Source organism: Hevea brasiliensis, chromosome 13, assembly GCF_030052815.1.
Source record: "Hevea brasiliensis isolate MT/VB/25A 57/8 chromosome 13, ASM3005281v1, whole genome shotgun sequence".
In the NCBI taxonomy this organism is placed as follows: Eukaryota; Viridiplantae; Streptophyta; class Magnoliopsida; order Malpighiales; family Euphorbiaceae; genus Hevea; species Hevea brasiliensis.
In genome coordinates this window covers 77,853,077-77,997,255 of record NC_079505.1, presented here as the reverse complement: position 1 = coordinate 77,997,255, position 144,179 = coordinate 77,853,077, and the positions used below count along the sequence as shown (strand labels likewise).

The 144,179-nt window shown below is 33.3% G+C and overlaps 10 protein-coding genes, 1 non-coding gene and 1 pseudogene across 15 annotated transcripts in view; 7 read left to right on the top strand and 5 right to left on the bottom strand.

The window, feature by feature from the left end:
• LOC110642243 (allene oxide cyclase, chloroplastic) overlaps positions 1-781 on the top strand; it is a 1,160-nt gene extending 379 nt beyond the window's left edge. Inside the window, exon 2 of the mRNA XM_021794216.2 lies at positions 86-781. Coding sequence (XP_021649908.2) covers positions 86-609 — 524 coding nt within the window. The 3' untranslated portion in view covers positions 610-781. The remainder of the gene's footprint in view (positions 1-85) is intronic.
• A 33,355-nt stretch (positions 782-34,136) lies between these two features.
• Positions 34,137-35,108, bottom strand: LOC110653808 (zinc finger protein WIP6-like). The gene is made up of 2 exons (XM_021809593.2): positions 34,731-35,108; positions 34,137-34,625 (listed from the first exon to the last, which is right to left on the bottom strand). The coding sequence occupies exons 1-2, from the start codon at positions 35,106-35,108 to the stop codon at positions 34,137-34,139; spliced, it is 867 nt and encodes a 288-aa protein (XP_021665285.2).
• A 7,194-nt stretch (positions 35,109-42,302) lies between these two features.
• On the top strand, positions 42,303-44,729 carry LOC110653860 (transcription factor HHO3). Its single transcript, XM_058132314.1, has 5 exons — positions 42,303-42,985; positions 43,076-43,401; positions 43,501-43,798; positions 43,901-43,977; positions 44,249-44,729. The coding sequence occupies exons 1-5, from the start codon at positions 42,865-42,867 to the stop codon at positions 44,603-44,605; spliced, it is 1,179 nt and encodes a 392-aa protein (XP_057988297.1). The 5' UTR covers positions 42,303-42,864; the 3' UTR covers positions 44,606-44,729.
• Positions 44,730-50,206: 5,477 nt separating this feature from the next.
• LOC110653857 (uncharacterized) lies at positions 50,207-60,401 on the bottom strand. Its single transcript, XM_058132313.1, has 8 exons — positions 60,001-60,401; positions 59,812-59,905; positions 59,569-59,694; positions 59,183-59,341; positions 51,618-51,736; positions 51,304-51,495; positions 51,113-51,203; positions 50,207-50,540 (listed from the first exon to the last, which is right to left on the bottom strand). The coding sequence occupies exons 1-8, from the start codon at positions 60,141-60,143 to the stop codon at positions 50,460-50,462; spliced, it is 1,005 nt and encodes a 334-aa protein (XP_057988296.1). The 5' UTR covers positions 60,144-60,401; the 3' UTR covers positions 50,207-50,459.
• A 514-nt stretch (positions 60,402-60,915) lies between these two features.
• On the bottom strand, positions 60,916-64,843 carry LOC110653859 (uncharacterized). The gene is made up of 8 exons (XM_058133151.1): positions 64,760-64,843; positions 63,710-63,877; positions 63,431-63,481; positions 63,312-63,384; positions 63,147-63,227; positions 62,880-63,046; positions 62,565-62,717; positions 60,916-61,337 (listed from the first exon to the last, which is right to left on the bottom strand). Exons 1-8 carry the CDS (start codon positions 64,841-64,843, stop codon positions 61,206-61,208), a joined length of 909 nt encoding a protein of 302 aa, XP_057989134.1. The 3' UTR covers positions 60,916-61,205.
• A 422-nt stretch (positions 64,844-65,265) lies between these two features.
• LOC110653858 (mediator of RNA polymerase II transcription subunit 25) lies at positions 65,266-70,583 on the top strand. Its single transcript, XM_058133149.1, is given in 11 exon segments — positions 65,266-65,363; positions 67,178-67,284; positions 67,818-67,948; positions 68,576-68,743; positions 68,745-68,789; positions 68,881-68,977; positions 69,715-69,794; positions 70,010-70,055; positions 70,058-70,149; positions 70,151-70,274; positions 70,277-70,583. Coding segments are annotated over 11 exon segments (1,092 nt in total). The 3' UTR covers positions 70,381-70,583.
• Positions 70,584-92,279: 21,696 nt separating this feature from the next.
• LOC110653794 (lysine histidine transporter-like 6) lies at positions 92,280-105,120 on the top strand. The gene is made up of 8 exons (XM_058132312.1): positions 92,280-92,347; positions 92,461-92,497; positions 102,209-102,555; positions 102,622-103,015; positions 103,105-103,210; positions 103,347-103,438; positions 103,679-103,747; positions 103,841-105,120. The coding sequence occupies exons 1-8, from the start codon at positions 92,295-92,297 to the stop codon at positions 103,937-103,939; spliced, it is 1,197 nt and encodes a 398-aa protein (XP_057988295.1). The 5' UTR covers positions 92,280-92,294; the 3' UTR covers positions 103,940-105,120.
• Positions 94,833-94,940, bottom strand: LOC131172367 (small nucleolar RNA R71). The gene has a single exon (XR_009142847.1). It is a non-coding gene; the product is annotated as a small nucleolar RNA R71 (small nucleolar RNA).
• Positions 105,121-106,877: 1,757 nt separating the features above from the next.
• Positions 106,878-110,241, top strand: LOC110653855 (lysine histidine transporter-like 6). Its single transcript, XM_021809663.2, has 8 exons — positions 106,878-107,295; positions 107,411-107,553; positions 107,663-108,046; positions 108,977-109,370; positions 109,506-109,611; positions 109,685-109,776; positions 109,854-109,922; positions 110,031-110,241. Exons 1-8 carry the CDS (start codon positions 107,206-107,208, stop codon positions 110,127-110,129), a joined length of 1,377 nt encoding a protein of 458 aa, XP_021665355.2. The 5' UTR covers positions 106,878-107,205; the 3' UTR covers positions 110,130-110,241.
• Positions 110,242-123,406: 13,165 nt separating this feature from the next.
• LOC110653854 (ATP-dependent Clp protease adapter protein CLPS1, chloroplastic) lies at positions 123,407-126,416 on the top strand. Its single transcript, XM_021809662.2, has 3 exons — positions 123,407-123,540; positions 124,191-124,341; positions 125,974-126,416. Exons 1-3 carry the CDS (start codon positions 123,477-123,479, stop codon positions 126,233-126,235), a joined length of 477 nt encoding a protein of 158 aa, XP_021665354.2. The 5' UTR covers positions 123,407-123,476; the 3' UTR covers positions 126,236-126,416.
• On the bottom strand, positions 125,906-132,409 carry LOC110653853 (GDT1-like protein 5). 5 transcript variants are annotated; one of them, XM_021809660.2, is made up of 14 exons: positions 132,196-132,409; positions 132,027-132,095; positions 131,815-131,892; positions 130,487-130,546; positions 130,361-130,408; positions 129,002-129,090; positions 128,862-128,898; positions 128,740-128,787; positions 128,096-128,164; positions 127,980-128,024; positions 127,821-127,882; positions 127,637-127,709; positions 127,195-127,287; positions 125,906-126,712 (listed from the first exon to the last, which is right to left on the bottom strand). In XM_021809660.2, the coding sequence occupies exons 1-13, from the start codon at positions 132,211-132,213 to the stop codon at positions 127,207-127,209; spliced, it is 777 nt and encodes a 258-aa protein (XP_021665352.2). In that variant the 5' UTR covers positions 132,214-132,409; the 3' UTR covers positions 125,906-126,712; positions 127,195-127,206. The 5 variants fall into 5 exon arrangements, with proteins under 5 accessions (XP_021665352.2, XP_057988292.1, XP_021665351.2 ...); XM_058132309.1 differs by having other exon boundaries at positions 125,906-126,268; XM_021809659.2 differs by lacking the exon at positions 125,906-126,712 and having other exon boundaries at positions 127,005-127,287; positions 132,196-132,405.
• A 2,443-nt stretch (positions 132,410-134,852) lies between these two features.
• LOC110653852 (protein ASPARTIC PROTEASE IN GUARD CELL 1-like) lies at positions 134,853-136,728 on the top strand (annotated as a pseudogene).
• Positions 136,729-144,179: the final 7,451 nt, after the last annotated feature.

Sequence of the window (144,179 nt, the reverse complement as noted above, 5' to 3'; positions counted from 1 at the left end):
CAAAAGAAATTTACATTGAAAATTAAATATCTTATATTTAACAACTATAATTGATCAGTAGCTTATGTGTTTTTTTTTTCTTCAGCGAAAGTTCAAGAACTAAATGTGTATGAAATCAACGAGCGAGATAGAGACAGCCCAGCAGTCCTAAAACTGAGTAAAAAACCAGAATCATCTCTGGGTGACCTAGTGCCCTTCACCAACAAGCTCTACTCTGGAGACTTAAAGAAGAGATTAGGTATTACTGCTGGTCTATGTGTGCTTATCCAGCACGTGGCAGAAAAGAAAGGTGATAGATACGAAGCAACATACAGCTTCTACTTGGGTGATTATGGGCACATATCTGTGCAAGGAGCATATCTAACGTATGAGGATACGTATTTGGCAGTGACTGGTGGGTCTGGGATCTTTGAAGGAGTATATGGACAGGTGAAGCTAAAGCAAATAGTATTTCCTTTCAAGCTTTTTTATACTTTCTATTTGAAGGGGATACCTGATTTGCCTGCTGAGCTTTTGGGAAAGCCTGTGACCCCTTCGCCAACCGTTGAACCTGCTCCGGCTGCCAAGGCCACTTTGTCTTCTGGGACTATTCCTCACTTCACCAATTGATGCTCTTTATCACGAGCTCTACCAGGACCATTCCTCACTCCACCAATTGATGCTCTTTTTCACGAGCTCTACTCTGGCTTCCGTTATTATTATTATTATTATCTTTGTTATAATTGGTTTCTATCGGACTCTGAAGTCCAAACCTCATAATCCTAAACACCTTATTCTCAAATTCTTGTTTGGATTTAATTTATTATATATAATCACAAGTGATCAATCATTTCCTTGCTCCAATCCATGACAAGTCTAACAAGTTAAATTAATCCAAATAATGGTCAGACTCAAACCACTTGACTAAAATTTAAATTATTTTAATAATTGAGTTAACGATTATAAAAACCTTTTTTCCATTGTTTTTAAACCAAGTGGGACGTCACATTCTTTGTCAGGCCTCTTAATTTCAACTTTATTTTTCTTGCACAAGGAAAAATTTTTCAAAGATAAGAAGTGCTACAATTATTGAATTCCCAATACTGGGCTAATGACTTTCAAGAAGCATTGAGAGAGCCAAAGCATATCCTCTACAGTGGCAGCTGAGGCAAATTTTTACATAAGTTTTATGAGCTTAACTTTATTAATTCATTAATTAATAACTATGATCCTATAATTTAATAAAATAGAAATAAAATATACAAGCAGCAACTTGTAAAAAGTGAAGCACTTTGCAAATTTGCTCCAAAAGAAATGGACCTAAGTGTGGCAGGTTCTGGAATCTCTCTCCGACTTTATCTCTGCGGTGGGGTGGACTTGCTTGGCAGGATCACATTGTATGTACTTGCAATTGCATGCACTCTCATGGCTTCACTTTAAGATTTCAGACCCTTTATTATTAATTATTTTTTTAACTAATCATTAATTATTTTTTGTTTTATAAAGTACAATACAAAACAGAGAAATATATAAATATGTAACCTTTCTTTTTCCTTTTTTTTTTTTTTTTACTTTTTCTATTTAAAAGAAAAAAAAGACTATTTTAATATAAATTCTTGAGAAAACTGTACGATTATTGATTTATTAGGATTTTTCTTTTCTAATTCTAGTCTATTATGATCCAAGATATAAAATATATGATAGGATTCACTTTTAAATATATGGGTCTCACATGATTATATCTTGATTTTATAATAGACCGGATCTAGTTAAGAATTTCTCAGATTAAACCAATATCAAAATAATAAAGAATTTAACTTCAGCAAAATAAAAAAAAATTTCATTGAGAGACCTATGATAATATATATCAATAAAACATCATTCATATTCAACTAGAGATTGAATTAGTGACATGTAGTTAATGCGAGGTAGATTTTACCTGCAAATTCAGAGGTTCGAATCTTAGCTAGTCATTATTGTTGGAATGACTTTATTTGAATACCACTCCCAATTCAAGCATGTATTACTTTCATTAAGTTTTTAAATTGAGTGGTTCCTTAACATGATATCAGAGTCTTTCAATTTGTTGATTAAAAAAAAATCATTCATATTATAAACTCTAATTATTATATATAAAATAAAGATTACACAAAACATTACATATACATGGTTTCAATTATTATTACATAACTTTAAAATATAAAATCTTTATTTAAAGGAATAAAAATCAAGTGGTAGGAAAATATTATGCTAAATTCTCACATAAGATTTATAGATCCCAAAGAAAAAAATATAAACATAAACCACAAAGAGTTACTCTTGATAGCATACTAACATAAATATGTATGAAAAATTAAAGATTAATAAAACAGCAAAATAAGTAAATAATCATTTAATATCACATATAAGATAAAGATAAATGTATATTTAAATTGATGAATCCAAATTTTACATAAATGTTAAAATAATTAATTTTATATATTTGTACATATAAAAATGAATATATATTTTTTAAATTTAATGGTATAAAGGAGAGAAATAAAAATCCAAATTATGAAATATCATTTAATTTGTGATCGCATAATAGAAATATTGTCTCAAAATAGTCTAAGAGGGGGGGGGGGGGGTGAATTGGACTTTAACAATTTTTCGGCCCTTGCTTGTAGCCTAATGAAAAATTGTGGCTTTATTCAACTAGATGCTTCTCTATACAAAATGATAGTGATATGTGTTTCAACAATGAGTTCCTAAGTTGCAATTCAAGCCTCAATCAATGTATATGGCAATATCTAACAAAACATGCATCATACGATATACAACTAATTTCTCATGTCACTCAATATATTCTTAAGTTTATCAATTCAATCTATTCAACCAATATTCAATATCATGTATAACAAGAAAAATTTAAATTGCACAAAAGTAAGGAGGTCAAGGTTAGAGAGATCAAACACAATGATTTTTATAGTGGTTCGGCTTAACTAGCCTACATCCACTCTCTCAAAGAACCCTCTTTGAGTCTTCTCTCCACTATTTGCTCTTTTGAAGGCAAGAGACCAAAAGCCCTTTACAACTTTTCAACACCAAGCTTTTACCAAGGTAGCTTGAAACCTTCACAAGTGCTATCACAAGCACTTTCTCTCTCAAGCTTCAATAGGTGCTTGTACAACCTCTCTTAAATGCAATTTAATGTTTCAACACTCACTCTTACTCAATACAAATCAAACTATAAAGAAGAGATGAGTTGATTTGCTAATGGTAGCTCAAAATCTTTAAAGCTCTTGAATGAAAGCAATAATGAAAAATCAAAGTTGGAGTTCAAATGTAGGCTTTCATCAAGTGTAAATGAAGTGAAGAATGTGTATTTATAGTCCCAAATCATTTTAGACCGTTTGAAACCCTTTTGGAACGTTATACACACTGCCCAAGACAAAATAGCCGTTATTTTATCCTTTTGTGCGAAGTTGAGCAGCTCTGATAAATTAGCAAACTAATGAAATTTTAGGAGCAGTCAGTAAACTGGTTAGTAAACTAACATTTTTAGCAAACTCATTAGCAAACTAAAAAATTTAGCAAATTAGTTAGCAAACTAAGTCAACAGCTGCATATCTCAACTTGCAATGTCAAATGATTTAGACCTTAAAAAATATTTCAATGGTAGTATCCAAGGTCATGATGAGAAAAAGTAATCAGAAAATAAAATTTCATTTTTGAGCTCCATATGACTAAATTCTCATCCATTCTTTTCACAAAAGACCTAAGACTCAATCTTTAATACTGTGCCTTTCATACATTTTCTTTGAGTCTTGGCTTCCATAATTTTGTCCTTTTCTCATTTAAAATTTGTCTTGAAATGCCTTTGAGTATCCTTTCTCCTTAGATGCAACTTCAAGAATTCTTTAGTAATAAGACAAAGAATCTACACATCACTTTAAAGTTGGGTTAGATAGATTCCCTTTGAGTTTTGTTATCATCAAAATCAATGCTCATTTTGAGCTACACGGGGTCAACAATCTCCCCCTTTTTGATGATGACAAAACTCAACTGAATCAACAATAAAAAATAAAAGTGTGTGAAAGTTTATGTGAGTATGTGAATCCAAGCAGTATAGTATACCGAAAATGCTCCCCCTAAATATATGCACATAATTTCCAAGAAATCTATTTTCTGTACACAAGCTCCCCCTGAGTTTATGCTATAAAGCATGTTCACAATATTCTCAAAAAAGCATTTTCATTTGTCACAAGTATAAACACAAGTATAAACACATATCCAGTATAAACACATATCCATCAACACAAGTATCAACACATTCATATCAACACATTCATATCCATCCTATAAACACATATTCACACACATATTCACATATCCTTATCCATTCTATTCTCCCCCTTTTTGTCATCAATCAAAAAGGAAACAGGAGAAAATAACCAAAAAGAATCATGTTAGCCCAAATTTAAGCGCAGTAAGGTAAACAGTAGCAAACTAAAAACCAATATTAGCAAACAGACTAGTAAACTAAATATGCAGATAGAAAACTAAAAATCCAGATTATATGGGAATCATTTAAGTCTTTTGCTCCTTCGAGTGGATTTGGAAGGCACCAACTTCTTCCTGGTGGGTTTAGCAGCAGGGGGCTGAGATTCTTGGTCAGCCACTTGATCATCCTTCTGTGACTCATCTTCATCAGATGGTGGTTGAAGAGCAGCAGCTAGGGTCTGGTATGGGTTTGACACGGTGGATTTAGTCCTTTTTCTCCCTTTCTTGGCTGCAGGGGCAGCAACTGCAGATAGCTGAGTTGGAGCACTCTCTTGGTGATCCTTGAGAGAAGCTTCCTTTTGCTGTGTAGGGGCAGCAGCAGTTTCAACAGCAGTTTCAACAACTTTTTCAGATTCTAAAACCTTTTCACCATCCTTTGGTAGCTCACCTTCAGTTTCTACAATCTTTTCACCATCATGCTCAGTATGTATATTAGCTGCAAGGCCAATTTCAGGTTCAATGACCTGTTCAGTAGCATGTTCAACCTATTCAGTAGCAGGTTCAAGCTCAAGTTCAGCTACATGGTCACTTTCATGTGCCATAGCAGCAGGAGACTCACCAACCTTATTGCTTTCACCCTTATCAGCAGAGACTTGAGTAGCAGCCTCAACTTTAGTTGGAACACCAGTTTCTTTGGCCTGCTGAAGATCCATAATTAGCCTCTTCAATTCCTCATTTTGAGTGAGCAGGTGACTCACTTTGTAGTCAACCACATCCACATATTTTCTCAGAATGTCAAGGGACTGATTAGTTGAACTAAATTGTTCATTGACAGTAGCTTTTATCCCTTGAATTTCACTAAAAAATTCACTAGCAGAATCAGAACCAACCTTAGCAGAGGAGGAACCACCCTTTTCAAACCTTTTCTTTCTCCCATCGATTATGCGAGTGTATTTCTCTAAGCACCATCAAATCAGTCCTAGAGCTTTCCTTAGAGACATTCACATTCAGCTCTTTAAACACAGCAGACAAAAGATGTGCATACGGCAGTTTTCCAATCCCATAAGCTTTGCACATGTTCTTGAAAATTAAATAAGCCAAATTCATCCTAACTTTATTCACAATGTACCACATAATACACATGTCCAAGTGACTCAAATAACCATAGCTTCCAGATTTAGGACAGAAAATGTAGTTCACCATACTGTGAATGATTTTGATATGTTGAAGTGCTTTTGTGCTAGTGGACTTTTTAATTTTAGCAGTGTTAGCAGGGAACACCTCATTTTCAAACTCAACCAAATTGAATCCTGCTACCCTAGCAACATCCTTATGTGTGAAAATTTTATTTCTATCATTGGGCAATTTTAAAGCCGTAGCTATCAGTTCAACAGAAACCCCATATGTACTGTTATTTAAAATCACTTCAAATTTATCCTCATCATCAACTGTTCTCAAGGTCCTGTAAAACTCTTGAACAAGCCTAGGGTAATACTCATTTGCACATTCACACACATCCAACCATCCTTGAAACTCAAAAAGCTCTTTGAATTGAAAGTTTACCTGATTGAAGTACTCCCATTTGATAAATTTGCAATCTAACAGTGCTTTATCCACTGAACCCGAAGATTTTACGGCACGCATTTTTCGCTGGGTATCAATCCCTTGCGTTTGTCCCTTCTTTTTCTTTTCTGGCGTCGATATAGGGGGTTCGACACCCTTGGATGGATTTGAAGACTCACTAGCTGATTTCGATGCAGGTAAGTTTTGCTTTTCTTTCAATTTCTTTCGCAATGCCGTGACAGGGACATCGTCGGAGGCTGAGGAGGAAGACGAAGAAACCGCAGCAACAGAGGACTTTCGTTTAGCGCGAGCCATAAAAATGAAATCTGATAATGGTTTTCCGGTGAGTGAAGAGTGGAAGAGGAAAGGAGAGTCGAGATATTTGATGGGTTAGGGTATATTTTGCCGGAAAGAGAGAATGGGTTGATTGTGGGAGCTGTCGGGAATCGATGCAGAGGAGAGAGAGCGTGGGGGTTTCGTGTGGCAGAGGGTTTAAGTCCTCTTGAGTCCCGCGCTTTTCAGTTTCACTGTACTTTCAACTGAACCTTTTTCCTTTTTTTCTTTTTATTATTATTTTATATTTCAAACAAGTCTATCTATCCCTATATGCACAAATAAACATTTCTACATGTCTGACACAGCACTGAGAGTGTGATATCAAATGTGAAAAGATAAATGCATTGCTGGACACGCAGAAAATTTCAAGAACAATCACCTTTCGGTTTGAAATTTGAACAGTACATGATATAGCAAACTAAGTTTAGTCACGCAATATTAGCATACAACTTAGTAAACTAATTTCACGAGTACACAAACAAGTTAGCTAATATTCTTTAAAGATTTCTTAGCAAACTTATATTACAGCAGATCACTCACATATTATGTCGCACCTTACCCCTCTGTAAGGCATAACATGATCCCGTAGAATACCTAATGAACTACCAAACTTCACCTACCGATAACTCATTAAGTACCCTACAAGGAATTTTAAAACAATTTTCTTATTTTTGATAAGTGGTGAGCATTTCTAATAAGTATTTAAAACATGTAATTAAGTGGAAGGCTAGTTGGAAATTTTGGCCCATTTTATTTATCCGCAAATTTTATAAAAATTTTGACAGAGTTCTGTCTGTATTTTGAGAAACCAGTTCTTCAAATACCTGTAAAAAGCACTTCTAAAAAAATTTCTCAACTACTACTTCAATTTCACAATCAAACTCAATCAATTTCACAATCATTTCAATAAATTTCTCAAGTTCAAAATTCAATAATCCTCAGCATACTAACAACACATTTCATTTACATTAAATAAAATAGTTGTACTCATATTTCATTAGAGACAAAATAATTTATATACATCCTTACAAAATTTACATTAAGATAGTTTCAAACTACAATATATATTACAACTTTATACAAATTTTATACAAACTGCTCAAGACCCATTTTTACATGTCCATATATTTATGTGCAATATATACATCAAAAGAAATATTTACAGTTAGGGTATAAATTATACCCGAAGACTTTAAGCTGATAGCTCCTCACACCTCAAGAAATTTCTGCTGCTCCTCTAGTCTCTGTATCTGCGACAGCAATAGAAGCTATCGCTGAGTACTAGGACTCAGTGGTGCACAACATACTAAAATAATCTTTATGCAAAACTTAAATCACATTTATTTAAAAATTTGGCTGAACATGAGAATTAAGTACAAATCATGCATTGTGAGAATTTAAATGCAACCAAGTTCATTTCAAAGTATCAAAACACATTTCGTAAAACCCACAGTTAGATCATGCCATTCGAAACAAATAGAATCTCAATAGCCAAAGGCTAAAGAGAAATCACATCACAAGGCTAGCTAGCTCAAATATATGGATATCCATTCACATCCTCTTCTACTGGCACACCTCAACACTTCTCCAGAGAAGGAATCAAAATTCGAAACTAATTACCTTCACTAGTCGTGCTAGTGAGGTGTTCAAATATATGGTCATGACACTGTGGTTTCAAAACTTATCTTAACAATTTGCTAAACATTGTCATTTCAATATACATAATAACTTTCAACAATTTAAATCAAAACATCACAAGAATGCCATAATTCAATATTTCACATTATTCAAAACAGTATGCAAAAGATGATTATAAAAAATATACGTTGTGCACAAACCTCAAGCGAGTCGCCTCTTGGCCTTGACTCGGTTCCTTGGGTTTTTTCCCGGTATTCTTTTCAACTGAAATACACAATTTTACAATGTTTCAGTACTAGAACTTAACATAAATCCAAAATAAATTTAGCTTCACATTTACCTAGTTCTAACGTGTTAAATTCGACGTTCTCGAAATTTTTGTGTTTCGGGTTACTATTCACTACACTATTCAAGTCAAATAGTTGACTTTCTAAGGCTTAATAGGTATGGGAACTCCAACTTCACCCACATACCACATTTTGGTCACTAAACTTGTTGGTTTTGGTTGTTTACTCAAATCCTAAGTCTTTTAGGTAAATTTGGTAAATTTCAGTTTTGGAGTCCTAAGTTGCACTGTTCCATTGGTCACTTTATTGTTGGAATTTGGCAAACCTTTCTTCATAGAAAATGTTCTTCATTGTCTTAAGTTTATTCTCCTTTTTGAATCACCCCAATTGGAGTTTTGTAGCTCAAGTTATAGCCAAAATACAGTTACTGTTCATGTGCACTGTTCATGCTGCAATTTTTGGTTCTGGCAGATTTTTGATCCAAATTCGTTTAATAATTTGATCAAGTTAAGTCCATAATTTGGTCTAATTTCCTTCATACGAAATGTTCTACTATGTCTAAGGTTTCCATCGGTTCAAGATTCACCTAAATCGGAGTTTTCTAGAGAGAGTTATAGCCATTGAAACTTTACTGTTCAAATGGCAATGCTGCAGTTTTACAGGTTCAGTAACTCAACTTTGCTCAATAATTTGATTAGGTTAATGGCATAATTTGGGTTGGTGTTCTTCATAAAAGTTTTAGATCTATATCTTATCTAATTACTAGTAAAATTTCAGGTCATTTTGACCTTCCTAGCTCGAGTTATGACCAACTGTTCATTTGGTCAGTTTGTGCAGTGGCAGACTGCTCTTAACCAACTTTGGTCAATTGATTCACTAGGTTTTGGTCAGTTTTTGGGCATGGTTCCTTAACGAAAATTGTGTCATTTTATGTCTATTTTCATCCCCAATTGGTTTCATATCAATTGGACTTGTAAAATTTCTGTTTTGGTCCTTCAAAGTTGGCTTGCTCATGCTGCCAGCAGCATGACCATTTACCCTACGAATTTGACTTTCATTCTAACAATTCCCACACATCTCCTTTGGTCATTATTGACCATTTTCACTTCACAATAGGTCCAAGACACCATTTACTCATTTCTTACATTTTTGGTTCATAAACCATAAGTGCAAAACCCTAACTTCCATGTTTAGTTCATTTATTGAATTATAAATGCATATTTAGTTCTCATTCACTTATTCTCACTTAACTACTTTCTAATTTGCATCAAATCACTCATTTCAAACATAAACCCTAGCTGGTTGAACTCATATATAGTCCCTCATAATTGTTTTCTTTCCATTTAAAGTTAATTTCTAACTTATATAAATTACTTAAACAAAGATTCAATAGATAATTTGAAGAATTTGTCACTAACCTCTTGTGAAGTTTCCCCAAGATTCAATTTCCCTTTTATTTTCCTTCAAATTTCCTTCTCAATAGGCTTGCCAAGATCTAAGAACAAGTTTTATTTAGGAAAATTATGGGATTTATGGGGTTGATTCAAGCTTTAAAAGCTTGAAATTAAGTAGCCATGGAGGATTTAGTGAGAAAAGGGGGAGGGATGAGGAGCTACGGGAAAGAGAGAAAAAAAAGAAGAAGAAGAGATAAAATTTGGCTTTTCAATTTTTGTTTTTATGCCCATAATTGACTTGGTCAAAAAAGGTTGGAAAATTAAAATTAATTTTGACATCTTAGATGATGTCATTATCATGATGTAATAAGTATCATTTTTATTCTTTTTCTTTTTCTTTAATTATTCAATAGTTCTTTAATTTAATTCTTGATCCCGAAATTTTCTTTTCTCTGATTTTATTTGACAGTTAGGTCAGGAGTCAGCTCTCGGGGTCAATTGACCAAATTGCCCCTCGCCGGTTCATCCCAGTTTGCAAATAATTTCATATTTCTTCCGGCTCCCTGACCTAATTATTTGACTGGCTTAATAGTTCTTTTTTGTGATTTTCTCTTTTCCACTGTGTTCATAATGGTCCTAAGGACCGCAACGTCACATTTTACGGTTCGAAATTTGAGTTTAAAATGACTTCGCAGTCATTCCCGAGAAGGTCACCCATCGCTGTGACTCTCGGCTCGTTTAACTTCTTCTGTTCTGTTTTTCTTGTTTATACTTAACTAATTGAACATTACTAATTATTTGTTTTTATGGTTTATCTAGTTGTCTTAAGTGTGGTTCTAATCCCCTTAATTGTCCGGACCGACATCGGTCACCGGAACAGTGAAATATACCAGGTTTTACAAATAGGGGTGTTACAATTCTCCCCCCCTTAAATAAATTTCGTCTCGAAATTTTACCTGGTATCAATCTCTGAACAGCTGTGGGTGCTATCTCCTCATGTCCTCTTCTCGTTCCCAAGTAGCCTCCTGGCCCGAATGATGGTTCCACAGCACTTTTACCAACGGTATCTGCTTGTTTCGTAGCTGCTTCACCTCATAAGCCAGAATCTCTATGGGTTCTTCTTCATATGTGAGGTCTGGATTTACTTCAATTTCCTCTACTGGTAGTACATGAGATGGGTCTGATCGATACCTCCTCAACATAGACACATGGAAGACATTATGTATCTTTTCCAACTCTGGAGGTAGTGCCAACCGATATGCCAAAGGACCCACTCTTTCCAATACCTCATATGGCCCGATAAAACGAGGACTTAGTTTCCTTTTTCTGCCGAATCTCATAATCCTCTTCCAAGGAGAAACCTTGAGGAAAACTTTCTCACCCACTGCATATTCAATATCCCTTCTTTTCAAATCAATATAGGACTTCTGACGGTCTGATGCAGTCTTAAGTCGATCTCGGATCACCCTGATCTTCTCCTCAGTTTGCTGAACAATTTCGGGTCCAATCATTTTTCTTTCACCCATGTCATCCCAACACAACGGGGTTCTACATTTTCTGCCATACAAAGCTTCATATGGAGGCATCCCAATGCTTGATTGGTAGCTGTTGTTGTAAGCAAACTCAATCAAAGGCAAGTGTGTATCCCAACTGCCCTCAAACTCACTCACACAAGCCCGTAGCATGTCCTCCAAGATCTGAATTACCCTCTCAGACTGGCCATCTGTCTGTGGATGGAATGCAGTACTGAAGTCCAATCTAGTTCCTAGGGCTCTCTGAAGACTACCCCAGAATCTAGAAGTGAACCTAGGATCTCTGTCTGACACGATGTATACTGGCACTCCATGCAGTCTCACAATCTCATTGATGTATAACTTGGCCAATCTTTCTAAACTGTAGTCCATCCGAACTGGCAGAAAATGAGCAAATTTAGTCAGTCTGTCAACAATGACCCAAACTGCATCATGACTCATCTGTGTCCGCGGAAGTCCCATTACAAAATCCATCGTTATTCTTTCCCATTTCCATTCTGGCACTGGTAGTGGATGTAACAACCCAGCGGGTACTTGATGCTCTGCCTTTACTTGCTGACAAGTTAGGCATTTAGAAATAAACTCTGTCACATCTCTTTTCATACTCATCCACCAGTAATGCTCCTTTAGCCCTCTATACATTTTTGTACCACCAGGGTGCATGGCAAAAGGAGACTCATGTGCTTCCTTCAAAATAATCTGCCTCAAATCAACATCATTAGGAACACACATTCTGCCCTGGTGTAGCAGTAGACCATCATCTCTGATTGAGAATTCTGGTTTCTTGCCCTGCTTGACTTCTTCCAACAACTTCTGATGCTTCTGATCATTCTGAGCAGCCATTCTAATCTGATCAATCAACACTGGCTGTACATGCCATGCAACTGCTGTCTGCCCATCATCATTAATCTCTAAGCTGGCATGCAATGATCTCAACTCATGTACCAAAGACAAAGGAGTAACCCGTAGACTTGCTATAGTCTTGCGACTTAAGGTATCAGCCACAACATTAGCTTTCCCTGGCTGATAGTCTATCAGACAATCGTAGTCTTTTATCAACTCTAACCATCTCCTCTATCTCAAATTCAGCTCTTTCTGGGTGCCCAAATACTTTAAACTCTTATGATCAGTGTAGATGTAACACCTTTCCCCATACAAATAGTGCCTCCAGATCTTAAAAGCAAACACAATAGCTGCAAGCTCCAAATCATGTGTTGGATAATTCCTCTCATGCGGTTTTAGCTGGCGTGATGCATAGGCAATGACATTTCGATCTTGCATCAATACACAGCCTAACCCATTGTGAGAAGCATCACTATATACTGTATATACTGTATATTCTTTACCCGGAGTAGGTAAAGTCAGGACTGGAGCTTCAGTCAAATATCTCTTCAATTCATCAAAACTCTGCTGGCATTTGTCCGTCCACTGAAATTTCACATCCTTTCTAAGTAGCTTGGTCAATGGAGATGCCAACATGGAGAATCCCTTCACAAATCGATGGTAGTATCCAGCTAACCCTAGAAAACTGCGAATCTCTATGATATTTCTGGGTGGCTTCCAATTAAGGACAGCTTCGATCTTACTTGGATCTACCTTGATGCCCTCTTCTGATACTACATGCCCCAAGAAAAATATCTCCTTCAGCCAAAATTCACACTTCGACAATTTGGCATATAGTTGTTTCTCCCTTAAAGTCTGCAGTACAATCCGCAGATGTCTATCTGCATTCCTCGAATAGACTAATATATCATCTATGAATACCACAACAAACTGGTCGAGGTATGGTATGAAGATAGTGTTCATCAGATTCATAAAAGCAGCCGGAGCATTAGTTAACCCGAATGGCATGACCAAGAACTCATAATGGCCATAACGGGTTCTGAAGGCAGTTTTAGGAATACTCTGCTCTTGTACTTTCAGCTGATAATAACCTGATCTCAGGTCAATTTTGGAGAACACAGCTGCACCCCTCAACTGATCAAACAAGTCATCAATGCGGGGCAATGGATATCTGTTCTTTATAGTCACCTTATTCAACTGTCAATAATCAATACACAAGCAGAGAGTGCCATCCTTCTTCTTTACAAACAATACTGGCGCTCCCCAAGGTGACACACTAGGGCGGATAAAGCCGTTGTCAAGCAATTCTTGCAATTGCACTTTCAACTCTTTCAATTCTGCTGGTGCCATTCTATATGGTGTTATGGAGATTGGGTCCACACCAGGCATAACATCAATTTCAAACTGCACCTCTCTTTCTGGAGGTAATCCTGGCAATTCATCAAAAAATACATCCGGAAAGTCACATACAGTAGGGATGTCTTTCAGTGTTAGACTCCCCACTTGGGTGTCTATTACATGTGCCAAGTATGCTTCACACCCCTTTCTGATCATTCTTCTGGCTAGTGCAGCCGAAATGATGTTTGATGGCAGTAAATGCCTCTCCCCATGTATTAGCACATCACTGTACAAAGGGAGACCAAAAGTGACTGTCTTTAGTCTGCAGTCAATCATGGCGTGATGCCTGACTAACCAATCCATGCCCAAAATAATATTATACTCTCTGAAGGGCATTTCAATAAAGTCTGACAGAAAAACATGTTCTTGGATCACCAAAGGACAGTCTCTATAGATTCTGTTGACTCGGACCTCTTGTCCTAACGGACTAGTTACTAGCACTTCAAAACCCATTTGCACACATGGAACGACCAGTGAACTGACTATGCTAGCACTAACATATGAATGGGTTGAACCCGGATCAAACAATACAAATACTTCTTGATCAGAGATAGAGAATGTATCAGCTACCACATCAGAAGTCTCAGCCTTTTCTCGCTGTCTCATTGTGTAGATTCTGGTTGAAGCACTTCCTTGTCCCGACTGACCAACTGTGCCCTGACTGCTAGAAGCAGTGCCTCTACCTCAGCCTCTTCCTCTGCCAACTGACTGTGAACCTCTAGGAGTAGGACTCTGAATAGATCCCTCGGCAGTAGTAGGAGCTGGACCATATCTCGAAGACGGAGCACTAGTGCAGTCTCTTGCTAAATGACCCTTGCCTCCGCAATTAAAGCAGGCTCCAGTGGCCCAATAACATTCCCCCCCATGAACCTTGCCACAAGTCTCACAGGGGCGGACAGAATATGAACCCCTGCTCGACTGCTGTCCAGACCTAGGGGGTCTCTGTCCAGAAAATCTGCCTCTACCAAATCTTCCACCTCGACCCCTGCTGGGTCCACTAAACTTCTTCTTCTTTCCAGAGGTAGCACCAGAACTCTGTTTTACTGATTTTTCCCCCTTGTCTTTTTCTGATTTCTCAGCTTTTTCTAATTTTTCTTTCACTGGGGTTGCTTCTGATTCAATTCTCTCCAGTTCAAGTGCTTGAGACATAAGCTCTGAGAAGTTACTGTGTCGGAATCCCACAACTTGCATCCTTATGCTGGGCTTCAAACCCGTCTCAAATCTCTTACACCTTGCCTTGCTGGTAGTAAGGAGACTCCCCGCATAATGACTTAAGCGGGAGAACTCCCTCTCATACTCTGCCACCGATCGGTTCCCTTGTTTCAGACTCAAAAATTCTTGTAGTTTCTGATCAACATATGCATCCGATGTATTGCATGCGAACTCTCTGATGAAGTCATCCTGTGTCAAGATCGCGGTTCAGCTAAGCTGTGGGGGATGGTCTTCCACCAATCATATGCATCCCCTTGCAGTAGCGACACAGAATACTCAAACTTCAACTCATCTTGGCAGTGCAGCTTCTTAAATACTCTGTCCATTCTTTCAAGCCATTGCTCTGCCTCTAAAGGGTCCACTGTACCCTTAAATTCTGCAGCCCCATACTTCAGTAGTTTATCATATTGTCTGGCTAGAGGCAGTGATTGTGCCACAGATGGTTGGGGTGGAACTTGAACAGGCATACCCCCAGCCATTTGTTGAAACATTACCGCCATCTGCATGCAGTGGAATCGGCATTTGCGGGTGGTGCTCTTGACTCCATCGACATTCGGTAAAGCTGGGGCTTCCCCTTGTGCCTCAGCTTCAACAAACTGCTCAACTGAGCGATCCCCTTCTTCTATTTCAGACTGAAGTGAGGGTATCTCCTGAACAAGTAACACATGGAGATTTCCCTCCGTTAGTTCATATTCATGATGTAATGCACTATATGTAACAATTATGGACATTGAGCAGTTATACTTAACAAAGAAAAGACACAAATTCACAATTTAAAACATACTTCAAAAACTTGCTCTGATACCACTAAAACATGTCACACCTTACCCCTTTGTAAGGCATAACATGATCCCGTAGAGTACCTAATGAACTACCGAACTTCACCTACCGATAACTCATTAAGTACCCTACAAGGGATTTTAAAACAATTTTCTTATTTTTGATAAGTGTGAGCATTTCTAATAAGTATTTAAAACATGTAATTAAGTGGAAGGCTAGTTGGAAATTTTGGCCCATTTTATTTTTCCGCAAATTTTATAAAAATTTTGACAGAGTTCTGTCTGTATTTTGAGAAACCAGTTCTTCAAATACCTGTAAAAAGTACTTCTAAAAAAATTTCTCAACTACTACTTCAATTTCACAATCAAACTCAATCAATTTCACAATCATTTCAATAAATTTCTCAAGTTCAAAATTCAATAATCCTCAGCATACTAACAACACATTTCATTTAAATTAAATAAAATAGTTGTATTCATATTTCATTGGAGACAAAATAATTTATATACATCCTTATAAAATTTACATTAAGAGAGTTTCAAACTACAATATATATTACAACTTTATACAAATTTTATACAAACTGCTCAAGACTCATTTTTACATGTCCATACATTTATGTGCAATATATACATCAAAAGAAATATTTACAGTTAGGGTATAAATTATACCCGAAGACTTTAAGCTGATAGCTCCTCACACCTCAAGTAACTCGGTCTGCTCCTCTAGTCTCTCAGATTCTGACAAAGAATAAGCTATCGCTGAGTACTAGGACTCAGTGGTGCACAACATACTAAAATAATCTTTATGCAAAACTTAAATCACATTTATTTAAAAATTTGGCTGAACATGAGAATTAAGTACAAATCATGCATTGTGAGAATTTAAATGCAACCAAGTTCATTTCAAAGTATCAAAACACATTTCGTAAAACCCACAGTTAGATCATGCCATTCGAAACAAATAGAATCTCAATAGCCAGAGGCTAAAGAGAAATCACATCACAAGGCTAGCTAGCTCAAATATATGAATATCCATTCACATCCTCTTCTACTGGCACACCTCAACACTTCTCCAGAGAAGGAATCAAAATTCGAAACTAATTACCTTCACTAGTCGTGCTAGTGAGGTGTTCAAATATATGGTCATGACACTGTGGTTTCAAAACTTATCTTAACAATTTGCTAAACATTGCCATTTCAATATACATAATAACTTTTAACAATTTAAATCAAAACATCATAAGAATGCTATAATTCAATATTTCACATTATTCAAAACAGTATGCAAAAGATGATTATAAAAAGTATACGTTGTGTACAAACATCAAGCGAGTCGCCTCTTGGCCTTGACTCAGTTCCTCAGGTTTTTTTTCGGTATTCTTTTCAACTGAAACACACAATTTTACAATGTTTCAGTATTAGAACTTAACATAAATCCAAAATAAATTTAGCTTCACATTTACCTAGTTCTAACGTGTTAAATTCGACGTTCTCGAAATTTTTGTGTTTCGGGTTATTATTTACTACACTATTCAAGTTAAATAGTTGACTTTCTAAGGCTTAATAGGTATGGGAACTCCAACTTCACCCACATACCACATTTTGGTCACTAAACTTGTTGGTTTTGGTTGTTTACTCAAATCCTAAGTTTTTTAGGTAAATTTGGTAAATTTCAATTTTGGAGTCCTAAGTTGCACTGTTCCATTGGTCACTTTATTGTTAGAATTTGGCAAAACTTTCTTCATAGAAAATATTCTCCATTGTCTTAAGTTTATTCTTCTTTTTGAATCACCCCAATTGGAATTTTGTAGCTCAAGTTATAGCCAAAATACAGTTACTGTTCACGTGCACTGTTCATGCTGCAATTTTTTGTTCTGGCAGATTTTTGATCCAAATTCGTTCAATAATTTGATAAAGTTAAGTCCATAATTTGGTCTAATTTCCTTCATACGAAATGTTCTAATATGTCTTAGGTTTCCATCGGTTCAAGATTCACCTAAATCGGAGTTTTCTAGAGAGAGTTATAGCCATTGAAACTTTACTGTTCAAATGGCAATGCTGCAGTTTTGCAGGTTCAGTAACTCAACTTTGCTCAATAATTTGATTAGGTTAATGGCATAATTTGGGTTGGTGTTCTTAATGAAAGTTTTAGATCTATATCTTATCTAATTACTGGTAAAATTTCAGGTCATTTTGACCTTCCTAGCTCGAGTTATGACCAAATGAACAATTACTGTTCATTTGGTCGATTTGTGCAAGATGTGATCGCTCTTAACCAACTTTGGTCAATTGGTTCACTAGGTTTTGGTCAGTTTTTGGGCATGGTTCCTTAACGAAAATTGTGTCATTTTATGTCTATTTTCATCCCCAATTGGTGGCATATCAATTGGACTTGTAAAATTTCTGTTTTGGTCCTTCAAAGTTGGCTTGGTCATGCTGCATTTACCCTACGAATTTGACTTTCATTCTAACAATTCCCACACATCTCCTTTGGTCATTATTGACCATTTTTCACTTCACAATAGGTCCAAGACACCATTTACTCATTTCTTACATTTTTAGTTCATAAACCCTAAGTGCAAAACCCTAACTTCCATGTTTAGTTCATTTATTGAATTATAAATGCATATTTAGTTCTCATTCACTTATTCTCACTTAACTACTTTCTAATTTGCATCAAATCACTCATTTCAAACATAAACCCTAGCTGGTTGAACTCATATATAGTCCCTCATAATTGTTTTCTTTCCATTTAAAGTTAATTTCTAACTTATATCAATTACTTAAACAAAAATTCAATAGATAATTTGAAAAATTTGTCACTAACCTCTTGTGAAGTTTCCCCAAGCTTCAATTTCCCTTTTATTTTCCTTCAAATTTCCTTCTCAATAGGCTTGCCAAGATCTAAGAACAAGTTTTATTTAGGAAAATTATGGGATTTATGGGGTTGATTCAAGCTTTAAAAGCTTGAAATTAAGTAGCCATGGAGGATTTAGTGAGAAAAGGGGGAGGGATGAGGAGCTACGGGAAAGAGAGAAAAAAAAGAAGAAGAAGAGATAAAATTTAGCTTTTCAATTTTTGTTTTTATGCCCATAATTGACTTGGTCAAAAAAGGTTGGAAAATTAAAATTAATTTTGACATCTTATATGATGTCATCATCATGATGTAATAAGTATCATTTTTATTCTTTTTCTTTTTCTTTAATTATTCAATAGTTCTTTAATTTAATTCTTGATCCCGAAATTTTCTTTTCTCTAATTTTATTTGACAGTTAGGTCAGGAGTCAGCTCTCGGGGTCAATTGACCAAATTGCCCCTCGTCGGTTCATCCCGGTTTGCAAATAATTCCATATTTCTTCCGGCTCCCTGACCTAATTATTTGACTGGCTTAACAATTCTTTTTTGTGATTTTCTCTTTTCCACTGTGTTCATAATGGTCCTAAGGACCGCAGCGTCACATTTTACGGTTCGAAATTTGAGTTTAAAATGACTTCGCGGTCATTCCCGAGAAGGTCATCCATTGCTGTGACTCTCGGCTCGTTTAACTTCTTCTGTTCTGTTTTTCTTGTTTATACTTAACTAATTGAACATTACTAATTATTTGTTTTTATGGTTTATCTAGTTGTCTTAAGTGTGGTTTTAATCCCCTTAATTGTCCGGACCGACACCGGTCACCGGAACAGTGAAATATACCAGGCTATACAAATAGGGGTGTTACATATTAAACAAAATGTAAAGCATGAAATTATTATGAATTAAATTTCAAACAGATGATTCACACATACCAATTTTCCTTCTAATTCTGCAAAATGTTTCTTCATTAAGAGGTTTTGTAAAAATATCAGCAAGTTGATTTTCAGAGGCAACAAACTCGATTTTGATATTTCCATTTTGAACATGATCTCTAATAAAATGATGTCTGATCTCAATATGTTTAGTTCTTGAATGTTAGACTGGATTTTTGACCAAGTTTATGGCACTTGTGTTGTCACACCTAATTGGAACAAGATTATATTTTAAACCAAAATCCTCCAATTGTTATTTCATCCATAAGATTTGAGCAACACAACTACCAACAGCTATATATTCTGCCTCAGCTGTAGATAAAGCTACTGAAGTTTGTTTCTTACTGTGCCAAGAAACTAGTGCAAGACCAAGAAATTGACAAGTACCTGAGGTACTTTTTCTATCCAGTCTACTTCCAGCAAAATCAGAATCACTATAACCAACAAGATTAAATGATTCACATTTTGGATACCATAAACCAATTGAGTATGTGCCAATGAGATATCTAAAGATCCTTTTAACTGCACTTAAATGGGATTCTTTTGGACATGATTGAAATCTTGCACACAAGCAAACACTAAAGTGTATGTCTGGTCTAGATGCAGTAAGGTACAAAAGAGAGCCAATCATACCTCTATAAAGCTTTGTATCCACTTCTTTACCTTTTTCATCATTGTCAATTTTGATTGTTGAACTCATAGGAGTGCCCATGCTCTTCAAATCTTCCATTTTAAATTTCTTTAGCATATCCTTGATGTACTTTGATTGATTTATGAAGATGCCATCATTCATTTGCTTAATTTGAAGTCCAAGGAAGAATGTGAGCTCACCCATCATGCTCATTTCAAATTCATTCTGCATAATCTTAGAAAATTTCTTGCAAAGAGATTCGTTAGTAGCACCAAAAATTATATCATCAACATAAATTTGCACAATGAGCATATCATTATGATGCTTCTTAACAAAAAGTGTTGTATCCACTTTGCCTCTTTGAAAATCATTTTGTAAAAGGAATTTACTAAGCCTTTCATACCATGCTCTAGGAGCTTGCTTTAAACCATATAAAGCTTTAGTAAGTTTATAAACATGATTTGGATGCTCATGATTTTCAAAGCCTGGAGGTTGTGCAACATACACTTCCTCATCAATATAACCATTTAAAAATGCACTCTTGACATCCATTTGATAAAGCATAAAATCCTTGTAACATGCAAAGGCACACAATATTCTAATAGCTTCAATTCTAGCAACCGGAGCAAAGGTTTCATCAAAATTAATCCCTTCCTCTTGGTTGTAGCCTTGAGCCACTAGTCTAGCTTTGTTTCTAACAACATTGCCTTTTTCATCCATTTTGTTTCTAAAAACCCATTTAGTACCAATAATTGAATGATCTTTTGGTTTAGGCACTAAATTTCAAACTTTATTTCTCTCAAATTGATTTAGTTCTTCTTGCATGGCAAGAATCCAACTTTCATCATTTTGAGCATCTTCAAAACATTTAGGTTCAATTTGTGAAACAAAAGCAATATTACTAAAATATCTTCTCAATTGTGCTCTAGTCATCATCCTTTGAGATGGATCATCAATAATGTCTTCTTGAGGATGATTTTTATGGAATCTCCATTCTTTAGGTAAATCATCATGTTGGGGTTCATTTACTTGTAATTCTTCCAAATTTGGCATTTCTTCATTGATTTGATCTTCATTAGCATCATGGACATCTATTGTAGTTTCTCTTTGAGTTTCTTCATCTTTGTCATCAATTTGTTCCATTTCTTGACTTGATATTATATTTTCTTTTCCAAAAACCTGCTCATTATTATCATCACAAACATTTTTCCTTCTAATAGAAGGGTTAGTCTCATCAAACAAAACATGAATAGTTTCCTCAATAACCAAAGTTCTTCTATTGAACACTCTATAGGCTTTACTCTTTGTTGAATACCCAAGAAAGATTCCTTCATCGGATTTTGCATCAAATTTCTTCAAGTTATCATTCTTGTTATTTAAAATGTAGCACTTACAACCAAATGCTTTGAAATATGAGATATTTGGTTTCCTTCCTTTCCATAGCTCATAGGGGGTCTTTTTCAAAATTGGTCTAATCAAAACTCTATTCAACACATAGCAAGATGTATTAACAGCTTCAGCCCAAAAGTATTTTGGCAAATTATTTTCACTCAACATAGTTCTAGTCATTTCTTGCAAAGTCCTATTTTTCCTTTCCACTACCCCATTTTGTTGTGGTGTTCTAGGAGCTGAAAATTATGATTGATTCCATGTTTATCACAATATTTCTCAAACAAATGATTTTCAAATTCAGTTCCATGGTCACTTCTTATAGATGAGATGCAAAAGCCTTTTTCATTTTGAACCATTTTACTAAAAGAGGTGAATTTTTCAAAAGTTTCATCTTTATGAGCAAGGAAAAATGTCCATGTATATCTTGAATAGTCATCAACAATAACTAAAGCATATGACTTTCCACTAAGACTAGAAGGAGTTACGGGTCCAAATAAATCAAGATGAAGCAATTCTAATGGCCTAGTGGTAGACACAATATTTTTAGATTTAAAAGATGCTCTAGTATGCTTTCCTAGTGCACATGCTCTACATTGAAATTCATTTTCATAATTAATCTTAGGAAGACCATTAACAAGTTCTTTCTTAGACAATTTTGAGAGTGTATGCATGCTTACATGACCCAGTCTTCTATGCCACAAATAACTAGAGTTATCAAGAGATACTAGACATGTAACTAGAGTTATCAAGAGATACTAGACATGTACCATGATTAGTTTCAAAATTATTCATGTCAAGCAGGTAAACATTATTGGATCTATTGGCAATGAACAATGTGTCATTATCTAAGTCATTAATTGTACATAAAGAAGAAGTGAATTTTACCTCAAAACCTTTATCACAAAGTTGGCTTACACTTAGCAAGTTGTACTTCAATCCTTCAACAAGCGACACATCTTCAATACAAGGTTTGGTTCCTATTGTGCCATTTCCAATTATTTTTCCTTTCCCTTTATCTCCAAATTTTACGTATCCTCCATCTTTCATTGTGATTTTTGAAAACTTGTCCTTTTCACCAGTCATGTGCTTTGAACAACCACTATCTATATACCATTTATCACTTTCCTTCATCCCTTTGAAACAAACCTGAAATTTAATCATTGAACTTTAGGTACCCAAGCAACTTTGGGTCCTTGGGGGTTAGTGACCTCAGGTAAGGTTCCCTTTGGTACCCATACCTTCTTTACCTTAAGATGACCCTTCCTAAGTGCACAAGAACTAATCATATGACCTTTTCTATTACAATAATAACATGTAACATTAGGCAAGGAGGATGTAGATGCTTTAATGAAATGATTCTTGTACTTGTCATAGTTCATGAAACCATCAAAACCAATTCCATATTTCTCATTTGAAATTCTTTGGTTTTTAAGAAGTACATCTAGAGTTTCTTTTCCTTTTGTAAATTTTGCCAAATCATTTGTCAAAGACTCTACTTTAGCTTCAAGAACTTTATTTTTCTCAATGAGCATTTCACAAGTTTCTTTTGAGGTTTTTAACTCTAAGTCTAGTTCTTCAAACAAAGCAATTTGTCCTTTGTAAAATTCATTTTCTTTATACACATTGGACATAGCAAAATTTTGTGATCTCAATGATTCAATCTCTAAATTCATTTTACTGCATTTTCTCTTATAATTTCTATACTCATCATATACTCTAGCAAATGCAAGTTCAAGTTCTTCTACATTAGGAGATTCATAAGAATTTACCTCATTGTCACTTTCTTCTTCCTTTTGTGAACTCTCGATTTTCTTTTCAAGTGCCATCATACAAAGAAGAGCAGTCTCTTTGTCGCTTGATTCATCATTTGAAGATTCTTCACTGTTGCTCCATACTACTTTCATAGCTTTCTTGCTCCTATCTTCTTTTCCTTTCTTCTTTTTGAGTAATGGACATTTGGGCTTGATATGTCCAGGTTTGTGACACTCATAACATACAATTTCTTCTTTTGAATCCCTGAATTGTTTATCCTTTGGAGTATACTTCTTCAAGAATTTCTTGTATTTGCTTCCTCCCTTCTTGAAAGCTCTTTTGAATTTTCTTGCAAGCATAGCCATTTCATCATCATCATCACTTGAAGCATTTGAGTTGTCACTTGAGTCAACTTTGAATGCAACTCCTTTCTTCTTTTCTTCATCCTTATTTGACTTGAGAGCAATGCTTTTCTTCTTCTTTTGCTCATTTTCAACTTCATCTTTCTTGTATACCATCTCATGTGCAATGAGAGATCCAATGAGTTCATCATAAGTGAATGTTTTAAAATCTTTGGTATCTTGGATAACTGTTGTCTTTGCTTCCCAAGATTTTGGAAGTGATCTAAGAATTTTCTTCACAAGTTCAGCTTCCTCAAATCTTTTACCAAGTGCTTTAAGAAGATTTACAAGATCAGTAAACCTTGTACTCATATCCGCAATTGACTCCCCTGGCCTCATTTCAAACAGCTCATAATCTCGAATAAGAAGGTTTGCTTTGGACTCTTTAACAACATCAGTTCCTTCATAAGTCACTTCAAGTTTATCCCAAATTTCCTTAGCAGATTGACATCCTGAAACACGATTGTATTCATTAAGGTCAAGTGAGCAATGCAAAATATTAATAGCTTTAGCATTTATAGAAATTTTCTTCCAATCATTGTCATCATATTCATCTTCAAGTTTTGGAACCTTTGTAGTTCCTGGACCATTCTTTTGAGGAACATGTGGACCATTTTTAATAATTCTCCATGCATCAATATCTATAGATTGTATGAAATTTCTCATTCTTACTTTCCAAAATGAATAATTAGTGCCATTGAAGAGTGGTGGTCTAGTGATTGAGTAGCCTTCAACTAATGGTGCGGGTATACTGGCAGAATTACTAGATGAACTAGCCATTGTGGATCACTCTAAGGTTGTAAGACCCTAAGCAAGAGAGACAAGCTCTGATACCAATTTGTTGTCCCAAAATAGTCCAAGAGGGGGGTGAATTGGACTTTAACAATTTTTCGGTCCTTGCTTGTAGCCTAATGAAAAATTGTGGCTTTGTTCAACTAGATGCTTCTCTATACAAAATGATAGTGATATGTGTTTCAACAATGAGTTCCTAAGTTGCAATTCAAGCCTCAATCAATGTATATGGCAATATCTAACAAAACATGCATCATACGATATACAACTAATTTCTCATGTCACTCAATATATTCTTAAGTTTATCAATTCAATCTATTCAACCAACATTCAATATCATGTATAATAAGAAAAATTTAAATTGCACAAAAGTAAGGAGGTCAAGGTTAGAGAGATCAAACACAATGATTTTTATAGTGGTTCGGCTTAACTAGCCTACATCCACTCTCTCAAAGAACCCTCTTTGAGTCTTCTCTCCACTATTTACTCTTTTGAAGGCAAGAGACCAAAAGCCCTTTACAACTTTTCAACACCAAGCTTTTACCAAGATAGCTTGAAACCTTCACAAGTGCTATCACAAGCACTTTCTCTCTCAAGCTTCAATAGGTGCTTGTACAACCTCTCTTAAATGCAATTTAATGTTTCAACACTCACTCTTACTCAATACAAATCAAACTATAAAGAAGAGATGAGTTGATTTGCTAATGGTAGCTCAAAATCTTTAAAGCTCTTGAATGAAAGCAATAATGAAAAATCAAAGTTGGAGTTCAAATGTAGGCTTTCATCAAGTGTAAATGAAGTGAAGAATGTGTATTTATAGTCCCAAATCATTTTAGACTGTTTGAAACCCTTTTGGAACGTTATACACACTGCCCAAGACAAAATAGCCGTTATTTTGTCCTTTTATGCGGTTGAGCTACGATAAATTAGCAAACTAATGAAATTTTAGGAGCAGTCAGTAAACTGGTTAGTAAACTAACGTTTTTAGCAAACTCATTAGCAAACTAAAAAATTTAGCAAACCAGTTAGCAAACTAAGTCAACAGTTGCATATCTCAACTTGCAATGTCAAATGATTTAGACCTTAAAAAATATTTCAATGTTAGTATCCAAGGTCATGATGAGAAAAAGTAATCAGAAAATAAAATTTCATTTTTGAGCTCCATATGACTAAATTCTCATCCATTCTTTTCACAAAAAACCTAAGACTCAATCTTAAATACTATGCCTTTCATACCTTTTCTTTGAGTCTTGGCTTCCATAATTTTGTCCTTTTCTTATTTCAAATTTGTCTTGAAATGCCTTTGAGTATCCTTTCTCCTTAGATGCAACTTCAAGAATTCTTTAGTAATAAGACAAAGAATCTACACATCACTTTAAAGTTGGGTTAGATAGATTCCCTTTGAGTTTTGTTATCATCAAAATCAATGCTCATTTTGAGCTACACGGGGTCAACAAGAAAATTATTAGACTACCTTATATTTAAATTTCAAATTACAATTATCAATAAAATTTTAATTTATAAATATACAAGTTTAAATAATTAATTTTAATTAAACTTTCATACTTATTTAATGATAATTAAGTAATTTTAATGCTTCAAATTAAATTAAATAAATTATAAATTATTAAAATTAATAAAAAAAATTTTAAAAATCAATTAATAAAAATTAAAATTTACAACATCTATTTAAAATTTCTTACAAGTATTTAACCCTCTACTCTACTCTTGTTCACTTATATAAAATCTAATTATACAATTGTTTAGTGGCCAAGCTCCCTTGTTCCCCTTCCTCTACCCCCCTTTTAGCTCTAATTGGCCTATATACATGGGTAATTAATATCCTGTGAAGATAATCAAGAATATACAGTAGCAGAAATGATTACCTGTTGCTCGGCTCTTTTTTTTTTTTTTTTTCTTTTTTTCATGTTTTATCAGCAAGATGGTGTCCTTCAAATCTTATGTTCCTTTTATCAAGAATGATTTTTCTTTGTACTTGGACACTGTTATATTCGTTACATCTTATTAGGGCTGGGTAAATTTATGTTGCAGCAATATGATTTCTTTTTACCCCAGGAATTCTTTTCTTCAGTAAGAATGAAATCTGCCATGGAAATTCATTAAATTTTAGTTGAGGAACATTGTCAGGAAAAGCAACAAGTTCAAATTCTTGGGATTTTAGGCCTTGCTTTTTAGCTAGAAGATGAATAGAAACCTACAAAAATTGTATTGGGGCATGGGATCACAAGCTCACGTGTTTAAATCCTTGAATGGGACAGATGAACTCCCTGCGGTTTGTGAACCACTGTAAGGCTGTGTTAGTGCATACTTGGTAAATGTTGTATATAATTACAATCTACATATGCATCTCCTGCTTTTGTTTTTTATTATTTGGGAAATGAACCCATTATGATCGACGAAGCAAATTGTTGCAAACTCCTTTTATTTAATTAATTTGTAAGTTTTGGCATGATTGAGTACTTTCACCATTTCTACATAAATAATGCAGAGATCTTTTTGCATGATACAAGGCATTCCGAAAATTTGGATAATTTAACTCATTTCAAAAGGTTAGTAGTACTGGAATCATTTTCAAGGCTGTGAGATTTTGAGTTGAAAATCTAATAAGGGCAAATTATACAACATAAAAAAAGAACTCATTTCAAAAAAGAAAAAAAAAGATTCCAAATCTCAACGTAAAGCTAACTTAAATAATACAAATCTAAACCCCGAGAAGTTTAATGAAAAGGAGAGAAGCGCTGTGAAAGGAAAGTATTTATATAAAATCAAACTGAGGTCACTTTGCAAAGATTATTATTAGAATTACATGCTTATGCATACATTTTTTTTTTCTTTCTTTTCAATTCATCAAAATTTGCTGCATAAAGATTCTTGAATGCGAGACCAAACTCGTCGCATAGGAGAGAGCAAAACATATATATGTATATATATGTGTGTGTGTGTTTTATTTATTGTGCAATACAACAAGCTCAATTCTATATATTTTGGGTTAATATTTTTAGCGACTTAATTAATTGCCATGTAAACGAACAACTTAATATATATCCATTACTTGAATGCTATATGTGTAAAAATAAATGAAAGGTAGAGAAATATTTGCAAAGTAAATTGTATGTATTGCCGTGTATTGCAGAGAAGCAGGCAAAACCTCTTATACATGTACAAGATCATTTGAAAAATAGAGATAAGTATACGTGCATGAAAGACAGGATTGGAGCAGAGATATATAGCACTGACATTGTCGCACCATAAGGTGGCAGATGTAGTCGGCGGAAACCCAAGCTCATGGAGTGGAGTGGTGAGCCACATAATTTCAGCTGTAGTGTTAGCAAGAGCCTTGTACGCACTTTCTGTGGAGGAACGAGCAACGGTTTGTTGTTTTTTTGAAGACCATGAGACCAAATTGCCACCCAAGTAAATTAAATACTCATCTGTAGATCGTCTGTCATCAGGACATCCCACCCAATCACTATCGGTGTAGCACTGTAAGTTAAATTTAGAATTTTTGGAAATAAGTAATCCATGAGAGCGGGTTGCGCGCAGATAATGAAGAAGGCATTTGCAAGCTTGCCAGTGTACATCAGTGGCGCAGTGCATAAACTGAGCAAGTTTATTAACACTGAAGGCTATATCTGGGCGAGTTAAGGTAATGTACTACAAGGCGCGAACAACTTGGCGATATTGATCATCAGAGGAGAGAGGCATGCCCATGTATTTGCTAAAATTGGGCATTGTGGCCATAGGGGTGAGGTAGCCTTTAGAATTTTGCATGTTGGTTTCTATCAGCAACTCATCAATGTATTTAGCTTGAGACAGAATAAGGCCTTTGGCAATGCATTTGACTTCAATCCCAAGAAAGTAATTGAGGGCGCCTAAATCTCAAACAGGGAAGGCATTTTGAATTTACTAAAGAAACCAGCTCATTTGGCCTGAGTCGGAACATGTGACAAGAATGTCATCAACATAAACAAGTACATAAATTTTGAATGTACCTTGAGTAAGGATGAACAAGTAGTGATCAGCTTGTGAATAATGGAACCCAATTTTGAATAGAAAATCTGACAGCCATTGAAACCATGCTCGTGGCTCCTGTTTTAAGCCATAGAGGGAACATTTGAGTTTGCAAACATGAATAGGGAAGGTTGGATCAATGAAGCCTTATGGCTGCTCCATTTATAATTCAGTGTCTAGAAAACTATGGAGAAAGGCATTGGAAATGTCCAATTGCCGAATGGGCCAAGAGTTCACCATTGCTATTGATAAAACAGTTCGGACTATTGTAAATTTAACCACTGGAGAAAACGTATCAGAATAGTCAATGCCAGATTGTTGAGTGTAACCTTTGGCGACTAAGCAAACTTTATAACGCTCAATGGATCCATCAGAGTTACGTTTGATCTGGAAAATCCATTTGTTACTGATCACATTCTTATCCACTAGTCGAGGTACCAAGGTCCACGTATTATTCTACATTAAAGCATTGAGTTCACACTGTATAGCATCTCTCCACTCCTTATGTTTTTTTGCTTGAGTAATAGTTTTTGGTTCCATGGGAATGGAGGTGAAGGAAGTGATAGCAGAGTTTGCTTGTCTACGTGACATGGTTGTGGGATAGAGCTGCATATGGTGTGTGCATTTTGGTGAAGTGGGTTGATTAATTGGTGAAGAAGAGTAATCTGTAAGATCAACCACTAACCGAGTGCCAGAAGGTATAGTGGATTGGGGTAAAGGAGATCAAGATAGGATGGGAGAAGAAGAATGAGATGTGGTCGAAGTTGAGATAGATGAGTGTGTGTAGATACTTGGAGATTTTGGAGAATCGGTTTGAGAAGATAAAATGGCAGATAAAGCTTTAGAATTTGAAGATAAATTTTGATTAGATGGAGTTTGTTTTGAAGGAGGAGATTGAGTAGATAAGTGATTTAAAGGTGGGGATAAGATTTGATTAGGTAGAGTTTAAGAAGATGGAGTTTGGAGGGAAGTGTGAGACTTACTCGATGCTGATGCAAGATCCAAGTGAGATGAGGAGAATGAAGTCACTGTCAACCATGGAGAGTCAACTGGCTCTTATATTGATGATGTGCCCACAGCTTGATATGGAAATATTTTTGAATGGAATTTGACATGTTTTGCTAAATAAATCCGGCCACTCCTAGGATCCAAACACCTATAGGCAGCATGAGTAGGACTTTGTCCTAGAAAAACACATGGAATGGTGCAAAAAGAAAATTTATGCTTGTTATATAGGCGTAACAAAGGAAAAATGGCACAGCCAAACGGATGAAAAGCCAAATAATTTGGATTTTTGTTAAATAATTTTTGAAAAGGTGATTTATTTTGAATAATATCTGATGGAAGCACATTGATTAAAATTGCATTCTGTTCAAGAGAATAAGTCTAGTATTTCAAAGGTAAATGTGCATGTGCAAGAAGAGTGAGTGAAGTGTCAACAAGATGTCTGATTTTTCATTCAGCTGTGCCGTTTTGTTCATGAGTGTATAGGAAAGTGATTCGATGCTGAATACCATTTTGAGTAAAATATTGATGCAATTTTTGATATTCTCAACCCCAATCAGAGTGGAATGCATGAATTTTTTTTATTAAATTGCCGTTCAATGAGTTTTTTGAAAGACCAAAATGTAGAGTAAACTTCACTTTTATTTTTAAGAAAATAAATACATGTGAATCTAGTAAAATCATCAACAAAAATTACAAAATACCTATGACCCAAACATAATTGAACTGGAGCTGGACCCATACATCAGAAAAAATTATTTCAAAAGGACTTGAACTGGTGTGTTCAACAGAAGCCAAAGGAACACGTGACAATTTACCGAGACGACAACTGGAGCAAGGACTAAGAACAGACTCAGAGATAGAAATGTGATTATTTTTAACTAAAGAAGACAATTTTTGAATATTAGGGTGGCCTAGCCAGCAGTGCCAATCATCAATAGTAGAGACAGTTGTGGCAGTGAAGGCTCTCTTGTTGGGCAAATGCAAGGTATACACCCCATCCTCACTTGGACCGCGCATCAACGTTCTCCTGGTTTGTTGGTCCTTTATTAGAAAATATTTTAGCAAAATTCAAAGAAACAAGCATTATCAATGGCAAATTTCTGAACAGATAAGAGATTTTTTTTTTTTTTTTTTAATTTGAGGAACACATAAAATATTATTCAAGCAAAAATTATCGTTTGGAGTAGGAAGAACACTATTACCAATGTGAGAAATATGTAAACCTTGATCATTTCCAACATATAGCTGATCAACCCCTGTTTATTCATTTGCAGCACTTAAGGCTTGAATGTCTGGAGTTAACTGATAGTTGGCTCTGTGTCAGGAAACCAGGTAACGGGAGGAGCAGCGGCGGAATAATTTGCCATGATATTACCAGTGGATTGAGCGCTGGTAGAGTATACTTTGCTAAAATTTTGTGTGCCTTGATCACACACATAGCGTTGACGACATGTTAAGGCCGTATGGTTCCTGTAGCCACAAATCTGACATGATCCTGCACGCCCACAATTAATGTTATTACTTGAAGAGGTGGACCGATTTTGATTTTGGGAAGGAGAAATTTTTGAACGAAAGGGAGTAGTGTTTGGGGTAGGTAATAGTGGAGCTGATGTTTTAAGAGTGAGATTGGCAATGGGTTCATGAGAATTTTTTAGAAGTATTTCATGAGCCATTAGATGTCCATGAAGTTTATAGAAGGAAACTGGTTCTGGGTGGAGGTTTAAAGTTGTGATGATTAGATGAAATTCAGATCCTATGTTTCGATAAACGATGGCGTTGAATTTAGCAGTAGAGATGGGTTGACCAGCTGCACTAAGTTCATTAGCAAAGGATTTTGCTTTTTGAAGAAATTGAGAGATAGAGAGATCATTTTTTTTTTTTGAGTTCTTGTAATTCTATATGAAGTTGCAATTGTCTATTTTCAGACACTGAGCCAAAGGCGTTTACCAAGGCATTCCATACAGCACGAGAGGAATCAAGGCCAATAACAAGAGAAAAAAACTTCTTCAGAGAGAGAGGCAAGAAGCCAAGATTGAAGCATTTGATCTTTTTTAAACCAGGAATCAAATTCAAGGTTTGGGACAAGAGTATTTGGTTCAGTGGGAGACGGAATGGTCTTGGGTGGTGGTGGAGAAGAACCATCGATGAATCCATGAAGGTTTTGATAGTTAAGAATGGGTGTAAATTGTGTCTTACAGGCTAAATAATTTTTTGAGTTTAGTTTGACAGAGAAAGAGTGAGTGGAAGCAATGGAAGGTAAGGAGGAAGAAGAGACAGGAACAAGGGAGAGGGGATTTGCCATGAGAGAGTTGAAGATGTAGCTTTGATACCATGTAAAAATAAATGAAAGGTAGAGAAATATTTGCAAAGTAAATTGTATGTATTGCCGTGTATTACAGAGAAGTAGGCAAAGCCTCTTATACATGTACAAGATCATTTGAAAAATAAAGATAAGTATACATGTTAAGTATAGCTATACAAGTGTAACTACCAGATATGACATAAAACTAAATAAAAGAATTTTATTTACATTAACAATATGAACGAATTGTGGTTGAGGCAGTCTAGATTTGTTTGTGTTAATGTAAAATTATTGGATTTGTCTTAAACAAAAAATTAAAGTATCCTAGGCCAAGATTTTAAGTTGCAGTTTTTTTTTTTTAAATTAGACATAAATAAAATAAAATAAAAGTTCAAAAGGCAGATAATTACTAATTTTGAGATTTATAATAATATAAAAAAATAATTTTAATATTATTGAATTAAAAATTATTAATTAATTTATATTTTTTTAATCCTCCATTTGATAGATCATGATTTATTATTTTAATAATAAAAATATATTTTTGGAAAAGGCCATAAATTAGAATTCGGTATTAAATTTTGGAAATTCTTATCTAAAAATAATCTATTATAGGTCCATAATATAAAATTGTGATATTCATGTATCGAAAATTTCATTATATATAATGTGTCTTGAATCTATAATCATACATCTCTACAAATCTATGTAGTTTCCTTTAAATTTATTGTAAAATTTTTTATGTTAAACCAAAACGAGTCCATTATTCGCTTTGGTGTAGTACGATCAAAGTTTTTTTTTTTTTAATGGAATAAGATCTAATTAAGGTTTGGTTTAACTTATTAATTTTAGATACTCTATTACATTATATTATTGCTTTTATATATATAATATCTATCTATATTGTTATAATGTTAAAAATTGGAAAAAAAATCATCAAAATTAAGTGGAAAATCGTTGTGTATTCATGGTAGTGATCCTATACTAACATAAATGTAATGTATAATTTGCATAATTTAATGAAACTTTACTTCTAAACCATATCAAGATTCTCACATTCCAAATTAAGAGAAATCTTTTTTTACTACCATTCCATTTATGTATGTACAATAAATATATTTTAACTTTAATTATGATGAAACACATATTAAATTATAATCAATTATTGTATTATATATAACGGTTGTATTTTAAAATTTCTGCTGAAGCAGAAGTAAACATCCCTCCAACAAAGATTTGGAAAAGCTCAAATCAAGAAATAAAGGATTATTAACCTAACGGAAGTGGGATAACTGTATAATGATGCTACAAAGCCCTACTTTGAGATTGAGCGAGCTAAAATTAAGGATAGAAGGATGGAAATTAAGGGATATATATGACTAGATCTTCATATGCAGTTTTATCAGCCTTGCAAATTTTGGAACTTTTATGTTAGCAATATTCAAGTGTTAGAATTACTATATCAAAAGGACATGTGACGAGTGAGACATATATAAATTGAGACATATATAAATGAGAAAGACTGATACACCCATTGCCTTATAGATTTGGATTTAATGTAGTGTTAAGTTTGTGAATTTGTTCTATCACAGCTCACAAGGTCCATCAAGAAGGATTATTCAGGTGCTTTAGACTCTCCAGAGCTATAAAATTATATATTGGAAATAAACAAACAAAATCTTTAATTTGAACCAAAAGCATCTAATAATTGCAGGCTTAACAGTAATGGTAAGTAATAGTATAATTAGAGAATTGTAGTATAGTTAGTGGTTGCAGAATCCATGCATGCGTGCATGGCAGCACAGATTTTAAAGAGACGAAAAAAAGGGATAACTGAGACAGAAAATACAGAGAGAAGAAAACCAAACAAAGAAAAGTCTATTAAGAAAGAAGAAGAAGAAAAAGATGATGATGATAAAAAGCGAGGGGCTTGCTAATTAGCTAATGCATGCGTTGGCACATTATTAGGGTTAAAAGTGGCAGGTTACAAAGGACCTGAAATTGTATCGTAGTATCTGTTTGTAGTTGTTCTGAAAAGGAAAAAAAAGGAAGCTCTTTGGGTGAAACGCCAAAATCAGTAAAAATATCAGCGGTTCTTCACTCTACTGAAAAAGAGGCTCGATCAAAGTGTTAGTAGTGCTAGTCGAAGCTTAGAGAGACGGAGCGAATACCTCTCTCTCTCTCTCTAAAATATGAATATTTATCATTTATGTGACAGAGAGTGAGAAAGAGAGTATGCGATATCTATGGCAATTTTATAGCTGTGAACAGTAGAATCTGTGACTCCACTGTGCATGTCTTCATGTCTGCTCTTACCTGCAGTCAATACTGAATTTACTTACTTGACCACCTTCCATATTAATGGTCATTCTCTGTCTCAGACATTTTTAATCAAAACAAAACAAGAGGCCTCTTTAATTAGATAATCGAAATAGTACTTCCTATTCCAACATGCATTCTTGGCTTTCACAATATTGCTTGTCCTCATCCTCCCTCTCCCTCTCTTTTCTCTCACACATTGATAACACAAAAATAGTCATTACCAACTTAATCACACAATCACTACTTAAAGTTCTACATATAGACATGTTTCTGTTAAAAGAAAACGGGACCGTGACCACCTCCATTATCACCTTGATCTACATTGTTTTCATCATCGTCATCACCCTCTTCTTCTTTTTCTTGTTCTTCTTCAACTTCACATACTTCCACTGTATGTGGAGCATGGCCATCTCCGAATGCACGCACGTGGTCCTTAAGGGACCTCTTATGCTTAAAATCAGAGCCACAAATGCAAAACCAAGACTTACCACAGTTCTTCTCATGTGTCCTCCAATCTCCTCTGACTGCAAAGGGTTTGCCACATTTTCTGCATCGAAAAGGCTTCGCACCGTGCTTTCGCTTGTAATGTGTCTGCAGGGTCCTGAAATCCTTCAATGGCCTTGATCTTGGGTGCTCAATATTGTTCTTGCACCCCTCAGCACAGCAATAACAAGGCAGTCTTAGCATTGAAGAAGCTTGTTTTGCTCCTCTTAAAGATTCAGGGCCTTTTCTAAATTGTGATCCGTGCCCCCACATATGCATCTAATATAGATCAAAGGAAGAATAAGGAAAACGCACAAAATTTAATAAAATAAGTGTGTAATGGAAAGTCAAATAATATAATTAACCATTAATATTGAAATAAACCTGCATATTGTTGTATCTGTTGAATGTTTTGTTGCAGACAGCACAAGAGAACTGTGTTGGACCAACAAGAATTTGTGCGGGGGATGGAATCCAGTACTGGCCTTCAACGAGAGAGCCAATGTGATTAGGGTTGCTAGTGCTGGCTCCAGCGGTAGGAGGACCACTATGGAGAGCTACAGTTACACCGCTTTCACTAGTAGCGTTTTCCTCAATTTGCTGCTTCTGGTTCAAACGAGGGCGATAGTTGGGGCGTTTGGTGATGCTTTGGCCAGGAGGTCCAAGGGAAAGAAAGAGGGAATCCTCGTCGACTTTTTGGACATCAACTTCTATACACACGCTTTCACTAGAGGATATGTAGGTGAAGGAGGGGGTTTGCATTGTGATGATGATTATATGAGAGAGCGAGAGACAGAAAGGTTTTTGGGTTTTGGTGGAGAAGATAGGTGGGGACGAGAAAGGCAAATAAATAATGAAATGATATGCATTGGCTGATTTAGCCTCCTCATAAGTGTACCAATATCAACCTTCTGAAAAAAAAAAGGAAAAAAAAAAGAATCAAATTGAAATTTCCGCGCATTTATGATTACATAGACCAAATAATTTATGGGTGTTATATAGGATTTGTTGTTAAGAGAAATGATTATAGGGTTTGCAGTTATTCTATCTAAACATTGAATGATAATATATATATATATATATATATATATATATATATATATATATATATATATATATATATATATATATGGGCATATGTTCTATTTTAAAAAAATATTAAATAATAAATAATTAATTAATTAGCATGTGAATAATTTTAATTTTTTAAAATTAAAATTTAGTAATTTTTATAAAATTCAATAGATAATTATTATTTTGTGGAGCTCAATTATATATGTATATGTATTTATACTTTATTGACGTGTTATTTTATATAAAATATGCTATATAGAATAAATAGAATGTATAGCAAATAATTTCTCGCTGAGAGGAGAAAGTTTGAAATGTTCGTTTTGGCAAGTTCGGGAATGAATGCGAAAAATAGGCGAAGGAGGAGTGTGGAGAAATTAGAAAAAAAAAATTAAAAGATAAATAGAATAGAGTAGATGCACCAACAACTTTAATAACACTTTTAATTAATGAATTTTAATTTAATAATATTGAAATTATTTTAAAATTATAAAACATGAATTTAAATTTTAATTAGAGTAAATTATAAAATGAAAAAAAAAATCTTCAAATCTATTTTTTTGGCTTCCAAAATCAAATGCTCGATTCCGGAGCTCCTAACAATGCCTTCCATCTTCTATTCTCTCTGCCTTGTCTTTTAATAAGTCTCACTTCAGCCCACGTCAACTCTCTCTCTCTCTCTCTCTCTCTCTCTCTCTCTCTCCATGCAGGCAAAAGTGAGAGTTTTTTTTTTTTTTTTAATGGAGTTGTAGAGTTGTTCAGTATGTAGACGTGGAGCAATTTAACTGTACAACCGAAGGCTCTCTCTTTACTTTTATTATTTAAAGTTGGAAGGATAGAGATGCAGAGGTTGCGAAATTGTAATTTTTAACTCTAATTAAATTTTCACTTAAACTTCCTTTAAAATAAATCATTTATAATAAAATAATTTAATTAAATTTTTATATAATTATATTTAATTTTTATTTTTTTAAATGAATTTTTTAAATTACAACGAATTTATTACAAACATAAAAATTGATAAAAAAAATTAATTTATTGTTATTCTGCCTAATTCTCTTCAAATACTAACTCAATCTACTGAAATGGGCTTACTGAAATATTTTGGGTATAAATTCTAATCCAGACCTCATCTTGTAGGCTATTGGATGAGGTCCTTGGCAGAGCACAATGTATTCATCACTTTACATTTATTTATTTATTTATTTTTGAGTAGCACTTTACATCCATTATTTGAGACTTTTGAGTAATGAATTAAGCCTCCTTCTATCCTGGAATATTTCAACTCTAAGGCGTACTTTCTACTTTTATAGGCATGGGCTCTCAACCTCGTGGAAGCGCTAAGGCAACAATCATACTCCACCACGCTTCACATCCCTTGAATCCAAAAATAGCTCATCCAATTCCACATGGATCAATTCAAGTTGAAGCTATAAGCATTTGGTGCTAGGTACTTCAAAAAGCTGAAGCTTTAGAAAAATTGCTTCTTTTTCATGGAAGTAAAATGAGTCGGATAATAATTAATAGACTATATAACAAAAATTATTCAGACTCAAACTTAAAACTTATCTATGAATCAATGATGCGAGGCTTAGACAGTAAGAGAGAAGTAAAAGAAGTTAAAATAATGTATTCCAGCGAGAACAACAATTTAACACAGAATAGTACATGCCCTGGGTATGTATTAGAGCTAAATCACCTACCCGTGATTTTCTACCAGTTATGTAAAGTTACATTTTTAGAGTTAATTATAAAGTCCTGTAGTCCTAAAGTCACTTGGACTTCCTATTTTGACTATACACATTTGCAGAAATTAATTAGAATTAATTTAGGAAGCTTTTCTATTATATTTAGGATTTATTTGTTTTCTACTTTATTTAGAATTTAATTTTTCTATTTAGTTTATATATTTTTACTGTATTTTAATTTATTTAAATTTTTTAAAAAATAAATTTAAATTCCTATTAGATTTAAGAGTCCAAAAACTCTGTAAATACCTTTATTCTTATGTAATTTCAGAGAATTTTTCAATTATTAAAAATATTACAGAAAATTTTCTCTATTTTTTTATTCATGTATATAGAAACCATGTAAAACTTCTTTTCTATTCCAAATCACATTTTAAGTAACTAAGTTATGAATCTTTACTCTTAAGACAAAAATACGAGCTAAGAATCTTTGCGTCAAGATTAGTCAAAATATTCTCTCTTTTCTTTTTTTAAATTCAAAGTTGATAAAATCGATGAAAAATTTGGAAATTTGAAAACAGATTTGCATGGACCATAAAAGGTGACGGAAGTGGTGACGGTGACAACGAAATGGCTTATTATGGAAAGTAATATCCTGGCGAATGTTCGAGGAAAATTCTTAGAATAAATTATTTTAGCATTTAATTAATTAAAATTTTAAAAAATTATACTTTATAATAAATTTTATTAAATTTTATAATCACTCAATTTAATTGATTTTTTAAAAACTTTGAATAAAAAAATTCATTTCTTTTATTCTATATATATATATATATCTTATTAAAATATTTACGACTCAAAATGAGGCGAGACATGAGGCTCAACAAACCCATAATGAAGGGCATCAAATTCTAAAATATCATTTGTTTGGAGATAATGTGATGTAATTTAATTAATTAATATTGTAATATAATATGACATCATAATTATTATTTTTTATTTAATTATAAAATAATTATAAATAAAGTAATAATAATTTTTTATTTTAATATTGAATTTATATATAATTATAATAATAAGATAATGGTAATAACTATATTGACTAGTGATCAATGGGGTTGTAAATTAGTCATAATTGTTAATCTGATTGAATTTAAATTAATTAGATTGGATCAGGCTAATTGAATAGAATTGACTTTAAATGAGGTGGAAATTGAACCAAAACCAACGAGTCCTATTTCATATCAAAACTTATTTAAAAATAAAAAAAAATAAAAAAACTTTCAACCGTTAAATTTATTCACAAAGGAATAAATCAAAATCAAACTAGAGTCAATATAGTAAATAAAATTAGAAATCATGTGATCTAATTTTCATCCTTGAATCAATGAACTAAAACTGTAATTAGATTTGACTTGATCCTAATGGTTTGCCATACTGAATGATAACTAAAACAAATAAAGTAATTAATCATAATTATATATACATAATTAAATGAAGTAAAAATATATATATATATATATATATATATATATATATATATATATATATATATATATATATATACATACAATACAATAATGATTTTATTACAATTTTGATTGCATCCAATCAAACATAACCTTAATACAACCCATGTGTCCTTTGTAACAGTGGCTTTTCATGGCCTCCAATCTCCTCACTGCTCAGTGAAAAAGGCAGCTCAATTTGAAAGCAGGCTCCAATATCAGAAAAAGCAATGCCACAGTATCCCACCACTTCTGGATCAATTATTATATCTGGGAATTGGGATGCAGGAAGATTTAACAGTTTAATTACGCAAGTCAATCTTTGAAAAGGAATACAACTTTATGGTAGTTTATTATACTTTGAAAATTATTATGGCTTTGTTTATTTTATCAAAATTACTTTCTTGAATTTTTATTTTTCACTTTTTTGGAACTAAAAAAATCCAACAAAAAGTATTATTTCTAAATTAAAAAAAAATATTGTCTAATTTGCAGGGGAAATATCCCATTTTGAAAATGGAAAGACTTTTATAACACAAGAAGTAAATTCGTGAGCAAAATGTATAACCACATATTTATTAATGGATATCATTCACAATGTTAAAAGCTACACCAATTAGTACTTAAGAAAGTCAAATCAATTAATTTTAATTTAATATTGTTGAAATTATATGTAAAATTATAAAATCTTAAATTCAAACTTATAATTTAAATTTTATAAAAAAAAATTATTAAAAGCCATGTCTATAAAATAAAATCAACGTCATTGTACTCTTAAATTTAATTTAGTGATGGATATATCTTTATCTTAATTCAAAGAATAGTTGAACGTGATAATTTAACGATAAGCTGGGTGAAGTAATACAATTTTATTTTCATGATCTCTTATATTAGAATAATAACTAAATATTACTTTTACTCGAGAACGTAATTAGATCCATTATATGATATTTCATTATTCATGCAAAATGATTGACGTTAGGTTTAATTATAGATCTCCTCTTAAAAAAATAGATTAAATCAAAGATCACAATTAATAATTTCGAGTCATGGGATTAAAAAGACTATGCCGCCAATTCGAAAAGCCTTATATTTAAAAAAAAAAAAAAAACCTTAATTTAGGAGGAAAATAACAATATTGACTAATAGGTCATAACGCAACAGCCATGTATTTTATTCCTATTTGATGTGGGGTTCCATTTGAACTTGTGCAATAATTTTTTTTTTCTTTTTTTAAAAATAAAAAACTTCGTGCAACGTTACAACCAGACTTAAGCAATGAATTTCAAATTTTAGATATTAAATATTTATTACCGAAATTTATTTATAAAAATATTAATTAATGTAAATATATATTTATATTTGTTCAATGTTAAATTTGGAATACAATATTTTAAAATATAATTTGAATATTTTATAAAATTATTAAAATTTAAATTAATTTATTAATAATAAAAAATTTGTTGAGTTTGAGATGAACAGAAATCACTTATTATAAATAATATTAACACATTTTAAAACTTATTATAAATAATTTATTTTCTTAATAATTTTTATTGATTAAATATAAAATTAAATGAGAAGTATAAATATTTAGAAATTTTTAAAGAGAAAAGCCACTAGAACAAAAATCTTTACCTTTATATATATATATATATATATATATATTCAAAATTGATTTTTACCTCTAAATCATATGAATTTTATCTAATTTTTTCATGCAATAATTTTCAAATGGGTCCAATATGTGAGATGAATAATGGGATCATACATTATCTGAATGGTAAAATAAAAAAAATACCTATGATAAAATAAGTATCGAATCATTGTGTAATTACATTTATTTTTTTTATTTAAAATGTTTTAAAAATATTTTTATTTTTAGAAATAGGAAAATCTTTATTTTTTAATTTATTTAATTTTAAGTATAATTATTTTAAAGATGATTTTAATATTATTAAATTGAAAATTTTTTTTATTAATACTCACAAATGAAAAAAAAAATTCCATGGAGCACCACCATGGTTTATGATAAGCCTGTCCCGATCATGACCCCTCAATAATGCGAAGAAAAAAGAGTGTAAAAGAAAACGTGGCTTCCTTACCCAACCACCCCCCCCCCCCCCACGCGCCTGGAGAGCGAGTGCGACAAACAATGATTCAGCGAACCATAAAACGAGGGAACACAGTAGGGCAGGGGGGATAAGGTTACAGGGATGGCTAAGTTGGCCCTTACAGAGCGTGAAAAGCCACTTCTCTGCCAGACCCAATTATGCGACGCGTGGCCACTCCATATGCACGCTCACCAGATTCCGCCTTCGACAACGCTCCAAGGTATATTCCATTCTGATAGAATATTAAATACTACCCAAAATTATTCAAAAAATAAAATAATGAATTATAAGTAGTAATGTCCCGTCGATATCCGCAGAACGTACAATATGACTAAGCTTTCGGTTCACAACGACAAATCGCCAAATTAAATTTCGATAGCTTAATTACGAGTTTAATCTGTAAAATAAGTAAAGCATGCATCAAGCAAATACCTTACAAAAGAATAATAATCCGCTCCAAGCAAAGAATCGCCAAACCTAAACCGTTGTCTTAATTAGTTGTGTACAAACAGTGTATATCTAAGTTCTTTGTATCAAATCACAATTTAAAATAATTTATGACTATTAAAATAATTAATTACTGTTAAAATAATTAATATTTTTATTTTATTAAATTTGTTAATAGCATCATAATTAGTGATAAACCTTCAAAATATACAATTTTGAAATTTTGATTTTATTAAATTTGTTTTATTAAAAATTCAATTTTTTAAAAAATAAAAATTAAATTATTTAACAAATTAACTAAATTTTTATTTCAATTAATTATTTCGATGGTTCTAAAATGCAGCTACCAACAGTGATATCTATTCTCTAAAATTAATTGAGATTAGAGAATTATTCGTATTAATGCACATAACTATTAATAATTTTAATTTATATATATTTTTTAATTTTAATATATAAAAATAATATAATATTTTGAATTTTTATTAATTATTATATATTTTATTTTTATAACATTTTATTTCTCAAACTTTTTAAAAATTTCATAATAAAAATATTTAAAATCTATTTATATATAATATAGATATAGATATATAAATACATATATATTAATGTATTATAATTTATTTTATAATAATAATAGTTATTATTTATTATAATATTAAAAAAATAATTATTAAATAATTTATTACTCATATATACATAATTAAAGAATTAATAATTTAATTATAATTTAAAATAATTAAATAATTAATTAATAAAAAAAATTAATAAAAAATATCAAGTAATAATAAATAATGTCTCATGAAAGTATAATGTGAATATTTTCTTATTTTATATAAATATATAAAATAATTTAAAGTCTAGAATAATATGAAATGTAAAACAAAATTACGATATTAAAATTTTATCCTTACACGCAATATTAATTATGGTGCCAACCACTTCAGATTCAGATATCCAATTATCCACGCTCTAAAATTATGGATAAACCCAAAAAGATTATTATTATTATTATTATTATTATTATTATTTTTAGAATATTACTTTTTTTTTTTTTAAGTTCTTGATTTTTTTACCTGTGGATTTGCTGCGAGTTGGCTTTTAACCGGCCGTGGAGTGAAAAGAGGGTTTAAAACAGGAGGGCGGACAGGTTCCTTTGATCTTATCTGAACGTATGTAATGGATGGAAAATGCTGACGTCATTGCCAGCCCACAGAGAAGCGACGAAAAGCGAATCACACCCTCGAATATTCAACTTCTCTCTCACCTCTTTCTCTGTCGACTGGGGAAAAAAAAAATGTATACCACGCATCAAAGATTCGTTTTGTACGCGACGCCCCGACTTCGATCTCTTTCTTTCCTTCCCTCTCCTCACTTCTCATCCTTCTTCCTATCATTTTTTCCAAACGCCAAACCTTAATCTTATAAAATTCTCTCTCTAAAGAAAGCTTCTTTTTTTTTTTTTTTTTCTTTTTGTTTGGGCATAGTTTGGTTTGGGTTGTCTTTAAGTTGATTCCGTTTTCTGATTCTATTTAGATCCCATATTCTCCTCTCCTTTAATTTCCCTCTCGTTGGTTCGGATCTATCTATGCTTAGACCACCAAAACCCACTTCATCATATAATCTGCTTCATCATCAACGGCTATATCACCATCACCATCATCATTAGCAGTAACAAGGGGAAAAAATGGATTATGCAGAGAAGATGCAGCGGTGCCATGAATATGTGGAGGCATTAGAGGAAGAAAAGCGTAAGATTCAAGTTTTTCAACGCGAGCTTCCTTTGTGTTTAGAGCTTGTCACGCAAGGTTTGTGATTTTTCTTTTCTTCTCCTGTTACTGTTTTAATTAAGGGATGGTTGATTTTTGAGGGTGTCGTTGTGGTGTTGATGGGTGCAGCGATCGAGGCTTGTAGGAGGGAGTTATCGGGTACGACGACGGAGTACATGCATGGGCAATCAGAGTGCTCGGAGCAAACGATGAGTGAAGGAACTAGACCTGTGCTTGAGGAATTTATTCCCATCAAGAGGACTAATTCTTCTTCTGATAATGATGATAATGAAAATGATAATGATGATCAAGAACAGCATTCACACAAGCGAAACCAAACTATCATCAGCAACAGCAGCAACAAGGACAAAAACAGCAGTGATCATAAGAAGAAATCTGATTGGCTTAGATCTGTCCAGTTGTGGAATCAGTCCCCAGATCCACCTCCCAAAGAGGTACCCACCAACAAACCCCTTTGTTATTTTCTGTTTGGTTACAGATTAAATAAAGAGGGAGAATTGAAGATCTTTTTGTTGTTATCTAAATTGTTGCAGGATGTGCCCAGAAAGGCAGTGGTGACGGAGGTGAAGAGGAATGGAGGTGCATTTCAGCCATTTCACAAAGAGAAAACTACAGGGAAGAGTATTCAGACTATTGCTAAAACCCCATCTTCAGTGCCGGCTTCCGCAACCAGTTCGACGGCGGGGACAGGAGCAGGAGCAGGGACGGGTAGTGGAAGTAGCAGAAAAGAAGAGAAAGACGGGCAAAGTGAAAGAAAGCAAAGGCGGTGTTGGTCACCGGAGTTGCATAGACGCTTCTTGCAAGCCCTTCAACAGCTTGGTGGTTCACATGGTAAGTGATTTGCAAATTATGGTTTGGCTATGTTTCGATATAACTTCGGATTTAGATAGAATTGAATGTCTTTGATATTAATTTGATTTGAATGAAATGCAGCTGCAACGCCAAAGCAGATTAGGGAGATAATGAAGGTGGATGGACTAACTAATGATGAAGTGAAGAGCCATTTACAGGTTGGTACACAAGTTAATAATGTGCTATACCTTATAAAACAAAATGGGTGCTTGATTTCTCAAACGTTTTGTGCAATTCAAAATGGGATTTGTGCATTTTTGGATAAGGTCGTGTCTTGAAAAATTGGGAAATGTTGCAGTTGAGAGAAAAGTTGATTTAATTGGTTTAATGGGATAAAATTATCCACTGTTGGCTTAGCATTTGGTGATCCGGGCAAGATAACAGATTTCAGTTGTTTATGGATTGTAATTGATCTTTGGTTTGTTTCAGAAATACCGTTTGCATACGAGAAGACCAAGCCCGGCAGTCCACAACAACAGCAATCCACAAGCACCTCAGTTTGTAGTTGTTGGAGGCATATGGGTGCCACCACCTGAATATGCAGCAGTGGCTACAACAACAGCATCAGGGGAAACAGCCACCTTAGCTGCAGCGGCCAACGGAATCTATGCTCCGGTGGCTGCACCACCACCCACTGCCCCTCAAATTCTACAAAAGCAGAAACATACACAATCTGAGCAGATGCAATCAGAAGAAAGGGACAGCCATAGTGAAGGCGGTGCTCGATCTAATTCCCCTGCTACATCTTCCTCAACACATACTACCACAAATTCCCCTTTGTTTTGATTGTCATAACAGGAGATCAGGCTGTAAAATTTTGTAACCAAATAATAGAAAAAAGGCTTATATATTTTGACTTAGACATTATTCAAATGGAGTCTTTTTGGAATAAACGGGTCCTTGTACTTCACCTCCCTTGCAGCTTCCACGGATGAGGAGGAAAAATAATCTGAATTCTGATCTAAATAATTGATTTGGCAATGCATATTTAAAACAAAAGAAATGGAAATAATATAGCTTGCATTGGACATAAACATGAGAATTTCATGGTCAATAAATTAATTTTGTTATGGCCATTTCAGCTTGGTATATTGCAATAAGAATCAATGGAGATTGCTTGATTTCCAAGCAGTGACCTCGACACCACCAGAATTTATTGATTTCCAAGCGAAGACCGGAGCTGCAGAATCCAAATATTGACCAACAACCAGTGCAACAAAGATTTTTCTGGGTTATAAAAACTGTTTAATATTTATAAATATTTCATAAAGCATTTTAGAAAATTAAGCCCAATTCTTTACCAACAATTTTTTTTTTTTTTTAAAATTTATTGATTGTAAACTCATCATGCTCTCAATTCCCATCATTGCAAGTATTTGAATGTCCATAATGTGTGATGATGCTAGATTAAATATAAGCTAAATTTAAAGAGAGAACATTTTCAATTCATTGATTTAATGAATTGAAAAATAAAAATTTTTGAAGATTTTTAAAAATTTTATTTTAAAAAATCAAAAACTGCAAATTTTTGCAAAATAAATCTAAAACTTTTAAAAATTTGCCATTACCTTGTAAAATTTTCTGCAAAACAAAGGGTTAGCATTCGATGGTCAAACCTATATATTTTGGGGCCAAATACATTTTTCAATTTCCAACCCCCAAAAATCCACCGACAACCATCACTTGTACCCCATATATACGTATGAAATGAATTTAATTTCTTATGTAAATTTCGATTTTTATTTTTTCTTTTTAAAGAATGGGGAAAATGATCCGTCTATGGGTAAGCAAGAATCTTTGCTCGTGAAGAATCTTCTGGCACAAGAATGAGTAAATAATAATCACAAGTTGAGGATCCAATGAAAATTTTTACACCAGTCCTAATAATAAATTGTAGGAGGGGAGAGGGCCAGAGGGGCCAAGAAGAATATGACTTGCATTGCATGCTGCCTTACTTTCCACATCAAAAATATGGCAAATCTAAGTACGTGTCAATTATTTTAAGCAAGTAGCTTCAAGTAGTCATTTAAAATCACCTACTCTGAAAATAATGTGCTCAAGTTACAGTTTCACTTATATATATATATATATATATATATATATATATATATATATATATATATATATATATATATATATATATATATCAATGCGATTAATTGATGTAAGTAATAAAATATTTTATATTTTTTAAGTAAGATTAAATATTTAATTTTTATAAATAAAAGTATTTTTTTACTAAAAGTATTTTATTTTTATAATAAATCTCTTTAATATAAGTAAAATTAGATTTAATTTAATAAATTAAGAGATATTTATGATTTATAAAAAAAAAAAGAAAAAAAAGCAAGACGACGGTGGATTGTTTGATGATATGGCGTACCGTGCATGACGGTGATGTAGTCATCTAGATATTAATTTAAAGGCGGTGGCTTAAGAATCTAAGTAAGACGATAAAAAAATGATAATTTCTTAGCAGCTCAGCCCAAATGCGCAACACGACAAACCCATTTATATAATTTTCTACTTTATAATTTCTTAACAATAATATGATGGTGAATGCACTATTTCTCCTACATGGTCCACCTTCGAATATACCAGAATAATGTGGCATATTTGAAATATTTCTCTCCTTGATTATTGAGAAATTACATTAGAAAACAAATTGTAAATTGTCATGGGCTAGCTATCATCTTCTTGTCCAAGTATATTCCGTCTGCGTTTATTTAACTTATCTTCTAGGTAGGGAGAAAGATATTCTGATGCCCTCAGAATCTTTCCTTGTCCAAGATTCCATCTCAATTCATCATTAATTATGTAAGTTAATCTAATACAGTGCATTAGGTACGCTGCTCAGGACCACCATACCTTAAACAAATTTTGGTCCCAGATAAGAACTGCCCTTATATATATATATGCATTTATTTTTCCTTTTCTTTATTTTTAATTTTATGATTTGGACTTTGGAGGAATTGCCGTTGATGGTGAAAAGTTTAGTACTAGTGATCACAAGTGTTCCCGATGAAAAGCATGTTTGTGGTGGATTTTTCCTGCAATAATTAGAATTAAGATTGAGAGAATTGAATGAGAATTGTGGAGGTTTTATTTCTTTATATAGGTATTGAATAATTCTAATTGTTATTAGAACTGTGATTATATAAAATTATTATTTTATATAAAGTTTAATTGTTATTTTTATGTGACTTGAATTTTGAATATATTTTTCATGGATTCGAATTGTAACTTGACTCAAAAGTTTCGCTCTGCAATCCGATTGTGATAAAAGTTGAGAAATATAGTAGTAGCATATGGTAGCTTTTCATAGTGGTATAGTTATAATATTGTAATATTCTGCCATTTGCGATAGAGTTATGAGATATTTAAGAAACACACTGAGATTAGGTTTGGAGAATTCTTATTGACTATATCTTGCTCTTTTTTATCATAATTGAAATTTTCTCTTATCTTACCCATGAGCGTAGACATTACGATCAAATCACATAAATTTTGTGTTATTATTTTTCTCTTTTCTTTATATAGGTATTGAATAAACTAAATTATTATTAGAATTGTGATCATATAAGATTATTATTTTATATAAAGTCTAATAAAGCAGAATTCATAATCCAAATAAGGTGGGATGCTTATTCTCAGTGGATAATATTTATATTGTATTTATATTTATATTGGATTTATATTCCATCACTTAGATATATTTATTAGTCTTTAGATTACAACACTCCAAAAAAGCTAAATTATATATGTGTATGAATTATATGATGATTTGAATCATGATCGTCAGTTATCCAAATTATATATTCGGATATTTTTTATGGTTGTCTCAGTAATTGGAATATATTTTGAGAAATTACTCATAATCATAAGATTAGTTAGATACAATGTATTTAAAAAAAAAAGAAGATATAATGTATTTTTACAAGTGATAACACCATATATTTATAGAATATAAAACCTTATATTTTTATTAATTATTAGTGATTATATATTTTTATTATTATAAATGAGAATCACATTTTTTATTAAAAAAAGTCAGACGTTGTGAATAATGATTTTAATCATATAAGGGTTTAGTTGGTAGTGTTTAAGGATTGGGGTTTGTTATTACTAATATATTTTTAGGCTCTGTTCGATAATATTAGTTATTTTAATAGTTGTTAACTGTTTTAGTAGCTGTGAGTTATTTTATTATTAGTTTAGTAGTATCATCTTATTGACAAATGTAAAAATGCTCTCCTAATATATAAATAGAGTAATTTTTCATGAATCACTTTCTCAACCTTTAAACATTACTATAAACATTATATCACCGAATAATATAAATAAGAGAGATAATATTTTGACTATAGTTAAAATACTAAACGTCATTTTAAAAATCGTTGATAAACAATACTTAAATAATGATAAATTATATAGTATTATTATAATTTTATGTTAAGCATTTAATATAAAATAATAAATAATTAATAGTAAGATACATAAAATTACTGTTTTATTGTATAATTTATCGAAATTGAGAGATGCAGCCATAGCACATAGAGTTAAACTTGGAAAACTTAGAGAGAGAGAGAATGGGGTAGCAAATTAACTAATGTGTCTCTTAAGTGTATGGAGGGGCCAAATGACTCTTGGCGTCTATTAAATCTGATAATAAAAGTCATTTATCGGATGATCTGGGTGGAATGCCACCACTGCTACATTTGTCTATACGAATATTCCAATTACCGAACAGAATCATAATAAGTTGATTTCCCATTTGTCATATTTATTTTTCTTATCATCTTCATGTGCTTCTTAATTAATTCATTTCTTCATATAAATCCAAGCACTTGTTCCTGCAATAATTTATGTACAATAAAATTATTTTTTTTAAAAAAATCTTAAATTTAAATAATTGAATAAGGATTCACATTTTTAACCATTGATTAACTCTATTGGGCCGTCAAAGACATATCTTTTATGTGCAGTCAGCTACCTATTTCCTAAATGGAAAATCAAATTTAGAAACGATCAATCAAATTAATTCTTTTGATCTTTTTACTTTTTAATTGAAATTTAAATTCGATCCCATATAATTGAATTAAAAGGTTATTAAATAGTTAACTGTTAGTACTTTTAATTATCATATTAAAAGCATATCTAATTGCCTGTGTATTTGTTATTATACAAAATTAATAAAGTATTTTTTTTTTCTAATTTTATCCTTATCTATTATTATTCTCAGTACATTTACCTATTCTTAACACAATTTTAAATGATATTATAAGATTATTTTAGCCAATTATTAATATTTTTTTTTTATAAAAATAATGCTATTCAATCATTTTTTTAATTTTTGTATAAAAACTTTAAAAATTATTAAAATGGGACGGAGGGAGTATATGAAATATTATTATCCTTATAGAAATTTTTTATGCAAATCCGATACATTATTAACCCAAAACACAATATAAAAAAGAGATCCACAACTTTTAGATATAATTGATAGCCGAAAAATATCTAAACAACTGAATACTGTGTTTGATAAATTAAAAATAGTGTAAGTAATGACTAATAAGTAGCTGATAACTGATAGGTAGTTAATAAAATATATTTTATCAATTCCACAGTTAGAACTGTTCATGAACTGCAACATTATTATGTTTTATTATTAGATAAAAATAACCTTAATGTTTATCCAAAAAGTAATTCACTTAATTTGTCCATTATCTAACTCAAAATTCAATATTGTTAATGTCATTTATTTCTATCCTTTTTTATTTACAATTTTGACATGTTAATTAGCATATTGCAACTTTATTAAAGTATTTTCTATTAATAGTATAAAATATAAAACACTCATTTATTTTGAAAAATCACATTTTTTATGTCTAAAAATTTAAAATTATAAGATCTTTTCTTTGTCAATAATAATAATTACTTTATTATTTTATAATCACATTTTTTAAATTATTTAATTATTTTTTTATTAAATAATAAAATAAATAATATAAATATATAATATAATAAATCAATAATTATATATTATTTTAATAATATAATAAATGATATAATATATTAAATTAATAATAAAATAAATAATATAATATAATAAATTTATAATTATATATTTATTTTAATAATAAAATAAATTATATAATATATAATAATTTTATATATTAATAATAACAGCTAAATATAATTTTACCAAACACTTAATATTGATCAGTTATCATCAATTATTAGCTATCACAACCAAACCAAACAAGCTTAGAATAAGTAAACCCAGATACTCATGTTTTAAATTTATGATGAACCAAGTCAATGTAAATTTTTTCTGTCCTCACTCTATTTGCAGCATGAAATACTGATAAATGCTCAATTCTATACTCTGCTGTAACGAAATTATGGCCTTATATTATGTGAAGTGCTAATACCGGTTTTCTTTTGATCTCCTGGATGATATAGGAGTCATTTCAACGTTACCCAACAGGTGGCTAAACAAATAAAAACTACCTGATGTACCCCTTGTAAAAACTTGAGTAATCCTCCTCCTCCGAGCTAGCTTTTGGAGTAAGCTAGCCTGCTTCATTTTCTCTTCATCATTGGGACACCATGAGAACATTGCTTGCGATAGAAAATTTCAAGTTGCTGAAACTTCTAGTGTAACACCAGGTGTAGGCTCTAGTACCTGAGCATCTGGTAGCTCCTTTTCCAAAAGCTCCTGCATGAACAAAAATTTCCAATCCTTCTTTCAGTTAGATATGCATGAAAAGTTGACAAAAGCAAAATAAAAGAAATGAGCCATTTTGAATTATTAGTTTATTACAGAAACATAATTTGATGGTTTCTTTTACTAAGCTATATATATGTCGATTAAAAAATTAAAAAGTAGGTCAGAATCGATTCTGGAGTCTCTCTTTACCATTCAACTCGTTCAAACACTGCTTTGAACTATGTCCTCTTCTTTCAACAATAGGGCAAAATCAATAGAATCCAATGTCGTTTGGAATTTAGGAACCTCAAACTAGTATCAGCATACTCATCTCAATAAATCTACCACGTAATTGTACTAGTTTACCACACAGATTTTTGGGGTAGACTGGGGTTTTTCTTAGCATTAGGCATTTTTTATTGGGTGGTCATTTGGGCTCTAACCTGCATAACCAAGGATAGCTTTTGTCCATTCTACAAATCTCTCCAAATATCACTTGTTCAATTGCAAAACCTACAATTTTCATATATTGTTTTATCTTTATTGATGGCTTTTTCATATATTGTTAAAAGAAAACAAACCTTGAATGACTCAACTGTTCCTTCTGTGTGGACGATGCTGGCAAGAAATCCTTTGCTATCAAGGTCTCCATTTTTCATTGGCACAATGAACCTAGAAAATGAGAGAAGGAAGTTCATAAAAAAAAAAAAGAAAGTAGATGCTCTAAAAGTATGTTCACATAACTATAGAGAACACAGTGAACATTGTGTACTTGGCATGCAGCAACTTTGCAAGTTTGACAGCATCTTCTTGTCCATAAACCAAAGTAAAATTTGGCAGAAGCTGCTTTATGACTGGTGTAATAACAATATCAGCATGCTCCTTCTCAAGAAAACTTTTGTTATATGCACAGTGGGGTTCATAGTAAAGAGTCATTTGGCTTTGTGGAGAATTGACAAGGTACCTGTAACCAATAGCGTACAAAAATCCATACACGTATGTCAGTAGACTTAAGATATATATTAAGCCAGGGATATACATATTCAATATGTAAAGTAAATCTACTTCAACTAAAAAATATTTTACCCATTCTCAGGCCGCTGCCAAGGAGGACCCAGAACTGGCCCTGCAGTAGCTTGAACTCTGACTTTAGAATCATCACTAGCTTCAATTTCAGAGCTCTGACCAGGTTCTAAATATGTAACCTGAAAGAAGCTGAAACTACGTTTGGTTTGAATTTGGAAATGCTTAAGTCACCAATACATGAAAATAGAGTTGATAATTTGAATTATAGCATTGCACATCAATTCTAACATTAGAAAAGCAAGAATAGCTGCACAAACAAAATTCAGAATACTATCCCCCATCCTCTGTAACTGCAGCAAAACATTCACAATCAACCTCAAAACTGAGCAAGCAATAAGACCCATACAACAAACCATTACTGGTTTCGGGAACTGAACTTTTGGCCGCCTCAAACCCAAATTGGCCCTTTGTGCAATATAATCCTATTTTATAACGTTAAATAAATAATAATAGATTAAAAGCCACTTGAAGCAACAAGTTGTGCATCTTCTTAATTAGCCATTGAAAATGCTTCAATAAAAAAAAAAAAATTAGCAGTTGAAAATGCTTCAATAAAAAAATCTGTACAAGCAGCTGAACACCCACATTCATTTGCACACAAATAGGCACAAATATAGAAGCAGGCACAAGAAAAACAAACCAAAAAGAAGCAATCACGGGCATTTCCTGAAATGAGAATAATCACTACAATGACCTTTCTAATTCTCAAGTTTTTTTACCGTCTTGCTAGTCCCCCCAAAACCATTTAACACAGGAAAAAAGTATCAGTTTTGATGTAAAAGTGACAACATCCTTCTTATATTTTATCTTCCAGCTACACTTGGAACAACTTCCAATAATTTGCAAGAGTTGTGTTAAAACAATTCACTGCTCTAAAAGGTATTGTATGAGTAGAGCATAGTTGTCAAATTAAGATTAGAATTGAGAATCGAAATCCTTATTTTACGAATCGAGAATTGAATCGAATCATAAGATTTGATAAAAATTCTCAAAATTAATTAAAAATGAGATATGTTCTAAAAAAACTAAGTAAAAAAATGACACAATAATATATTTTGATAAATATAGAATTATCGTTTAGCTAATTAGAAGTATGCTTTATAATGGAACAATATATTCTTATTATGTTGTGTAGTTTTATTTTACAAATTATAAACTTGTAGACAATGATTATCATTGTGAATGTGTTGAAACTCTTACTTAAATTTGATCAAATAATTAAATAATTAAAAAGAATAGCAAGTTAAATTAAAAGGTCAGGATATATTAATATAAAATGTCATAATTTGACAACAATAATTAGAGGAGGAAATTAACCAACTCAACTCAATTCAACTCAATTCAACTCAATTAAGCTTTTATCCCAAAAATTTATTGGGGTCGGCTATATAGATTCTCTTTCTCCACTCTAAACGATTTTGGGTAAAATCCTAGGAAATGTGTAATGCTTCTAGGTCATATTGTATTACTCTCCTCCAAGTCAGTTTAGGTCTACCCCTTCTTTTCTTTCTATCCTCTAACCTAATGTGCTCTACTTGTCTAACTGGAGCCTCTGTATCTCAAGCTTCACACGACCAAACCATCTCAATCTCCCTTATCTCAACTTATTCTCAATTGGCACCACTCCTACCTTTTCTCTAATACTCTTATTACGGACTTTATCTAGTCTAGTCAGTGTTGTTAAAGGCGAGAGGAGGCACTGGGCGAGGCGAGGCGAGGCTAGGCTAGGCTAAGCTTAGCTCCGGCGACTCCCCAGGCCAAGGCGAGGCCACTGAAACAAGGCGGATGCCCCTGACCTGAAAGGCGACAGGCGACAAGGCCTCGAGGTGCTGCCTTGTGAAAGAAACGGAAATTTTGTTTTTTTTTTTTTTTTTTTTTTTTTCTTAACAATCAAAAAATAAAAGAAGCCCTAATCTATCGTGACTTACCTTCAGTCCACCTACCCAGAAGTTTGAAGAAGCAAGAAAGCCACTAGCAGCAGACCAAACAAGAACAGCAAACCAAGTATGTCGTCATCTCTCTCTCTCTCATCTTCACGATGCTTTCTCCTCTCATCTGCTCTTCTCTGCTCCTCTCACTCTCCTATGCTCTGTTCTCCTCTCATTGCTGCGACCTGGATCAGTTTCTTTTTTTTTTTTTTTTTTCTTCTTTTTTCTGCACTGCTCCCATTTTATGCCGGCATGCTACTGGAATTTCAAGTTCCAACAATTTTTTTTTACAGTAGCAAATTTTTTTAAAAATTTATTAAAATTTTAATGTGATGTCATTTTATTACTTATGCTAATTAAATGGGTATTGTGAATTTATAATTGTATTTATGTGATATATTTTTACATAGGTAATTAAATGTGATTATGTTATTAAATAGGTAATTAAATGTGCTAATTAAATTTATGTAATTGTGATTGTGATTATATTTTTATTAAATAGGTAATTAAATGTGCTAATTAAATTTATGTAATTGTGATTGTGTCTATTGTGATTATGTGAATTTGTAATTGTGATTATGTAATATGTTAATTAAATGAGTATTGTGAATTTGTAATTATGTGATTATGTAATATGCTAATTCAATGTCACATTATTGTTAGTATTATAAATTCTTTTAAAATATATCAATATAGCATGATGTATAATTGCAAACTATTGAAAAAAATCAAATGCTTAATAATTTAATTTCTTGTTTGCTAGAATTGATAGTTATTGTTTTAATTTCTTATTTTCTTATATTTGTTGCTTTTGTTGCTACTATTGAATTGAGATAACACAACCTTTATAGTGTTTTTTTGTGCTTTTTAATTATGTTACTTTTTTTTTTGTTAGATCATAGATGAGTAATCAGTATAATACAACTGGATCTTCTACTGGCAGTAAAAGAACAGATCCAGGATGGGCACATGTGATTCAACTTAATGAAAATAATACGAATGATCTTCAGTGCATTTATTGTATGAAAGTTTGTAAAGGGAGTTATAAAAATGTGGTTCGATGTTCAAAATGTCCAGAAGATGTGAGAAGTCAAATGCAAGACTTTATTAGTAAAAAAAGAGAGCAAAAATCAGTTATGAATATGGAAAGACCGTCTGAATTTGAGGATGTTGAAACATTAGGAATTGATAAAAATGAGGAAGAGGATGATGTGCAAGAAATTGGTAGTGAAAATCAAAGGGGAATAATTCATGGTAGTGGTTCTAGTGCTTCAAAAAGAGCAAAAATTCTACCAACACAAAGCAATAGAGGGCCTATTGATGCTTATTTTTCTCCAAAACCGGCTGTCATAGGAAAAAGTGTGAGGCAAACTACTGTTGATGAAAATAGCCCAGCTAAGAAGGAGTTAAGGGAGCGTGCGTGTGTTGCCATAGCACGATGGATGTATGATGTAGGAATAGCTTTTAATGCTGTGAATTATGATGAAACCTCCAAGTTATCATGAGATTAGAGTTAGGTTACTTAATAAGGAAGCGCAGTCCACAAATGAACTTCTTCAGTCTCATAAAGAAGAATGGGCAAATAATGGATGTTCATTGTTATGTGATGGATAGACAGACAGAAAAGGGAGAACCTTGATTAATTTCTTAGTTAATAGCTCGAAAGGAAGCGTGTTTATTAAATCAGTGGATGCTAGTGATGAATCAAAGACAGCAGCGTTGTTGACTAGTTTGATTGAGAAAAAACTGATGGAAATTGATCCTGAAAAAGTGGTTCAAGTTGTTGCAGATAACGCATCAAATAATGTTGCAGCAGGTAAAGTTGTTATTTAATATTATCTATTAAAAGAAAAATCCATTTGTTTATTTATTTTTATTATTAATGAAATGAATTATCTATTTGTTTATGGCAAGAAGAATATTGGAAGCATATTTCCTCATTTATACTGAACTTCATGTACAGCCCATTGTATAGATTTGATATTGGAAGATATTTTTAAAATAAGGGTTTTCAAAGAAACATTCCGCAAAACTGTTGAGCTTACTAGTTTAATATATGGCTCTTCAGGAGTTTTGAATATGTTGCGGAGTTTTACTAAAGGAGTAGAATTGCTAAGGCCAGGGCAAACTAGATCTGCTACTGCTTTCATTACATTGGGAAAGATTCATTTGCAGAAGGCCAATATTAGAAAAATGTTTACTTCAGAGAACTGGACAACTAGTAAATGGGCTAAAGAGGTGAAGGGCAAAAAGTGTGGGAGAATTGTTTTGAGTCCTGCCTTCTAGAATCATGTTGTATATGCTCTTAAGGTTTCTGGTCCTCTTGTTCGTGTGCTTCAATTGGTTGATAATTAAAAAAAACCAGCTATGGGATATATTTATGAAGCTATGGATAGAGCTAAAGAAACTATTGCCAACTCATTCAATGGTAATGAAGAGAAATATAAGAATATTTTTGAGATTATTGATGCAAGATGGTAAGTTCAATTGCATTGTCCTCTGTATGTTGCCGAATATTTCTTGAATCCAGAATTTTTTTATCCAAACAAGATGAGAATTGAGCGTGATAAATAAGTGAATTCAAGATTGATTTCGTGCATTCATAAAATGGAACGAGATTCAGTAAAAGTTGACATGATTATTGATGAAATTGAGAAGTACAAGGCAACTACAGGGAAGTTTAGTTATCATTCTGCTATTAGAGGAAGAACAACAAAATCTCCAGGTTATTAATTTATATTTTTATTAATTTTTCATCTTACTCATTTATTAAATTATATTATGAATTTGAGTTTGATAATCATTGATTCTATATTTTAATAGCTACTTGGTGGAAAACATATGGTTCATCAACTCCAAACCTACAAAACTTTGCTATAAAGATTCTGAGTCTCACATGTAATGCAAGTGGCTGTGAGAGAAATTGGAGTGTATTTGAGCATGTAAGTAAAAAAACAATTATTATATTTAATATTCTTTGTTACTTTATTTTGAATCTTTTCAATTTTAAGTTTAACTTATTTGTTACTATAAAATTAATGGCAGCTTCATAGTAAGAAAAGAAATCGGCTATTTCAAGAACGCTTGGATAAATTGGTTTATGTAAAGTACAATAGAGCGTTGCTACGCCGATACACCTTTGGGGATATCACCACGCCAATTGATTTGGCAAATATTGATGAAAGTAATGAGTGGTTGCTTGGTGAATTAGAAAAGGGAGATGGGGATGATGATGATGATGATACCCTTGTTTTCATGGATGATGTGTTGACTTGGGGTGATGTTGGTAGAGCAGCTGGAGTTTCTGAACCTCGTTATGAATCGAGATCAGTCGTAAGATCAACACCAGTTGAAACTCCATCATTTCGAGGGTCTCGTTCAATGAGGGTTGCATCCTCTTCACAAGTTGATGATGATGAAGAGGAGGAAGAATTTGTGATGGAAGCTATTGAAAATGAAGATGATTTTGGAAATCTTGATGATGAGTAGTTTTAGTTACAAGTTCTTTTTTTTATTTTCATGTACTCGTATTTGGATTGTTATAACTTATGACTTATTTCTATTTATTAAAGTTTGAACTTCTAGAATTTGCATGTTCTATTTAATGATTTAACAACTTTTATTATTATTATTATTATTATTATTATTATTATTATTATTATTATTAGGCTATGAATTTCAATTTTATAGCCTCAACTTTTATCCTATACTTAAGTTGAAAATGCAGGTATACACAATTTCTTTTCCTTTTATATTAACATCTCTTTTTATTATTTATATTATTGCTTATGCTATGAGTTTTAATTTTGCAGTCTCACTTTTATCTTTTACTTAAGCTGGAAATACAGGTACGCACAATTTTCAATTTCATTTATCTTACATACAAACATAATGTAAATAATATGTTTTTTTTTTTTCCTTTTCAATATACATTTTTTTACATATCAAACTAGTTAAAAGTATGAATTTTCATGTTACAAGTACACATTTTTACTATAATTTAGACAATTTAGACTACAGCGCCTTGCTTTGAAAAGGCCTCGCCTCGTCTCTCGCCTCGCCTCTAAGGCCGTAAGGTCCCTTGTTGCCTTAGTGTCGCCTTTCGCCTTGATAACACTGAGTCTAGTATGACCACTCATCCACCTTAACATTCTCATGTCCCAACTCTTATCTTAGACACATAGGACTCTTTCATTGCCCAACACTCACTACCACGTAATATGGCCGGTCATATGACTGTACTGTAAAATTTTCCTTTCAATTTATTAGAAATCTTATGATCATATAAAACTCTCGTGGCACGTCTCCACTTCAACCATCCGGCTTTAATCCTATGATTAACATCCTCCTCACATCCCTCATCTACTTGAAGGATTGAGCCAAGATATTTAAAGTAATTACTTTGGGGCAATACCACTCCATCCAAACTAACTCCTTCCCTATCACCAATTCGGCTTTCATTGAATTTGCAAAGGGAGAGGGGAAAGAATGGCCGGTGGAAGAAAAATAGCTAGGAATGAAATCTTAAATTTTGAAACTATAAGGTCAAACAACCCTTTAGAAAAAGAATAGACCTATTGATTCACCTGATTCAGAATCGAACAATAAGATTTGGTCAAGATTCAAGTACATTTGCAATTCAGCCCATAGATTTGAATCGCTGGGATGGGGAATCAAATTGAATCGTACATACGATTCTAACAACAATGGAGTACAATCATAACGACAAACTTCATACCCTCAGTTATTCATGGACTTCACTCATGCTGAATTTTGGGTCAATACAGTGTACATTTAAGATGGTCTCACGCTTTGTCCTCTGTTGCCATGTCCACACACAAGAGTTTCATCCACATGCCCAAGATGTTGAAGAATTGTTTAACAAGTGAATCACTACAACAGGAGCACAAGTATATCTTGCTTCTCATATCACAAAAATTGGAGAAAACAATTGTCCAAAAGGTTTTAGATGAGGCACATGTGCCATAACAACCTTTAGATAATGCCAAGGCAGTCAGGATTAATTTTAGGGTTGAATCATCCTGAAGATAGAATGTGTTCGTTTCAGAAATTTGAACGTTTTCAAATACCCTGTTTTAGATCCTCTATATTGTCATTTTAGGTCTTCAGATCCTTTTCATTGATAGGACTCTGAAAGCAACTCACTTCTGCAACTTATTTATATCTTGATCACACAAGTCAAACATAATAATATAAATATATAATAAAGCATTTGTTTATAACATATAAAGGTTACAGTGCTATATTTTATTATTTTGTAACGTGGCAGATTGTGGATCAAAACAAACAACTATTCCATGCATACTTTTGGTAAACATGCTTCTTCTCATGAAGAAATGTCGCGGGTGATGAAGTGCTTAGAGAGGATGAAGAACACTTAACAAGAACCATATCAAAGCAAAGTCATATTATAAGAGAAGCTATAACGTAATTTAAATATTATCTAAATTTGCTATTAATATTTCAAGGATCAGTATGCTAGTATCATAACTGCCTTGATGATATATATAAATGTTCTTACCATGTTTTAATAGGTGCAAACTTAAAGAAACAATAAGCATACAATAACTGCATCCCAAAAAGAGCAGACAAAAGCCAAAATTGCAAAGAACTTACATTGCTAAAAAGGGGATCCAGCGAAGGCTTAGCATTAGGAGTTGCAATGACTCTAAGGTTAGGCAACATTTCAGAAAGTGGCTTTAAGGTCTTCAAGTGGCAATGATCATCAAGGCTTTGAGTAATCAATAAGCAATCCACTTCAGGAAGATCTCTAAGCTGCATGAAAATTGTATTACTAATTTCAACAACTTTCACAACAAACCTAACAGAAAAAATTATTTTAGTAGCCATTAAAGAAAATTAATTAGTCCTGCAAAAATAGTCATGGTAGGGGTAATCCATTACACACTTCATGACAACTGAATATTTATATTACAAAATTGACTGTATAATTCTTAAATTTTGATACCAATTAATATAGCAATTCAAGCATTGAAAAGTACCTGGAAATTCTTTAAGACCTTCTTGGCAGCATCATATAGCCAGGGAATTCCAAAATCCAAGTTACCCACCAGGATTGGGTCAACCAAAATGTTCACCCCACCAACCTCCCATAACCAACTATTCCCCTAGATGAACAAAATTAATAGAAAAAAGAAAAAAAAAACAAGAACAGGTTAACACAAACTGAAGTGAAAATCAATCAATTTTATCTAAGACCTAGATGAAGAAACCCATAAAACCACCTCCAAGTAAGTGAGCCTGAACACATCAGTGCTAGCAGAAGTCGACCCAACTGCGCTTCCTTCAGAGATTACTGCAGAAACAACTTTATCCAGCCTGAAAATGAGAGCTAATCCTGGCTCAAATCACAAGTTTCATAGCAATAAAAACATAATATTAAATGAGAAAAAAAAAAAAAGCCAAAGAGAAACCTGTTTCTTGGTAGCCTTCTGGAACTGATGCAGAATGGAGGGTTACAGACTGAGGAAAGGCGGATGGGTGAGAATAGCTTGAAGGGAGATAAGGTTCTGATTCTACAATGACTGTAGGGAAAACAATTGCAGTGAAGAGCCATGAGACAGAGAAAGAAGCCAGAAGAGAAAGATGTGACTTTCAACGGGTAAAGTTTCCATTTTTTTTTCCCCCTCCGATGGTTTTCTTATGCCACGTGGCAAATGATGACCCACAATTTCTGAACTCTGTTGGGGTTAAGTAACTCGTTGGTTAATCAACTCGGAGTGGCATGCTACTGACTGGGACCGAGTTTGATTTACTAAAGAAAATTTGGAATGCCCAATATCTTGCAGGTTCAAGTTAGCTGCCAAGGCGCAGCAATTACTTGATTGGGTTTCATATACCGCAAATGCAAATAGTTGGGAAAAATCCACTAAACTAATCATTATAGTTTAATTTTTATTGGTTACAATACTAAAAATTAGATGAAAATTGATGCTCACAATAATTAAAAAATATTCAATTTTTAATATTTAAAACTATAAGAATGTGTATAAAAAACTCAACACTCGATCCATCAACGCTGTGTTCACTATTTGCAAGATCAGCCATTAAGATTTTAGTTCGGTGTATAAAGTAAAGGACGCTGTCTATGGCATTCCTGTTAGACTTTGAATATTTCACAAAAGAAACCCGATAATAGCCATCGAGGTACCTTATCTCAACGCATAATTCTACTCCATGAAATGAGAGTACCTCCGCACCCAACGTTATGATCAATCAGAAGCCACACAAACGCCTTTGTCCATACATCTCAACCTGCCCGGCAGCCCTTCAGCCTTTGGCCTGGCCAGTCACCAGAAAAAGAGAGAGAGAGAGGGGAAAAAAAGAAAAAAGAAAAAACTCTTTTGCACATTAAATAAGCGAGGAAAACAAGAAGCTCGATTGCAGTTCTCTACACATTTAACCATATCTTAAAAGCAAGTTCCCTCTCCCATTTTTTGGGCCGATAAGGTTCTATCTTCACAATTTTGTGGCCCTGGAGCAATGGCAACTCATCTCCAGAAGGAATTTTCTCATGCCAAACAAATTCATTCTCATGTTCAAACTTCCTGAGGGTATCTGCTGAATTTTCAATTTCTTTTCTAAAGAAAGTTTTCCATGAATCCTCCACTGGTATTTTCTATTTCATATTGATTAATGCATTACGAAGAACCCCAATGGCAATTCCAACTTGGCCATCATTCTTTAAACCTTCAGCAAAGTATGTCTGACTTCGTAACTCATGTAAAGCCTTGCATGATGTTATAAATTCCTGCACAGGACACAAGGATCAATAAACATACAGCAACTCCATGAAGAACGAGATATGCCATTCTAGCAACCAATAAGAAACACATAAAGGAAAATCATTTTCTCTCATCTTCTGTCTGAATGCGCATGTGAGAAAGTGTGAGCACAAGCAAATATACTTTTATTTTTCAACAGGGGGAAGGCTACAGAGTTTTGGGGTGGTAGGATCAGTAGCAGTCCACTACAAATACACACATCAATTGCATAATAAATACACAAAACAATTTAATTTGGATACTAGACAAACAAAATGCCACCAGTAAAGGAAATTACAAATTTCAGAAAACAGAGTAGACGCAAAGAGCCTGTTGGTATGACAATTCTTGCACTTAAAAAAGCATTGATCTTTGCTGCATCCTGCTCTACATATATTCTCTCCCTTAGGAAACACTGCAAGTCCTTTATTTATTATACAAGAATTCTAATAAAAAACTAATGTCACCCAGATTTGAAGCTCTTTTCACACTGTGCACACACACACACACACAAATTTTACACACGCAAGCATAGTGGTTTGGCAATCCAATAAAAGAAGACCAATTTTCAGTATTTTCAATTAATTTATCTTCTTAGTCATTCAAAAGAGTTGGATTAAGTCTAAGCCCAAAAACTTTTTTAAAATGGGACAAAGTCAATACAATTCTCTACATTCAGTTGTGACTTAGAAATTGTTCCAGTTGGCACATTCTAAGTTCTTGACTTTAAAACTGATTATTTGCTGGACAATGCATCAACATACAACACAATCATTATATGCTTCTAGGAAACCGTGTATAGCAAGTAATTTTAAATCTAATGCTCAATTAAACCTAGTTTGTTGGAGTCTTAAATTCCACTGAGATCATCTAAGCTCTCACTCATTCTATATATAAATCTCTTGACTGAGTTAACGTACCATGCAACAGATACAGCATGCCATACAGCATCTTATTGAAAGAGTTGCTTTATTCTTTCAAATATCAGTTCTGTACAGGGTCCATTACATTGATTTTCAGTCAAACTTGGATATTTTGCCTCTCCTTCTAGTCATTCCCAACATCTTGTAAGAATCTATTTTGCATTTGATAAATGCAGAACAGAAAGCCCATCTGCAAGCAAATAGTTTCTCTGTTGCAGCATAACACACACATTCACATTTCAGCCAACAAGAAACAAATACAGTCTAGAGTGCAGACAACCATATACATACCAAAAAGCGTGATGAAATACCCTTGGAGTCTCCAATCCCAGAATTTAAAGTACCAACTGCCTCACTGAGCAGGTCTGCAACGCCATGGTGCAGCTTTTCCAAAACACCAAACCCTGTATTTCCTTTTTCCTCAGCCTTTCTTATGTATACAGCCTATCACATTGTAACATCATCAGGTGTCACAGGGAATTTTATTCAAAACACATATCAGTTAACAAAATTTAAAATAAAAAAAAAAAAGAAGAAACTGATAATGGTGCTAGTTTCCAACTGGCACAGGGTTACAAAAGACAGGTTGACAACCAAAGGACAGACCTGGGCCTTAGCCAAACAAATGAGACTAATAGCAGAAGTCACAGATGAGGTAGCTTCTGGTGGCTTTTCTGCAGATATTGCACTATGTAAAGAGGGAAGAACCTCATGAGCTAGATAATGAAAGACTCCGGCAGCTTCCCTGAAGATGAAGGCTGATTGCTCTAAGTCTACAACAATACGACGATATCAAATAAAGCCTTAATGGCTTGATTAACAAACTCATGCCAATGTGACATGAATTGAAATTATTTGGAAACTAAAACCCACCTGCTGGCAGAAACTCCAAGGCCCTCTCCCTGAGTACTGCTCCATAAAGGAAAAGGGTATCAATTTGAAAAAACTTTGGACCTTTAAGGTTAAAGAAAGACTATGAGCTAAGAACGCTGGTCCATTGTATCTTGAGTTGTGAAGTCCACCGAATCATCTGACTACTGTTGTTGACGATATCAGCATGATAAATGAAATTTTCCAATAATGGCAGGTAATGTTCCAGTCTGAGGCATTCCTGAGCCATTAAACAAAATATAAAATCAGAAAAGCCAGAAAAATACTGGCTGAGAAATGTAGAAGTGATCACTACAAGTAACTTCGTTTGGATCAAACTACAAATTTAGTAATATAAATTAATTGCAAATGCTATTAGAACACTGACTTGCCCATAAGCAACATCATTAGACAACAATAAAATTAATTGTATAAATGAGTTCATCAATCAAAGTGAAGTAAGGAAATCAACAGTCATGAAATTCTAGAAAGTTTGGAACCAACAGTCAACACAAAATGAAAAGAAGAGAGGCTAACTTCAAACAATTCGGCTATTGAAAGACGACCTGCTCAGAACGAGAAGTGGATCCACCAGACATTTCTCTTGCAATAGCTTCTATTATGAAGCTTGTTTGATTAATGGAGTGCTCAATAACCCTACGCCTGGAGCTCAACTCTTTCAGATGCTCCAGAGATACAGAATCACGCACAGCAATTACATCTTCAAACACAATCTGTTAACATTGCAAAAATATGTCAAAATATAGAGCATAACCCAAATATGAAATCTTGCCATGACATAGCTCAATGGCAAGAAATCAACTTAAAAAAAGGAAACAATAAAACGCAGCATCAAATTAATGAAGAAATTACGAAAATTCATAGTATATGATAAAGATACATGGACTGAAAGTTTTTTCCTTTGCTTGAAGGGCACCATTTACAGTTCTTTGGAGCAACATTGCATATATAAAAAGAAAAAAGTAAAAAAAAAAAAAACAAAATTCATTTTCGCATTCCATAACAAATCTAAATTTGTCCCGTTTTGTCATTATCGTTATTTTACTCTTGCTAGTTTAGCATTTTCAATCTTATCTCCTTTCACAGGACAACATCCACCAAGCTAAATTTCTACCACATGACAAAGCATAGCATTCGACACATGGAGAACATCACAACCCATATAATCAAAATGGATCAGATTCAGACCCACTAAGTTTTAGCACAATCAAAACCCTGAAAAGAAATTTTCAAACTCCATTCCAGTAAAAACCCAATTACAAAGCGGGGAAAAAACAAGGCGTCAACTAACAGAAAGGCAGAGAGACAGAGATACCTTCTTCGTCTTGAGCTTAGCCAAGTCTCGCTATTGCAACATCATATTTGCCCATTGCCACACTCAAAGAGAACGGGATCAGGACCAATGCCAGTGGACAAAAAAATCTCGGTTCTCTTTCACAAAACTATAGAACGGCATTCATCTACTGGCGCATTCTCATACAAGAAAATTCCAGAAACACAGAACAACAATAAGCTAATGGTTCCATCCAAGTCTCATTCAAATTGGGAGACTTAAGAAGCCCTCATTAGATTCAATTCTTATAGAAGTATATTACAGGAGCTACGCAGAAGCATTCAGCGTTAATGGTTGTGGGTAGAGATATAGAGGTGGCCAACTGGTCGCTTTCAAGTTTTCTCATTAGTTATTACCAGGCATTAGTTGTTTCGTTTCCTTCTCTGCCAAGTTTACAAGAAAATTTTGGCGAGTTTGGGCGTTCAGGGCTCCTGCGCAGTCGTTATAAGTCTTGGGTTTCTTATTCGGGTCGGGCTGGGGTTTTTCGCCAATTAACAAATAACAGGGTACAAAACGCACCGTTTTCTACTTTCCTTTCCTCAAAAACTTTCCCCCAAATTTCACAATCCAAATACCAGAGCCTCAGCACTCGTGATTCTCATTTTAAAATCCTGGTGGTGATGGTGGTGGTGGTGGGAAACCAACTAATTGAAATTGAAAAGAGAAAAAAGAAATGTATTAATTTTCATTTCAATTACACTAGCTTGACGAAGCCAATCTAGCAAGAGAACGCGAAGCTCTTTTCTTCTCCTTTGCTAGTACTGCCTTATGGCGGAGAGGCAACTGATCGTGGCCGTCGAAGGCTTCGCGGCCTTGGGCCACTTCTGGCAGACCATCCTTTCTGATTACCTTGAAAAGATTATCAGGTAATTTTGACTAGCAGCTCAATTCATGGGATTCAGCATTTTGTGTTTCCTTGTTTAGTTATCTATTGAGTTCTCTCGCTTAGGTATTAATAGTTTCGTAAAATTATATGTATAATTTTAGCGTATTTTATTTCTTCATTGTGAATATAGCACTAGATGATTAGTTTTCCTTGTTCTGCACTGGAAGGTTTATTGATTTTAAAAGTGTGGGAGCAAGAGATGAGGCAAAGAAGGTGTTCTAGAGTACTTTTTGATAGATGAGTTTTGGTGAGCATATACAATACCCATTACTTGGAACAACTTCTCCTAGAATGTAGATCATTAATGGTATTTAGAATAGATGCAAGAACGTGAAACATAGTCTAGCATGGACTATAGTCCAGTGGGGCTAGAATTTTTGTGGTGTAGTTTCCCAAAGCTTAAAGATAATATCCGCTACATAAATGTAATGAAAAGGCAACTATATAGTGCATGGGTTATAAAGAATCACTAAATAAATCAAGAGACTTTGCTATTTCAGCTTCTCTGTCTTACATTGCTGGGTCATTTGATCACAAATTAATATAATTCATTTCTAAAACTAGTGGTGATCTCTCAACATATTGTGTACATTTCATCAAAACATTAAATATTCCATTCCATATATCTAATGATCTAATGGTAATTGGTAAATCCGCCTTTTTTTTCCTAGATCATCTTGTAAGGTTAATCTTTCTAGTATTTGTCCTTATTCAACTAAACTAAGCCTTATTCACGAACTTAGAGGCTTCATTTGGAATAAATTATTTACAAGAAAAGAATTCAAATGAATTCTTACACACTCATGCTTGATTTCTTTTTCTTTGAAATGATTTTTTTTTTTTCAAGTTAAAAAGAATTGAACTTTTTCATTCCAAAATGAGAATTAACCAAAAAGAAATCAATTGAATTGAATTCTTGTAAAATTTTATATTCCAAACAGGGGGAGAATGTCTCCTTAACCAAAGGAAAAATATTCCTAGGGCCTGGGGTGACTAACGACGCCTTTAGCTGGCCAAAATGTTCCTTAAAGATTCTAGAAGAGAATCCTGGAATCATGGTTCAGTAATCAGCACAATGAAATGGCTGAGACTGCAGGTCCCTTTTGGAATGCCATCCTCAAATCAAGTTGGATATCCTTCAAGAAACCCCTTTAAAAGTCTGGTAGTATATGCCTATATAGAAGCCAAAAAAAAAACTTGTTCTGCAAACAAATAGAAAAAGAAAACTCTAATTTTGAAGATGCGTGTATTTCTTTCCTCCAAAGTCTCTATAACACAACAAAAAAGGTGGAATTCCAAAGAACTTTGGCTTCTTTTCTGCCACTAATTCATCTCCATTCATACCAATAAAAGTCTCAAAAGACTCTGGACATGCTAAATGTTCCTAAATATGCGAAAAAGGCAATTCAAATTGCCCAGGCCTCCTCACAATGTAGAAACAAGTGAGAATAAGTCTCACCTTGCTTACAACATATACACACCAATCAGGAGATGAGGACTTATTAGGCCTTCTTTTTGGTAAAGATCATCGGTACTCAAATTTTGGAGAACTATGGACCAAAAAAAGCCTCTTAGGTGGCACTTGATCTCATCACACAGGAGATGAGTTTTTGTCACCTGCAGTTATTATTTTTTTTTTCAAAGTTCACCACCACTTAATTCATATTCCTAAAGGTTTACATATGTTGACTATAGAAACTTCAATAATTATAATATAAGTTTCATAATGGGGATGTTGACCATCTCCTGTTTTATTGCACGCTAGCTTTTTTTTTTTTTTTTTTTTTTTTGCAGCATTATTGCCCTTTTTGAGCATTGTTTCCCTTTTTGGGGAATAAAATGTAAAGCTGCATTTCTGCTGGAATTCGTCTTTAATCTTCACTTAAAGTATTCTTTTGCCTGTGCAAGGTTTTGTAGCCCTCTGAAGAATTGAAATAGGATTACGCTGTTGATTTAGAATTAAATACTAACAGATTTTATGAAACTAGTTTCATTTTTATAGTTTTGGACTTTAGTTGAAGTCAAAGTTCTAAAGAACTTCTTGTGCACATGATTGCGTGTACTTGATTTTTGTATATCAAAATCAAACTTCTTTCAAGTTTTGTACTTTGCTTAGTTGGTGCCCAGTTTGAATTTTTTCATGCATACAGAATCCAACTAAATCACAATAGTTTTGAATGTACATTTCATAGTCTCCTTTATTTTGAAAACTTTAGATAGCAAACGAAAAAAATAATTGTTAGATTACCATTAAATATTTTTATAATACTCTAATCTTGGATTGCATTGATATTATAAGATTTTGGATCTATAATTTTTCCCTCATATTTGCCATACTAGTGTGAAATTTAAATCTTTACTTTTCTCTATGTTTATGCAATACTTGGCTAACTAACAAAAGTGCGATTCTCTTTTTTTATCATTCTTTGTATAGCTTGCTTAGTGCAACGGAGTGGCTGGACAAGAGATGTTGACATCTTTTTACAATGGTTATCAGCCATTCTTTTTGCTGGTGATGGCTTCAATGACACCGCAATCGCAGAAGGTCTTTCTGAAGCTTCAATGGTATGCAGTGTTTATATTCTAGATTTTTAGTCTTTTGAGTTATATCCTCTTTCGCTTCCTATAAAAAAATTATTTGTCTTCCTATAGTGATGGTAGCTATTGCAATTTCTTTGCTTTCTTTTAAGGAGGAAAAACTAAACTAAGTATTAATCCCAATCTAGTTTGTGTCAGTTATATGGATCATTTATTTTCATTCTGCTTATTTGTGACTACGCTAACAGAAAGATCTAATGCTACTAAAGCCTTTTTCACTATTTTATGTAAATCAACCTAGATCTAACCTTAATTTCCTTTACTCCTGTAATTAAGATATGCTCAGTTTTCTGTATTGGTGCATTTGTTGGTCTACAGTAAGCATGCCAAAGAATTTCAATCACTCTTCTCTCAACTTATCTTCAATGGATGTGAATTGTCAGTCAGATCTTTGTTGATTGTTCCATTAGACTTATTGTATGCATGGTTTGGGAAAGAGGTTTTGGAAGCTCTTTGGTTGTTGTTAGCCTTACTGCTATTAATCATCGATTGTAAAGTTGCACAGGAGTTGAATTGTGCTAAGGTTTAGGTTTAATAAATATATTATTCAATTGCAAAGGATATTTCTCTGGTTTTCTTTTTTACTTCATTCAGATGTTCCCTTGTGCTGCAAATGGAAGCCAAACTAAACAGAATATAGATGGGCAAAGGCATTGTGTTCTTATCGTAGCAAGTAACCCTCATCCCTTGCCAACACCAGTCTATTGACCACAAAATCAAAATTTGGAGCAGAGTGAAAATATTGATCCGCAAGCTGAGAGTCAGTCATCTATCTGATGCAGAGACCGTTGCTAAATCATTTCCTCATGTACTTTTATATTGTTTTTGTCGGCTTCTCTCTGTCTTTATTTCTTGAATATTGGCACCATTTGGTCACTGTCCCATAGTTTGCATTTCAGTGCTCTGTTTCTCTGTCCATCATTTGTCCAAAGCAGCTGCCAAAACTTAGAGCAATCTACAATGCAATAAGAATGCCATTCTCTCTTGTCTTGTGCAGTCAGCATGCATGAAGCTCTTGTCTAATGCAGTCAGCATCTCAATCTCACTTTACTTTAGAGGGTGAATGCTTAGACATGGATGAAAATTGCTACCGCTATATTCCAGCATGGAATGAACTGAGAGTCCTTGGGGTATAGGGGCATCCTTTTCCTTGTTTTCTCCCGTGGAAATTTGTTTCCTTGTTTTCTCCCGTGGAAATTTGTTTATCAATTCTTGCTGAGTTGAATAAGAGGAGCCAATTGTTATAATATTACTTATACTTCTGCTATTGTGTTGGTGTTGGAATAATATAAGGTTAACCAACATAAATCCTAAACTTTGATGCTAATTGAAAATTTGTCCAAAACTTCAGAAATAAATAACTGTGGCCACAACTGCCTTTATGAATTGCAATCAATCCCCTTGAGGCCTTTTATTGAATTTTGGTAGTAATTGTGAGTTTGCAGTGCGCTAGGGAACTTGTGGCCTAAACTTGTTATTTCCAAAGTTTTGGTAATGCAAAACAAATCAAAGTTCAGGATCTATTTGATATTGCTGAGGTTCTAAGAAAAAAAAAAAAAAAAAAAGGACCTTGTGAGCAATCAAACAAAGTTCCCTTCAAGTTTTCGTGACCCATTTATTTAGTTTTAGTTATTTCCATAGTGTTTCCTATTTTGTGTGAACATGGACTTCATATTTATTTAATTAATGGACTTTCTGATTTTGAATGTCAATTTTAATTTCCAAGTGTGCAGTCATGCGGTTGCCATCTCAGACTTTACTGCTTTCTGTTTTGGACAAGGCCTGCCGCTTGATAGAAATGCTTTTTCCTGGGGTACCATTTTCTTCACCTTTTTTTTTGTATTTGCAGCATTGATAAATTCTTTTAAAATCACAAGTTACGGAAGTTGGCAGACTATATTAGCAGCATGGTTATTTATATATATATTTTTTTTCAGTGTGCTTCGTCTTTATTAGGTATTATAAGCATACAAAAATATGCAGTCAGTGAATAAGACATTAATTTACGTAATATTAATGTGTAACCAGGATATGGTTGTGTTTAAGCCACAAATATCCAGTCAGCAGCAAGAAAAATGCAACAGCAGCATCACCAGCAGATGCAACCACAGCTGCAACATCAACAACAGTATCCTCAGTTGCAGCAACAGCAGCAACTCTCACAACTTCCAACAACAACAGCAGCAGCAGCAACTTCCACAGTAGCTTCCACAGCTACAGCAGCAGCAACTTCCACGGTAGCTTCCACAGCAGCAGCAGCAGCAGCAGCAACAACAAATGGTTGGGACTGGAATGGGCAAGCATATGTTCAAGGTCCAGGCCGGTCTCAATTAGTTTCTCAGGGACAAGTTTCATCACAAGGGCCAACAAACATGCCTGGTGGCGGCTTTATGAATTGACAAGTACTTCAATTGAGTGGGAGCAGTATATAATGAGTTGTGTATAATAAAGAAACTACTTCAGCAATTATGTCGACCTGTTGGGTCTCGTAGACTAGTAATTTTATCAACAGGGTTTAAAATCTATTTATGTTTACATGTAAAATAATGATCTTATCAAATCAGGGCGTCCTTTCTATTTATATCAGAAAACCTTCTGAATATGATCAGTGTCTTTCTATTGGTTAGCTGTGCGATTGTCACTAAGCATAGAAGGCTAGAATTAAATATTGAGAAGTTCCGATAACTTACGTAGCATGAATAATATTTTCTATTCTATAAATTATCTTTACGCAACATTGCAACTCGGTACTTGTTGGGATTACAAGCCGAGGATTTGTCTGAAATCAGAGGTCTCCTAAGCCGATTGGTCCATCCTTTTTATCACCCTTTTGCAAAAGAAAAATAAGGAAAATGTCATGGGCCGTTGACAAGTTTGAACCAAGAAGATGGATCTTAATTCATATTATCAGTGTCTTAAAATCAAAGTAATGAAGAGTGCAGTTTTGTCCAATTAATTAGTTTGTAATTTTTCATCCTGCCTCAGTACCTCAAAATGTTATACATACAATATTTTTCAAGTTAGATTTAATCAGTTTTAATCACATCAGATTATTTAATTTTTTGCACTAATAGGCGAGTCAGCCAATTAATTTATTTTATTACTCAGTTGGATTTTAAAAAGATTGGTTGCAATTTGCAAAACGCAAGTTGCAATAATGCCAAATGAGGGTAATTTTTAGCTATCATCCCAACTTAAGGGATTGTTTTACTTTCGTTCTTTAATTTTAATTTATTTAATAATATTATTTAATTTTAATTTTATTTAAAAAATATCCTAATTAACAGATTTATCAATTAAAAAAAAAACTCAATTATCCTTGAAAACCGTCCTCTTAGAGTCACAAAACTTACTGTGGTACCTATATGTGGTAACCCAATCAATAGGATTGCCTTACAACCACCAAATTCAATGAACAAGTTCATTAGCGTATGGTAATCACCAAAACCATTAAAAATACAAATGACAAAAGATCTATTTAGACTCTTAAAATTTGATTCAATGATCAAATAAGTCTTTAAGATTTTTCAGATTCAAATAAACCCTTTAAATTTTAATAAAGATCAAATAAGTTTTTCAAATTCTATTTTACTATTTTGGAAACATATAAGCTCTTAAACTTTTAAAAATATATCAAAATAGATTTTGAAATATAACTTGATACCAATTCAAATCCAGCTAAGTTTGTGCACGAAAATTTTCTGGTGCACGGAGTTCTTATTAGCTATCTTATGTATCCTATCTGCAATATCCTGGTGGATATATATTGTATCTTAGAGCATATTGACAAGTTATTTTTTGCCGAATTGTTCAATAAGTTTTTTGATGGATCATTGTCTTTATCATACTTATAGTCACTAACTTGATTATAATATGATGAAATCTAATTATGATTATTCTATTGAAAATAACATTTTTCTTCATGTCTGTTGTCATCTTTTTCTTCTACGTTGGTAATAGTATTAAAAGAGTGGTACATATTACAGAATATAAGAGAATAAATTAAAATTCAAAGGTTAAGTTTTGGATTTTAGGTAATGCTTATTTGATGAGCATATGAAGGTGAATCTAGTTTAAAGTTTTGAGTTCAAGTATCGAACTGGATCTCGAGCGATGTTTAAATTCATATTCTTCAGATTGGTCTAAGTTTGGCATCACTGTTGGTAATAGTATTAAATGAATTCGAACATTGCTCGAGACTCAGTTTGATGGGTCTTGTAAAGTAGACAAATAACATCCCAACAGTGATGCCAAACTTTGAGTCTTTTTCCTTCTTTTTTTTTTTACCTATAAATATGTTATAACAGTTTAGAGATGATTTTTAAAATAAAATTTAAATTGAGATATTATTAAAATAAATTAAAGTTGATGAACGAAAATGAAATAATCTCTCAAATTAAGGGATGATAAATAAAAATTACTAGCAAATGACGCATAAGTGAAAGCTTTAATAATCATTATAGCTTGGAAGTTGGAACAATGACCACAAATAATCTTCTTCTTCATGTTTATTGTGATATTTTCCTCTACGTTGGTAATAGTATTAAAAGAGTGGTGCATATTACAGAATATGAGAGAAATCAATTCGAATTCAAAGTTTAAGTTTTCAATTTTAGGTAATGCTTATTTGACGAGCATATGAAGGTGAACCAGTTTAAAGTTTTGAGTCCAATTATCGAACTGGATCTCGAGCAATGTTTAAATTCATATTCTTCGGATTGGTCTAAGTTTGGTATCACTGTTGGTAATAGTATTAAATAAATTCGAACATTGCTTGAGACTCAATTTGATGGGTCTTGTAAAGTAGATGAATAACATCCCAACATTGATGCCAAACTTTGAGTCTTTTTCTTTCTTTTTTTTTTCTACTTATAAATATGTTATAACAGTTTAGAGATTATTTTTAAAATAAAATTAAAATTGAGATATTATTAAAGTAAATTAATGTTGATGAACGAAAATGAAATAATCTCTAAAATTAAGGGATGATAAATAAAAATTACCAGCAAATGACGCATAAGTGAAAGTGGGGTGTGCCAAGGAAGCACCTATGAGTTTTTTGCTTTAATAATCATTATAGCTTGGAAGTTGGAACAATGACCACAAATGCCATAAGCCTTTCTGAGGACTTGGTGGTCCGACTCATTATCCAACAAAGCTTCCCATTATTGGCTCAAGTCTGAGAACACAAATAGGATATGGTAGGTATGGCTCCCTTTTTATTTTCTTTCTTTGTTTTTTGTTTTCTAATTAAATTTAAATTCGTAACCTCATAATCTTTTATATGAATTTGATACACCACTAAGTTTATTGATATCTTATATTCTTTACTAAAAGTCTGTAAAATGTTTTTTTCTTTTAAATTACTGTATTTTCAGTTCATCCTAATTAGAAAAAAATAAGTGACTGGATATATATATATATATATATATATATATTTGGATTTAATAACACCTTTATAACATTATGTTAAAATAATAAATATTATCAAGGTAACATATTTAGATATCAAACTAGTAAATAATATATATATCATGTATTATAGCGTTGTAAATAAGGGTAATGTCAAAAAAAATTTTGTTGAAGGGCCAATTCAGGTTGTATATTTGATTAACCGAACTAAATTTTTTATTGACTAAAATGTTAACTAAATCAAATGAAAATTAAGAAAATTGAATTTAATCAAAATGAAAAATATTTAGCCAGTTATTGATTATAATTAAACTAATTGAAAAATATAATATATTTTTTATATTATTAATTAATTAAATATTAGTGAAAATATATTTATAATATTTTTTATTTATAAAAAATAAATAATATGATTTGTTATAAATAGAAGAACAATTATAAATTAAATAGTATTAACAAAATTTTAAAAAATTGTCGATAAATTATTATACTAATTCATTGCATGAAAACTAAAAAATAAATATAAACATTAGATGGCTAGAATATATAGCATAATAATATAAGAATAAAAAAATAATAATCATTAATATTAAAGAGACAAAAAAATTATAGATTAATAAAATAAATATGTGAAACAAATAAATTTATATTTATAATAATCAATCTAAAATATACATAGGAGTTAATACCACTAATTTTGTCTACTTCTACAGATATGAACAAAATAATTTTTAAGTTTGACTGATATAAAGAATAAAAAGCTGAATGAGAAGAAAGATAAAGAAAATTTTTATATTATACTCATAGAAGGGGAGATAAAACAAAAATATAAATTGAAAAAAATCTCATGTGATTTGAGATTGTATGATGGAATCCTATTATTATATTGACTTGTATTTAATTTTAAAATAACAAAAAATAATTTATAAATATAAAATGTTTGAATAATTAATTTTTTTAATTAAAATTTTGTATTCATTTAATGGCAACAGTGTAATTTTAATACTTCAAGTTAAATCATAATAAATAAATTATAAATTATTAGGAACTAATAGAAAATTTAAGAGGCTAACTAACAAAAAATTAAAATTCACTCCACTTATTAAAGATTTTTTATAAATATTTGGAGGGGTGAATAAAAAATTTTGAGACTAATTAATGAAAAAAATTAATTTCTAATATACTTATTAAAAAATTTATGAAAATGTTTAGGGGCCAAAGGGTTCTACCACTGGCCATAAATTAATATGAAAGTGTTGTTAAAAAATTTTAAGTTACGAAATTTAAGTACATCATTAAATGCAAATGCTTGGTGATATAAAATATGTTGTTGAAGTTTAAATTTATTGTAATGATTTTTTTTTTAAATTTTATTACCCTTTAATTGTCACTAAAAAAATCATATTTTTACTGTAAATTATATTTTAGTTCTTCAGCTTTCAATATGTTGATTAAATATTGAAGAATTAAAATATATTATCTTAACAAAGTGAGTGAATAATAAAATATTATTCCCCAAGAAAATGACTTTATGCGGTTAAAAAAATAATAATTAAAATATACTATCTTCATGGAAAAATTTGTCTCAGTTCACCGTGTATTAAGACACTGTAGGGTAAAACTCATTTGGGCCATAACAAATCTAGGGAAAAAATAAAAATCCTACGTCAATAGCTGAAGTCCTTCCCAGTACAGCTAGCACTATGTGTTGGTAACAGCCTCTTCCAAATTTGAAGGAAAAGGAACATCGTGAAGCACGAAAACCATACCCAAAATAAGACTTAACTTTACCAGAACAATATATATATATATATATATATATATATATATATATATACCTATGTGTGTGTATGATGATCAGTGAATCTCAAAAATGGTCTCAAGCTCAACTTCTCTCCCCCCTTCCAAGGTGAGCATCGTATAGGACCACTAGTACCCACAACATTATTAAATTCTTTCGCAAAAAATCTTTTTCGCCTTTCAAAACTGAAACAGTATTAAGAAGTTGACTTAGCTGCTGCACTTCCTATTTAGCTGCTGTACTTCCTATTTAGCTGCTGTAGTTTTCTTTTTTCTGTTATGTTTTTTTTTAAATTGACTTGTTCTACTGCATTTTAGTCATTATTTCCATTTTTCTAGCTAAGTTGTTAAACATGGAGGCATGTTCCATAGTTGAGCTGAAATATAGGAATTTTTGTTATATTTTGAGCTGTATTTAAGCTCATTTGCAGTTAATAAAAAATATATAATACACTGAAATATTCTTCTCTTTCTCGGTTAATTCTTAGTTTGCTCCAACAAACTGGTATCAGAGCCCTCTTCTTAAGGGACTTGTGAGGAATTTGAGTGTATTTTTTCCACCAAAATGGAGGCTTCGAGTGCTGAAACTCCTTTCAATGCCATTGCACCTCCTGTGTTCAATGGAGAAAATTATCAAGTTTGGGCAATCAAAATGGAGGCTTACCTGGATGCAAATGATCTCTGGGAGGCTGTTGAGGAAGACTACCAAGTGCTTCCACTACCCGACAATCCTACAATGGCTCAAATGAAGAGTTTCAAAGAAAGGAAGGCAAGGAAGTCCAAGGCCAAAAACTGCTTGTTTGCTGCATTTTCATCCTCAATTTTCACCAAAATCATGTCCTTGAAAACAGCCTTTGATATATGGAACTATCTCAAGAAGGAGTACGAGGGAAATGAGAATATCAAAGGAATGCAAGTGCTGAATCTGGTTAGAGAATTTGAGATGCAGAAAATGAAGGAATCTGAAACTATTAAATAGTATTCAGATAGACTTCTCAATATCGTAAACAAGGTACGATTGTTTGGTACTGAATTTGCTGATACAAGAATAGTTCAAAAAATTCTTGTTACTGTCCCTGAAAGATTTGAAGCTACCATCTCTTCTTTGGAAAATACTAAGGATCTATCAAAGATTGGCTTGGCAGAATTGATACATGCTTTGCAGGCTCAAGAACAGAGAAGGCTTATGAGAAGTGAAGGTTCTGTTGAAGGAGCATTGGCTGCAAAGGTGCAAACTAATCAAGGAGGGAAAGGGAAGTATAAAGGAAACAAGAAGGAAGGTTCAGATTCATCAAAGTCTGACTTTCCTCCTTGTAAGCACTGCAACAAAAATGGTCATCCACCATCAAAATGCTGGAGGAGACCTGATGTGAAATGTGAGAAGTGCCAGAAAATGGGACATCATCAGAAAATATGCAAGAGCAACATTCAGAAGGTTGTAGCTCAAGTTGATCTTCAGCAGAAAAATGTTGTTCAAGTAGCTGATCATGAAGAGGAGCAACTATTCGTAGCTACCTATCTTGCAGCAAGTCATTCAAGTGACAAGTGGCTCATTGACAGTGGTTGCACCAACCACATGACATTTGACAGGGATCTATTTAAGGAGCTGGATACGTCATTCATTTCCAAAGTGAAGATTGGCAATGGAGAACGTATCGCTGTGAAAGGGAAAGGCACAATTGCAGTGGAAACATCAAAAGGTACAAAGCTTATCCGAGATGTCACACCTTACCCCTCTGTAAGGCATAACATGATCCCGTAGAATACCTAATGAACTACCGAACTTCACCTACCGATAACTCATTAAGTACCCTACAAGGGATTTTAAAACAATTTTCTTATTTTTGATAAGTGGTGAGCATTTTCTAATAGGCATTTAAAACATTTAGTTAAAATTAAAACTAGTTAATATTTTTGGTCCATTTTAGTTTTTCGCAAATTCTATAGAAATTTTGACAGAGTTTTCTCTGTATTTTGAGAAAACCGTTCTTCAAATACCTGTAAAAAGCACTTCTAAAAGTTTTTCTCAACCACTACTTCGGTTTCACAATCAAACTCAATCAATTTCTCAAAATTCACAAGTTCAATAGTTCTCAAAATACTGTCAATCAATATCATACATATTTCATTAAAAACAAAATAATTTATACACAACCTTACAAATTTATATCAAAAGAAACACAAACTAAACTTTATTACAAACTTCATACAAATTTGTGTACAAGCTGCTCAAGACCCATTTTTACATGTCCATACATTTATGTGCAATATATACATCAAAAGAAGTATTTACGATTAGGGTATAAATTATACCCAAGGCTTCAAGTGATGACTTCACACACTTCAAGAAATACCACGCTGCTCCTCTAGTCTCAGATCTGCGATAAAGAATAAAAGCTATCGCTGAGTACTAGGACTCAGTGGTGCACAATATACTAAAATAATCTTTATGCAAAGCTTAAAGCACATTCATTCAAAAATTTGGCTAAACATGAAAATTAAATACAATCATGCATTGTGAGATTTTACTTGTAAACCAAGTTCATTTCAAAGTATCAAAACACATTTCATAAAACCCACAGTTAGATCACGCCATTCGAAACAAATAGAATCTCAATAGCTAGAGGCTAAAGAGAAATCACATGAATCTCAATAGCCAGAGGCTAAAGAGAAATCATATCACAGGCTAGCTAGCTCAAATATATGGATATCCATTCACATCCTCTTCTACTGGCACACCTCAACACTTCTCCAGAGAAGGAATCAAAATTCGAAACTAATTACCCCCACTAGTCGTGCTAGTGAGGTGTTCAAATATATGGTCATGACACTGCGGTTTCAAAACTTATCTTAACAATTTGCTAAACATTGTCATTTCAATATACACAATAACTTTCACAATTTAAGTCAAAACATCATCACTAATGTCACAAATAAATTTTCAATAATTCTAAGCAGATGTAAAATACATAATTCATTCACTTTATCAATACATTTTAAAACATAGTGATGTTGTGCACAAACCTCAAACGAGTCGCCTGTTGGCCTTGACTCAACTCCTCGGGTTCTGTCCCGGTATTCTTTTCCACTGAAACACGAAATTTTCCAATGTTTCAGTACTAAAACTTAAAATAAATCCAAATTAAACTTAACTTCACATTTACCTAGCTCTAACATGTTAAATTCGACGTTCTCGAAATTTTGTGTTTCGGGTTACTATTCACTGCACTATTCAAGTCAAATTATTGACTTTCTAAGGCTTAATAGGTATGGGAACTCCAACTTCACCCACATACCACATTTTGGTCACCAAACTTGTTGGTTTTGGTCATTTGTTTAAAGCTTAGGTCATTTTGGCAAAATTGCCAATTTTCGGTTTTGGTTCTCCGAAGTTGCACTATTCCATTGGTCGGTCTACTGTTGGAATTTGACAAAACTTCCTTCATAGAAAATGTTCCTTATTGTATTAAGTGTATTCTCATTTTTGGATCACCTCAATCGGAGTTTTGTAGCTCAAGTTATGGCCAAAATAAGTTTACTGTTCACGTGCACTGTTCATACTGCATTTTTGGGTTCTGGCAGATTTTGGTCCAACTTTGGTCAGTAATTTGATTAAGTTAAGTTCATAATTTGGTCTAACTTTCTTCATATGAAATGTTTTACTATGTCTTAGGTTTCCATCGGTTCAAGAATCGCCTAAATTCGAGTTTTCTAGAGGGAGTTATAGCCATCCAAACATTGCTGCTCAAATGGAAATTCTGGAAATCTCAGTACAGTAAATTTCACTTTGCTCAATGATTTGATTAGGTTAATGACATAATTTGGATTGGTGTCCTTCATGAAAGTTTTATATCTATATCTTATCTAATTACAGTTAAAATTTCAGATCAATTTGATCTACCTAGCTCGAGTTATGACTAAATGAACAGTTACTGTTCATTTAGTCAGTTTGGTGCAGGGGCAGCCTGCTATCAATTCACTTTGGTCAATTGTTTCACCAAGTTTTGGTCAGTTTTTGGCCATGGTTCCTTAATGAAAATTGTGCTCTTTTATGTCTATTTTCATCTCCAATTGGTGGCATATCCATTAGGCTTGTAAAATTTGAGTTTTGGTCCTTCAAAGTAGGTTTGGTCATGCTGCCAGCAGCATGACCATTGACCTACGAATTTGGCTTAATTTTCTACCATTCCCACACAACTTATTTGGTCATAATTGACCGTTATTTCACTTCAAAATAGGTCCAATATGCCATTTATGCATTTCTCTAAATTTTGCCTCAAAACCCTAAGTCCAAAACCCTAATCTCACTACTTTGTTACCATTAACAATTTCAATGCCTATATACATGCTTCTTTAACTCTATCAAGCTCATATACACCTTAAAGTCCATCAAATTCATGCACACACATCAAAACCCTAGCTAGATGAGTTTTGCTTTAATCCTCCAACAATTAATTTATTTTCATTTTAAGCATAATTCTAAGTTAATTGAACTATAAACACAATTAATTCAACTAGAATTTCAAGTTTAGCTTACTAACCTTTCTTTGAATTTTCAATCTTCAAATCTTTCACTTTCTCTCAATTCTTCTCCTTCTAATCTTCCTTTCAAGACTTGCTTATAATTTTTCTTCAAGAAAATTAAAGGATTTATGGTGGAATTAGTGTTTAGAAAGCTTAAAAATAAGCTTTCATGGAGGAAAATTTGAGAGAGAGAACTTGGTAGAGAGGGAGACGGCAATGGAAGGGAAGAAGGCCAAAATGACTTTTTTTTTTCTTTTAATTTATTAGTTTCATATGTATTTTCACTTAATTGACTTGGTCAATTATGGTAGGAAAATTAAAAATCAATTGTGACATCATTTTGATGTCATAAAGTAATGTAATTAGCTTTTTCTTTTCTTTTCTTTTCTTTTTCATTTATCTATTAGTTCTTTAATTTAATTTCCGATTCTGAAATTTTCTTTTCTCCGATTTTATTTGACAGTTAGGTCAGGGGTCAGCTCTAGGGGTCAATTGACCAAATTGCCCCTCGCCGGTTCATCCCGGTTTGCAAATAATCCAATATTTCTTCTGGCTCCCTGACCTAATTATTTGACTGGCTTAACAGTTCTTTTTCGTGATTTTCTCTTTTCCACTGTGTTCATAAGGGTCCTAAGGACCGCAGCGTCACTTTTTATGGTTCGAAATTTGAGTTTAAAATGACTTCGCAGTCGTTCCCGAGGAGGTCACTCATCGCTGTGACTCTCGGCTCGTTTAACCTCTTATGTTCTGTTTTTCTTATTTATAGTTAACTAATTAAATATTACTAATTATTTGTGTTTATGGGTTCTCAAGTTGTCTTAGGTGTGGCTCTAATCCCAATAATTGTCCGGACCGACACCGGTCACCGGAACAATGAAATCTACCAGGCTATGCAACGGGGGTGTTACAATTCTCCCCCCCTTAAATAAATTTCGTCTCGAAATTTTTACCTGGTATCAATCTCTGAACAGCTGTGGGTGTTGTCTCCTCATGTCCTCCTCTCGTTCCCAAGTAGCTTCTTGGCCCGAATGATGGTTCCACAGCACTTTTACCAACGGTATCTGCTTATTCCGTAGCTGCTTCACCTCATAAGCCAGAATCTCTATGGGTTCTTCTTCATATGTGAGGTCTGGATTCACTTCAATTTCCTCTACTGGTAGTACATGAGATGGGTCTGATCGATACCTCCTCAACATAGACACATGGAAGACATTATGTATCTTCTCTAACTCTGGAGGTAGTGCCAACTGATATGCCAAAGGACCCACTCTTTCCAGAACCTCATATGGCCCGATAAAATGAGGACTTAGTTTCCCCTTCCTGCCGAATGTCATAATCCTCTTCCAAGGAGAAACTTTGAGGAAAACTTTCTCACCCACTGCATACTGAATATCTCTTCTCTTCAGATCAATGTAGGACTTCTGACGGTCTGATGCAGCTTTAAGTCGATCTCTGATCACCCGGATTTTCTCTTCAGTCTGTTGAACAATTTCGGGTCCAATCATCTTTCTTTCACCCACGTCATCCCAACACAATGGGGTTCTACATTTTCTGCCATACAAAGCTTCATATGGAGGCATCCCAATGCTTGATTGGTAGCTGTTGTTGTAAGCAAACTCAATCAAAGGCAAGTGTGTATCCCAACTACCCTCAAACTCAATCACACAAACCCGTAGCATGTCCTCCAAAATCTGAATTACCCTCTCAGACTGGCCATCTGTCTGTGGGTGGAATGCAGTACTAAAGTTCAATCTAGTTCCTAGGGCTCTCTGAAGACTACCCCAGAATCTAGAAGTGAACCTAGGATCTCTGTCTGATATGATAGATACTGGCACTCCATGTAGTCTCACAATCTCATCAATGTATAACTTGGCCAATCTTTCTAAATTGTAGTCCATCCGAACTGGCAGAAAATGAGCAGACTTAGTTAGTCTGTCAACAATGACCCAAACTGCATCATGACTCTTCTGTGTCCTCGGAAGTCCCATTACAAAATCCATTGTTATTCTTTCCCATTTCCATTCTGGTATTGGTAGTGGATGTAACAACCCAGCGGGTACTTGATGCTCTGCCTTTACTTGCTGACAAGTTAGGCATTTGGATACAAACTCTGCCACATCTCTTTTCATACCCATTCACCAGTAATGCTCCTTTAGCCCTCTATACATTTTTGTACCACCAGGGTGCATGGCAAAAGGAGACTCATGTGCTTCCTTCAAAATGATTTGCTTCAAATCCACATTATTAGGAACACATATTCTACCTTGGTGTAGCAGTAAACCATCATCTCTGATTGAGAATTCTGGTTTCTTGCCCTGCCAGACTTCTTCTAACAGCTTCTGATACCTTTCATCATTACGAGCGACCATTCGACCGATCAATTAACACTGGCTGTACATGCCATGCAACTGCTGTCTGCCCCTCATCATTAATCTCTAAACTGGCATGTAATGATCTCAACTCATGTACTAAAGACAAAGGAGTAACTCGTAGACTTGCCATAGTCTTGCGACTTAAGGCGTCAGCCACAACATTAGCTTTCCCTGGCTGATAGTCTATCAGACAATCATAGTCTTTTATCAACTCTAACCATCTCCTCTGTCTTAAATTCAGTTCTTTCTGGGTGCCCAAATACTTCAAACTCTTATGATCTGTGTAGATGTAACACTTTTCCCCATACAAATAGTGTCTCCAGATCTTAAGAGCAAACACAATAGCTGCAAGCTCCAAATCATGTGTTGGATAATTCCTCTCATGCGGTTTCAGCTGGCGTGATGCGTAGGCAATGACATTTCGATCTTGCATCAACACACAACCTAACCCATTATGAGAAGCATCATCAGAATCAGTATATTCTTTACCCTGTAGGTAAAGTTAAGACTGAGCTTCACCAAACATCTCTTCAATTCATCAAAACTCACGACATTAATCCGTCCACCGAAATTTTACATCTTTTCTAAGCGGCTTGGTCAATGGAGATGCCAACATGGAGAATCCTTCACAAATCTACGGTAGTATCCAACTAAACCTAAAATCGAATCTCTGTGATATTTCTGGGTGGCCTCCAATTAAGGACAGCTTCAATCTTACTTGGATCTACCTTGATGCCCTCTTCTGATACTACATGCCCCAAGAAAGATATTTCTTTCAGCCAAAATTCACACTTTGACAATTTGGCATATAGCTGTTTCTCCCTCAAAGTCTGCAGTACAATCCGCAGATGTCTATCATGCTCTTCTGCATTCCTCGAATAGACCAATATATCATCTATGAATACCACAACAAATTGGTCGAGGTATGGTATGAAGATAGTGTTCATCAGATCCATAAAAGCAGCCGGAGCATTCGTTAACCCGAATGCCATGACTAGGAATTCATAATGGCCATAGCGGGTTCTGAAGGCAATTTTAGGAATACTTTGTTCTTGTACTTTCAGCTGATAATAACCTGATCTCAGGTCAATTTTGGAGAACACAGCTGCACCCCTCAACTGATCAAACAAGTCATCAATGCGAGGCAATGGATATCTATTCTTTATCGTCACCTTATTCAACTGTCGGTAATCAATGCATAACCGGAGAGTGCCATCCTTCTTCTTTACGAACAACACTGGCGCTCCCCAAGGTGACACACTAGGGCGGATAAAGCCCTTGTCAAGCAATTCTTGCAATTGTACCTTCAACTATTTTAATTCTGCAAGTGCCATTCTGTATGGCGTTATAGAGATTGGGTCCACACCAAGCATAACATCAATTTCAAACTGCACCTCTCTTTCTGGAGGTAATCCTGGCAATTCATCAGGAAACACATCCGGAAAGTCACATACCGTAGGGATGTCCCTTAGTGCTGGACTCCCCACCTGGGTGTCTATCACATGTGCCAAGTATGCTTCACACCCCTTTCTGATCATCCTTCTGGCTAGTGCAGCCGAAATGATGTTTGATGGCAGTAAATGCCTCTCCCCGTGTATTACCACATCACCGTACAGAGGGAGACCAAAAGTGACTCTTGATCTCTGATCAATCATAGCATGATGCCTAGCTAACCAATCCATGCCCAAGATAATATCATACTCTCTGAAGGGCATCTCAATTAAGTCTGACAGGAAAACATGTCCTTGGATCACCAAAGGACAGTCTCTATAAATTCTGTTGACCCGGACTTCTTGTCCTAATGGACTAGTTACTAGCACTTCAAAACCCATTTGCACACATGGAACAGCAAGTGAACTGACTATGCTAGCACTAACATATGAATGGGTTGAACCCGGATCAAACAATACAAATACATCTTGACCAGAGATAGAGAATGTACCAGCTACCACATCAGAAGTCTCAGCTTCTTCTCGCTATTTCATTGCGTAGATTCTGGTTGAAGCACTTCCTTGTCCTGACTGACCAATTGTGCCCTGACTGCCTGAAGCAGTGCCTCTACCTCTGCCTCTTCCTCTTGGCCGATCGTGAACTTAGGAGCGGGACTTTGAATAGATCCCTCGGCAGTAGTAGGAGCTGGGCTATATCTCGGAGCACTAGTACAGTTTTTAGCTATATGGCCCTTGCCTCCACAGTTAAAACAGGCTCCAGTGGCCCAATAGCATTCCCCCCCATGAATCTTGCCACAAGTCTCACAGGGGCGGGCAGAATGTGAACCCCTGCTTGACTGCTGACCAGACCTAGGGGGTCTCTGTCCGGAGAATCGGCCCCTACTAAATCTTCCACCTCGACCCCTGCTGGGTCCACTAAACTTCTTTCTCTTTCCAGAGGTAGCACCAGAACTCTGTTCAACTGATTTTTCCCCCTTGTCTTTTTCTAATTTCTTGACTTTTTCCCTCACTGGGATTGCTTCGCTTGACTCTCTCCATTCAAGTGCTTGAGACATAAGTTACGAGAAGTTCTTTGTGTCGAAATCCCACAACTTGCATCCTTATACTGGGCTTCAAACCCATCTCAAATCTCTTGCATCTTGCTTTACTGGTAGTAAGGAGACTCTCCGCATAGTGACTCAGGCGGGAGAACTCCCTCTCATACTCTGCCACTGATCGATTTCCTTGTTTCAAACTCAAAAATTCTTGCAATTTCTGATCAACATATGCGTCTGTGATGTATTTACATGCGAACTCTCGATGAAGTCATCCCGTGTTAGCACCGTGGTTCTGCCAGTGTGGGGATGGTCTTCCACCAATCATATGCATCCTTGCGATGCGACCACGTAATATTCGAACTTCAACTCATCCGGGAGTGCAATTTCTTAAATACTCTGTCCATTCTTTCAAGCCATTGCTCTGCCTCTAAAGGGTCCATCAGACTTAAATTCTGCAGCCCCATACTTCAATAATTTATTATCTTCTCTGGAGGCAGTGGTTGTGTCACAGGTGGTTGGGTTGGAGCTTGAGCAGGCATACCCCCAGCCATTTGCTGAAACATCGCAGCCATCTGCTGTGCGAATTGTGCAGGAAACTGCGGCATTTGTGGGGCTGGTGCTACTGACCCACTGACATTCAGTAAACCTGGGGCTTCTCCTTGTGCCTCAGCTTCAACAAACTGCTCGACTGAGCGATCCCCTTCTTCCATTTCAGTCTAAAGTTAGGGTATCTCCTGAACAAGTAACACATGGAGATTTCCCCCCGTTAGTTCATATTCATGATGTAATGCACTGTATGTAACAATTATGGACATTGAGCAGTTGTACTTAACAAGAAAGACACAAATTTATATGTTAAAACATACTTCAAAAATTTGCTCTGATACCACTAAAACATGTCACACCTTACCCCTCTGTAAGGCATAACATGATCCCGTAGAATACCTAATGAACTACCGAACTTCACCTACCGATAACTCATTAAGTACCCTACAAGGGATTTTAAAACAATTTTCTTATTTTTGATAAGTGGTGAGCATTTTCTAATAGGCATTTAAAACATTTAGTTAAAATTAAAACTAGTTAATATTTTTGGTTCATTTTAGTTTTTCGCAAATTCTATAGAAATTTTGACAGAGTTTTCTCTGTATTTTGAGAAAACCGTTCTTCAAATACCTGTAAAAAGCACTTCTAAAAGTTTTTCTCAACCACTACTTCGGTTTCACAATCAAACTCAATCAATTTATCAAAATTCACAAGTTCAATAGTTCTAAAAATATTGTCAATCAATATCATACATATTTCATTAAAAACAAAATAATTTATACACAACCTTACAAATTTATATCAAAAGAAACACAAACTAAACTTTATTACAAACTTCATACAAATTTGTGTACAAGCTGCTCAAGACCCATTTTTACATGTCCATACATTTATGTGCAATATATACATCAAAAGAAGTATTTACAGTTAGGGTATAAATTATACCCGAAGGCTTCAAGCTGATGACTTCACACACTTCAAGACTCGATGCTGCTCCTCTAGTCTCTGTATCTGCGGCAAAGAATAAAGCTATCACGAGTACTAGGAATTAATGGTGCACAATATACTAAAATAATCTTTATGCAAAGCTTAAAGCACATTCATTCAAAAATTTGGCTAAACATGAAAATTAAATACAATCATGCATTGTGAGATTTTACATGTAAACCAAGTTCATTTCAAAGTATCAAAACACATTTCATAAAACCCACAGTTAGATCACGCCATTCGAAACAAATAGAATCTCAATAGCCAGAGGCTAAAGAGAAATCACATGAATCTCAATAGCCAGAGGCTAAAGAGAAATTATATCACAAAGAAGCTAGCTCAAATATATGGATATCCATTCACATCCTCTTCTACTGGCACACCTCAACACTTCTCCAGAGAAAGAATCAAAATTCGAAACTAATTACCCCCACTAGTCGTGCTAGTGAGGTGTTCAAATATATGGTCATGACACTGAGGTTTCAAAACTTATCTTAACAATTTGCTAAACATTGTCATTTCAATATACACAATAACTTTCACAATTTAAGTCAAAACATCATCACTAATGTCACAAATAAATTTTCAATAATTCTAAGCAGATGTAAAATACATAATTCATTCACTTTATCAATACATTTTAAAACATAGTGATGTTGTGCACAAACCTCAAACGAGTCGCCTGTTGGCCTTGACTCAACTCCTCGGGTTCTGTCCCGGTATTCTTTTCCACTGAAACACGAAATTTTCCAATGTTTCAGTACTAAAACTTAAAATAAATCCAAATTAAACTTAACTTCACATTTACCTAGCTCTAACATGTTAAATTCGACGTTTCGAAATTTTGTGTTTCGGTTACTATTCACTGCACTATTCAAGTCAAATTATTGACTTTCTAAGGCTTAATAGGTATGGGAACTCCAACTTCACCCACATACCACATTTTGGTCACCAAACTTGTTGGTTTTGGTCATTTGTTTAAAGCTTAGGTCATTTTGGCAAAATTGCCAATTTTCGGTTTTGGTTCTCCGAAGTTGCACTATTCCATTGGTCGGTCTACTGTTGGAATTTGACAAAACTTCCTTCATAGAAAATGTTCCTTATTGTATTAAGTGTATTCTCATTTTTGGATCACCTCAATCGGAGTTTTGTAGCTCAAGTTATGGCCAAAATAAGTTTACTGTTCACGCAATCGCTCATACCGCATTTTTGGGTTCCGCAGATTTTGGTCAAACTTTGGTCAGTAATTTGATTAAGTTAAGTTCATAATTTGGTCTAACTTTCTTCATATGAAATGTTTTACTATGTCTTAGGTTTCCATCGGTTCAAGAATTGCCTAAATCCGAGTTTTCTAGAGGGAGTTATAGCCATCCAAACATTGCTGCTCAAATGGAAATTCTGGAAATCTCAGTACAGTAAATTTCACTTTGCTCAATGATTTGATTAGGTTAATGACATAATTTGGATTGGTGTCCTTCATGAAAGTTTTAGATCTATATCTTATCTAATTACAGTTAAAATTTCAGATCAATTTGATCTACCTAGCTCGAGTTATGACCAAATGAATAGTTCATTTGGTCAGTTTGGTGCAAGGGCAGCCTGCTATCAATTCACTTTGGTCAATTGTTTCACCAAGTTTTGGTCAGTTTTTGGCCATGATTCCTTAATGAAAATTGTGCTCTTTTATGTCTATTTTCATCTCCAATTGGTGGCATATCCATTAGGCTTATAAAATTTGAGTTTTGGTCCTTCAAAGTAGGTTTGGTCATGCTGCCAGCAGCATGACCATTGACCTACGAATTTGGCTTAATTTTCTACCATTCCCACACAACTTATTTGGTCATAATTGACCATTATTTCACTTCAAAATAGGTCCAACATGCCATTTATGCATTTCTCTAAATTTTGCCTCAAAACCCTAAGTCCAAAACCCTAATCTCACTACTTTGTTACCATTAACAATTTCAATGCCTATATACATGCTTCTTTAACTCTATCAAGCTCATATACACCTTAAAGTCCATCAAATTCATGCACACACATCAAAACCCTAGCTAGATGAGTTTTTCTTTAATCCTCCAACAATTAATTTATTTTCATTTTAAGCATAATTCTAAGTTAATTGAACTATAAACACAATTAATTCAACTAGAATTTCAAGTTTAGCTTACTAACCTTTCTTTGAATTTTCAATCTTCAAATCTTTCACTTTCTCTCAATTCTTCTCCTTCTAATCTTCCTTTCAAGACTTGCTTATAATTTTTCTTCAAGAAAATTAAAGGATTTATGGTGGAATTAGTGTTTAGAAAGCTTAAAAATAAGCTTTCATGGAGGAAAATTTGAAAGAGAGAACTTGGTAGAGAGGGAGACGGCAATGGAAGGGAAGAAGGCCAAAATGACTTTTTTTTTTCTTTTAATTTATTAGTTTCATATGTATTTTCACTTAATTGACTTGGTCAATTATGGTAGGAAAATTAAAAATCAATTGTGACATCATTTTGATGTCATAAAGTAATGTAATTAGCTTTTTCTTTTCTTTTCTTTTCTTTTTTCATTTATCTATTAGTTCTTTAATTTAATTCCCGATTCCGAAATTTTCTTTTCTCCGATTTTATTTGACAGTTAGGTCAGGAGTCAGCTCTCGGGGTCAATTGACCAAATTGCCCCTCGCCGGTTCATCCCGGTTTGCAAATAATCCAATATTTCTTCCGGCTCCCTGACCTAATTATTTGACTGGCTTAACAGTTCTTTTTCGTGATTTTCTCTTTTCCACTGTGTTCATAAGGGTCCTAAGGACCGCAGCGTCACTTTTTACGGTTCGAAATTTGAGTTTAAAATGACTTCGCAGTCGTTCCCGAGGAGGTCACTCATCGTTGTGACTCTCGGCTCGTTTAACCTCTTATGTTCTGTTTTTCTTATTTATAGTTAACTAATTAAACATTACTAATTATTTGTGTTTATGGGTTCTCAAGTTGTCTTAGGTGTGGCTCTAATCCCAATAATTGTCCGGACCGACACCGGTCACTAGAACAATGAAATCTACCAGGCTATGCAACGGGGGTGTTACACGAGAAGTGTTATTTGTACCTAACATTAACCAAAATTTGCTGAGCGTTGGCCAGCTTCTTGAAAATGGTTTTAAAGTGGTTTTTGAGGGCAATCATTGCTTAATCAAAAACTCAAAAGATGAAGATATGTTCAAAGTGAGCATGAAAGGGAAGAGTTTTGCACTAGATCCTCTACAGGCAAAGCAATCAGTCTACTCTACAACAACAGTGAATGCAGAAGTGTGGCATAGAAGGCTGGGTCATTTTCATCATAGAACAGTGGTGAATATGCAAAAGAATGAACTTGTTCAAGGTTTGCCTAATCTTGAAGTTGAACTGCCAGAATGCAAGGCTTGCCAATATGGAAAGCAATCAAGGCTTCCTTTCAAGAAAGCTACCTGTAGAGCATCAGAAAAGCTTCAGTTGATTCATACTGATGTGGCTGGTCCACATAGAACTCCTTCACTTAATCGGAGTAAGTATTATCTGCTTTTCATTTATGATTATAGCAGAATGTCCTGGATATATTTTCTCAGGTTCAAATCAGAAGTGGCTGGTGTGTTCTGGAAATTCAAGAACTGGATTGAAACACAAAGTGGCTGCAAAATTCAGACGTTGAGGTCTGATAATGGGAAGGAGTACAAGTCTGAAACTTTCAATGAGTTCTGTGAAGAGGCTGGAATTGAACACCAACTCACTGCTCCATATACTCCTCAACAAAATGGAGTCAGTGAACGTAAAAATCATACAGTGATGGAGATGGCCAAGTGTTTGCTTCATGAGAAAGAGTTGCCAAAAGAATATCGCGTAGGTCGCTAACACGTGTTCAGAGCCATAAATGACTTCCTACAACGGCAGTTGATGGGAAGACACCTTTTGAGGCTTGGTATGGTTACAAACCTTCTTTAAAAAATTTAAAAGTGTTTGGCTGCTTGTGTTTCACTTATGTGCCTCAGATCAAAAGAGACAAGCTCGACAGAAAAGCTGAAGCTGGAATCTTTGTCGGATACAGCTCAGTTTCGAAGGCTTATAGAGTTTTTCAACCTAATACGAGAAAAATTCTGATAAGCAGAGATGTGCATTTTATGGAAGATGCTAAGTGGAATTGGAAAGGAGATCAGGCTGGTACAATTCCAAGTCAAGATTCAAAATTGCTAGAGCTGTCCGAATCCGATTTGGTTGATGATGAACCTATAAGAGGTACAAGATCACTTTCGGAAATCTATCAAAAGTGCAATGTTGCAGTTTTGGAACCAGAAAATTTTCAGGAGGCAAAAAGAGATCCAAAATGGGTAGCTGCAATGAAGGAGGAGTTAAGCATGATTGAAAAAAATAAAACACGGCAGCTGGTAAAAAGACCTGATGATAGAAAGGAGATTGGAGTAATGTGGGTATTTAGAACAAAGCTCAATAGAGATGGCTCTATAAACAAGCATAAAGCAAGGCTTGTTGTGAAAGGTTATGCCCAAATCCCTGGTGTTGATTTTTCTGACACATTTGCTCCTGTTGCGAGTGAAACAATCAGTTCTTTGTTGGCCATTCTTTGCTCAAAGGGTTGGAAAGTGTACCAGTTAGATGTAAAGTCAGCGTTTCTAAATGGTCTTCTTGAGGAGGAGATTTACGTTGAACAACCTGAGGGGTTTGTTGTGAAAGAGCAAGAAGAAGATGTGTATTTGCTCAAAAAAGCATTATACGGCTTGAAACAGGCACCAAGGGCCTGGTATAGCAGAATTGATGAGCATTTGATGCAGTTGGGATTCAAAAAAAGTCTCAATGAAGCTACCCTCTACATTAAAGGTGATGAGATCAATTTTATTGTTGTTTCCCTGTATGTGGATGACTTACTTGTTACAGGAAGCAACTTGAAACTTGTAAACAAATTCAAGAAAGATATGCAACAGACATTTGAGATGACTGACTTGGGAGAAATGTCATATTTTCTTGGAATGGAGGTTCAACAAAAGGAGAAAGAGGTGTTCATTTGCCAAACCAAATATGCCAAAGAAATTCTGAAGAAATTCAGAATGGATGAGTGCAAGATTGCTACAACTCCTATGGGTAAAAATGTAAAGCTCAGCAAGGAAGATGTAGCGGAAAAGGTTGATGAAACTCTTTACAGAAGTCTAGTGGGTTGTTTGATGTACTTAACAGCCACAAGACCTGACATCTTACACTCTGTGAGTCTGCTATCTAGATTTACGAATTGTGCTACTGAAACTCATTTTTCTGCTGCTAAGAGAGTTCTAAGATATGTGAAAGGAACATTGAAGCATGGAATCAAGTTTTGTGCTAGTCAGATTCATGTTCTGCAAGGCTATTCTGATAGTGATCATGGTGGTTCTGATGATATGAAGAGTACTTCAGGCTATTGTTTTAATCTGGGGTCAGGAATGTTCTCTTGGTGTTGTAAAAAACAAGAAGTTGTTGCACAATCGACTGCAGAAGCAGAGTTTATTGCTGCTACAGCTGCTGCAAATCAAGCTTTATGGCTCAGAAAGGTGCTATTTGATCTGAACCTGAAGCAAAATGAAGGCACAGATGTGTTTGTGGATAATCAAGCAGCGATAGCAATCTCAAACAATCCCGTTTTTCATGGAAAAACGAAGCACTTTAATATCAAATTGTTTTTCCTTAGAGATGTGCAGAAAGAAGGTTCTGTTGTTCTGAAATATTGCAAAACTGATGACAATGTTGCAGACATCTTTACCAAACCTTTGGAAAGAAGCAAATTTGAATTTCTAAGGGAAAAACTTGGAGTTTGCAGCATCAAAGCCAAGAAGGAGTGTTAAGAAGTTGACTTAGCTGCTGTAGTTTTCTTTTTTCTGTTATTTTTTTTTAATTGACTTGTTCTACTGCATTTTAGTCATTATTTCCATTTTTCTAGCTAAGTTGTTAAACATGGAGGCATGTTCCATAGTTGAGCTGAAATATAGGAATTTCTGTTATATTTTGAGCTGTATTTAAGCTCATTTGCAGTTAATAAAAAATATATAATACACTGAAATATTCTTCTCTTTCTCGGTTAATTCTTAGTTTGCTCCAACAAACAGGAAGATCAATACAGTGACAAATGGGTGGAAGGCGATCCCAATCGCCGAGCCAAATGGTGGTACTCAACTTTTCATATTGTCACAGCCATGATAGGTGCAGGTGTTCTCAGTCTGCCCTATGCCATGGCTTACTTAGGCTGGTATATATATTACAACTCAACTGAAAATAATAATCTCTATATAAAGAAACCTAAATTAATGATCACCAGTCAACTATATATGTATTTTCTTTTGATCAATTGTCCTTTCTCAGGGGTCCAGGGACAATGGTTCTAGCGTTAGCTTGGTGCATGATGATGCATACATTTTGCATAATCATTTAGGTTTAATTTCATAGCTATTTTATTTGATTATTAGTCACTTTTAGCTAATTTCATTAGTTATTTAGTTAGTTTTCCATAATTGTCAATTTTGGATTAATTTGTAATTTTTACTTTGTTTTGTAGGAAAAATGGTGTTTTTGAAGGACTGAAGAGAATTTTGCCATTGAGGAGTGTCTTCTACAGCCAAAGATGTCAAAAACAAGTTTTCAAGCTGAAATATGCATTGACCAAATTGTGTATAACTTGCCGCATAAGCTATGCAGATCTGCATAAGGAGAAAGATCACTGTTCCAGAACCAGCTGAAATGTGCATAAGGAGACAAAGATAGCTTATGCACTTTCGCCTCCCTTATGCACCTTCACGGAATTGTGCATAACCTATGCACCAAGTCATGCGATTTCGCATAAGTGACTGAGAACCAGTAAAATCGCATAAGGGATCGCATAACTTATGCACCACTTATGCAATCCATAAAGAGTTCATTAATGAGTCAAGTAAGATTCCCTCAATCAATTCCTCCTAGAACATACTATTTTAGGGCTCCATGTCGAAAAATGCTATAAATAGTCCCATTTTCTCATTTTAGAGAGGAGGCAAGGAGAAAAGAAGAGGAGGAGAAGAGAGGCAGAATTTGAGGAGTCATTTTCACCTTCCACACCATTTTTAACCAAGATTTGCATTTCTTCCTTCCTTTACATTTTTCTACATTTCTAGTGTTTAATTTCTTACTTCTTAGCTTAGATTAAAGCTTTATTTCCATTTAAACTCATCATATCTTGTAAGCATTATGGATAGTGAGTAGTTTACTTTTGATTCTGGAGTAAGGGATGTAATATTTTAGTTATTTTTGTGGATTTGAAATGGGTTAGTCCCAATTTAATGAATTTATGAGGTTTAATCCATTTCTTGTGTGCTTATTCACATGCTTAATGAAGGGCCCCATTAAGTTATGTTCTTAATCCTTGGTTGAAGCACCGAAAGGAGAAAACCAAGTGATAGTTAATCAAGAAATTGGACTTAATTAACTTAGATCTAGAAATAGACTAAGGGTTAAGAGGGTTTTAATAGATTGATTAAAGAACCTAATGGGTCTTGGTTAATTTTAACTCCACGAAAGTAGGATTAAGTTAATTAAGGCACTCTTTGTCTCACTCGAAAGAGTTTTCAAAGGATTTTAGAATTAATCTCCTTTAAACCCATAAATTTCATGGATTGGGCTAGCTAGGGAAAATCCCAAAATAGCTTGAATATGAAATCCCGAACTCCGGAATCGCCTTTTTATCATTGTTAATTTCTAATCGAATTTAATTACTTGCCATTTTGAATATTGCCATATTTGAATTTGCTTTATTTTAATTTGATGCAAATTTAGTTAAATCATTACATAGTTGAATAGATTATTAATTTTGCATATATAGATTTCATACTCCAATACCCATCAATTTATTACTTTAATTTCAAAAATAGTCCAAATTAGTTAGCATTTTTTATATCAAAAATTCAATCATTAACACAACTCCTCGTGGGAACGATATCTTTTCTATATTACTTGTACGACCGTGCACTTGCGGTTGGGACGCATCAAGTTTTTGGCGCCGTTCTTGGGAGTTGTTTGTTTAAGATTGAATTCTTGATTATTTTAGTTGTTTTTAGTTTTATCTGTTATCTTTTCATTTTGTGTTTGTTTGTTCTTTTTCGTACTCTTAATCTTTTATGAGAAGAGCTAGAAGCACAAGTGATACATCCTTATTATTCAACCACAAATTGAGAAATTTTGTAAGGCCAACAAGAAAGAAACCAGAAAAAGAAAAGAAGCCTTGATAGAAACTGAATTAGAAGCGCATATGGTGATGAAAGAATTAGAATTGGTGTTGGTAATGCCGAAATGGTCAAAATAATGAAAATGCAGCCCATGGTGAAGAGGTAGTAAATGCTAATCATTTAGGGAAGTATGATGGATCATGCTTTTCCTCGCTTTGATGACTTGAGAGAGAGCATAGCAAGACCAAGAATTGATGTAAATAGTTACAAGATGGATTTTGGAGTCCTTCAAATGATTGAATTCTCAATTTGGGGTCATCCTTCAAAATCCACACACACATCTCAAGAAGTTTGCTATGATTTGTGACATGCAAAAACAACTGAGTATCTCGATGATGCAGCAAGGCTAAAATTGTTTCCATTCTCTTTGAAAGATAGAGCATTGGATTGGCTTGATTCTTTACCTCACAACTCAATTACAAATTGGGAGCAGCTCACTGATGTATTTCTTGCCCAATACTTTCCACCTGGAAAAACTCAAGAGTTGAGGAATCAAATGATTGCTTTTAGACCAAGAGAAGATGAGACTCTTTATGAGTCATGGATGAGATGGAAGGAGTTGGAGAGACAATGTCCACATCATGCCATTCCTAAATGGATGATAAACCAGAATTTTTACACAAATGTCACTCCTGCTATCAGAGGAATCATTGATGCTCAAACTGGAGGGGAATTCATCATTAAGCATGAAGATGAAGCTTATGAGTTATTAGAGAAAATAGCAAAGAACAGTCATCTATGGAGTAGTCCAAGAGGGTCAACTCCAACTCAAAAAAGGCAAGTTGCTGGAATGTATGAGCTTGATCCATTCAACATGATCAATGCCAAATTTGATGCACTCACTAATGTCCTTGCTAAGAAAATGGAGGATTTAAGTATGCTAGTCGGTTCATCATCATGCTCTGAAGTTCTCAACAAGTTACTTATGCGAAGGAACAATGAGCTGTGGAGTAGATTATCCTTCATATGCTTGGAGGAATCATCCCAATTTTTCATGGGAGAATCAGCAAAATCAAGCTTCAACTCAGAACTTTCCACCACAACAACAAGGGCATCAATACCAGCAACCTAGGCAACCACCACCTAGTTTTCAAAGAAAAGAATGCAACATCGCACCTTTACCAAGACAAAGAAGAACAAATTTCCACCACAGAGGCTTTATTACAACAAATTCTTGCTAATCAAATTAAGCGTGATGAAGAGTTGAGAGAGATGAAAGCAAGGTGGAACAAATGCAAACACACAATAGGATCTTTGGAAAATCAGATTGCACAACAAGCATGCTCATCAAGTACCAATTCTATGGGAAACTTCCTAGTCAAACAGAAAATCCAAGGGAGCAATGTCATGCCATCACACTGAGGAGTGGTAAAATAGTGCATAATGAGAAGAGTGAAAAAGTTGAAAAGAGAGAAAATGAGGAAGATTTTGAGGGAGATGAAAAACAAAAGAGTGAAAAGGGAGTGCAAGAAAAGGTAAAGAGGAGGTTGGAGAGAAAGAAGAGAAATATATACCTCCAGAGCCTTACAAGCCACAGCTTCCCTTTCCACAGAGATTTCAAAAAGCCAAGCTTGATAAGCAATTTGGGAAGTTCTTAGAGGTTTTGAAGAAGCTATATATAAATGTGCCTTTTATCGATGCTCTTTCCCAAATGCCTTCTTATGCTAAGTTTTTGAAAGAAATTCTCTCAAACAAAAGAAGACTTGAAGATTATGAGATCAGAGCCTTAATCGAGGAATGCAGTGCTATCCTCCAAAGGAAACTTCCTCCAAAGCTCAAGGATCCAGGGAGTTTTTCAATTCCATGCCATATTGGGGAATCATGTTCTATAAAAGCTTTATGTGATTTAGGGGCTAGTGTAAGCCTTATGCCCCTCTCCATCTATGAGAAGCTTAACATGGGAGATCTTAAGCCAACCCACATTTCTCTTCAGTTGGCAGTAGATCAATTAAATATCCAGAAGGGATCTTGGAAAATATACCACTGAAGGTTGGAAAATTTTACATCCCAATTGACTTTGTCATTTTGGACATGGAAGAGGATTCTCATATGCCAATCATTTTGGGGAGGCCTTTCCTGGCTACAGCTGGTGCTTTGATTGACGTGAAAGGTGAAAAGCTTACTCTTAGAATCGGAGAGGATCAGTTAGTCTTCAATATTGGCAATGATAAGAAGAAGCAACATGAAGATGTAGACTCTTGTTTGAGAATTGATATAGTTGATGAGTTAGTAAAAGAGCACTTTAGAAAGAGCTATCCGAAGGCTTCTCTTGAAAGTTGTCTTATCCATGAAGGGAGTATCAATGATGAAAATCCAAAAGAGGCTGCATTTGCACAAGATTTGAATAGTAATCCACCTTGTCCTATGGCACCAATCTTTCAAGTTGAGGAAGTGGAGAAAAGTGAAGTAAAGCAACCATCTCTCAAAGACAAAGATGCACCAAAGGTTGTCAAGAAAGAAATGGTCGGATTTTTAGACAAAGCAACAAGGATCTTCTCATGTGATGGAAAGAAAATGAAGTATAGATTCATTGAAGCACCTATTGGAAACAGAGGCAACAAATTCCAATTTCAGCCACCATGAAACATGAAAAGAGTCTAGCTAAGGACTATAAATTAGCGCTCTTGGGAGGCATCCCAAGTCCTTTTATTTTGCTTTTGTTGATTTACTTTCATTTTCATTAATTTTGTTTTTATCTTAAATTTCCTCAAATTCAATTTTTGACATTATTAAATCTTGTCCCTTGTAGATGTATATCAATGAAGAAAGGCTGGTGAACTATTGGGAGCTGCAATCTGGTTATTGCAGAGGAAAAATGCAATCTGCAGAAAGGAAAAGTCTGCAGCAGATAGATTCTGTCCTTGAGCCGCAACTGGTTTATGCAGAGAGGAAGAAGAAATTCTGCAGCAAAGAGGGTGTTTGCAGCAGATGGCTTGTGTTTTTGGTGAGGTTGGGTGTGAGACTTTTAAGTATGTGTGATTTTAATCTTAATATGGTGGTAAGTGAGTCATTTTTGCAGTTTTGAGCTTCTTTGGGTTGTAGGATTCAAGGTAAAAATGCTGCATTTTCTTGGCAAAACTTGGAGACTTCATTTCATCATTTGTGGTTAGATGCAACTTCATGCAAATTTTATGGAGTTTTATGTGCTAAATGTTGATTTGCAGAATTTGTCTTAAAATGGCATAGTTCTCAAAGGTCTTTTATGTAGGATCCATTTTTACATGCTTGTGTGATGCCTTTTTGATATACTTTGTATATATTGATGTGTTTTTGGTGAAACTTCTCATGGTTTATGCTTCATGGAATTATATTTCTTCATTTTAGGGTATTTTTCACACTTACAAATCATGTTTCTTTGCAATCTTAATTTTGTTGAATTGTGCATAAGCAACTGCATAGCTTATGCAATCCTGCATAACCACAATTCTTGCCATTTTTCACCTTTATTGCAAGTGCATAAGGAGAGTGCATAGCTTATGCAACTCTGCATAACCTCATTTTGTCAAATTTCATATCTGTCAAACCTTGCATAAGGTGAGTGCATGACTTATGCACATTTGCATAACTTCAAATCCTTCATTTTCTCTCTCTGCCGAAGTTTACATAAGGAGAGTGCATGACTTATGCATGCATAAACAAAAAAAAAAAAAAACTCCAAGGAGAAGCAGCATAGCAGCATAACCTACATGCACACACGCATGAAAAAAAAAAAAAAAAAAAAAAACAAAGGGCATAAGGAGGTGCAGAAGGTGCATATGCACCATGCTGAAAAAAACAAAAAAAAAAAAAAAAAAAGAGGGGTAGTGTGCCATGCATATGCATGACACCAACCATAAAAATGAAAAAAAAAACAAAACCAAAAAGCATAAAGCATAGCAGCATAATGCCATAGCATATGCTATGCAATAACCATTGCATAAGCGAGTGCATAGCTTATGCACATCTGCATGACCACCAACCAAAATTCCAAAAAGTGCCGAACAGTGCATGAGCAGAGTGCATAACCTATGCACTTCTGCATGACCCGATTTTCTGAACAACCACTTACGAGAGATGCATAAGGGAGTGCATAACTTATGCACTCGCATGACTTCGCTCCTCAAAATTTCAAGGGTCACGAAACTTGCATAAGGAGAGTGCATAACTTATGCACTTCCGCATGACCAAAAAAAAAAAAAAAAAAATTTTGCAAATATTTTACATAGATTATGCAACCATTATTGACACGAATGCAGTACCTCACTGCTTATGCACCCTACTTATGCACATTTTCTTGAAATTTTAAAAACTTTTGAGTCTTGCATAAGGAGTGTGCATAAATTATGCACTTCCCCATTACCAAAAAAAAAAAAAAAATTTGCAAATATTTTACATAGCCTATGCAACCCTTATTGCCACTCATGCGAATCGCACGGCTTATGCACCCTACTTATGCACATGTTTTGGACAGACTTTACTCTGCATAACTGCATGACCTCTTATGCATCACCATTATTCATTGAATTCTCATCTGCTCTATACTGTAACTCTTTCCTTTTGCTCTTAAATTTCACAATTCCTGGTAATTTCTCTTTACTTTGAATTTTGATAATGCACTACTTGAGACATTGAGGACAATGTCTAATTTTGAGTTTGGGGGTGCACATTCATTTTGATTTTTGCTTCATTTTTTTTACATTTTGAGTATAGGAACATCTCATCCCATTTCATTTACATATATTGTAAATATTTTACATATACATCCATACATACATATACATAACACATTTACACACACATTATACATCACTTAGAAATTATACACTTTGCACACAAATAGACTTCTTCCATTTAGTTAATGCATTGCTCATTTTTAGGAATCATGCATCATGCATTAAAATCTTTTGCCAAATCCCTTGAGTATTGAAAAGTTGCCTATGAGAGTGATTTGACTTACCTTTAGTTGGGTTTGTGGATCGAAAGTTTCCTAAGAGGTGCAAAGTTTTGAAGTGTTTATCCCTTGCCTATATCTTCTTAGCCAAAAAGCCACCCAACTAGTCCTTTAGAGATTGGAGTGTTTAGAGGGAGTTATTGGATATAAGGTAGTCAAATGATGTCTCACCAATCCTAGAACAAATTTTCTAAACCTTTCAAGGCGAAATATCAGCTTATACTTGAAAAGAGAGATGATTAGGCATTCTTTGATTTAAACCTTCTCATTTTAAACCTTTGGCCCTTTTTCCTAATTAAAATTGACCTTTGAAAACCCCTTTGAGCCTTTTTATCCCTAATTTTTCTTGAAATCCTTATTGCTACCTAGCCAATGAACCAAACACTCCAACCCTTTTCATGAGAATAATATTGAATATTAGGTACACTTTCTAAAAAATAAAAATAAAAATAAAAAAAAAGAAAAAATATACAAAAAAAGGGAGAAGAAGTGCTTGTCATCTTGTAAAAGTGCTAGTATATGTGCTTTTCACTATTGCCATTCAAAATGAAAGAAATCCACCCAAAGTATTAAAAGAAATGAGTTTGGGGGTGGCATTTTTAGGGACAATCATCAAAAGAAAATGCAAAATACAAGTCTAAAGTATCAAAATGTCCCTCCATTTTTATGTGTTTTGTAAACTATGCTAGCACTTGACAATTCTCATTGTGTACTTCTCTCCTCCATATATACAAAAAAAAAAGAAGAAAAAGAAAAAAAAATTATAATAAAATAAGAAGTGTACCTTATGTTTAAAAATTGAAAATATTCTCATGCTTTGAATACTTTTTACCCATCTTTCTTCTTAGCCTCATTTTAAACCCCATGGCCTCATTACATCCCTAAAAAAACTTTGATCTCTTGATAGTACTTGCTACATTAGTGGAGATAGGAGTAGGGAATTTGCCTATGGGATTGGAAAACTATTCATCTATTCATTCAATTCTATCATTCCATGTTGAGATACTTTGGTTATCAATTGTCCTAGAATTCTTTTTGAGCATGACTATCTCTTTTGATTTGTTGGTTTGGGGATTTTGAATGATAATTGACTTGATGGCTAAGCGGTGAAAGCTTGGATAAGCATTAGATTCTTTGCATTTTGAAGGATGGGTATATGGATTGCTGGTATGGCTGAAGGTGTGTTAAGTTACTTTAATAGGTGATTTTCATAGTTCTTTGGATAAGGCACCCCTAAAAATTTTTTGTATTTCATTTTAAAGTTTGCTTGAGGACAAGCAAAAGCTTGAGTTTGGGGGTATTTGATGCATACATTTTGCATAATCATTTAGGTTTAATTTCATAGCTATTTTATTTGATTATTAGTCACTTTTAGCTAATTTCATTAGTTATTTAGTTAGTTTTCCATAATTGTCAATTTTGGATTAATTTGTAATTTTTACTTTGTTTTGTAGGAAAAATGGTGTTTTTGAAGGACTGAAGAGAATTTTGCCATTGAGGAGTGTCTTCTACAGCCAAAGATGTCAAAAACAAGTTTTCAAGCTGAAATATGCATTGACCAAATTGTGTATAACTTGCCGCATAAGCTATGCAGATCTGCATAAGGAGAAAGATCACTGTTCCAGAACCAGCTGAAATGTGCATAAGGAGACAGCATAGCTTATGCACTTTCTCGCCTCCCTTATGCACCTTCACGGAATTGTGCATAACCTATGCACCAAGTCATGCAGTTTCGCATAAGTGACTCGTAACCAGTTAAATCGCATAAGGGACTGCATAACTTATGCAGTCCACTTATGCAGTCCCATAAAGAGTTCATTAATGAGCTGGCAGAAGATTCCCTCAATCAATTCCTCCTAGAACATACTATTTTAGGGCTCCATGTCAGAAAAATGCTATAAATAGTCCCATTTTCTCATTTTAGAGAGGAGGCAAGGAGAAAAGAAGAGGAGGAGAAGAGAGGCAGAATTTGAGGAGTCATTTTCACCTTCCACACCATTTTTAACCAAGATTTGCAGATTTCTTCCTTCCTTTACATTTTTCTACATTTCTAGTGTTTAATTTCTTACTTCTTAGCTTAGATTAAAGCTTTATTTCCATTTAAACTCATCATATCTTGTAAGCATTATGGATAGTGAGTAGTTTACTTTTGATTCTGGAGTAAGGGATGTAATATTTTAGTTATTTTTGTGGATTTGAACTGGGTTAGTCCCAATTTAATGAATTTATGAGGTTTAATCCATTTCTTGTGTGCTTATTCACATGCTTAATGAAGGGCCCCATTAAGTTATGTTCTTAATCCTTGGTTGAAGCACCGAAAGGAGAAAACCAAGTGATAGTTAATCAAGAAATTGGACTTAATTAACTTAGATCTAGAAATAGACTAAGGGTTAAGAGGGTTTTAATAGATTGATTAAAGAACCTAATGGGTCTTGGTTAATTTTAACTCCACGAAAGTAGGATTAAGTTAATTAAGGCACTCTTTGTCTCACTCGAAAGAGTTTTCAAAGGATTTTAGAATTAATCTCCTTTAAACCCATAAATTTCATGGATTGGGCTAGCTAGGGAAAATCCCAAAATAGCTTGAATATGAAATCCCGAACTCCGGAATCGCCTTTTTATCATTGTTAATTTCTAATCGAATTTAATTACTTGCCATTTTGAATATTGCCATATTTGAATTTGCTTTATTTTAATTTGATGCAAATTTAGTTAAATCATTACATAGTTGAATAGATTATTAATTTTGCATATATAGATTTCATACTCCAATACCCATCAATTTATTACTTTAATTTCAAAAATAGTCCAAATTAGTTAGCATTTTTTATATCAAAAATTCAATCATTAACACAACTCCTCGTGGGAACGATATCTTTTCTATATTACTTGTACGACCCGTGCACTTGCGGTTGGGACGCATCACATGACTTTGAACACAATGTGGCAAATGATACAGCTCCATGAATGCGTTCCTGGGACTCGATTTGATCGTTACCTCGATCTTGGTAGACATGCTTTTGGGCCAAAACTGGGGCCATGGATTGTACTGCCTCAGCAATTGATTGTTCAAGTTGGGTTTGATATTGTTTACATGGTCACTGGAGGGAAGCGTCTAAAGAAGTTCGTGGAGATTACTTGTGCCACTTACACACCTATCAGGCAATCTTACTGGATTTTGATATTTGGTGGCATTCATTTCTTCCTGTCTCAGCTTCCCAATTTCAATTATGTGGCCGGTGTTTCATTAGCAGCAGCAATCATGTCCCTTAGGTACTTATCATTATATTTTAATTTCTTAATTATGGTTGATTTCTTAATTCTGGGGATTGCTTGCAGCTATTCAACCATAGCCTGGATAGGTTGCTTAAGCCATGGTCGAGTTGATAACGTGAGCTACGAGTACAAAAACACAAGCAGAGCTGACTTCATGTTTCGTGTGTTCAATGCAATGGGTCAAATGTCGTGTGCATTTACAGGGCATGCAGTTGTGCTGATAATCCAGGCTACAATTCCATCAACTCCTGAGAAGCCTTCGAAAATTCCCATGTGGAAAGGTGCAGTAGGTGCTTATTTCATCAACGCAATTTGCTATTTACCTGTGGCTCTTATAGGCCACTGGGCATTTGGACAAGACGTTGATGATAATGTGCTTATAGCACTCAAAAGGCCTGCGTGGCTCATTGCCTCTGCTATTTCAATGGTGCTAATCCATGTCATTGGTAGCTGTCAGGTACGACTATATATGTTACAATTAGTAATTTCTAGGATTTTTCTTTTCATATATTTATTGAACTGCAATTGGAAATTTTTTTTCTACAGGTTTATGCCATGCCTGTTTTTGATATGCTAGAAAGGTTGATGGTTAAAAGATTGAACTTTCCGCCAGGAATTGCAGTTAGATTGGTATCTAGATCTACTTATGTAGGTGAGATATATGAGTACTTCTCTAATATGGGAACTAATTAACATCACCTAATAGAAATTCAAGATTGGAAAGCTGTAATTGATTTTTATGGCTGAAAATTGAAATTTCCAAATGTTCCTGAAAAATAATCTTGCAGCATTTACACTATTCATTGGAGTCACCTTCCCATTCTTCGGAGATCTTCTTGGTTTCTTTGGTGGATTTGGTTTTGCTCCTTCCTCATATTTTGTAAGTTTCTATTTTTGTCTTCTGGTATATACTGTAGTTGAGCAAGAACCCATTTCCAAACTCCTCAATTTTTCATGTTTTATCAACTCAACTGTTATTTTTTTTTAATTATATTTTATTAAGCCCATAAAGGTTTTCTAATTTACCTATATTAAAAATTTAAATGAAAAAAAAAATAAAATTTTCATTTATCGTTATTTAGAGAATCTAAAAACAAACTTGTTAAACTATTTCTTGCAGCTACCCAGCATAATGTGGCTGATAATCAATAAACCTAAAAGATTCAGCCCCAAATGGCTTAACAATTGGGTAATGGGAAATGACACATTCACTTAGCAAAAGCAACTAATTAATTAATTAATTAAGAACCAATCTCTGAGTTTTTCTTTTTCTTTTATTTAGGGTTCAATATATATTGGAGTGTTCATCATGATGCCATCCTCAATCGGTGGGTTACGCAATATCATTATTGATGCCTCCACATATAGTTTCTATATGTAATTGCAAATTATAATTAATTTGCCAAATAATTAACTTGTTCATTTCCTGCTGATGATTACAAGTTACTTGAATTATGCAATCAATGTTGCAAATTAATCATTTCATAGCACTTTGTGCTAGATGTTATGTAATCTTTGGAGCTAATGCTGCACTTCTCTTGTTCTTTTTGTTATAATTGCTGTTTTGATTTAATCCTTTGGGTAATTGTCTTGCTGTTTTGTTTTGGATCTTAGTATATTCGTACTGTTTTGTTTAGGTTTTTCCATCTAGCATGCACTTTGGGTAGTTGGGTTTTTGGGGAGGCCTATTAACTTTACGTTCATGCTAAGTTTTTCATGACTCATTCATTTTAATAAAATTTTACTTAACGTAAAAAAATATAAATAATGTATTGCAAATGATGAACAAAGTTCAGCATCAGCAAAAGATTAACAAAAAAAAAAAAAAAATCAGCTTCTGCATTTTTGGTAACTGCAAGAAAAGCAGCAGCTTCCAGCATCATCAGCCTCTATTTTAAGGTCAGGACAGGAGCATATAGATCAAGCATATATATGCTTCACATTTCACCATAAAGGCCGAGTAGCATCAGTCCCTTGATTCGGGTTTACGAGTTAAAGAAATTCAATTCAGTGGAAACAGAACAATCTTGATCGGAAACTTGAACGAACACCTACCCCCACGACCCTGACAACAGCTGGAAATTGAATTGTGATGCTTTTCTAAAGCAGGTCGTATGTAGAGATCTTAGAGGGATTATTTCTGAAAATCTCCGGCCGAAAGTTTGGATCTTTAAATATGTATTTGGCCCAACTTGCATCGATTTGGCCTAACTCCTCACAACAGCTTGTATGGATTATAAGCTCTGAAATTGGCAACAGTTATAGGAGTCAACTCCTTTTTCCTGGAGTCAGACTCTGACTCTGAGATTGTGATTCGGGCCTCAATGGCAATGATGCAAAAGTCTACTGGGAGATACAATCGACAGTCTCATCTATCAAAAATATAGCTTCTGCTCGTCCTCGTTTATCTTTCGCTTCTATCAGAAGATCGGCCAACAAAGCAGCCGACTGTCTTGCTAAGTTTGCTCTCGTGATGTACATAATTGGATTGTCACTGAGCTTCCTTCTATTTTGTATAGTGATGCCCATGGGGCCTTGTAACGCAATTCAGTAGCATTTCAAAAAAAAAAAAAAAGGGCCTTACCTCCACTAATTAAACCATTTTAAATCAATTTCCCTTCTCATCTAATTAATTAAACACCCTTTTCTTCTCTTTACTTTTTATCCTCAACACCCCCAGTCATTAGAGAAATTATATAATACCTTTGATTTATACAGATGGATCACAAAATATTGTGATTATCAAACAATTTTTTTAAATTAAAAACTATAATTAATTATATCCATTTATAATTTATTTGTCTTTCCATGTAACATATTTGCATACAATCACATGAGTAATATATAATTAATCATTACATTAGATTTTTTTTTCTTTTTTTTTCAATTGAATCATTAATATTAATTACTCACTAATTAATTAATTAATTCTTTCTATTTTTTATTTAATTTAATGATTAACTGTTGTTTGAATAAATGAATTTAATTTATGTTATTCAATTTAAATTTACATATTAAAAAACTTTGATAATGATTATTTTCTTGTAGAAAATTATTTTTTACTCTCATCACTAAATAAATATGAAGAACTCGGCTGCATGAGCTTAATAAAGTATAGTCGATCCCAAGTCCAAGTAAATGAGGAAGGTTCCAGTGAATCCTTTTGACATAAATATGGGGATGTGCCTACTTAAGTATGCATTACATCGAAATCCAAAAAAATTTCAATCGATATATATATATAACAGTTTCATTGATTACAGTGGATCACACCATAATTAATTATTATGATTAAACCGTTGTATATACAACGGTTATATCGAATAAAAATTTTAAAATCTAGATGTAGTGCTAAATATGAGAGTAAGCAGTTTGGACACATCGCCTTGTGTCACTGGGTGTGTTGGTATAGACAAGGGTTTCCTTATAACGGACACATCTCTATCATTATATATTAACATGAATTACCTGTTCCATAGGAAATTGCTGCTGTAGTAAAGATCAAGATCTACCATCTCAAACTAATGTCCAATTTTAGGTTCATAAGGAGGGAAGCTAATAGAGTAGAAGATATTAGAATTTGTCTTTAACTCCTAGTTCTCTTGAGATCCTGATTGCTGCTAATAGTACACTTGTTTGTTTGACATAAAAATAAACAAAGTTTTCTACTTGGTTACTCCATCTACAGTTTGAACAGAAAAAACATCACAGTGAAGCACTGTGCTGTTATGGTTCTGGGAGGCAAGAATTCAATGGGATAGTGACTCCAAATAAGCTCCTACAAGAGATCATTACGAAATAAAAATTAAGGGCTGCTGCAAGAAAAACATGAGAGAGCTTCTGTTTTCTTTAAAGGATTGGACCACAAAGATGGACCCTAATTTCACAAGTGGTTCTATCTAGTTGCACAAAAGTTGCAGTTGTAATGCCATAATCAAAGTGATGTATAAGTGACAATTAATGTTAAATTTTTTATGGAGAAGTGGTATTTCATCTTATATTTTCGAGGGATAAAGTGTCTATCAGTCATCTTTCGGCCCCCAAAGCTACTGGGGACACTTTCATCACAGGTGAAGAATATGACCCCACCAACATTCAAATGACAAGAAGGTATCCCCTTCTTCCTTTAATCATACTATGGCCCTTTCATAAAGCAAATGTGATCAGTGTAATGATTTTGGAATGGATCCAAATCACCAACCAACAAAAACTTCCCATCATTGTCTCTAAGTCTAAAAATTACGCAATCCTAAGATGGTTTAATTTTATTTAAAAGAGGGAAGTTAAAAGTGGATTGCTACGAATACTTTCTAAATCATAGACTGCATTCACAACCCTTTTATGCATTTTGCTTGAAAGTTGTCTCTTCATGCTTTACTAGCTTAGGAAGTTAAAATGTGTATTATAAAAGTTAAATCTTTTTTAAATGGCACAAACCCATTGACGAGTTGTTGGTGGGCGGATCTAATGCCACTTTAACTATGCAAAAAGATTCCCCATTTTCTTTGCATTACTGTAACTGCTGAAAGAGCAATCCTCTGAGATGGGACTAGAAAGATCCAGGGGGAGCCCCAAAACTGAACCAAAGAAAATTTTCTTTTCATATCTTTATTCCAATAAAAATTTGCGCCACCAGGCCACTAATACATGTCACTGAACTCCCACGTTGAGGGGATCTTCAAGACCGCGTTGTCTTTGGCTGCCAAAATGGTTTCAACTTCTCCTCCCCTTTCCAAGGTTAGAATATAAGACCATCCTGGTTTCTCTAAATAATAACCACTAGATTATATTGTTTCACAAAATTTCTTAATCATTCAGTGACCTGTTTTATTTTTGAAATCTAATCAAACAGGAAGAGCAGTCGTCTGTCGAGAAATGGACGGAAGGCGATCCCGCTCGCCGAGCCAAATGGTGGTACTCAACTTTTCACACTGTCACAGCCATGATCGGTGCAGGTGTTCTCAGTTTGCCCTATGCCATGGCTTACTTAGGCTGGTATATACACCTCAACTGACAGTAATTATCTCTTGGACAAAAAACTGAAATTTATGAGAACCAGAAGAAAAGTATATATTTATATTCTTTTGATCATTTCCTTTCTCAGGGGTCCAGGGACAATGGTTCTAGCGTTATCTTGGTGCATGACCTTGAACACAATGTGGCAAATGATACAGCTCCATGAATGCGTTCCTGGGACTCGATTTGATCGTTATATCGATCTTGGTAGACATGCTTTTGGGCCAAAACTCGGCCCGTGGATTGTACTGCCACAGCAATTGATTGTTCAAGTTGGGTGTGATATTGTGTACATGGTTACTGGAGGGAAATGTCTGAAGAAGTTCATGGAGATGGCCTGTGCCACTTGCACACCTATCAGGCAATCTTACTGGATTTTGATATTTGGTGGCATTCACTTCTTCCTGTCTCAGCTTCCCAATTTTAATTCTGTGGCTGGTGTTTCTTTAGCGGCAGCAATCATGTCCCTCAGGTGCATATTCTTGAAGTACTGGATTATTATTGGGATTAAATTTTATTTGGATGAGGGATGTTAAGTTTTTTATTTGATTTAATTTTAAATATTTTTCACAAATAAATTAATTCAAAATAATTGAATTTTATTAATAAAAAAATATATATTATAATTTTATTAATAATATATCATTTATACTTCTATTAATATTATCTGATTTATAATTATTTTATTAAAATATGTTATATTGCTTATTTTTATTTTTATAAATAAAAGATAATTATAAATATATTTTTATTAATATATTATTAGTTATATTATATTTTTTTATTAATTTAATCTTAATTAATAACGGATTGAATATTTTTAGCTTCGGTTATATTCAATTTTATTTTAATTTCAATTCATTTTAATTCGATTATTATTTTTAGAGATATGCGAAAAATTTTAATTGGTTCGATTAATACTGTGTCTGTACCCACAAAGTGAAAACATGACAGGCTATTTGATTTAGAAGCAAGATCTACCAACTAATTAAACATGGAAAATAAATAAATAAATAAATTAATTAATTAAGCGGCCCAAAGAGAAGTTTTTTCCCCTTCAAGAATGGAAGAAAATCTTGTTGAAGAAACTACTAGTGGAGTAGTGGTGCATCCTTACAAACTTGTTAAACATGAGGTGAAGTGCTGAACTTGATTAATTATGGTGCGAGCCACCCAACTAGAATTTCATTTTGTCATACATAAGCCATTTGGATAAATTGAGAGGAGATATGATGGTTGGGTGGTGAATTCTAAGACATCAGTAAGCACGAATTATTGAAAGTTAGATACTCTGCCACTTCAAAATCTTCTGATACTGAACTTCTGTGATTTACTGCAGGACCAGGAGTTTTATTATTGTCTATTCACATATATTCTTACTGAAATTCGTTTGTTATTGCAGCTATTCAACTATAGCCTGGGTAGGTTGCTTAGGTCATGGTCAGATTAATAATGTGAGCTATGCATACAAACACACCAGCACAGCTGACTACATGTTTCGTGTGTTTAATGCTTTGGGTCAAATTTCTTTTGCATTTGCTGGGCACGCAGTTGTGCTAGAAATCCAGGCTACAATTCCATCAACTCCTGAGAAGCCTTCAAAAATACCCATGTGGAAAGGTGCAATAGGTGCTTATTTCATCAATGCAATTTGCTATTTCCCTGTTGCCCTTATAGGCTATTGGGCATTTGGACAAGATGTTGATGATAATGTGCTTATGGCACTCAAAAGACCTGGATGGCTTATCGCCTCTGCTAATTTAATGGTGGTTGTTCATGTCATTGGAAGCTACCAGGTGAGTATTTATAGGGCTTTGATTGAAATTTAAACTAATAAATTAACTTATAGGTCTGAAAGCAATTCTAATGTCGTTAAGTTAAAACTCATTGTTTGAGCAGTCTGTTGGACATAACAATAGAAAGATTTGTAGGTCTATGCTATGCCTGTTTTCGCAATGCTGGAGAGGATGATGATAAAGAGATTGAACTTCCCACCAGGAATTGCACTTAGACTTGTAACTCGATCAGCTTATGTAGGTAAGGTTCTTACTACCAAGCTTTCCAAAAATTCATGACTCCTATTGCTAAATATCTCTTCTAACTCTTTCAGCATTGACACTGTTCATCGGAGTCACCTTCCCTTTTTTTGGAGATCTTCTTGGTTTCTTTGGGGGATTTGGTTTTGCTCCTACATCATATTTTGTAAGCATTCATCTCTTGTTTATTAAACACTTTAATTACTATTGTAATTATATTATGACCATTAATATTTGTTGCAGCTCCCTAGCATAATGTGGCTGATAATCAAGAAACCTGAGAGATTGAGCACCAAATGGTTTATCAACTGGGTAATCAGAAAAACTAGAAAAAATATATATACAACATGAATTTAACTAAAATTTAATTTACCCATGAAAATTTTCTATTAACTGGATTTTTTTTTTTTTTTCCATCAGGCTTCCATATTCACTGGAGTGTTCATAATGGTAGCATCTACAATTGGTGGATTCCGGAATATTGTCACTGATGCCTCCACATATAGATTCTACGCATAAATGATGATGACAAGTGTACTCAGTTTCAAGACTCTTTAATTTCTCTTATAATGATGCTTAATTATGTTATGGCTTTCATATAATAAGCGAGCAATCAACCATTTCAATCCAAGTGTTTGATCTTTTATTGAAGCTTAATTTCATTTTCCTATGTTTGGGTTGGTTGAGACAAGACAGCCTATTGCTCCACCTAATTTTCTTTGTGACTGTCTGTTCCAGTTCAAAACTGTAGTCAAATTCATTGAAGAAACCTAAAATAATAAAGCAAAAAAACTAAAGTACCATTTTGCTGGATTTAGCAAAATCCACTAATGCATGCCTTGGAGATGCTATGGTGAAATATAACAAAATAGAAAATTGAGAAATTTTGAGAATCAGACTTCTTCTCTAGAAAAATATTGCAGAGGAAAAGCTTATGTATAATTACTTTATCACCATTAATATGGCAAATTTCAATTGTTTTGCAATAATTATCTGTTGTTCAAAGAAACCATGTTACTGCATTAGATTAAATGTACATAATTTACCTCTTATTTAGATGATAGTTTTATCATAATTTCATATTGTATGTTGTTTATTTAAATTATTCCTGAAAATGGTGATTGTAGAGTTGTAAAATGATGGTTTCACCACAGATTTTCAAATCAACAAAACGGTAGCTTGAGATGATTTTAAATTTTTATATTTTCACTTTATACAATACCCGTTTATATATTTAAGACAATAATAAGAGTATTTTAGTAATTTTTATAATTATTCTGCCATATATTAAATTATCTTATACCATATCATTTTTTAAACATATTAATTATAAAAATTATATTATATAATACAATATGATATATTAATAAATCGCGTTGTATTCAAAATAGGGTTAATATCTATTTTTTTTATATATTTTTTTTGTAGTTACATAAAAAAAATGTTGCATGTGATTCTAAAAGCTATGAACTGAATAGTCATGTTTTAGTTTCCTATCCTTTGTAAGAAATTCAGTCTAAATAAGGAAGAAATTATTTAGTACACTTAGTGCATGGACATCTTATCATGGACATTTTATCTTTAAATATATGGATTTCGCTTCTCTAAAATCAAGAAAATTTATTTTTTTTTCTCTTTAAAAAAATACTATATTTAATACTCCGAGCGTATATAATAATTCTCACAAATGTGGTGAAAATTTTAAGCAAATTTAGTTTGTTATAAAATATTTTATGTGGCTTATTTTTTATTGATGGTGAATCAAATTTTTATATAAAAATTTGTCCTAAAGAAGACAAAAAATTTCTATCTTTTATTTTCACATGGATATTACTCCAAATAAGAAAGATTATATCCCTTAGGAATTCTCCATGTCAATATTCTGATATATGACAGATATAAATCATCATTATAGAAGCCAAGTCTTCTATATATATATATATATAAAAATGCATAAATGCATTCTCATGAAATATTTATTCTTATTTAGTGCTGAGAAATGGAGTTCTTTTAGCATTAATGAGACTTGAATTTTGACTTGCACTCTTAAAATAGAAATTATTTGATACTTTTTAATGGAAAGTTATTAAGGATATTCGATGCACATGCATTATTTTTATAATTGCATGAAACTCACTCATTATATTTGTCACACATTACCCCTCCGTAAGGCATAACATTATCCCGTAGTACACCTAATGAACTACCGAACTTCACCTACTGGTAACCCATTAAATATACTACACGGGATTTTAAAACAATTTCCGCTCAGTTTTAAATTGATGACTAATTTTTTTCAAATATTAAAAACCTTTATTTGAAGTCCAAATATAAATCAAATTTTTAGCTATTTAAAATCTCCTCAATTTTTACCAAAAATTTGGTAAAATGCCGTCTGTATTTTGAGAAAACAGTTCTTCAAAACCTAAAAAGAAAAACACTCCCAATATATTTTCTCAACCACAACTCTATTATTCAATTTCATTTTACAAATCAATACAAGCAACCCAATACACAGTTTAAATAAAATCAAATATTAAAACATCTCATTAAGGTAACCAAATTAATATTTACATTCATGGGAGTATTAAAAATTTAGTAGTATAAAACTTTATAAGTACATAAAATCTCAAGATAATATTACAATAATTTGTATTTGCTTACATCCAAAAAATATATTACAAAAGAGTTGATACAATTGTTTGAATGAAATTATATGTATATAATCACAAAATTACATCAAAATCTAATGGACAAGGGTATACCTATGATATACCCGAAGATAGTCTCACTGTGTCTTCAAGTAATCTCACTCCTCTGCTCTATATCTTCTTTCACCTGCGACAGCATACAAAGTTAGCACTGAGTGATGAACTCAGTGGTGCACAAACTAATAATTTAAAACTTAGTACAAGTTATGCTTTGACAACTCATAACAAATAAAAATTTAAAATTTCTAAATCCTTCAAAATTCATGACATTCAAAAATTAATATTTTCAATCATACAAATTATTCATTTGAATAACATTTTGATCAAATAGTAACTATTTATCTATATTTCTTTTAAATCATGAAACAATACAATATTTTTGAATCACTGACAAATTATTTATTTCGATAACAATTTATCAAATTATGCATAATTTAAAGGGCATTGCCAACAATTCACACAGTTGGACCAATGACACAAAATTTCATAATAGATGCCGTGTTGTACACCACGTCATTTCAAGCTCTCCCAATAACCGAGGCTAAAAGGGAGGAACAAAGACTAGCTAGTATATATGAGTACTCATCCAAACTCTTCCCCAACTGGTAAGCCAGAGAGAAAGGAACTCACTCTATCTAGTGGAGGAGATATCTCACTAGACAAGCTAATGAGAATTCAAAACATATTGCCATGTCAACTGTGATTTCAAATCATATTTCAAATAATTTCTATTTACAAAAGTGTTTACAAACCATTAACATATTTAATCATTATAAATTTAAGCTCAAGGTTGGCAACACATCAAACTTAAAATTTGAAATTCTCAAAATCATGCAATAAATCCTTAAATGCATAAGAAAATTTATATTTAATTTATACAATTTCATTCAATAAGTTAAAATTCTCAACACAACAAAAATCATAAATCATATAATAAACTTATTCAAATCAATTTGGAAGTGAAAAATAACAAAAAGAGTTAGTTATGCACAAACCTCTTATCTAGTCTTGTCTTGATTCAATTCCTCCACCTTCCTTGGAGGGCTCGTTTCCCACTAACACATAACTAGAGTGTTTCAATATCTATTCAATTTATTTCTAATTAATAAATTCAATAATTAAATTTTGTATACTTAATTTATCCCATAAAATTAAGTCTTTTGTACTTAGTGTAATTCTGATTACTATTCATTTGACCATTTGGTCAAAATATTGACTTTTTCATATTAATTAGATATGCTAATTCTAATTACACCCACATACCACATTTTGAGTCATATTTTTGTTAGCATTGATTGCCCAATTAAATTCAAAGCCTATTAGGGTTAAATCTCAAAATTTCAGTTTTTGGTTATTTGTTTGTATTGTTCCATTGGTCTGTCTACATTGGGAATTTGGCTAATTTTCCTTCATCAAAGTTGTTCCTTAATGTCTTAGCTTTAATTCCCTTTTTGAATCACTCCATTTGGAGTTTGTTACTCAAGTTATGCCTATTTTTCTAAGGCTGACCGGATTAATCTAAACCCAGAATTCTGAGCACTTTCTTGGTTCTAGCAGTTTTTGTGTGTTAAATTCAGCTCACTTTTTGGATGGGTTATGGTCAGAATTTGAGTTTGTATTCTTCATAAAAGTTGTAGTGCTATGTCTTAGCTTTCCATCGGTATAAAATTCAGGTCATTTGGATCTTCCTACACCAAGTTATGACCATTAGAACAAGTATTGTTCATATGGTCAGTTTTGTATAGGGCAGTGTGCCTAAATCCGGATTTGACATAACTTTTCACCAATTTGTGTTTGGTTTTAGGGTAAGATTTCTTCACCAAAAATTGTAGCTTTGGGTCTAAATTTTCATCTCCAATTAGCCTCACACCAATTGGAGCAACCAATTTTTAGTTATGGCCATTTGAGCTTACCAAGGTCAAACTGCTCAATTGAGGCAGCACCACATTCACCATTTCAATCCCATTCCAACCATTCAAACACATTCCAAATGACTCCAAATGACCATTTCAAATCTCAATTAGGTTCCATTACATCAATTACCAAATTCTCAAATTTTTTTCCTCCAAAACCCTAAGGGTCAAAAACTCTAATTTATCAATAACTCCAATTCATACAATTCAATGTTCACATCATATATTCAACATTACACAAGCTCCAAGTCATGTTATAACTTCATCAAACACTCCAATTCCCATCAACCCTAGGTTGGCCGAAATTCATGTAGTCCTTTAACATATCATTTTGTTTCAATTTTCAACAATTTCTTACTTTGTTCAATTGCCTAAGCATGAATATAAAGAGGAAATTGGAAAATTCATCACTAACCTTTTTGTTGGATTTTCCAAGTCTTTGTTTCTTCAATTTTTCCTTTTCTTTCTTGCTCCAATCTTCTTTTCAAGACTCAAAGACAAGGTTTAATTAAGGAGACTATGGGATTTATGGCTAGAATGAGGGTTTATGGAAGCTTGGGTATGGTTGTTAATGGTGGAAGATGAAATGAAGAAAGAGAGAAGTGAGAGGGGTGGCCGGCCAACTTGTAGAAGAAGAGTAACTTTTGTTTTTTTTTTTTTAATTTATGTGCATTTATCTCTTATGTTGACTTAGTCAAATAATTAAATAAATTGATAATTATTTTAAAGTCATGCCTAGGTCATTGGGTGATGTCATAATTCTCTTTTTAACTTCTTTTCTTTTCCTTTATTTTCTTCATACTTCTTTAATTTAAATCTATATTTTGAAATTTTAATTTCTCACATTTTATTGGACAGTTAGGCCATGAGTCACCTCTAAGGGTGAATTGACTAATTTGCCCCTCGCCGATCTGATCTGGTTTGCCAATAATTCAATATTTCTTCTAGAACTCTGACCTAATTATTTGATCTAGTTCTCAACCTTTTTCAATGATTTTCACATTTTCTCTAGCTTCACAATTTTTTCTAGGATTGTGGTGCCACAATGCCCCGTACAAAAATAGGGTTATAACTGACCTCGCAGTCACTTTCGGTACGGTCACCCATCGCTGTGGCCCTCGGCTCATTTAACTTTTTATGCTCTGCTTTTTTTATTTATATTTTACCTTCTAGTAATTACTATTAATTTTTTGTTCAGGGTTTTTCTAGGTGATATAAGCATATGTCTAGACATCCTGATTGTCCGGACAGACACTGGTCATTGGAACAATAGAATGCATAGACTGCTTAATATAGGGGTATTACAATTCTCTCCTCCCTTAAAAGAAATTTCATCCCGAAATTTTACTCATTGTTAATCCTTAAATAGTCATGTGTATTGTTTTCTCATGTCTCTCTCACATTTCCATATGGCTTCATAGTCCGAATGATGGTCCATAACACTTTAACCGATGATATTTATTTATTTCTCAACTGCTTCACCTCGTGTGCCAAGTTCCTTCTGAGCTTCTCGTTATAAGTTAAATTTAAATTTATTTCAATTGTAGAGATAAGCAAATCTGTGTGCTAACGGATCTACTCCTTCTAGGACCCTGTGTGATCCTATGAAATGAGAACTTAGTCTTTCTCTTTTCTATATAATCTTATAATCTTCTTTCCTTTAAGTCTATGTAAGACTTCTAACAATCTAATGCAACGTTTAATTTGCTTGTATAATTATAATCTTCTCTTAGTGTTATTCTATTTAATACTTCAATTCATGTTTCCTCATAAGGAAATTTCATCGATCATATGAGAAATGCTTATCTCATAATTGGCCATAGGTCTATAACCGTTATTTTTCATCTTTATTTATGACCTAGGCTTATGTGCCATTTTGCACAATCTTGTTTACTTTTATTTAACTTACTATTTACTAATTCACTCCCTTGCCTGATAAGAAAATTCAAAATATTATTACACATCTTAAAATTTTTGTTTACTTTGTCTTCCCAATCTTATCTGAATATGGGCTTTTCAATTTGTTCCTTAATTAACTCCCTTATCTCCTCTCACAATTCAGTGTTATTCTCTTTCTTGACTCAATTGTCAGGTCAAGAGCTAGTACTCATTATTTCTAATAAATCCTCTACACTTCAATGTTACTCTGAATTGGTCCTCTAACCATTTTGGCTAATGCTTCCAATATTCGTGACATTTCTTTATCACGTTTAATCAACTATTCAAATTTTTACTTTTATATTTTCTTTTATCTACCGATATCTTATAACTTAATTTTCGCTGTTTTGTGATCATTACCCTTTTTTTTTTATTGAACCATAAACAATTATTTAACCTTAAGAAGGGAGTCTACCGGACTCTCCTTTTTTCCATGCGATTCAAAAGTTTCACACTAATCCTAGTCTAATCCTTATGATCCGCACAATAAAATTGTGTTCTTCCTAAGGAATACTTGACCAACTATTTCCTATCGAATTACTGTTATCAGTAGAATATGATTTCTTAACTGTTTTATAAGTTATAATTATCATCCATAGCATCCTGTCTCTTTCAGGGTAATAAAATTATATTTTGTGTCTTATTGCTACACAAATAGAATATTGTTCCTTACTAAACTTTGGGCAAAAGATCCATTGCAATACCAAAACAACTATAAACCCCATATCGGAGACTGGATGACTTAGCCCTATAGGTATTATCTTTAAATTTTGACTATACTGAAATCTCTAGTCCCATAACAATTCCTGATATACTGTAATTCGTGCTAGGGTAATGGAGTCGTTAACTCTCGCTACCTTGCAACCATGATCTTTTGATATTCTAATTATAGATTTTTAAATTCCGAATTAGGATTTTCAAACTCAATTCTAGTAATAAAATTCTATTCTGGTATATTTGTACCAGAGCGAAAGCCATTTGCAACTATTCTTATCCTTGTGTACTATTGGGTAGTACGTAGCTCTACACAATAAATCCTAAGTCAGTACTGTAATCTGCAGCTTACAGCACAAACATCAAGAATATTGCATAGTTACTATGATACATCCCAATAGATCAAACTTTCCTATATCTTATTTCTCTCAAATCCACTAATATCTTAAACTTATTTTGATTATGGTACCCACTGACATCTATCAGCAGTAATACCTTTGCTTTCATCTAGGGCAGATATATTACTACAACTTACTTTTAGGTCCTCTTGCCTTACCTAATTAGGCTCACTAATTAACTTTATAATTTATCATAGTCTAGGAGATGTCTCTCACTAACAAAATTTTCCAAAACTAATTCTAGTCACGCTTATTATCGCAGTTCTTATCCTAATAAACTAATCATTAACACATCAAAATTTATTTCCATGCAAGGGAATAGCAGTAGAACATATAATTCTAGCATTAGCATATAAATAAGTAGAGCCAGAATCAAATAGTATATAATTATTCCTTTCAAAAGTTAAGAACATACCGGCAACTACATTTGAAGTCTCTGCTTCTTCCCCTCGATGCATGGCGTAAACTCTTTCTAGTGTATTCCTCTGCTCGGGTTGGTCCATTGTGCTAGGATTACTCGAAGTGTTGTCTCTACTTCTGCCTCTGCCCCTACTGACTATTAATGAGCCTCTAAAATAAGAACCTTGGACTGATTCCTCTGGTGTAATATGTGGCATAAATCGACGTGCGCTAGTATAATCTCGGGCGTAATGCCCGATTCCACCACAATTGTAGCAGGCTCCAATGACTTTATAGCAAATACCCCCATGTAATTTTCCACAAACGTCACAGATACGGATAGGGTAGGAACTTCTGGTTCTTTGCCAAATGGTTCTTGATCACTTCTGCCTTGAAGATCCGCCTCTGTCATACTTAGGAGCTCGAGGTCCCTCAAAATCTTTTCTCTTTCCCAAATTACTACTCGAACTCTAACCCATAGGTTTCTCACTCTTCTCTATTTTATGTTGCTCTTGTGGGGGTTGGGTTCGTACTTAGGCTTGGGCTGACAGATTATTAGCCATTTGTTGAAAGAAGATGGCCATTTGCTGGGCCATTTGTGCAGTAATTTGTATAGCAGGGACAGGTGCAGCTGGACCTCCAACGCTCTACGTAACTGGGGCCTCTCCTTGTACGTCAGCTATATCAAACTGCTCTACCTTTTTATCCCCCTTGTTCATATCTATTCATAGGATTTTCTATTTCCTGAACAACCTATACAAGGAGATTTCTCCCCATTAGTTCATATTTATGATGTAAATGTACTATATGTATCAAACATTCGAGCAATTGTACTTATCAAAAAATATTTCAAATTCACAGTTTAAAATTTACTTTAAAACTAGCTCTGATACCACTAAAACATGTCACATCTTACCCCTCCGTAAGGTATAACATGATCTCGTAGTACACCTAATGAACTATCAAACTTCACCTACCGGTAACCCATTAAATATACTATAACAGATTTTAAAATAATTTCCATTCATTTTTAAATTGGTGAGTAATTTTTTTCAGATATTAAAAATCTTTATTTGAATTCCAAACATAAATCAAACTTTTAGATATTTAAAATCTTCGCAATTTTTACAAATATTTCGGTAGAGTGCCGTCTGTATTTTGAGAAAACAGTTCTTCAAAACCTAAAAAGAAAAACACTCCCAATATATTTTTTCAACCACAACTCCAGTATTCAATTTTATTTTACAAATCAGCACAAGCAACCCAATACACAGTTTAAATTAAATCAAACATTGAAACATCTCATTAAGGTAACAAAATTAATATTTACATTCATGGGAGTATTAAAAATTTAGTAGTACAAAACTTTATAAGTATATAAAATCTCAAGATAATATTACAATAATTTGTATTTGCTTACATCAAAAAAATATATCACAAAAGAGTTGATACAACTGCTTGAATGAAATTATATATATATAATCACAAAATTACATCAAAATTTAATGTACAAGAGTATACCTATGATATACCCGAAGATAGTCTCACTGTGTTTTCAAGTAATCTCACTCATCTGCTCTATATTTTCTTTCACCTGCGACAGCATACAAAGCTATCGCTGAATGGTGAACTTAGTGATGCACAAACTAATAATTTAAAACTTAGTATAAGTTATGCTTTGACAACTCATAACAAATAAAAATTTAAAATTTCTAAATCCTTCAAAATTTATGACATTCAAAAATTAATATTTTTAATCATGCAAATTATTCATTTAAATAACATTTTGATCAAATAGTAACTATTTATCTACATTTCTTTTAAATCATGAAACAATACAATATTTTTAAATCACTGACAAATTATTTATTTCGATCACAAATTATCAAATTATGCATAATTTAAAGGCTGTTGCCAATAATTCACACAGTTGGACCAATGACACAAAATTTCATAATAGATGTCGTGTTATACACTACGACATTTCAAACTCTCCTAATAACCGAAGCTAAAAGGGAGGAACAAAGACTAGCTAGTATATATGAGTACTCATCCAAACTCTTCCCCAACTGGCAAGCTAGAGAGGAAGGAACTCACCCCATTTAGTGGAGGAGATATCTCACTAGACAAACTAATAAAAATTCAAAACATATTACCATGTCAACTGTGGTTTCAAATCATATTTCAAACAATTTTTATTTATAAAAGTGTTTACAAACCATTAACATATTTAATCATTATAAATTCATGCTCAAGGTTGGCAACATATCAAACTTAAAATTTGAAATTCTTTTAATCATGTAATAAATCCTTAAATGCATAAGAAAATTTATATTTAATTTATACAATTTCATTCAATAAGTAAAAATTCTCAACACAACAAAAATCATAAACCATACATTAAACTTATTCAAATTAATTTGGAAGTGAAAAATAAAAAAAAGAATTAGTTGTGCACAAACCTCTTATCTAGGTTTGTCTTGGTTCAATTCCTCCTCCTTCCTTGGAGGGCTCCTTTCCCACTAAAACACATAACTAGAGTGTTTTAATATCTATTCAATTTATTTCTAATTAATAAATTCAATAATTAAATTTTGTACACTTAATTTATCCCATAAAATTGAGTCCTTTGTACTTAGTGTAATTGTGATTACTATTTATTTGACCATTTGGTCAACATATTGACTTTTTCATACTAATTAGATATGCTAATTCTAATTACACCCACATACCACATTTTGAGTCATATTTTTGTTGGCATTGATTGCCAAATTAAATTCAAAGCCTCTTAGGGTTAAATCTCAAAATTTCAGTTTTGGGTTACTTGTCTGTACTGTTCCATTGGTCTGTTTATAGTGGGAATTTGACCAACTTTCCTTCATCAAAGTTGTTTCTTAATGTCTTAGCTTTAATTTCCTTTTTGAATCACTCTATTTGGAGTTTTTTAGCTCAAGTTATGCCTATTTTTCTAAGGCTGACTGGATTAGTCCACACCTAGAATTCTGGGCACTTTCTTGGTTCTGGTAGTTTTGGTGTGTTGATTGTAACTCACTTTTTGGATGGGTTATGATCAGAATTTTAGTTTGTGTTCTTCATAAAAGTTGTAATGCTATGTCTCAGCTTTCCATCGGTATAAAATTCAGATCATTTGGACCTTCCTACACCAAGTTATGACCATTAGAACAAGTATTGTTCATATGATTAGTTTTATACAGGGTAGTGTGCCTAAATCCAGATTTGACTTAACTATTCACTAATTTGTATTTGGTTTTAGGGCAAGGTTTCTTCATCAAAATTGTAGCTTTGGGTCTAAGTTTTCATCTCCAATTGGCCTCACACCAATTGGAGCAGCCAATTTTCAGTTATGGCCATTTGAGCTTACCAAGGTTAAACTGTTCTATTGAGGCAGCATCACATTCACCATTTCAATCCCATTCCAACCATTCAAACACATTCCAAATGACTCCAAATGACCATTTCAAACCTCAATTAGGTTCCATTACATCAATTGCCAAATTCTCAAATTTTTTCCTCCAAAACCCTAAGGGTCAAGAACCCTAATTTATCAATAACTCCAATTCATACAATTCAATGTTCACATCATATATTCAATATTACACAAGCTCCAAATCATGTTATAACTTCATCAAACACTTCAATTCCCATCAACCCTAGGCTGGCCGAACTTCATGTAGTCCTTTAACATATCATTTTGTTTTATTTTTCAACAATTTCTTACTTAGTTCAATTGCCTAAGCATGAATATAAAGAGGAAATTAGAAAATTCATCACTAACCTTTTTATTGGATTTTCCAAGTCTTTATTTCTTCAATTTTTCCTTTTCTTTCTTGCTCCAATCTTCTTTTCAAGACTCAAAGACAAGGTTTAATTATGGAGACTATGGGATTTATGGCTAGAATGAGGGTTTATGGAAGCTTGGGTATGGTTATTAATGGTGGAAGATTAAATGAAGAAAGAGAGAAGTGAGAGGGGTAGCCGGCCAACTTGTAGAAGAAGAGTAACTTTTGTTTTTTTTTTTTTTTTTAATTTACGTGTATTTATCTCTTATGTTGACTTAGTCAAATAATTAAATAAATTGATAATTATTTTGAAGTCATGCTTAGGTCATTGGGTGATGTCATAATTCTCTTTTTAACTTCTTTTCTTTTCCTTTATTTTCTTCATACTTCTTTAATTTAAATCTATATTTCAAAATTTTAATTTTTCACATTTTATTGAACAGTTAGGCCATGAGTCACCTCTAAGGGTGAATTGACCAATTTGCCCCTCGCCGGTCTGATCCGGTTTGCCAATAATTTAGTATTTCTTCCGAAACCCTGACCTAATTATTTGATCTGATTCTCAACATTTTTCTATGATTTTCATATTTTCCCTAGCTTCGCAATTTTTCCTAGGATTGCAGTGTCACAATGACCCGTACGAAAATAGGGTTATAACTAACCTCGCAGTCACTTCCCGGTACGGCTACTCATCGCTGTGACCCTCGACTCATTTAACTTTTTATGCTTTGCTTTTCTTATTTGTATTTTACCTTCTGTTAATTACTATTAATTTTTGGTTCAGGGCTTTTCTAGGTGATATAAGCATATATCTAGACATCCTGACTTTCTAGACAAACACCAAGCACCAGAACAGTAGAATGCATAGACTGCTTAATATAAGAGTGTTACAATATCACAAAGTTTTTAAGAAAAATTTATTTACTAACAAAAATGGGAAAAAAATAGAAATAAAACTTTTAAAAAGACAAAAATGGAAAACAAATAGAAATAAAAATAGAAAAATAGCAAGGACCAAATAGGTGGCCGACGGTGAAAGACTTGGTGTTCATAGTTTCTCTCCTTCTTGAGATTTTTTTTTTCTCTTCAATTCGTTCATTATTCCTCTACCGGTTGAGAGGAGAAAAACGAGTACTTATAGTGGCATAGTTGTAATATCTGTAAGTTTAAAGGATGTTTATGTAAATATAAAATACTAAAACTGCTGCCTGATCATAGAGAAAAAGCAACACTTTTGATGCTACTGATAGGGGAGAGCATTCGGTCGGTTCGGTTCCGAACCGAACTGAATATAAAAAATCGAAAAATCGAATCGCTTAAAAATATAAACCGAACCAAACCTATCACCTAAGGAGAACCGAACCAAATCAAAAAATATCAATTCGATTCGGTTCCATTGCATTAAACCAAAAATATTAGACTTTTTATTTTTTTGAGTTGGGTTATGCATCTTGGGCTGAAAATTTATTTGAGCCATTTTACTATTCGGTTTAATCGATTTTATTGGTTTTAACCGATAAAAAATCGAATCAAACTGAAAATTAAATATGTTTAAATTTTTAAATCGAACTAAACTGATAAAACTAAAAAGTCAAACTTATTGAACCGAAATGACTCGATTCGATTCAATTTTTCAATTCACACCGAAAATTACACAACCCTAGCTACTGAGCTTTCCGTGGACAAAAGTTGAGTTTCATTCTTTAACCAAAGTCCTTTCTCTTTTTTTTTTTTTTTTTTTTTGGCCCTTTAACCTGTTTTCTCCCTTCTCTATCGCAATCCCAAACGGGCCTATACGGGAAATCACAACCACCACCAAAGGAAACGCGTCGTTTAAGATATTTTCATATGGGGGTTGAAAAAACGACGTCGTTTTTAGGCAACCGTCTCTCCACGCCGCTCTATATATTAAACAAGCATTTTAAAAAAAAAAGAGAAATTGTTTAAACAATTCTCATTTTGAGACAGAGGAAGAGGGGAAACAGAGGGAGACATGGAGACTGCGATTTGTGGGAGAATAGCTCTCTCACCTAATCAAGTCCTTAGCCCTAAATCAGGTACTCTTTTTCTCTTTATTTTTTTTTTCTTTCTTTTACTTGAATTAAATTGCTTTCGCTCTCTGTAATTCGTTTTTTCTCTACTGTTTTTTTATTTTTTTTTTTTCTGGCCCCCTTTTTTAATTCTTGAATAACTTTCAATTTTCCATTTGGGTAGAATAATGAATCAGCGGTAACAGCTGCGCTAGATTTTCCTGATTCAAAAGCTATGATTGATATAATTTCGTAGTATTATAAGGGAAAGAAAAGTGAGAACTGAGTATTGATGCCATTTCTCCACTGCTCTGTTGAATTTTGGCTTTACCTACATAGGAGAATAGTTTTATACATTTTAAGCTGAAATTTGATAGATGTATGCTGATGTGTGGGCTTTCTTCTGTATTAATTGTGAGATTATTTAAATTGTCCTGTATGGAAAATTACTGGAATGGAATCTCTTCTTTTTCTTATTTGCTTGATAAATTCTTTTCTTTGAGCTGTATGTTATAGATATTATATCTGTTCGATGGTAAATTTGATTCGTTCTAGTTAGTAACTTTGTATGATTATCTGTAAAGACTACAGTGAGAGTTGGGTGGGTGGTCAATCTAGTATACATATTCTTTGGGTTGATTTTTGTTTGTGTTTATAATTTCTGACTTTTGCCGCAGGAGACAAGCATTCTCTTTCTAGAGGACCATGGATCAGCCGAGGGATTCTCATGGCTTTATCAGCTACAGGATCAGGTAAAGGAGGTGGGTTATTGGAGAGGCCAATCATAGAGAAAACCACTCCTGGCCGTGAATCGGAGTTTGATTTAAGGTATGAGCAAGCTTTTTGAGACTTACCTTGGTGTTTAACACGTTTTACAATTATTAGAATATCTTTTAAGTGGTTTTCTTTAGGAAGGGAGTGGCATGGTTAACTAAATTATTTAATAAAATTCTAAATTCAAAGAAAATGCCTGATGAATAGAGGGGAAGTATCTTAGTAACTATTTTTTAAAATAAGGGAGACATACAGAGTTGCTCAAACTATAGGGAATTAAATTCATGAGCCATACTATGAAGTTGTGGGAGAGAGTTGTGGAGCATCGACTATGTCATGATACTTCTATCTCTCTCAATCAATTTGGTTTCATGTCCGGTCGTTCAAATATAGAAGCGATTTTTCTCATTAGAAGCGATTTTTCTCATTAGAAGCTTGACTGAGAAATATAGAGATGTGAATAAAGATCTGCACATGTTTTTTATTGATTTGGAGAAGGCTTATGATAGTGTTCCAAGAGATATCTTATGGAATGTGTTAGAACAAAAGAGGATATCTATTAGGTACATACAAGTGTTGAAAGATATGTATGAAGGAGCAATTACTATTGTGCGCACGGTGGGAGGGGACACAAGAGATTTTCCGACATTGATTCCCAATAAGTAAGATTCCCAATAAGTTGAAAGGAAAATTTTACCGTACAGCCATACGACCGGCTATGTTATATGGTAGTGAGTGTTGGGCACTGAAAGAGTCGTGTGCGTCTAAGATAAGAGTTGCAGAGATGGGAATGTTAAGGTGGATGAGTAAACATACTAGACTAGATAAAGTCCGTAATGAGAGTATTAGAGAAAAGGTAAGAGTGGTGCCAATTGAAGATAAGTTGAGAGAAGGGAGATTGAGGTGGTTTGGTCATGTGAAGCGTAGAAATACGGAGGCTCCAATTAGACAAGTAGAGCACATTAGGTTAGAGGATAGAAAGAAAAAAAGGGGTAGACCTAAATTGACTTGGAGGAGAGTAGTACAACATGACCTAAAAGTATTACACATTTCTGAGGATTTAACCCAAAATCGTTTAGAGTGGAGAAAGCGAATCCATATAGCCGACCCCAAATTTTTGGGATAAAAGCTTAGTTGAGTTGAGTTGAGTTGAGTTGATTTTCTTTAGGAAGGGGACTGCATTGTTGTCATAAATCTATGGAACGTTTGGGATCTTCTTTAAGAAGCTAGCATTTTCTAATGAACATATGAGGTGATAGTAGTTGGGTATCTGATGACCCAAAATGAGAGTTGCAATTATGTTTTGAAGTCAACATCAGGATAAAACAAAAATAACTTGGGAAGTTACTTTGCATGTGATTTGGCCATAGCCACATTTTTCTTTTTATCTCTCTCTAATATTTTATTCTTGAGTGCAATGATGATAGTTTGATGACCGTGCTACTCTAATGGAATCCCCTGTTGATTGTGCCTCATAAGTGCAAGCAAAATTCAATCTTCGCCTTAAAATAACACCAAGTGACCTTACCTACTGAACTTGCCAATACCTACGTAATTTATTTCTTTTTATGTAATATATATATATATATATATATATATATATATATATATATATTCCTTTATAGCATAAAATGAAATGTAAAATTGAAAATTTTAATATTATATTTCTATATTCTTTTTCTTCAGGAGATCAAGGAAAACAGCTCCACCTTATCGGGTGATACTGCACAATGACAACTACAATAAAAGGGAATATGTTGTTCAAGTATTGATGAAGGTTATCCCTGGAATGACTCTTGATAATGCAGTTAACATAATGCAAGAAGCACATTACAATGGCTTGTCAGTGGTGATTATTTGTGCTCAGACTGATGCTGAAGAGCACTGCATGCAGCTGAGGGGTAATGGGCTTCTGAGTTCAATAGAACCTGCGAGTGGTGGGTGCTGAAGATGGACCTAATATGAAAGTCTCCTCGTGTTTCTGTGGTAAAAATTATCTCCATCAGAGTATCGGATAGTGTATATAAGTTAGCAATGTCAGTGTTTGTATGAAATCTTTTTCAACCATGCGCAAATGCAAACAATGGGAGATGGTCATTTTTGAATAAAAGAGACTAACTTCACGGCTATTTATTAGGAAAATGTTTATGCACAAAACTGATAAAAAAACAAAATCCTTATTTTAGTGGCTTACACCAAACAGAATAGATATAAAAGCAACAAATGGATAGCCGTTGGCGTAAATGCAAATGGTACAACATGCTGCTTGATCGTGTCAATCAAACATGTTAATTAGCTATTTGAATCTGTTTGTTTCTTATTGTACGGTTGCTCCCAAAAAAAAAATTTGATATGGTGCTGTGGACTTGGCAAATGGCAATATTTTCAATGTCTTAATTTCAATCCAGCAAACCAGCTTTTAACCCTGAACAGATGCAACCACAAATGGTAATCAGTTTTATTGAGCACAATGTACCAGCATCCACTATCATGTCCAAGTGCTTGCGGTGGTGTGCACTTATTATTTTCCCGGGACTCGGAGTTCCCCTATTTGGTGAACAATTAGGAATGCTTTCCCATTTTAAGAACAGTAGCATCAGTTTGCTAAATCATTTCTTAGATACTACTCCAAGATGTTGGATTTTCCATGGCTATGTGCTTTTGCATGCAAAAGACAGTACTGCCTCCAGTGAGAAGGACAATTAGGTGCCATTGCATACCACCAAAAAAATATTATCATTCAACCAATCATGAATATTCAGTTGAACTTAGGTTTTGCAGCATTTTCTTTTTCTCTTACATAAATTAGTTGAAAGACACCGTATTTTTAAAATTTCCTCCCACCCGAGTAAATTAATAGCCACTGACTTCTGAGATGAGGTATTGGAGTGTGTTACAACTACTAACCATTAGCAAAGATCAGGAGCCTCGTGAATCCGCTGTTGAAAGGAAGGACTGGATCCCAAAAATTATAAAAAGAACTCCACCTGACAGGGCAACCTGCACCACAAAAAATTATGACTTTAGATGTGTTGTCAAATGCTTTGCTGCAAAATAATACATCAACCTAAAGATGGCAACTCAATGTTATTCTTTTTTCCCCAAAATTTATTCATTTATATGCATTTAGCATTTGATGATAACATATAAGAATATGAATTTTTTTTAAAAAAAATCATTTATATGTGTAAAAACAAAAGACGGATACCCACTCCGGGCCCAGACTTGTTTTCCACACCTAGCACCCACCCTGATTCTCAATGGCAAAAAGGATGGAACAACAAAAACCCATCCCATCCCTTTGCCATTCCTATATAAACCACAATAGAACATAACCAATTATAATTACTATTCTCTCAGATATCTGAGATGCCAGGCTTTTTCCTCCAACAACAGCAGCAGTAGTACACAATGCTTGGCCTCTGAAAAAAAACACAAAGGAACGCAATAAATATAGACATCGAAAGTCACTTAAACCACCAAGTAAATAGTGCCTCAAATAAACACGTCGAGAAATCAACACTATAACTTACAGAATTCCACCAAAAACAACACCAAATGGGTTCTCATCTGCAGCCAAACCAATGGTTGCTATCTGAAATTGCAGTCATGCATTGTGCAAAATAAGAATAACAAAAAACTGAATATGGTTATGAATATTCATAGGTATGCAGTCCAGTGCTGGCTCTTACCTGGCTCTTGTCACCCCATTCACCAAAGAATGTAATGGAAAATGCCTGCAAAATAGGCATGATGAATTTCATTAGCTTAACAGAATTTAATCTTGTAGTTTACAAATAATATTTACCTTCAAGAATATAGGTGAGAAGAACTGTGAAAGAAATGGTCGTCTTTGCTTCTTCAATTCATCATCAACCTGGGAGAAAAGTTTAAAATACAAAGCCAAGTTTAAAAAATTTCAATACAGAACATTACAGTTCTCATGATTCCAATTAAGGCATAACTAAGCATTATGTCATATATAAGATGAGCATGAATGTAACATTTTGGAAACAGGAAGCTGATTCCTTCCTATCATAAAATCTCAAGATTATCAGAATTAATGCTTCTACAAACATCCACTAGCATAAAAGCTTGACACCATATAACAAGGACACCAGCCTGCCTGCACTTTGAAAAGAAATATACACATTATCTTTGTTCAGCCATGTACCATATCTGGGCCAATTACTGGCATAACATTTAAGAAATCCTATTTAGGATAATAGCTTACCTAACAAATAAAATTTATACTATCTAGACATCCCCTTTAGTTTCGAGGTAAAAGTATTTATCTCTTATTGGAGAAATATTTTGGAAGGGAAACTACCAAAATGGAAATATCAAGTACAGTCAACCAGAAGAGCAAAGAACAAAATAAAGTCTTATTAGAAAAACAAACATCTTCAGAATTAGTCGAGCAAATAGGCATTGTTAACATTGTTTTTCTACCTTGACATCCTCTTTGGTTGTTCCTGTGTTAGCTTTCCAATCAGCATTCTAAGAACAAAACAAAGGCAAAGTAAAATAGGATTCCACTTAAATCTAAAACTCATTACAGGGGATAAACAAACCAATTTTGCTTCAACTTCAGCCAATTCTTCAGCCTCCCTGTAGGATAAACACATAATTAACCTCTAATACATCTTCTAAAGTGAAGATGAGTGCAAAATCAAAGTAAATAAGAAAATGATGAGAACAAAAAAATTAGTACCCTTTGTCAGTAAATCCATCCCACAAGGACCAAATACCAAATCCAAAAAACAATACAGTTGTTATGTGATGAGTCCATGTGCGAGAGAGCTGCATTATTTAATATTACCTCAAATTCAGTTAACAAATGTAAAACGAATTGACACATGATTTTAAGTGTATGTCTTAACAAGTTCAAATGCATACACTATTAATTTTGAACACATACTACATGACTAATTCATCATTTCATTACAAATGACATATGAGATATGGAAAATGTTCTAGAAAAGACATACACATATAATGAATATATAGCATAATAAGGAATTCATCGAAATTAAATTACATTCAAAAACTCTTTATATGTTCTTATGATGCATTCTCACAAAGTATGAAAAGATTAAGACCCTTCACAAAATTCAAACCATTCCAAATCCACAAAAAAATGACCTAGGAGAACTACAGTTTGCAAAAGAACAAAATTACTAGCTAATGACAAGAAATAGGTTATGAACTTACTTCCATTGATTAATCTAGGAATCCAAACTTGATGAATCAAAAAATTGATAAAGTCGTTTACAAGCATGACATTGATAAATAATAGATAAAATTAATAATCATGAGATATTAAGGCTGATATGGCAAAGATGCTATAGTTCATACCTGAACAGGTTCTGATCATCTGAATTCTGAATTTCCGACCATGGGATAACCATATAATCATCCACATGAAACAATGATTTTCAAATTAAAATCAATATCTTTAGTTCATTGTCTGCCTAATAAAACCCTAAAACTACAACTTTAAGCCTCAAGTCAGGCTTCCCGCCCTTGTCCCATGTCAAACTAGCTCATAAGAAATGTCATTCAGCAAAATTTCGCAGGTTGTCATAACCAAAGGAATTAGGATCCTGACAATATAATATCATCTGTTAAACATTCATCAATATCTACAGACTAAACAAACTGCAAGGCTTCTATGTACATTACTTTACTTTGATAATTAAACAACTGACAGAAGATCAAGTTACAAAGAGAGAAAGAAAGAGAGATGAAGCCAGGGAAGAAGCTATAGCTGTACACCAGTGATATTGGTGGACTATCAAGTAGCATGATTGCAGCCTAGAATGCCTGAGCAAAGGAAAGCCAAAAGTTGTATCCCAATGCTATAAATCACCTTATGTTTGTCATTTCAAGAAAGTATATCTTTAAAGTAAGAGATGAAGAATACAAATCTATTAATTATTTCATAACAACTTGTAGAACACATAAAAGAGATGTAATTCATCCTCGATTTATCATGTTTGGGTGCTCCAAAAGCGTCTCCATATTAACCTACACATATAAACAACTTTCAGGTAGCAATTAGATGGCCTACCAGATTTGGAGCAGCCCAGCCAACAACAGCAGAAAGGATAGTCATCACCTACAACAGCAAGCACTTACATAATTTAGCCATCGTAGATGAGGGATTCAACCGAGTGCCCGAAAAAGAAAAACTTACAATTAAAGCTGCTAGGCAACCTGACAAAACAAGTCTTCTTGGGTGACGCATTGCCAATATCTTGAAACAAGTAACATAAGTCAGACAAGCACAGACAAGAAGGAAATAATTTTTGCGCTACACATCAAAGTAAAACTGTAATACAAGTTCCAACACCTCAGAAAACAATATAAATGGAAAAAAGGGTGAAAATTTGAGGTGGTACTATTGCTAACTTTTCAGATGACCACACAAACAAACTACAAAGGACAAACAAAAAGCTTATTGAGAAAATATGAAATATAAAAGAATTTAAATAGTAAAACACAAAGAAAGCACCGCTAATCCCCACTCACAAAAAGAAAAAGGTTTCATCAGAACAATTCAAATGATATCTCAAAATCTTCTTTATTGTATCTGTAGTCATAGTTTTCTCCTCAAGGCTGTCTCACTACATGTGAAGACCATATACATGATCACTGGTCTTTAGTCCTTTGATTTCTTCAACCAACAAGTGGAATATATCAGTTCAAAATATTAGCTTTGGAGCACTCAACGATGCAGGAATAATTCTTCTACAAAGGCTGTTATTGGATAGAAATTCTACATTTTTACCATCAAAACTTTGCTCAAAAAGGTTTTGCATTTTGAGACCCTAAAATGTAGAACAACAGACAACTCCCATTAGTGATGCTTATTGAGATATGTTGGCTCACTCTTCAATCATGCCTACGAAAGAAGTCTCCCCACCTTGAGTGCATAACTGCAACTGCCAAAAACACCCAAGTAGTTGACAAGCTAATGTTTGACCAAATTTAATTGAGGAAAGGGCATGCACGAGTGATGGAGATAAAAAAAAAAAAAAAATACATATGTGCAACATTAATTAACTTGTAATGCAAGTTTGACATAAAGCCCACAGAGGCAGGCAAAAACCAAAACTAACAGCAATATCAGTAGGCTGCTGGAATAGCAATAATACTAACACAAAACCTTTCAACATGACCATAGCACACAGGTAGGTAGTAACTGGGGGAGACAACACCCAATAGAAATAGATAGATTATTAATGTATGAGAACAGAATCACAACACCAAAGAAAAGATATGAGGATATATTAAACTATAAAACAAGAATTGATCCCTGTCCTAGTGGACCCTGTGAAAACGCAATCTATCACTCAGGACGAGAACTTAACCATTTTAGCGTAATATGTACTTTTTAATACACGCCCAGAAAGTCTTAACATGTCTCATCTGAATTTAGAAAAGGGGGAAAACAATAATTTACTGATTGAATTGACACAAAATAGCAATGATATAAACAAATAAGCTCGTCAGAAACCCAACTTGGACAATTAATTTCTCTGCCATACATAGAAAATAAAGCTGCGTATCATGTATGCAGTTTATGATTCCCGCATTACTCTGCCAATACGCAATTAAAAAAAAAAAAAAAAAAAAAAGAACGGTAAGAGCAAGCATTCAATCAACTAAAATCCAACTTCAAAATCGATGAATTTAAATAAGAAATACTATATAAATAAAAAGCGTAAACGAACCGCAGCGGCGAAAAAGGTCTTGTCGCCGATCTCGGATAGTACAGTCATGACGAGAGACTTTGTGAACCCCTTTAACCACCAAAAATAAGAGTGAAAATTGCACTAAACAAATAAAAATCCAGATTAGAATGGCATAATAAACATTGGCCATTGAGGATTAATATTTTACCTGCACAAGCGAGCTCATGTTTGCTTAGAGAAGAAAATCAGAGGCTGGCGTGGAGGGTCGGCAGACAAAAGAGAAGGAGGGTCTATCGTGTGCAAAGAGGAGTGCAAGAGATTTGACCTCGCACTCCCGGTACACGTAAGTGAATGAGGGCGCAGCGTTAGATTATGAAAGGTGAAGTTTAGACTCTGTCGTACGTTTCCGTCAGCATGCACTCCGAGGCTGCCGCGTAGAGCAGGAAATTTCCAAGAAATAGGAAAGGCTTATGTCACGAGGAAAAAGACAAACTCTCTTCAACTAAAAGAAGTTCAGTTGACAATTTATTTCTGTGAGGTACCATACACTTCATTTTACTATAACTTATGAAACATATAAATAATTATTAAAATATTAAAAACATAATTAAATATAAATAATTAGGAATATATTATTAGATTTAGATTTTCATATTTATTAATTAAAATTAATATGTATTTACGCTTTTATTAATTAATTGTTCTCTCTTATAAGTAATAAATATTATTATTATTATTGTTTTCAAAATAATAATAATAATAATAATAATATTATTATTATTATAATTATTATTATGTAACTTTACAAGTTTCCTTTTTATTTAAAATATTGTTAATGTTCATTAATAAAATAAGGATCAATTGATATTTTTTATTAAAATATTTTACATAATTATATAATCATGTGTTTTTTAATTAATTTCTCATAAATTTAATTATTAAATTTTTTATAAAATATTAAATAAATAAATTATTTATATGACTTGTTTGAATATGATAATTTGTTTTTTTTTTTACATGAGAATATTAATTTAATTGACTAAATTTATCCTATTAAATTTTTAAATATTGAAAATTTAATATTTGAAAATCAATTTTAAAATTTTATTTTTAATATATACTGTTTTAATATATTGATTTAAAAAAAAATTAATTCGCCACTGTAAATTGTGTGGCACAAATCATGTATATATTGACCTACAGATTTAGGTCGGTTAACAAACTTCCTTTCTTTTCTTTTTTTTTGTATATATAAACTGGAGACTCTTATTTTTATTAGAAATACATTTAATAAACACTTTTTTATTAAAAATTAAGTCTAATCTTAAAATATATGTGTTAAAATTAGGACTAAAAAATTATGATGATTTTTTATATCTTCTTTAGTTCTAATGTGAATCAAAGGATAATTTCATGAACACTCCAAGTGTTTCCACCATGGCTGACATTTAGGCTTACCGTCCCTCATAGGAATGAATAAAAAGTAAATTTTTGCTTTTCTTAAGGAGAGTGCTCTAGAATATATTACAAAATTAGAAAGGGAAGTTTCTTTATAGGGAAGGGAAAGAAATTCTTTTGAAAGCAATGATCTACACCATTCCTTCTTATTGTATGAGTATCTTCCGTTTACCAGTTCCACCTGTGAGGAATTGCAATTGCAACGAATGATGAATTTATTTTAGTGGGATGCAAAAGCAGAATGGACACAGAATGTGAAGAAGAATAAAGGTTGAATGGGATTTCAAGATCTTCATCACTTAAACAATGCTTGAAAAGCAAGATTGAAGAATAATCTCTAATCCAAGTACTCTTCTCAAAGCTAAATACTTTCCTATATCAAATTTTCTTCAAGCAGGAGAGGGTCATAATCTCAGTTATGTGTAGAGGAGTCCATTGCTACCTAAAGAATTTGCTATTGAAGGGAGTGAGACAGAGAGTAAGGAATGGTTGGAATATTAATGTATGGAAAGACGCTTAGTTGGCCAATGAAAATAATTTTATTAGTTACTATTTTCTTACCGTCCACACACAACACCCCCCACAACCCCACCACCACAACCCCACCGCCGGCGCGCCCCCCCCTCTTTGAATTTTATGGGAGCATGCAGAGGATGTCCGACTCTGACACTTCTCAAATTCATAAGTTTAATTCAGCATAGATTTTGCTCAATTTGAAAGCAATCTTCCAGTAATAGGTAATTGGAATCTCTTTGGCAACCCCCTCTTTGAAAAAAAATTTAAGATATTGTTTCATTAATGATAAAATTGCACTAATATCTTTTATTGTAATTAATTTATGCAGAGAGATTATTGTGGGTGTAATGATAATTTAAATTTTATTTAATTTCACTTCAAAATTTCCCACACCTTTTTTTAAAATAAATAAAAAAACCGAAATGTTTTTAAAATCTTATTTCCTTTCATTTTACAACCTTCCCAAACATTATAATGTAATTGTGGTAAGGATAAAATAATTAATTATAGTATCTGTTATTATGTTATATATGTGGCTGAGAGCTTAGTACTTAATTTTATAATACAATGATTTTGAAGGTTTAAATTATTAATCGATTAATTTTATAAATATTAAATATTATAAATAATAAAATACTTATTTAATCCAACTTGATTTAATAATTAAATATATATTATTCATCTAATAAAATTGAGCTTCAGGTCTTATCCCGCGATATCCTTAAAAAAAAAAAATTAAATAGCGTCTAACAAATTAAATTGCCCATTTGAAATAGCATTTCGTATCATTGGACACAATTTAAGCTAAAGATTAATGAACGTGCAAAGGCAGCTTGTATTTCCCCAAACGCTCTCTAAAATGAACTAGCCCAAGGAACACTAATATCTAACCCTAGATTATCTTTTGAGGTCAACCAACTCTCTTTCTTATGCTCACTTCAAGCTTCCCTTTCTTTTTTTTTTTTGCAACGAGCCCAGCGTGAGTCGCTTCGTATAAAAACCAAACCACTCCAAGTCTCCAACTCCAACCGTTTCTATCCTACCACCACCAGTCCACCTTTCCCTTTCTCTGCACTGGCCAAAATGGGGATTGTCTTTTGCGCTCTCTTCGCCCTACTTCTAACTTCTCCCTTCGCCTGTTCTCGAACCTTACCACACGCCTTTACAACTTCACTTCTCGATGTCAAAGCGTCCATTCAAAGGACCAAAGACGTTTTCTCTTCTCTTCCTAAAACGACACCGCCGTTTAACCAGCAAGAGAGCGTTTCCTCTTCCTCGTCTTGGATATCAATGGAGCTACATTCTAGAACTTCCATTCAAAAGGCTTCACATACTGACTACAAGTCCCTTACCTTAGCTCGACTCGAGCGCGACTCAGCCCGAGTTAGATCTCTCACTGCTCGTTTAGATCTGGTCATTCATGGCATTTCCACGTCAGATCTTAAACCCCTTGATGGTAATATGGAGTTCAAAGCTGAGGATCTTCAAAGTCCCGTTATCTCCGGTATTAGTCAAGGAAGCGGTGAGTATTTCTCCCGACTTGGAATTGGGAAACCTCCGAGTTCCGTTTATATGGTGCTCGATACCGGCAGTGACGTTAGCTGGGTTCAATGCGCACCCTGTGCCGGCTGCTACCGGCAAGCCGATCCCATTTTTGAGCCCGGTTCGTCTATTTCGTACTCGCATCTTACTTGCGAGACCAAACAATGCAAGTCCCTCGACATATCTGAGTGTCGAAATGGCACGTGTCTCTACGAAGTGTCCTACGGAGATGGCTCACACCGTCGGCGATTTTGTCACCGAAACCATCACTCTTGGCTCGGCTTCGGTTGAAAATGTGGCCATTGGCTGCGGACATAATAATGAGGGTTTGTTTGTTGGAGCCGCAGGCTTACTTGGACTCGGTGGCGGCTCACTCTCTTTTCCATCTCAGATAAATGCTACGAGTTTCTCTTATTGTCTAACGGATCGCGACTCCGACTCTGCTTCAACTCTCGAGTTTAACTCAACTCTCCTTCCTAATGCTGTTACTGCTCCATTAATCCGTAACCACGAGCTCGAAACATTTTATTTCCTCGGGATAACAGGACTGAGTGTAGGTGGCGAGTTGCTCTCTGTTCCCGAGTCAGCATTCAAAATGGACGAGTCGGGAAACGGAGGGATAATTATTGACTCAGGCACTGCCATAACTCGGCTGCAAACGGACACCTACAACTCTCTGCGTAAAGCATTTGTGAATGGCACGAAGAACTTGCCGTCGACCAACGGCGTCGCGTTGTTTGACACGTGTTATGATTTGTCCTCAAAGACTCGCGTGGAGGTTCCAACGGTGTCGTTTCACTTCCCGGAAGGCAAGGAGTTACCGTAACCAGCGAAGAATTACCTGATACCGGTTGATTCGGAGGGAACATTTTGTTTTGCCTTTGCTCCAACGACTTCGGTGCTGTCAATTATTCGGAATGTACAGCAGCAGGGGACACGTGTCAGTTTTGATATCGCCAATTCCCGTGTTGGGTTCCAGCCAAATAAATGCTAGCGGTTGATGGGTTGAATTATTTAACTTTTTGACGGTTTTACCCTTAACGATGAGAATATTTTACGAGGTATAGCTCCGAAATGTGATGCATAGGAGGTAAAGTTGACATAGCCGTTGTAATGTAGACGTTGGTGTTTATTTAAAGGGAGGGAAGCAGAAATGTAATTGCAATCGTATGGTTTGCAATTCCTTTTATTCGTTCGTGGATGAAGGAGAGATGTTCTTTGTCTACCTTGGGTGGGGAATCTACATTCCATGGCTTATGCCTCGGGCGGCGTGGGATTTTCCATGTGCAGATGGCAAAATAGATGGGGGACGAGAAATTAAAATGATTAACTTTTTTTTTACAGAAAAATTAATTATTATTTAACTTATTAAAAAATGTAATTATTATTTTTAAAAATAATAATCATGTAATGAAATTAATTTTGAAGAGTAAATAAATAATTTAATATTATTGAAACTTGAATACAAGACTTTAATTTTAACTAATTTATCATTAATTTAACCTGATTTATCTAATTGATAACAATTAAAATTATATTATTTATTTAATAAATTTATATTCAAATTTCCATTTTTTCAATCTCTCGGTTAAAAAAATTAATTTATTACTTAATATTTTTAAATGGTGAGATGATAGTGAGAATCTGGACAGCAAGAGATGGGTATAATTTATCCTATATGATGAGATGGAAATTTTACATCGAATTTAGTAAGACTAAATAAGGATAAATTCTTTATCGAAGGGATCCAATTTTTCATGTTTGAAGTAAATAGTCTATCGGTTTTTTTAATAGGATTAAAATTCATTTAATATATCCATTTGTATAAAAAATTATAATTTTATTGATAAGTTATATAGAAAATTGTAGTAACTGAATGCAAATTGTACTGTAATTTTTTATACAAAATTATTATACCTTAATAAATGTAAAAAATCTATTAGTTTTGTCATTAAAATAATATAGGCGCATGCTGCACCCATTATTTATTTATTTATTTATTTTTATAATTATCTTCTATTTATTATGAATAAAAATATTGAATTCTTACAAACCTAATTTGATAGATTTAATTATTAAAAGAAACATTTTAAAACAATAGAAAAATTCAACTTACAACCATATTGTAAAAAGAATTTCTCAACAAAAATTACATTTCACAAATTTATTATTTTTTGCAAAATGCTGAGGCCTGATCAGGGCATTGTGGATTGGACGCCTTGCTTGTTCTTAAAGTAGGGGTTGGTTTATTGGGTTAGCGTTTCCAATTCCATCTCAATCGCAACTTCAACTTTGGAATTCTGTGCTGAGCTTTGATTTCAAATAAACTTGTTTAAATGTTTTATTTAGTTAAAAAAAAAAAAAAAAAAAGAATCCATTCCCATACTCCAAAGACCAGGGAGGATCATGCAAAGCAGTCAGCACATCCAAACAAATACAATTATAATCCCATTAACAAAGAAGCAACAGCAGAACAAGTTGTAGGGATCAATGAACATTCCCTAGTATATTCCACAGATTCGCATTCCCAACTCACTCCGTCTAAAACATGTCAATTGAATAATTAAATATTTATTCTATAATAATATTATTTATATTTTTAATGAAGTATAATATTATTACAAAGAAAATTTCACCTATATAAACAAGATGTGGTGCCACTTCAACAAAAAATGAGAATAACTTTTATAAATGTTCATGAAAACAGGAGGTAGCACAAAGTCATATTCGTGCTAAAATTTTGATAAACTTTTTAATTAGAACTAATTGATTTATGTGTGTAGTATTTTCAGTTCTATTTAATAGGAATTTAGGTTTAAGTTAAGGCCATCATGATTTCTTTAGAATATTAAAATACTTACACTAAGGAAAAGTTTAAATCGGAAAATACTTTTCATTATGCATGAAACAATGAGATCTAACAATACAAGCTAAGTAGAGAATTGTTATAAATAGCTTGTATATTAGATAAAAGAGAGAAAAAAAAATTCTCACATTATTGAAATACATGAAAAGAAAGAAGTGAAATATATATATATATATATATATATATATATATATATATATATATATATATATATATATATATATATATATATATATATATATATAATTCTGTTGTGGCACTTAGCACGTATGTGTGTGAAATAAAATAATTATCTTATTTTAATTCTAATAAATAAAAAATTACGAACAGATGTGGTTGTTAATAAATAGATGTGTCTATTAATAAACAGACATGTCTATTTTATATAAAAAGTCACAACTGTTTGTATAGGTGTCTGTTAATAAACAGACATGTCTATTACATAAATAGTTATATCTATTGAAGATAAACAGATGTGTCTATCTATAAAAGGTGTCATAAGTTTTCATTTTTTATAAATATGGATGAGTTTTTCAATCCAAATATATACTAATTCTATTTCTTATTCTTCTTCTTCTTCTTTTTCTTTTATACTCTCTCTAAATTCGGTTCGTATAAAGAGTTCTTAAGGGAAATTTTCAAGAGTTGCTGTCTGCAGATTTCAGACTTTATTGTATCCTGGAGGTATATTGCCATAACTTTGCAACAATCTAGTGGAGGCAATTAATACCTTAAAGATAGTGATTTATCATGCCTCAAAGCCTATTCTACACCTGCTGCTTTAACAATTTTAAGATATCAATCGCAATAGAGTCTAAGGCTATTTCCGTGATGAATCAAGAGTTCGTGAAACTTGATTGTTTTGATGGAACAAACTATGTTCGCTGGAAAGACAAGATGCTATTCTTACTCATCACATTGAAGATTTCTTATATACTTGATCCAAGTTTGCCTGCCATTTCACCACCAACTCTAGAAGATTCTTAACAAGTGAAAGCAGATCGAGACAAACATGAAGAAGATGAATTGTTATGCAGAGGTCATATTCTTAACAACTTGTCAGATATGTTATATAATATATTACTTCTGTCAAGTCTCCAATGGAAATCTAAAAATCACTGGGTTCAAATACAGCTCAGAAAAACAAGGTATGGATAAATTTCTCATCATGAAATATTTTGAATTCCAAATGGTTGATAATATATCTATTATGGATCAAGTCTATGAGTTACATGTCCTTGTTTCAAAACTTAAAGATTTGAAAGTGATAGTTTCTAAATCATTGCAAGTAGGAGGAATAATAGTAAAACTTCCTCCTAGTTGAAATGATTATAAGAAGAAATTACTATATACCACAAAAGATTTTTCTCTTGAACAGATTCAGAAACACTTGCGCATTGAAGAAGAGACAAGAAATCATGATAAGAAATTTGTTTCTGAATCTACTACAAAAGTTAATTTTGTGCAAGAAAGTCAGAGTTTTCAAAAGAAAAATTATGAAAGTAAGAGAAAGTTTTCTGAAGCAGCAAGCAATAGTACTAGTTATGGCAGCAACAACAAATCAAATAAAGAAAGAACTTGTTACAATTGTGGCAAGAAATGGCATTACAAACGTGAATGCAGGTTTCTAAAGAAACATAAGAAAGAAGATATGAATAATAGTGCTCAGAATTCCAATAAAGCAAATATAGTCGAACAAACTACTGAATTGATTGCAATGATATCAGATTTGCATATTAGAATGGTAACATAACTCAATATGGCTATAACAACCAAATCCAATGATTGGTGGTATGATTCTGGGGCTACTGTTCATGTTTGCAATGACAATACTTAATTTAAAAATTATGAAGAAGTTGTAGATGGGTAGAAATTTCTAATGGGCAATTATGATTCCGCTAAAGTGGTGGGAAAAGGAAGTGTTGAATTAAACTTCACTTCTAAAAAGAAGCTATTATTAGTAAATGTGTTGTATGTACCAGAAATAAGGAAAAATCTTGTGTCTGCTAGTCTATTGTGTAAGAAAGGTTATAAGGCTGTTATGGAGTCTGATAAAATAATTGTGTTCATAAATGGACTATTTGTGGGAAAAGGTTACTTATGTGATAGAATGTTTAAACTCAATATTAATAATAATATGAATATTTATGTTTATATTGTTGAGTCATCTTTATCTTTATGGCATGATTGTTTAGCACATATTAGTTTTATATCTTTAAAATTTATGGCTAAATATGATTTAATTTAATATATAGATGACAACAAAAAATCTTTTGAAATTTGTATACAAGCAAAAATGATTAAGAAATCTTTTCCAAAAGTTGAAAGATCTTCTAAGTTATTAAAACTTGTGCATTCTAATATTTGTGAATGAAATGAAATATTGACAAGAGGAGGAAATAGGTATTTTATAACTTTCATAGATGATTTCTCCAAATATATTTATGTTTATTTAATAAAAAATAAAGATCAAGCATTCCAAATGTTTCAGATTTATAAATTTGAAGTTGAGAATCAAAAAGGAAAAAAGATCAAAATTTTGAGAAGTGACAGAGGTGCTGAGTATTTTTCCATTGAATTTTCTTCATTTTGTAAAGAAAATAGAATTATATATCAAATTAGTGCACCTTATACACCACAACAAAATGGGTTGGCAGAAAGAAAGAATAGAACCTTAGTGGATATGCTTAATTCTATATTTGTGAATTCTAATTTGACAACAAACTTATGAGTAGAAGCTTTATTTACTGCTTGTCACTTACATAATAAAATTCCTTCTAGGAAATTTAAAGTTGCTCCATATGAATTATGAAAAATAGAAAACCTAACTTGAACTATCTAAGAGTATGGGGCTGTTTAGCATATTATAGAGTTTTAGATCCTAAAAGGACTAAATTAGGTCCTAGAGCTTTGAAAGGAGTTTTTATTGGTTATGCCGAAAATTCCAAAGCTTATAGAATTTTAAATTTTGACACTAATATAATTTTAGAATCTAGAGATGTTGAATTTATTGAAAATAAATTTCATAATGACTCTATACATGAACCCATGAATAGTTTAAGTAAAAACAATGATTCTAGTATTGATATTAATTTTGAATCGACTTCTAACAATAAAAAAAAGTTAGATTCTTATAATGAAATTAAAAGAAGTCAACGTATTAGAAAAAAAAAGAATTTACATCCAGATTTTATATATTCTTAGGCTATTGTTTTTCTAGTAGAAGTCAATAGATCAGTTGTACTTAACAAAATATAAATTTTGTACCAATTTTGTTAAATGTAGAAGATGATCTTAAAACGTTTCAAGAAGCAATGACTACAAGGGATTTGGCTTTTTGGAAAAAGTCAATCAATGATGAAATTGATTCATTATTATTTAATAATACATGGGTTCTAGTTGATTTGCCACCTGGTTCCAAACCAATAGGATGTAAATGGATTTTCAGAAGAAAATATAACACAAATAGATCGATTCAAACTTTTAAAACTAGATTGGTTGCAAAGGGTTTTAAACAAAAAGAGAGAATTGACTACTTTGATACATATGCACCAGTGGCTAGAATAACATCTATTAGAGTACTTTTATCTTTAGTATCGATATATAATTTATATGTACATCAAATGGATGTTAAGACAACCTTTCTAAATGGTGACTTAGAAGAAAAAATATATATAGAGCAACTTGAAGGATTTGTTCTACGAGGGAATGAAAGAAAAATTTGTAAATTAATTAAATCTTTATATAGTTTAAAACAAGCACCGAAGCAATGGCATGAAAAATTTTATTATGCAATTTTGGAATATAGCTTTAAATATAATAGTACTGATAAATGTATTTATTCCAAGTTTACAGATGATTTTGGTGTGATAATTTATCTTTATATTGATGACATGCTTATAATTGAAACAAATATGGAATGTATGAATGATACAAATAAGTATCTAACCTCAAAATTTAAAATGAAAGATTTAAAAGAGGCAGATACAATCTTAGGTATCAAAGTAAAGAAACATAGTGGAGGTTTTGCTCTTTACAAATCTCATTATATGGAGAAAATATTAAATAAATTTAATCATTTAAAAGCCAAAGAAGCAAAAACTCCACATGATGTTTCTTCCAAATTAACAGAAAATTCTAGCAGGGCAATTGCTAAAATTGAGTATGCCAGTGCGATTGGTAGCTTAATGTATTCTATGTACTGCACTAGACCTGATATTACTTTTGCAGTATGTAAATTATCAAGATACACTAGTAGGCCTAGTATTGAACATTGGAAAGCAATTTCAAGAGTTATTGGTTATTTAAAAATAACTATAAACTTTGGTTTATTTTATAATAAATTGTCAATTGTGTTAGAATGTTATACAGATGCTAGCTGAATAACTAGTATTAATGATAATCAATCAACTTTCGGTTGGGTTTTTACCTTAGGAAGATGTGCTAATTCTTGGCCATCAAATAAACAAACTTGTATAACACATTCTACAATTGATCAGAATTTATAGCTCTAACAGCAACTGGTAAAGAGGCAGAATGGTTGAGAAATTTTTTACTAGATATCAAATTGTGGCCACAACCGATGCCTGCTATTTCCTTACATTATGATAGTCAAGCAACAATGTCTACAGCTTATAATAAAATTTATAATGGAAAGTCTAGACATATTAGCTTAAGACATGAGTATGTGAGACAATTAATCTCTGATGAAATTATTACTATTACTTATGTCAAGTCTTGTAATATTCCATTAAATTTACTAGCGATGGAAACCCTACTTTATAGTATTATTACTAAATAATGTTTAAAGGGTAACAACAAGTCATTAGTAAATATTATAATAAAGTACTTAGTGTATTAAGTTAATAGAATCAAGATAAATATTTATACTCTTAATAAAGTTTAATATTATTTCAAAGGAAATTTCACCTATATGAACATAGAAAATGATGTCGCTTCAACAAAAAGTGAGAATAACTTTTGTAAATGTTCATGAAAATAGGAGGTAGCACAATGCCATATTCATGCTAAAATTTTGGTGAACTTTTTAAGTCGAACTAATTGGTTCATGTGTGTAGTATTTTCGATTCTATTTAATAGGAATCTAGGTTTAAGCTAAGGCCACCATGATTTCTTTAGAACTTTGAAATACTTACATTAAGAAAAAGTTTAAATCAAAATATACTTTTTATTATGCATGAAATAATGGGATTTAACAATACAAACTAAGTGGGGGATTATTATAAATAGCTTGTATATTAGATAAAAGATATAAAAAGAATTATCACATTGTTGAAATATATGAAAAGAAAGAAGTGAAATATATATATAAATTCATGTATATATATATATATATATATATATATATATATTATGTCATGGCACTTGACACGTATGTATGTGAAATAAAATAATTATCTTATTTTAATTCTCGTAAATAAAAAATTACCAACAGATGTATTTGTTAATCAATAGATGTGTCTGTTAATAAACAGACATGTATATTTTATATAAAAAGTCACAACTGTTTGTATAGGTGTCTATTAATAAATAGACATATCTATTTTATATAAAAAGTGACAACAGTTTATATAGGTGCTTGTTAATAAACAGATATGTCTATTTTATATAAAAAGTTACAACTATTTATATCGATGTCTGTTAATAAACAAACATGTCTATTATATAAACAATTGTATTTATTGGAGATAGATAGATGTGTCTATCTAGAAAATGTGTCATGACGTTTCATTCTTTATAAATATAAATGAGTTTTTCAATTCAAATATATATTATTTTTATTTCTTTTT

What these genes read in the sequence shown, in the direction of transcription:
- LOC110653860 (XM_058132314.1), top strand. Translation starts at nt 42,865, where the DNA reads ATGGATTATGCAGAGAAGATGCAGCGGTGCCATGAATATGTGGAGGCA. An exon ending in CAGATCCACCTCCCAAAGAG is followed by an intron (nt 43,402 to 43,500) that starts GTACCCACCAAC and finishes AAATTGTTGCAG; the next exon opens with GATGTGCCCAGAAAGGCAGT. An exon ending in ACAGCTTGGTGGTTCACATG is followed by an intron (nt 43,799 to 43,900) that starts GTAAGTGATTTG and finishes AATGAAATGCAG; the next exon opens with CTGCAACGCCAAAGCAGATT.
- LOC110653855 (XM_021809663.2), top strand. Translation starts at nt 107,206, where the DNA reads ATGTCACTGAACTCCCACGTTGAGGGGATCTTCAAGACCGCGTTGTCT. An exon ending in AACTCGATCAGCTTATGTAG is followed by an intron (nt 109,612 to 109,684) that starts GTAAGGTTCTTA and finishes TAACTCTTTCAG; the next exon opens with CATTGACACTGTTCATCGGA. An exon ending in TTGCTCCTACATCATATTTT is followed by an intron (nt 109,777 to 109,853) that starts GTAAGCATTCAT and finishes TATTTGTTGCAG; the next exon opens with CTCCCTAGCATAATGTGGCT.
- LOC110653853 (XM_021809660.2), bottom strand. An exon ending in CAGAGAAATTAATTGTCCAA is followed by an intron (nt 130,547 to 131,814) that starts GTTGGGTTTCTG and finishes ACTTGTTTCAAG; the next exon opens with ATATTGGCAATGCGTCACCC. An exon ending in CAACCAAAGAGGATGTCAAG is followed by an intron (nt 128,165 to 128,739) that starts GTAGAAAAACAA and finishes CTTTTCTCCCAG; the next exon opens with GTTGATGATGAATTGAAGAA.
- LOC110653854 (XM_021809662.2), top strand. Translation starts at nt 123,477, where the DNA reads ATGGAGACTGCGATTTGTGGGAGAATAGCTCTCTCACCTAATCAAGTC. An exon ending in AGTCCTTAGCCCTAAATCAG is followed by an intron (nt 123,541 to 124,190) that starts GTACTCTTTTTC and finishes CTTTTGCCGCAG; the next exon opens with GAGACAAGCATTCTCTTTCT. An exon ending in GAATCGGAGTTTGATTTAAG is followed by an intron (nt 124,342 to 125,973) that starts GTATGAGCAAGC and finishes CTTTTTCTTCAG; the next exon opens with GAGATCAAGGAAAACAGCTC.
- LOC110653794 (XM_058132312.1), top strand. Translation starts at nt 92,295, where the DNA reads ATGATAGGTGCAGGTGTTCTCAGTCTGCCCTATGCCATGGCTTACTTA. An exon ending in GCAGCAATCATGTCCCTTAG is followed by an intron (nt 102,556 to 102,621) that starts GTACTTATCATT and finishes GATTGCTTGCAG; the next exon opens with CTATTCAACCATAGCCTGGA. An exon ending in TTGCTCCTTCCTCATATTTT is followed by an intron (nt 103,439 to 103,678) that starts GTAAGTTTCTAT and finishes TATTTCTTGCAG; the next exon opens with CTACCCAGCATAATGTGGCT.
- LOC110653857 (XM_058132313.1), bottom strand. Translation starts at nt 60,143, where the DNA reads ATGGCTCTTCACTGCAATTGTTTTCCCTACAGTCATTGTAGAATCAGA. An exon ending in TGGATCCCCTTTTTAGCAAT is followed by an intron (nt 51,737 to 59,182) that starts GTAAGTTCTTTG and finishes AGCTTCTTTCAG; the next exon opens with GTTACATATTTAGAACCTGG. An exon ending in TGGCAGCGGCCTGAGAATGG is followed by an intron (nt 51,496 to 51,617) that starts GTAAAATATTTT and finishes TATTGGTTACAG; the next exon opens with GTACCTTGTCAATTCTCCAC.
- LOC110653859 (XM_058133151.1), bottom strand. Translation starts at nt 64,843, where the DNA reads ATGAGAAAACTTGAAAGCGACCAGTTGGCCACCTCTATATCTCTACCC. An exon ending in CCACTTCTCGTTCTGAGCAG is followed by an intron (nt 63,482 to 63,709) that starts GTCGTCTTTCAA and finishes CTAAATTTGTAG; the next exon opens with TTTGATCCAAACGAAGTTAC. An exon ending in CTTGGAGTTTCTGCCAGCAG is followed by an intron (nt 63,047 to 63,146) that starts GTGGGTTTTAGT and finishes GTATTGTTGTAG; the next exon opens with ACTTAGAGCAATCAGCCTTC.
- LOC110653808 (XM_021809593.2), bottom strand. Translation starts at nt 35,108, where the DNA reads ATGCAAACCCCCTCCTTCACCTACATATCCTCTAGTGAAAGCGTGTGT. An exon ending in ACAGATACAACAATATGCAG is followed by an intron (nt 34,626 to 34,730) that starts GTTTATTTCAAT and finishes GATCTATATTAG; the next exon opens with ATGCATATGTGGGGGCACGG.